The 144,179-nt window shown below is 37.8% G+C and overlaps 1 pseudogene; it reads left to right on the forward strand.

Annotated features, from left to right (window-relative positions):
* The first annotated feature begins 9,643 nt into the window (after positions 1-9,643).
* LOC110587489 lies at positions 9,644-96,837 on the forward strand (annotated as a pseudogene).
* The last annotated feature ends 47,342 nt before the right edge of the window (positions 96,838-144,179 follow it).

Genomic DNA, 144,179 nt, shown 5'->3' on the forward strand with positions numbered 1-144,179 from the left:
TCTACAAATTGCCTCAGGGGCTGGTATGAAACCTTTACATTCCTAATCCCTTTTGGCCTCCTCCTGAATCTCAGATGGCTTAACACAGCATAGAATTCTCTTTAAATTGTGAGCCTGGTGTCAGAATGAGTTAGGAGAAGTATGAAATCTTTTTTCTCTCCTTCAACACTAAGAATTGTTTGCATTATGCTAAAAAAGAGTCATTTTGCAGCTCTATTCTTCATAAATATGTTCCTACAGACTTGCTGAACACAGCAAAATTAAAACATCCCCTTTTCACTGGCTTTCTCCAGAGAAGAAAGCAAGCAAAATTTTAAAAGAATTTTTAATAATTGTAGCAATCTTTGGCTTAAAAAAAACAATGTATCAGAAAATATGTATGAAATTAAATCCAGTCCATGGCCTAAGATTAAAAAGTTGTCAGGGCATATAAGTGATCAATTATGACATCTATGAACTTGGTGCCAAGAGACCTTGATTTCAAATCTCTGTTTTGGATAACTCATTCAAATTCTCCTGGCCCCAGCTCCAACGTTATAAAATACGTTATAAAATAGGGATATCTCTCTAGCCTGCCTCATAAGATTATTTTAAGAATCAATTTCATGCATTCCAACATGTATTTCAACAAATACTTTGCTGAATGTCACTGTTCTAGGCATCATTGATACAGCCCTCCTAGAATTCACATTCTAGTAAGAAAGAAACAGATATCAAGAAAGTAGATGATGTATACCTTCAAGGAATAATTAGTGCTCATAAGGAAAGTATACCAGAGTAAGGGGATAGAGAATGACCAGTAAGACATGCATTTATTGGGGAAGGGAGGCAGGTTTTCTCTGACGAATTGATTTCTGAGAGGAGATCTGAGTGAAGTGAGAGGGTAAACTGTGTCAACATCTATATGAAGAACATTCCAGGCAAAGGAGCTGCAAAAGAAAGGCCCTGAGGTAGGCACATGCTTAGGACTGTCCAGGAACAGCAAAGAAACCAGGATGGCTGAAGCCAAATGACCGAAAGGAAGAAAAGAAGGAAATAAGGTTAGAGAGAGAGAGAGAGACTGGGGCCAGATATATGTGTGAAAGTATTTTGTAAACTATTACTGATTACAAAATTGTAAGGCTGATTCACCCCAAATGGCATGAGAGACTGGCGTCATTCTTCATAAATTTTAAATGGTTTGTACTTGTCACTTTAGACCTTGAAATAGTGTTACTCATTGTATTGGTATGGGTTATTTTATCAAATGAGCTAACTCTGCCACACATGAGCACATGTGCACACACGCACAGTGCAGAGCTTTGCCTCCACTCTCTATGTCCTGTGATCGAACAGTCTGGGATTTCTCATTTTCCTTCGACATTAACAAATGGTACCATACAGTACCAACAGTACCACAGAGACCTCCAAAGTCATGACTTCTGTTGATTCCAAAGCAACAGCCAGGCCCTTGTTACAACTGTAGCCTAACCTTGATTTCACTATTAGAGAAGAACACTGAAAACTTAGAGATGAGTCAAAACAAAAACGACAAACATCAATCAAAGTATTGATATAGGAAACCAAAAGAAACAAATAAATGAGCTAGGACACACATGGAGATTGTAAAGAAAAACCATAAACAGAAAGAGGGCACACAAATTTTTATTTGTTAGATGACAGCTGAGGTTGGGCCACTAGACAATGATATAACCAGATCCCCGAAGAACATTTGGTTCTCTGGGGATCTCAAAAATACGCAGCCCACAGAGAGCTTAAAAATAACAGGAACGTCAACGTAGTGAAATCCACAGCTACAGTTTTAGAATTCCTCTTCCCTGACCCTCTCCTTTGCTGCTTGCATCTTCCCCTCTAGCGGACTCATCTGCCATCTCCAACCTGCCCCTTCTACAGTCCTTATCTCTCAAACGTTGCTCCCAATGCTTGCTCTCTTTCCTATGTTTAATGCCTACATGGTGTTTGGTTAAACATCTCCCCCAGTATGTCTTTCTGTGCTAGTTTCTCAGTGTATCGATGAATAAAGCTAATCTTCCTTCTCCCTCGAATCAGTTTTCCTTTATGACTCCACAATTTCTGTTCTGTGCACCAAAATTCTTGGTAACTCAAGCTCAAATCCTCAAAGACATCTATGAGGGCTCCCCTCTCACCTACTCCCCAGTCCAATCAATTATTAAGCTCCATTAATTCCCTTTGAATGTCACTTGTCCCCTTCCCTCTGTTGGCCCCACCCTTCTACCTCTTGCCTACAGAATAGTGGCTTCTCAAGCATACCTCTTCCTCTAGCCTCTCTCCTTTCAATGTATTTAATAAAGTGCCACCAGGGGATCTTCCAAAGTATACCTCTAATTAGACCACTGCTCTCCTCAAAAAATTTTATATCCAAGGGTATTAGAGCTATAAAAATATCAAAAGAGAAGTCTGTAAAAGAATTTGGACAAAATTAGAGATCAATACCTGTATTAGTTTGCAGAGTGATCATAGATTACTCTAATACCTTACTACCTAAATTCTACAAAAAAATCCAAATTTGAATAATTCTTGGTCTCCAGATTTGTGAAAATTTGATCTTGAAGAATACATACTTTCCTTCTACAATTCAACATGTTCTAAATATGCTGCATTGACAGTTCCTGGTATAACAAAAGGTTATTTCTGTTTTTGTTGTTGTTCCCTGCCTTTTTTTTTTTTTTTTTTTGTTCCCTGACTTTAGGTAAGAACTAAGAGTTAAGTATAATGGCATATTCATTTAGAATTTCATGTGCATTTCACTGATGTCAGTAGATTGGCATTAATTATACTGGAACAGAATATTTGATGTATCTAAAAAAAATCAGTCATGTGGAACAGTACACAACCTCAAGTTTTAGGTACAAAATCTGAATCTTAATTCAGAAAGCCTGATATTCATATAACCCCCACTGCGTAAAATTTCTGAACTTCAGATAAAGGCTCAGTAATGTTTTACATTTATTCCATAAAGCACTAGAATGAGAGACAGTGTATGTTTGCTTCCCTGAAGCTTTCATCGTTCTCCGGTGTTTTATGGTAAAATTTGTTTCAATTTCTAAGCTGCAGAGTCAAAATGCTGTGACCAAAAGCTATGGGTCATATTTTCTTTGTATTACAGAAGTTCTGGATTGATCATCTTCTTTGTGTGCAGTATATATCAGAGTGGCAAGGAATGGTTTTCCATTGTATAAAACTTCTCCCAACAAACACCCCCAGCAATATATATATATATATATATATTTAACACCTAACCCAAACGCAACTCCCACAGATAATTTCTTTCAGAGTCTAACAATCCATAAAGTTCAAAGTGTTCTAGAACTTTTCAAAACTATAGTCTGAAACTACAATTCACATTGCATGCCTGCACATGAATGCAGGCACACACACACACTAAGTAGTCTTTCAGCCATCTCACCAATGGATCCCATGGATAGGTTCTGAGAACCCAGATAGACAGGTGGAGGCAAGATAGATCTGTGGTTGTGAAATGAGGGGCAAAAGAGATCCAGAGAGACTATTCTAGAATAGCAGTGATCTGTGAGCCAAAGAGGCTATCCAAAGAAACATCCAAGACAAGGGGGACCAGGTGAAAAACTATGCCCAGAAAAAAGATCACCTGAGTTAAGCGAGTCTGAGAGGGATTTGAATAGAAGGCTCAGGCTTGAATTCCTTGAAGCACCAATACATAAAGCAAGACCACAAAATGGGTTTTTTTGTTATTGTTTTATTGTTGCTTCATTTTCTGCATCTGTACATTTTCTTAATTTTTTTCTTTCTGTACCTGAATTATTTTAGTAAGAAGAAAAGTACTAACAAGTTTTATTTATTTTCTAGGCTATAACACCCAGAATTGTGCTGTCACAAAAAGAGCTCAGAAGTGGAATCAGAAGTCCTGAGTTTGAGAATAAACCTGATGCTGTCTGATGGTGTGGAATTAAGCAAGCGATCTAACCTCTGTAATAACTGCCATCATCTTTTGACCTAATGAACATGTACTCTTTGCCCATGATATCTCATCAAATATTCACATCAATGAAGTAGACTGGTCTTGTGCCACCATTACATAGATGAATGAACTGAAACCTAAAGAAATTAAATAATTGCCCAAGATTACAGAGCTAGCAAATGGCAGAACTAGGAACAGAACTCAGAACTGTGTCTCCTAACCTTTTCAACTATAAAATAAAGACATGCTGTGAGTCTCGAACTATTCTACTTCTGAGTTCCCATGAAGGCAAGGACCCTGTATTAGTTTCACTCACAGATATATCTCAAGCACTTGGACCAGTGCTTCGCACACAATAGGTACTCAGTAAATATTTGTTGTAATACCTGCACAGCAGATTGAAATCATGGTTTTGAGAGTTCTGGAACAGCTCTCAAAAGTCACCTTCTACAAACTGAAATTTCTTTGGGGTCTCATAATTTAACTTAAAACTTTATGTGCACTTTGTATTCTACTTCATAATATCACCTATGTGGTTTAATAACATCACAATATGTGGTTTAACCTAAATATTTTTCAAACTATTCAACTCTTAAGTAACTTTAACCCCCCTTCCCTCAGCAAATAAGTAATATCAGTGCTCCTGGAAGATTCAATAAATTTGGCATAGGGTTTCTTGTATGCCTGGCACACCTCACATACCACCATGTGTATATACTTGGGCTAAGGAGCTTGGACCTAAGTGGCCTCAAATGTTCTCATCAGCTCAAAAATGCTATGCTTTTGGAACAGAGCATAATCTCCCAGCTAAAAATGAACTAGTAAGACATACAGTGGAACATCTTTGTTCTGGATGTAAAGATGCTATGTCTTTCATCTAAGACTGCATTAGGTTTTTTTGGCAGCTGAAATTAAAATTAGTTCATTTTAAGCTTATCATGAACCAAACCCCTAGGTCCTTCTTATAGGAACTGTTATAAGCCAGATACTCCCCATCTTATATTGGCATATTTTTATTTTTTGCACCTGTGTGCAAATTTTTACCTTTCCTCCCTAATAAAATTAATCATTAGGCTCAGGTCATCATTCCAGTCTGTTGAGAGCTGTCTTGAACCCAGTTGTGTCATCGATCATAATATCCATCTGACAGAAAATCGTCAGATATGACTTTCATATCTTCATCCAAAGCATTTACAAAATAAATACGTAAATAAAAACAGTGCAGGACAGACCTTTAGGGCACACCCCTACACACCTTCATCTAGGTCAAAGATACTCATGATCAAGAGGAGACACAGGCCTTAGTAAAAGGACATATCAAAATCCTTGTGTGGGCATGAGATATTTTTATATTTTTCAAAAGAACAGGAATTAGCTTTAAAGGACTAGACACACTGAACTAGGATAACAAAGAATAATTCCTCAACATTCTAGGTACTGTTGATCAATTACCTGTGAATTTGCCCATCTGCACTTTCATCTGTTTTTGTCTACAGGATACATTAAAAAAAAAAAATGTTGACCACATGAGCTTCTAAATCAGGATCTCTGGTGAACTATTCTAGTAGTCTGTTTTTTAATGAGGCTAATTTGGCATTATTTAGTTCCAGTGTTTTTTCTCTGAGAGTTCAAAAACAATAGGCATTTTTTTCTGGAAATTAACATACATTTCACTGGTATAAAGATTCTGGAATTTTCCTTTTATCCATCACTTTTTTTTTTATTCTTATGTTAATCCCCATACATTACATCATTAGTTTTAGATGAAGTGTTCCATGATTCATTGTTTGTGCATAACACCCAGTGCTCCATGCAGAATGTGCCCTCCTCAATAACCACCACCAGGCTAACCCATCCTCCCACCCCCCTCCCCTCTAGAACCCTGTTTGTTTTTCAGAGTCCATCGTCTCTCATGGTTCGTCTACCCCTCCGATTTCCCCCATTATCCATCACTTTTAAGATCACTTTTATCTATCTGGAGCAGATGTTTACAGAACCCCACTATACCCCCTCAGTCTTCCCTGAAAGTCACTGCACACTTTCTCCCTTCATATCTGCCAGAGGACATTCTCTGCCAAAGGAGCCTGCTAAACCCATGAGCAGGGCAGCTGAATCCGCCCTCAGAGAGATAATTCTGAGGCACATTCCACAGTGTCTCAGAAGGACCTAAGACAGCACGAATATAATTCCCAATCGGAATAATTCACTACAATGTCCCTCTGTTTGCTTTCCTCCCTTCCTCTCACTTTCCCATTCCCATTCTGTTTCCTGGGATCACTTTCCAAAAACCTACTTGCACCCAAATCCTTATCTCTGAGTATGCTTTGGGGAAAATCAAAACTAAGACACAATCTCCAAACACCCAGCACTGTTCCATCTGTGTGATTCTCCTAAAACTACTGGAAGTGTTTGCCCAGTCACATCAAATGTTGTTTCACTACCCATGGATACGGTGCATTTGTGCCTACAGACCAGAAATCACTGAAAACCTACCTATGGGTGCTTTTCTATCACTGTAGATAGAAAAAAGATAACCATCTCCTTTGGGCTTCAGTGGCCCTTAGTCATGCTTATTTTATGTTTTACAATATGAAAGCCATCCTTCTTGCTGGAGAAGAGGAAAACAAAATAGCAGTTAAGCAGTATTCTCTTTTTCTCTCTCAAGATACCTCAAGGTCATATTGAAAGTCTTCAAAAGAAGAACCCAAGATTAAAAATATATACACAGTTATAAAACTAAGCAAAACCCAAATATTAGGTTGGAAAGTTAAATCAACCATTTGTAAGATAGTTAGCATCTATCTATAAGTCACTAAGAGACTAAACAGTTTGGCAAGTGGGAATATTGTTCTTATCATCCAAGGGTCTAAATTCCAAACTAGGGTTCTATTATTCTTTCAACAAACACTTCTTCAGTTCCCAGTATGTGTCAGGCACTGTGCTAAAAAATGGGGAGCTACATCTGAGAACAAGATATCCCCCTGACAATAAGGAGCTTACAGGTGAGTGAACAGTGTTGGGGTAGGTATGGGCAGGAGCAACCCATCTGACCATTCCACATCATTCCTCCATAGCCATTCAAGTAGGATCTTGAATTTCTATATTAAATTGATACTTAACTCATATCCTAAAGCTTCTGAGTCCTTTTAATAAATTGGCATATTCTTCTGCCTACACTTTTTTTACCCAGATGGTAAAACAGAATATTCCTCACAGCTCCCAAAATTCTTTGTTATGTTCTAATCCCTCTTAATTCTCTTCCACTGGGAAGTTTCATTTGGCTGAAAGTAAATAGCACCTTATTAGAGATAAAAGAAGATTATGCTAGAGGCAGAGGCGCTGAGGGGAATATGCTGAGTCCATGTAAAATGGTCCTCATGGGAAGCCTGCCAGATTAGCTCGTTACGCCAAAAATGACCACCTCGTGGTCAAGAACATCAGCCTTACAACACCAAAGGCGCCTTCTCGGAAACTGCCACAGAGCAAATATATTCCAAACGTGGCCTGGCACTAAACTGCATTAAACCCTGGTAAGAAACCGAGGTCCCACAACCCTGGTTTCATGCGGTAACTCGGAGGACAGATTTGGGAATATCACTTCAGATACTGCTTGTCTTTGCAAGAAGCCTTTTCGGGCTGAACACAAAAAGTTCACCAGAGACATACTGCATGTGATTTTTGTACACCATTTATAATGACCTTTTTCAGAAAATGCACTGTTGACATGATTCATTCTTTTTTTAGACTCGCGTAGCAATCGCTTTTGGAAAACCCAGCTATTGAAATACCTAAGTCTAAAAGAAGAAAATTCGCTTTTTATTATGTTTCTTTCATTAAAGTGAGTCAGATGTGTCACTGCTGTTTAAGTAGAATTATTTAACAGATTTGTTCTGGAAGAAAAACACCTCAGGAAACACAGTAAGAGGTTTTTAAGCCCTTGTTATGGAAACAGTTTCTTGCTTATGTCCCATTTCCCCTCCTCCAACTGAATAGGCCTGATACCCACTGGCTGATGAGATGATAAATTACAGAGACAGAGACAACTTTGGTTTTCTGCTCCTTTACTAGCTTTGTGGCCTTAAGAGAGTCACTTAATCTTCCTGAAACTCAAGTTTCCTCTTTTTCAAAAGACTCATTAAGGATTAAAAGAGATGATATATTGACAATGCCTGGCACAGAACTGGTAGTCCGTACAGGAACCGAAGGTCAAGGAGTTAGCAACCACAAGAGCAACCCAGGGACAAGGAGCAAGTCAGGCCTCTGCTCTCGTGCGCTTCCAAGTTCCATGCCCTGGCTTGGCGGGGCCACAGGTTTGGGAGATTTCCTCTTCATTTTCACTCCCAGTATCTTAGACAACTGAAGTTTTCATGCATACACGGGGACTCAGGATCAAGGACAACACCAGCTTAATCCAGTTTGTGAGGCTGTCATGCCAGTGATTCTAGCATGCCTACATGTAATTTATTATTCTTAGAGATTTTTCTCTCCTTATCCTAGAGGGTAAAGGAGAGAAGTCCTTGCCCAGCGCAGAATGGTCTCTATCTAAAGAGGATGGGCACTTACTTGTTAAACTTTATTATTTAATCAGACTCTTATTAAAGTGGGAGTTACGCTGTTAACTCATCAGATATGGGTATTATCTAACAACATTAAATGCTAAAGAATAAAAGCCTATCTTGTCCAACATAGAAAATATTTGATATACAGGTTAATGTCAAGATACGTGACACTTCTAAACACTCAGTGTTTGTCAGATTGTTTTACTTGTCAACCACATTACTGTATAGTAAAATACATTGTCAAAAGGCATTTCTTTGAGAGGGCATTTCTTTTGTTGATTTGCCTAATTTTGCTGTACGAGTAATTAGCCATGACAATGAGCATAGGTGCAGATCCTAAGAGAAATAGGATTAGCTGAAATGAAACCATGCTACACGCAAGTCATTGTGATAAAAATGAAGCATGAGACTAACACCGGCAAAAATGCTGTACTTCCTCAGGCTCATGGCCACCAAACACATCCTTTTCGACATTTGCTGGAATGATAAACATTTTCCAGTCTGGTAGGTGTTTTTTTAAAGTGAACTTGCACAAATGGCATTTTAATACAGAAGACAATCCAAATTCATAAATTTTACACATTTCAAGGAAAACATTCAGACAAGCTCAAAGAACTCAGAGACAGAAAAAAAAAAAACCTCAATATGTAAAATCCAAATTTTACAAGAAAATCAATATGAAACCCTTTCTTTTTGGACATATAGGTATTGCTGTACCACATTTAAAGCAGATCAGAATTCTTCATTGATAGTTCAAAAATATGAACTCTAAACAAAGTTTAGAAGCAGAAGCTTTTTTGTAGCACACTGGTTTCCATGGTATAGTCTGTGTAGAAATATTCCACTAGAGGGATAAAGTACTTGAAAGATATAATAATTTGTCATCTGGTAGCACCTTGGTTCTTTAAAGAGCTTTCATTGTTTAATTTTGGGGGCTCCCTGGGATCTACAGCTTCCTCAGATTATGGATTTCTCTTCCAATCAATAAACACATTGCTTTTTTTGAGGAGAATAAACAGCACAGATTAGGTTCCACTTGCTGTGAAGGTCATGATCACCACCATGAGAATGAGTTTCTTCTTTTTAGTTGAGAATTGGAATGAGTTTATGATGATCTCAGTGTAAAATGTCGTATCTCACAGATGAGGCTAAGCCAGAGAAAGATACTAATGCTCAAGGTAAGGCCATTTTACCAATCCTCCACAACCCACCTTGGTATTTCATGCTCATGTAAATTTTCCTTTCAGTTAAAAAAAAAATCTATTGCTCTATGCTCCATGGGTTTTTTTTTAAGCTACATAAAAATAAGAAATTTAGTTTTGCTGTTTGCTTCTGAAGCAGGACAGATGTTTAAGAAATTACAGTTAACTTCAATATATGCAAATCTTATTTTTCCTAAAGGGAAAAAATTGCTAATGATGTTCTTGCAACTACAAACTTCTCCTCACCTGAGGAGATCATTTTAAGAATTACTTGTTATTCAAATTGGAAACAGAATTAATGCAGAACAGCCTAAATTGTTTCTTGGGCATATTATTCTAATGATGGGTAAATCTGAGGAAAATTACTTAGAAATATTCATTCCAGGGATTACAATGATCAGTTTTACGGAGTCATCAATTCCTTAATTACTCAATAACACACTTGTTACCCCCCATTTCTTTTTTTTTTTTAAAGATTTTTATTTATTTATTTGACAGAGAGAGACACAGTGAGAGAGGGAACACAAGGAGGGGGAGTGGGAGAGGAAGAAGCAGGAGAGGGAGAAACAGGCTTCCCGCAGAGCAGGGAGCCTGACGCGGGGCTCGATCCCAGGACCCTGGGATCATGACCTGAGCCGAAGGCAGACAGTTAACGACTGAGCCACCCAGGCGCCCGCCCCCCCCATTTCTAATGGGAACAATCTCTGTCACCAATTTGGTGAGTGATTTCATTGTTTTAATACAGCTAAAAATAGGAATATTTATAGAAACCATTACATTTCAGAGAGACTTACACCAGTTCCAAAAAGAAAAGATATAGTTTTGAAAAATAAAACAGAATTTAGGGAATAGGCATAAATTTAAGACCACCAGTACATTGCTTTCATTATCTGCATGTTTGAAAAATCTTAATGATACCTTTAAAGACTTACAGACTGCTTTGTTTTGTTTTTTGATTCAATAGTTGATTGAGAAAACCTGAGTCCATTAAGTGAAGAAAATTACCAAATCACGGGCCTGGATGGCAAGAGACACAGAGTGTGTCATCAACTGCATGGATGACCTGCACCAATATTTAATCCCTCAGGATGTCAGTGTCTGCCATGGCAAAGTGACAAGGTTGAACTAAGTGATCCCTCATGTCATTCTTTGTATTTACTGCTAGTACATATTTGGAAGACTCTTATCAGAATTTTTTTAATATGACAACTAATTTTTATGAATATTTTTAAAGATAATTAAGGTAAGAGGATAGCCATATATTTGCATGTACATTAAAGTTCAGAAGGATACACAGTAGTTCATGGGAAGAAGTAGAGTGTGTGTGTGTGTGTGTGTGTGGAGAATGGGGAAGGGTTTGTCTCTTCATATTCTTCTCAAATCTAAAAATGTTTATACCACAAGCATTTAACTTTTGCAATCAAAATAACGTAAACCAAATATACATGAAAACTGTAGTACAAAGATTCCTTCATGATTACTATTTTTGAATTTCAAATACACAATTATTATTCCATGGCTATACTGATGTTTTTTGTTTTTTGTTTTTTTCAGAAAATATTTAAGTTTAGAGTTGTCTTTACCCTGATGTTCTCCTTTTTGTCTGCTTATCCAGTTTCTACTTAACTTCCAAGTCCTGTTCACATATCACCTCCACCTTCTCCTGTCCTGGCTTTTCATAAGCAGCTCCACTCTAGTACCTGCACCGGAATGGAGTCATGTTCAATGTCTCTCTTGTCTTACTCTTTATTTCCTCCCAAATTCTTAGCACAATGCCTGGCATTGGGAGGAGACTTTGCATTTTTTTTAAAGATTTTTTAAATTCTATTTATTTGAGAGACAGAGAGAGAGAGAGAGAGCAAGCACAAGCAAGGGGAGGGGCAGAGGTAGAGGGAGAAGCAGGCTCCCCGCTTAGCAGGGAGCCTGACACAGGGCTCGATCCCAGGACCTTGAGCAAAGGCAAAAGGCAAAGTCTTAACCAACTGATCCACCCAGGCGCCCCGGACACTGTGTATTTTATCCCTGGAACACACTGTGAAATCTGACACCTTATAAACTCTACTCAAGGGATTTTTCTTATGCCATTGAAAACATAAGGAGAAAGAAAAAGTAAAAATCCTACTGCATACTATAAACACCTCTGACAAGTAACAATTTGAGCTAATGTCAGTGGAAGTATTTTAGCCGGATAAGGAGCTAATTCTTTAGGGCTGCTTTGCCTGGGCTTCCTGGATAGAGTCAGATTCACTGACAATCATCTAAAGGTATTCTATCATCTAAATTTCTTAAAAGAATTTTCTAATCCAAAATTCTGCAGGAACGGGAATTAAATTTAATGAAAAAAATGGTGAAGTGTTGGACTCGGTAAAAATAGTAAGAATCAGAATTGTGAATTGTGTCTTTCTGCACATGACTGCTAAGGTTAGCAACAGCAAGCAGCCCATTTCTTAGAAGAGGAAGCTGAGAACCAAGACTGAATCAGAGGCAGCTGATTTGTAATGGACAGCAACTTGTAATAGTCCAGGATATGGAAACAGAATTCAAGTTCTCTTTTCATCACTCACTCTCTGTGCCAATTTGGACAAGTCACTTCGGTTATCTGAGCTTAATTTCCTTATCTGTATAACATACAGAATCCCTGCCTATGGGATTATTGGAAAGATTAGATGCCCTAGTGTATATAAAACCAATGCAAAAGCTATTTATTGTATATGGATATAGAATACTATTGTTCATTATAGGGATTTCTTCAATAATTCTTCTTCCCTAGCTTCCAAGGGTTGGGCAGAAGTGCATGGTGGAGAATAGGCCAATGCATGGGAACCAGAAGTCTTCTAGTCTTTGCTCATACCCTTTCTAAATGGGTAGCTTAAGGCACGTCTTAAGCTCTCTGCTTTGGTTTCCCACTGGGGAAAAAAAAGGAACAATATTATGTTCACATAGCTGAACTATTTAAAATAATCAAATGGAAAAATGGTTGTGAAATGCTTTGCAAAGCCAAGAGCTTTCAGCCAAGACAAGCACATTCGTGTCTTGAAAAGTGGGTGACAGGTAAAGTGACTCATGCAGGGATGCTCAACCTTCTATTATACATAGGAAGAAACTAGGCTAGAAACTGTTTTCAAGTTCCTTCTACTCCACTACCTATTTGAATAAGTGGATCATGTACACAAAATATTGGTCAAAAAATATATAACACTATACAAATGGAAGCTCTATTTTCTAATATAAAAGAAGAAAGCAAAAAAAATTTATATGCATAAATAGGTTAAAATAATATTTGGACATTGAGGCATTACTGTTTGGTTACATTATAAAACAAAATACATTTACTGTATATATTTGACAATGACTTCACTGACTAGTTCTTCACAGTTACTACTGGTTTCCAGCCACTCAACTACTTTCCATCAAAATTAAACACCCTTTATTTCCAAGTCTGTTTGGGTATAACTGCTGCTTGTCCTGGTTGTACAACCAAGGATTTATTTAAAAATTTATCTCAGGCTTGCCCAAAACGTTCTCGAGCATTTACCAACTAAAGAAAATGAACCTGACTTTCTTGCAATCAAAGTTTCTAATGAACTTTATCTATGAAGGTATAATGAGTTGTGACTGCTTGTTTACTTTTTGTTTTGATGTGTTTTATTTTTTAAATTATATCAACTTACTATAGAACACCTTTCCTGATATTGTTGTAAGTTTCCACTGAGTTCAAATTAAAAAAAAAAAAAAAGGATTTTTGAAAATTCTTTTAATACTTTAAGAGAACAAAAAGATAATGACTTTTTCACATGCTGGTTAACTGAACAATGTTATATTGTGTCACTTTTGTATTCACTTCTCTCTCTAGGGATAATCTTTATGCATCATTCAAATTTACTATTATGACATAAAAAGATGGCTCCAAACAAAATTGCTGATCCTTGTTTACACACACAAAGGGATTTGAAATATAAATCTTCATATTGGCAGTTTGTGAAATGTCATTCCATTATGTGATAACTTCCTGTTCTATAATTTGGGTCAACATCTGAAAAAATCATTATATCATTACAAAATAACTACAAAAGTACCCTCTTTCCAAAAAAAACTTACCTTTTACCAGATTTGAGACAAAAACAACCTCAGAAACTCTGCTCCCTTCTTTAAGACTCTTACTGTCCTACTAAGCTGTAGCTATTTATTCACTTCTCCTCCAGCACTGGATCATAAACTCCTTAGGGCAGGGCCCATGCATAAACCATCTTTATAATCCAAAGAGCTTGGCACCTAGAAGGTGCATCAAAAGTGTTTGCAGGAAAAAAAAAAAAAAGTGTTTGCAGAGTTGAGTTTACGTAACAAGTGATGTATGCTACACTCATAACTTTACCCTCTATTACTAACCTTGCGTGGAGACGGAGAAGACACCCCAAACAGCATGCCCTTCACCAGCCATAAACACCTGCTCAGCCTGACTCCTTCTGGAGACGAGGACATACCTGCTATTCCTTGTCCTTACACCAGCACAACTATGTAAAGACAGAGCAGAAAGAACCAACACCTTCAAGGGGTCAGTAGCTAGCATGACCAAAAATCCTAATTTTTCTGGGGGCAAGCCCTATTAACACACATTGTCCTGGCATCCAGTTTGGCCTAGGGGATCTCTTTCACCCTCAAAAGTGTTATCTTTTGGATGATAAGTTATATGGTCCTCTTATTACTAGTCATGCTTCAACTGTGTCCTTTTTCTTTACTTGGAGACCTTGAGGGGAGGTTCTGGAAACACCAATGATAGTCAAAATTGTGCAAGGAACAAAGACAGGGTAACTAGAGATTGAGTGGGACATTTTCTGTTGCCCTTAATTAGTACCTAAAACCCAAAACTAAGAATAAATAGACATACAGTATGTCACATTTTATTTTTTTTAAAGATTTTTTATTTATTTATTTGACAGAAAGAGAGAGATTGAGAGCAGGAACACAAGCAGGGAGAGTGGGAGAGAGAGAAGCAGGCTTCCCGCTGAGAAGGGAGCCCAATGCAGGGCTCGATCCCAGGACCCTGGGATCATGACCTGAGCCAAAGGCAGACGCTTAACGACGGAGCCACCCAGGCGCCCCGAGGGAGAGAATCTTAAGCAGGCTCTACACCCAGTGTGGAGCCCAACTTGGGACTCAATCTTGCAACCCTGAGATCATGACCCAAGCTGAAATCAAGAGTTGGACACTTAACTGACTGAGCCACCCAGGTGCCCAGAGTATATCACATTTTTAACAGAATGGCCATCATCAAGAGTCAGAAACCTGTGTCAAAGCTGATGAGGAAGCAGAAAAACTTTCCCCAATACTCCCAAGTCATCAATCCAGCCCCATCCAACTCCCCAGCCCTAGCACTTCTTTTAGCTTATAAACTGAAATGGACAAAAGAAAGAAATGTGGGAGTCCTGAGTTATCAGCTAGAGGGTAGGCCAGAAACCTAAGTGGAATGTAGACAGTGAAGGGAGGGGGACTCCCAGGGAATCATTCAGAGAGAAGGGGGCAATTTGAGAAGAAGAGACCATTATCTCATTCCCCAAAGGACATTTGCTTATACAGAAAACTTTGAGATCTTCCCCACTGTGCCTTCAGAACCGGGGGAAGAAAAGTGGCAAGAGAAATCAGGACCGAGAGAGGAGGAACCCATGGAGGGCCTAAACATCCTGTACTTGGAGTGGCAAAAAGTATGTCTTCCTTTAGGGTCATACAGACACCACCGAGAGAAGCTAGGCTTAAGCTGTCCTGCCGGTACCAGACCCAGGTTCATTCAAAGAGGCTGAGTCCAAACCAAAGCCAGATTTCCTCCAAGGACAACTGTGTGGTAAGGAGATACCATGCCCTTCACACACGCCTTCCACAAAGGGTCATCCCAAATACATGTGCACTTCCAGAGAGACGGTCTTGGGACCCCTGTCCCATCAGACTAGCCATCAGTGGCTAGGCAGTACTGTCCAGACTGGCAGTAACAATGAAGAAGCCACACAGGGCAAGTTAAGAAAAAGACACTGGTACCTTTCTCTTCCCCACTTACCAGTATTAATGTGTAAGAGGAACTAGAAAGAGGAGGAGGACAATGATGAAGAGCCCCAGGGGTAACACAACCCTTCTCACTCTAGGTCATCCAGAGTTACAAGATTTAGGTTAGAGAGGAGATTAGAATTCTAAACTGGATGGATTTTTGTTTTTTTTAAGCTAGAATGACTGGGAAACTTCACATACTGCCCAGTATGTCATTTAGGATGCCATTCAGCAATAAAAGTCGAAATCAACAGAGCTGAGGGAAATAATTAGAGCAAAGTAAAATTTCCAATTTGTACCTTATCAAGTTGAGCTACAAGAACTCAAAATCAAGATTTTTTTTTTCTAAGTCTGAGCTTTGTAAACTAATCAAGTGCTCAAAGATAAATGCTCAAGGTTTTATGAGCCTGGAAAGTGTCCAGCAAGGACTGACTTCTAGTCTGTACCCTATGTTCATATCCTATGCATTAAATGGCTGCTCAACAATTCATGAATTCACATCAATGGTTTAATTTAACAGTATGTGACCCATTGATTAGAATCTGGCTGCGGCCTCAAAGCCTTGCCTGCCTGTTTTCCAAACCAGTTTCCAAGGTCATGCTTTCTCTCCTCCAAATCCATGCATGCCTAAGCCTCGAAAGGATTCCCAGCAAGAAGGACACAACCAAGGGTGTCACGTAGCCTGACTCCCAGGTAACAATCCAGGTAACAATACTTTCTGTCTTCATCTTGTGTGTCTGTTTCTCCTATACTCATATGACTCAAGATTTGAGAAAAGAAAAACCTTCCTCATAAAAATGCTGAGAACCCCTCTCAGGAAGGGTAGTCTAAGGGCCACATTTGCTGCACTATTTACAATAGCCAAATTATGGGTATTCTTTTGAAAACATTCTGAAACACTATATTAGGTCTCTAGGTTTCAGAAATGGCTCTGATTAAAAAAAAAAACAGTTTAATCTTAGCATTAGTGAGTTTAGTAAAGTTTAATCTTAGCATTAATAAGTCTCCAACCCAGGCTCACTCAGGATTGGCTTCCACTAGGCCAGAGGAATATAAAGACAGCTGAGCTCAGGCAAAAAATGGCTAAGTATTAAAGACTTATCTTAGATGTGAAGGCCATGAACCCTTTTTTCTGTCTTCACTGTACTCTTATCCCTGTGAGTTTTATAGCAAGGCTTTTGTAAGATAGAAGTCAAATTAATGGTTTGTCAGAGGTCACAGATCTCTTGGCTCCTGACTTTATCAAGAACTTGGAACTAACCCCAGTATTTCCATGCCTTTGACTCAGCAATATTCAATTTAGTGTGTACCACTGTGCCAATCTTTTTGGTCCACAGCTACCCACAATTCCCATTACAGGAGAAAGATTAATACTAACAAATCTCTACAAGTACTGTAGTCTAAATTTAAAAGAAAGAAGCTTCTTTTCCATATACTTTCAATACCTCTCAAATTACACAGGTCGGCTATAAACTCTACTTATATGTAGTGCCAACCCTTTAAGTTTCAGGAGATATGCGGACACACACCCCACCCCACCCACCCCACCCCCACACACACATTTCACCATCACAATGACCACTCCTACCACTAGGCCACTTGGAAAACAAAATACCAAATTCTGTTACTCATCAGATAGCTAAGAAATAGACTGGAAAGAAACTCATTTAGCAGAATAAACCACAATGAGCTAAACACATCATAAAATGTTTGAATAGGACTTTAACAACATAATCTGAACCAATTTGGTTTTGGTAGTTTCATTTGTTCAACCAAAAATCTATGGTATTTTCTTGTGCCTTGTCAGTGAGAATGCAAACTGGCGCAGCCACTGTGGAAAACAGCACGGTGTTCCTCAAAAAACTAAAAATTGAATTACCATATGATCCAGTAATTCCACTACTGGGTATTTACCTAAAGAATACAAAAACACTAATCCAAAGAGATATAGACACCCCTATGCTTACTGCAGCATTATTTACAATAGCCAAATTATGGAAGCAGCCCAAGTGTCCATCCATAGATAAATGGACAAAGAAGAGGTGGTGGATATACACAATGAATAGTACACAACCATAAAAAAGAATGAAACCTTGCCACTTGCAAGAACATGGATGAATCTAGAGGGTACAATGCTAAGTGAAATGAGTCAGTCAGAGAAACACAAAGACCATATGATTTCACTTATATGTGGAATTAAAGAAACAAAACAGACAAAGAAAAAAAGAGACAAACCAAAAAAACAGACTCTTAACTATAGAGAACAAACTGATGGCTACCAGAGGGGCGGTGGGTGGGGGAATGGGTGAAATAGATGAAGGGGATTCAGACTATACTTACCATGATGAGCACTGAGTAATATATAGAATTGTTGAATCAATATATTGTACACCTGAAACTAATATAAAACTATTGACTATACTAGAATTAAAATTAAAAAAGAAAAAGAAAAGAAAACTGACCCCAAAAGTCTATGGTGTTTTAAGAGGCAGGAAAGAAAGCTAAGAGTATTATACTGTCCCATGTACACTCCCAATCTGGAATATTTAGAATAGAACCAATCTCTTCCCCCTGTCTTTACCATCATTTCACCACCCCACAGTCATATTCTCAAGAGATTTTTCAGGAAACCCCTAATATTCTTAGAAAAATCACAGCATCCATTTGATGTGAAGAGAATCATGCTTACTAAAAGACAGGTTGCTTAAGGTCCTGAAAAGAACATGAACTTTGCAGTAAAGGCAGAGTGGGGTGAGCTCCTGCCTCCAGCTATGAAAATTTGGGTTTATTACTCCTCTAAGCCTCAGTTACTTTATCCATAAGATATGGTGATTTGAGGGGCGCCTGGGTGGCTCAGTTGGTTAAGCGACTGCCTTCGGCTCAGGTCATGATCCTGGAGTCCCAGGATCGAGTCCCGCATCAGGCTCCCTGCTCAGCAGGGAGTCTGCTTCTCCCTCTGACCCTCCCCCCTCTCATGTGCTCTCTCTCTCCTCTCATCCTCTCTCTCAAATAAATAAATAAAATCTTTAAAAAAACAAAACAACAACAACAAAAAAGATATGGTGATTTGATCCCACCTCTGAGTGGTACAGTGGCCATAAGTAATATAGGTGGAGGAGCTAGGACACAACAGTTCCTTGATAAATGCTTTGCATATGAATTTGTAGCTCTTAAACCGAAACTCAGAAACAGTTTCTGGACATTTTAATTATATAATGCTTAATATCATTAAAATCTGCTATATAAGTGCTTTGGTTCTGGAGATCTCATAAGATGGCTAAATGAAAAGCTTTCCCTCTTTTCTTGTTAATTTTCAATTATTTACCCTCGGATTTTGGCTCGCAATTCACAGATTGTTATTTGCCCTCCAAAATCACCTGAGGAAACAACAAGAAGGTTTGTTTGTACACAGCTCAAAACAGAATCAAAATTCTGATAATCTGCTATGCTGTAACCCCAAGAGACCATAAGAGGGAAAAGATGATGAATAAGGCATTGCTTTTCTGAGCACATTTTCAACAAAACAGCAAAATCCAGTACTGTTCAGCAGCTTATAATTTTTAACAATTTATTCTTGTAATAGAAAATGATTTCCAAGACCTGTGTTTTACTATTGTTAAGCAAATTCTGCATTTCTAACCAGCTACATGGAAATAACATTTAAACAAGGAGCAGTCAAAAAGGTATAAAATAGCAAGTGATTGAGATCATTGGTGCGGTAAGGAGGCTAAGGAAAAAAATATTTTTCAAATGTTATGATGGTCCTCTCCTTGCACCCCTGCCCCCCATTCCAGAGATAAACCTCTTACAGGCCAATTATAAATATACTAGACAGATACAAGCCTGGTTAAGACAAAAGCCTTTAAGGGATGGAAGGGTATTATCTGCTTTTAACTACCCAAATAATGATTATAAAGAACTGCTGACTTAGAAACTGAACTTTGATGACCCTCTAGTCTAGCCACTCACTCCATAGAGAAGTTTCTCCGGTAACATACCTAAACCACTCCAGAGAGAACTGCGTTAAGTTCCTTCCAGGCAACACATCCGAACCTGCTATAGCTTCAAAGCTCAGGTCAAGCTCAGGAAAACCAGGCACTGAAAATTTTATAATGGTACAGCTACTTCACAGACAGGGTCTTGAGATGAACTGCTGGAGGACAAACAAGGAAGAGGCAGACTTCTGGAGCTCCACAGATTCCCAATGAGGTGCCTATCTGTGAGGCCTAACATGAGCAGCAACTCTACCGCAGGCAGAACGTGGTTCTCCGAAGACACTTGGTCTCAGCAGACAAGCACACCAAGGGTCAAGAAAAGTGAGGACTTCCATCAAGATGCTTGGTCTCAGCCGACAAGCACGCCAAGGGTCAAGAAAAGTGAGGACTTCCATCAAGATGCTTGGTCTCAGCCGACAAGCATGCCAAGGGTCAAGAAAAGTAAGGACTTCCATCAACTCTAAGGGCTCTAAAGGGTGGCTCAGCCTGGTGTTTGAGCCTGAATTTCAATGGAAAAAAAAGATCCCGCCCCCCTTTTCTTTTATCTTGCTTAATCTAGTCAATACCCAGTTACCCGACTGGCACCTAAAGTTTGTGGAGCCCAATCCTAGACCAAAAGTGTGAGTGAAACCTGAAGTGAGGGAGGCCTCCCCCGAGATCATCACTTTTTCCTCTGTGGAGGGAAGACCCACTCAGATGACTTCTTCCACACTGACGGAGGACTAACTGGGGAAGTTTGTGCAGTGGAACTGGCTTTATTGCCTGCTGCCTTGACAATTAAGATGATAGGATGTTAACTAGAAATCATTTTGCAATATATACAAACATAAAATCATTATGCTGTACACCTAAAATATGTTATATGTCAATTATACGTCAATAAAAAGAAAATGGCCTCACATTTAACCTCTCACATGAATTTTCTTTTTTTATTTAAGATTTTATTTATTTATTTGAGAGAGAGAGCATGCATGCGCACAAGCAGGGGGGAGAGAAGCAGGCTCCCCGCTGAGCAGGGAGCCCAACATAGCGCTCCATCCCAGGACCCTGGGATCATGACCTGACTTGAAGGCAGACACTTAACCCACTGAGCCACCCAGGCGCCCCTCACATGAATTTTCTAATGCAAATTTTACTTCCAATATCTGAAACAGCAAGAAACTGGGCTTTACCAACCAGTTATGGTGCCCATGTCTTATTCATCTTTGTACCCCCAATGTCCAGAGCAGTGCCAAGCATATAGCATGCGCCTGGCAAACATTAGCTGACCTAGACAAGGGACTGATGTGTTCAAACACTAACCTTCAAAAGCATTTCTTCATGTTGGAGATTATCAGAATCAGAGGGTTCTCTGCACAGTTTTTCCAAGTCTGCAGTAAGGTTTTTGTACCCAAGGATGTGCAGAAGGCAAGCCTGAAGAGAGTCCCAACCTAAGGAGTTCAAAAATAGAAGAAACACACATGAGGTAAAACAACACATTCTTTGGCATTTGTTCACTTGATCTATGTGCAATAGTACTTTTCTTATTTATATACTTAGAATACTGCTCAAATAGGATCTATTCAACAGAAGCGCAATTTCTTATTGAAGCTCCACGTGGACCGCTGTAGAAGTTGGGTAAAATTTACCTCTCATTTTGGACTTTTTTTAAGCCAAGTTGCAACAGCATGGTGTAAAAAAACAAGGGAATTCTTTATGCAGGTGACTTGAAAGTAAGATGTAGAAAATATAATGATGGCTTCTCAGGGATCACTTAGCCACCCCTAAGGAGGTATATCAGAAATATCTCAAAAGGGTGTGTGTGAGAGAGAGACAAAGAAATAGCCCTCAGAGATTCTTTTCAAATAAAACATAAAACTCTGTGCCTGTAGGTGGTGTTAGACCACATCTCCAAGGCCTTCCTAGCGCTAACATTTGAAGAGGATCGTAATAATAACACCTGTTTTTAATGTGATCTTTTCAAACTCAGATATGAGCTCACTCCCCTATTTAGGGTCCAGGGAGAGAGATGGCAAGGATGCAACCCTTCAGGACAACTGAGCTGGGATACCCTGCTGGCTCACTGCCTGCTCTTCCCACTCTGTCGGATGGTACCAACATCAGCAACTTCGACCAGTTCATGGGGAAGGCCCCCACCCTAAGCCCACCCTAGGACACCTGGCCTGTCATCACCACGGAGCAGGTGGCCTTCAGAGACTTTGACTTGGGGACAGGGGCCACTGCTAGGCCTTTTCCCCAACCCTGCCCTGACTGATCTCTTAGTATTTTTTTTAAAAGGCCTTTAGGGCTTGCCCCAGCCAGGTAAAAACAAATAAAATTTTGTAGGGTTTCTCACCAGCATGAGCTCAGCACCGGGATCCTAAGGGATGAAGGATTACTAAACACTTTCCCACCTTCTTTTTTTTTTTAAAGATTTTATTTATTTGACAGAGAGAGACACAGCAAAAGAGGAAACACAAGCAGGGAGAGTGGGAGAGGGAGAAGCAGGCTTCCCGCTGAGCAGGGAGCCTGATGCCAGGCTCGATCCCAGGACTCTGGGATCATGACCCGAACTGAAGGCAGACACTTAACGACTGAGCCACCCAGGCGCCCACTTTCCCACCTTCTTTACATTCACTGCATTTCTCTCCTGTGTAATTTCTCTTGGGCATAATATGGTTAGAATGGCTTCAGCTGGCTTTTCAACACAGATTATATGCATAGTGTTTCTCTCCAGGTTCAGTAGATGCCTGCTGATTAAGGGGTATGTGGTAATTGAAGGCTTTCTCACTTTCATTGCACTCAAAGGAATTCTCCCCCATGGAAAGTCTGCCACTTTTCCTGACCATAGATGGCTTTTCCCAAATTTCATTCTGCTTTGCAGTGGTCTGTTTGGTTCTAAGTTGAGACTTCTGGTCTGCACAGATGTCCTGGAGAAATCTCTCCTGGGTCCTCAGATCCTCCTGCTCCTCGGGGGTGAGCAAATTTAGGCTTTAAGAGAGGAGATCCTACTGAGGCCAGGTTCCTAAAGATCTCCAGCATCACATCTTTGTACAGGAGTTTCTGAGCAGTGTCCAGCAATGTTCACTCCTCCTCGTGGATAAGTGCACCACCACTTCCTCGAAAGTCCCCGTGTCCTGTGAGCAGGCGGTCATCAACCCTGGAGCCCCGGCTTGCCGCTCCACGTTCCCCTCCTAAAGACCTGAGGGGTCTTGCGCAGACACCTTGATAAAAAGTTGCGAAGTGTCTCCTTTTTAAGAGACAAGGACAGCAGGTGTCACCATTTAAGTGGTGATGGTGCTGGAGGTCCCCGCCAGGCCAGAAAAGCCGGAGCCGCTTGCGGGTGCCAGAAGCAGTATCCCGAGAGGCTGGCAGGAGGCCTGGCCGCGTGTTTCCACTTCCTTTGGGTCTAAGCCCAGGGTGCCTGAGGAGGGGGCGGGGTCAGGGGCGGGGGTGGAGCCGCGGAGCAGGGCGGGGTCTCAGCGCCTACGCATACGCAACAAACTGTTGATCCCATACCAAGGCTCAAAATCCTTCTGCCTAGCCATTGCCTTCCCTTCTAGCCTCTTATTCATGCACCCGCCTCCGGCCTACACTCTGCGCACCACTTGCCAGCTTCACCTCGGCCACACTGAGCCTCAGTTTCCACAAACTTGCAGTAGTAACCCTCTCACATCCAGGCAAATTGACAGCACATTCCCCTCGAGGACCTCCTCCAGCAATTGATAATGAGGCATTAATTTTGTCAACCAGCTCACTTCTAAAACAAACAAAAGGCATTATTCTTCGAATCTGTCGAGGACAGATGGATAGAACATGTTCAAAATAGAACAGAATAGGAGAATAGGCTGTAATAGGAACCTGGGAGACCTCAGTTTTTTTCCTTCCACGTGCAAGTAGAGGTTCGTTATTAAGGGTCTATAGAACATAAGGTTTATCCCATTAGTATTGGGTGACAATGACCTCTGTGAGGAGGCAAAGTAAATATAACCCTATTATATTTATGAGATCGATTACATGGTCATTGTCCTTTAAAATTCTAATTTACTCAGAATCCACTTCAGTGTCTAGTTAAATTAACATGAGTCCTGGATAAGCCTCATATATCTCACTATTACACAGCAGTTTCAAAATTTGGTGTGCTTGTTTTGTTATTGTTTGCTTGCTTAAATTGGGCTTCATTAAGGAAAATGTGCACACTAAGCAATTTTTAAAGTTCTCAAACTTTATCATAATCTGTGTTTACATCGTTTGAGAGCTAACCAAGCCTCCATGGACTTCAAATGGGAGCTGACTCCTGATGTTGACAAGGATGCAAACAGCCATGAAGATGAAGATCTCATGATGGGTGGTTTTCCATTTTCTCGCTGTAACACACTTTTTTCCATTTTTATTTATAGTACTAAATATCTCCTAATGTAAGATCAGGGCCAGAAGAGTTGCAGAGCAAAGGCAAGGCAGTAGATTCTTGCCTACAGCATTTTTAGACAGCAGAGATTAATTTCCTTCATAGTTGTCATGCCATACTCTGATTCGGTCAGAATATTACCATTAGACTTATTGATCCAATGGGAATTCGATTATAAGTGTGAAATGAAGAAAACAGATGTAACTTATTTTTCTGTTAACCTAAATGATACTTAGTAATTGTTTGAATGAGACATGTATTTTTAGGAATCTTTAAACTCTGTGATGTTAATCATTTGACCAAAAATTCTTAGATCCTAGCAGGTAATCCCCGACTTTTTTTGCAGAAGAATGTGGCCAAAGTAGTGCTCCATATCTCTGAGTTGGGCAAGTACACATACTCTATTTTATTTACTCATTTTAAAAGGTGACCTGTTTTTTAATACCTTTCTTTGACTTGAGATCTGGGAATCAATAAGCATGTGATTAGAAAACATTAAAGATATAGATACTAGAGCTGAAATGATAGCTATCAGGAAATCCAAAAATAATCAAACTAATGTCATCGTTCTTTAATTCATATGCAACCTTTACTCACTGCTTTATGATTAAAATGCTCCTTTGAAACTAAATTTATTTTTGCCCTCTTTGCAGGATGATCGATGATTAGGATTTTATTTGCAGTCTACCAAAATTATCCATTTACATACCACTGACCACCCTCTGCAATAGTGACACTTTTATTGATGAAGCTGAATTTTCTATTAAGAACTAGAAGTGAAATATTATGTGTATGTAAGTCAGTAAATAAAAGAAACTAGTGACTTTGATGGAATAATCTAAAGCAAAAACAATATTTTAAAAGATGAAGCAGGAAGATAGAGCATCCCCTTCTGACTCCTGTATGATGAAACCAAACAGCACAGGGAGTTCATAAAAACCTATCACTTTTGCCTTTTGTTCCCCAAATGTATCCAAGTTAGTTCCCCCTTCCTTGTTTTACTACCTCTTACTCTGAGCTTTCCTAGCACCTCAGTTCCCCCCAAGGTCCCTTACCCTTACACACACTCTTATCATCACCCACTTTTTTTTTTTTTTTTAAGATTTTATTCCTTTATTTGACAGAGAGAGACACAGCGAGAGAGGGAACACAAGCAGGGGGAGTGGGAGAGGGAGAAGCAGGCTTCCCGCCACGCAGGGAGCCCGATGCGGGGCTCAATCCCAGGACCCCGGGATCACAACCCGGGGCCAAAGGCAGATGCCTAACAACTGAGCCACCCAGGCACCCGATCACCCACTTTTTTGACTCCATACCTCAGGCCTAGTTTCCCACCAAATCCTTTCTATCAACTATCCAGTTGAGACTCACTGCTTGGACTCTTAGTGGATACAACTTTCATCTTTTCTGGGGCCTGAAGTATTGCCACAAGTAAAAGAGTTTTTCCCCAGCCCCAGAACATACATAGGCCGAATAATCCCACCCTACTCCCTCAAGTTAGGAGTTAATGGTTGACTATTTAAGCATGTAAGGGGCCATAATTACAAAGACTGGGATGACACAAGAAATAAGAAATATGATCTTAGGAAAGGAAAAAATAAGTTATCAACACGTACTATTCGGTATTGATAAACCCATAATGACAGGTCTAATTTTTACTGCAAACAAAAAGGACATTAAGAACATAGAGAAAATGCAAAAGCCCAGAGATATTTAAACTCTTTTTTTTTTTAACATTTTCTGTGTCTGTAATATATATGGAAAAAGAGACATTATCTGATTAACATATCTGATTTTTTTATTCCATGACTTCCCAGATCCCCTCCAGGCAAAGTCATATGGGAATTCTGAAAGTCCTACTTCTCTTTGTTCAATCGTATTTATTTTACGTCATATTATATAGATTATAGCAATTACTGAATAAGTACAAAAGGATGCTTATATAACATATGCAGAATTTATAATGAATACTCATGCTGCCACCTGATCCTAGCTCAAAAGATAAAACACTGCGATTTTGATGCTCCTGTGTGCTCCCACATGATCTCCCCTCCATTGTGTGCTCCACAACCTTGCTTTCAATGATTTTGTGTTTATTAATCCCATACTTCTTTTTGTGGTTTTATCACATATGGCTGTAACTCAAGAATGTAGTATTTAGTTTTGCATTATTTGAACTTCATGCAAATGACATAATTCTTCTGAAAATTACCTATTTGCTTCAAAAGTCTGATTCATGCAGGTTGACCCATAGAACTACAATTCATTAATTCTCAGTCTTGCATTTTGTTCTACTGTATAAATACACCAATTTTCAGTTCAGTTGGAATTTTGGGTTACTTAAAAGTTCGGGGGTTTGAGATTAGCACAAGTATTTAAATATATAAGATAATCTCAAATAGTTTTCCAAAGTGATTTTATCAACATACTCTGTCAATTACTGTGAGATATATGTTAAAATATTCCACTATGATGGTAAATTTGACAAATTTTACTTGTAGTCTTTGGGTGTGTGTGTGTGTGTGTGTGTGTGTGTGTGGCCTTGTCACTAAATTCGTAGAAGTTTTGAACTATTATAACTTCCTAGGGATTTGAAACTCATTGTTAAGTAGTAATTTTTTATGTCTCTAGTAGCACATTATTTGAACTTTATGTTTTAAAGTTTATTTGGTGTGATATTAATATAGCTTCTTTAGCATTCTGTAGTATTAGCCTCCTAGATCATTTTTTCAATCTTTTACTTCCAACTTTTCATACCCTTACATTTCAGGTGTTTATCTTGTAAACAGCCTGTATCCTAGATGTTTTTATATAATCTGAAATATTTTCTTTTTAACTGGAAATTTTAATCAATGTACAATTACTATTATTTCCTCCTTTCTAATCCTTATTCCTTTAATTTATTTTTAAAATATTTTAATATGCTATTTATCTGTGCCTTCTTTTTTTTTTTACCTTCTTTGATTTTGCCAAATATTTTTCTTGTTTTCAATTTTATTCTTTGATTATTTCTATTGTGTCTTGGTTTTCTGTTTCATTATTTTTTTTTTGCTCTTGTCTGTTATTTCCTTCCTCCTACTTTTTTTAGATTAATATTGTTCTTCTTTTGTTAATGTCTTAAGTTTAGTATACTTAGCTCATTATTTTCTCTAATATAAGAACTTAAAGCTAAAAAATTTTCTCAAAACATTACTTTCATTGCCTCCCACGAGTTTTACATGTAGTATTTTTATTTTCTTTCAGTTCTTAGCACTTATTTTTAATATTCATTATGAATTTTTCCTTGATTTTTGAGTACTTTAGAAAATTATTTTAATTTCCAAATATTAAGAAAATTATTTCTCTTTCTGTTTTTAAGTTCTGACTTAACTGCATTGTGGTCAGAGGTTTTGGCCAGAACAACAACTTTGAAATTTAATGGAAACTTGCTTCATTGCCCAATGTAATCAATTTTATAAATGACCCATTTTATAAAAGCTTGAGAAGAATGTATATTCTCTAATGTTTGACACAGAATTCCATATATGTCCATTATTTTTTTAATTTAAATTCAATTAGCCAACATATAGTACATCATTAGTTTTTGATGTAGTGTTCAATGATTCATTAGTTGCATATAACACCCAGTGCTCATCACATCATGTGCTCTCCTTAATGCCCATCACCCAGTTACCCCATCCCCCCACCCACCGCCCTTTCCACAACCCTCAGTTTGTTTCCCGGAGCCAAGAGTCTCTCATGGCTTGTCTCCCTCTCTGGATTTCTTCCCATCCAGTTTTCCCCCACTTCCCCTATGATCCTCTGTGCTCATATATGTCCATTAAATCAAGTTTGCACCTGTTGTAATCCTGTGAAAAGTTTGCTTAATTTTTTTGTCAGGTTTTACTACCAATGATAGGTAGAGGTATGGAATCTCTCACTATGATGGTGGCAAGTTTGTCAGTTCACATATATTTTGAGACTATTTTAATAGTTGCACACATTTAGAATTGTTATATTTTCCTAATGAAATCAAATTTTTCTCATTGTGTTGTGACTTTCTATATGCATTAGGCTTTTTGCCTTAAAATCTTTTTTTTTTTCTGATATTAATATAGTACACTAGGTTTCCCTCATTAGGAATTTCCTAATAAACCTTTCTCTACCCTTTCACTTTCAACTGTTATGTGTCCTTACACTTTAGATGCATCTTTTGTAAATGACATTTATCTAAATGATTTATCAATTTGCAATCTCTGTCATTCAACTGGTGAGTTAAGTTCATTTACATTTATTATAATTATTGACATAGTTGAAATGATTTCTAGACTATTTCTTTTTTCTGTTTGTCTCACTTATTTCTTTTTTTCCAGTTTTCCTATTTTTTTCATTAAGTTTTTGCTTCATCTTTTTCATTAATGTACTTTTTCCCCATATATTGATTTGAAATTTATACTCTTTCTATTCACTTAATGACTACCTTTAACATTTTACCAGGCTTGCTAACTTAACAAAGTCTAACATTAAACCATCCCTGAACTTTAAAACAGATTAGTATTGATTATCTCCTCCTTTCCCAATTTATGTACTATTAGACACTACCATCATTATTTTAATCAGGCAATGTTCATCTGGACAGTTCAACAGGTTTTTTTCTTTTGTTTTGTGATTGTTTTTGCATTGTCTTAAAAAATGGTCTTTAGGGGCGCCTGGGTGGCTCAGTTGGTTAAGCGACTGCTTTCGGCTCAGGTCATGATCCTGGAGTCCCGGGATCGAGTCCCGCATCGGGCTCCCTGCTCGGCGGAGAGCCTGCTTCTCCCTCCGACCCTCCCCCCTCTCATGTGCTCTCTCTCTCTCTCTCATTCTCTCTGGCTCAAATAAATAAATAAAATCTTTAAAAAAAAAAAAAAAAATGGTCTTTAGATTTTGAAGGTTTCATGAGAACAGATTTCATATAGTAGGCTCCTGTTTCTTGGGTTTTTTAATCTTCAAATGTCTTTTTTAGAATATATTTTACATCATTTACCTCATTTTTAACTGTAAAAATATTTACATCATTTTTAATTGCTTTCAGTAGAAGTATTATTTAGGGAAGCTGGTTAATTTCTGCAGAGAATAGAAAAGCAACTCACAAAAATCTTTAAATATTTGTAAAATAGGCCTAAAGAAATGAATTGGGGAAAATAGGCTTTTTATAGTACTAATTGCCATCTTTCATATAAAAAGATAATCCACCATTAATTGAGCCTGTATTTTTAATTAGACTGAATTGTAAAGCTCTAGCCTTATTGCACGTTCTGTTTCCCAGGTGGCCATTGGCACACATTCTTGATTTGGCAGAGGAAAATTATACCCTGGCCTTGAAACAGAGCCTGGGTAATTGGCCCATATGAACACTATAGCCATGGCCTTGGCTTCCTTAGCAGCATGTACAGACCAACGAAGCCATCCCACTAAGCTGACAACCCACACAGATTATTCCCAACAAATAAAAAAGGCTGATTTTTATCCTTAATTTCAACTATAATAATGATGCACACACAGAAATATAGCTGATAAAAGTAGATAGAAGGACTAAATCAGAAAAACACCATTTCCATCATCAATTTAATAGCTGACCCAGATGAGGATCATTATTGGATGCCAAAACCATCAAAATTCACAGTCTCTGCTATCACCCTACTAATTACATATTATATGCAAAGAGGAAACTACATTTTATAATGGAGAGCTCTCACATTAAAAATCTTAATCAAATGTAAAAATTAACATCACCAGCTGTGGGAAAAACTTATATCAGTTGATGCAATAAGAAATACCAACAGGACGCCTGGGTGGCTCAGTTGGTTAAGCGTCTTCCTTTGGCTCAGGTCATGATCCCAGTGTCCTGGATAGAGCCCCATGTCAGGCTCCTTGCTCATCAGGAGGTCTGCTTCTCCCTCTCCCTCTGCCCCTACCCCCCACTCATGCTTGCTCTCTCTCTCTGTGTCTCAGACAAATAAATTAAAAATATTTTTTAAAAATAAGAAATGCCAACATTATTTGTGTCATATCTTGCCAGAAACATTTAGCCAGATCCTAATTGTGAAGGGAAAAAAATTTTTTTTGAGAAAAAATTTTTTAATTTCGGAATATAGGACATTCTACAAAATGATAGGCCAATGCTCTTCAAGAAAAAAATCAATGTCATTAAAAACAAACAAGAGAAAAGCAAGCAGAATGTTCCAGATTAAGAGACTAAAGTCACATAACAACCAAATGTAATGGAAGAACTTTGACTAGATCTTGGATTCTTAAAAAACATTTCCTCCATTGAATATGGACAGTACACTAGATAATATTATTGCATTAACATTATAGGTGTGAGATTAGCTTTGTAGTTAAGCAAGAGAATGTCCTTGTTCTTAGGATTTACAAGCTGAAGTAGTTAATGGTAAAGTGTCATGATGACTGAAACTTAGAATAAGATAAAGAGGGAGAGGAAATCGGAGGGGGAGACAAACCATGAGAGAGTATGGACTCTGAGAAACAAACTGAGGGTTCTAGAGGGGAGGGGGGTGGGGGGATGGGTTAGCCTGGTGATGGGTATTAAAGAGGGCACGTTCTGCATGGAGCACTGGGTGTTATAGGCAAACAATGAAGCATGCAAGACTACAACAAAAACTAATGATGTAATGTATGGTGATTAACATACCATAATAAAAAAAAAGATAAAGAGGGAGAGATGGATTAGGGGAGCACAGAGAGAAAGAAAGCAAAGGTGGCAAACGTTTACAGTTGAATGAGGGATATATAGGTGTTCATTTTCTTAAGTTATACAGTTTCTCAAAATAAAAAGTTGGGGAAATAATGCAGATGACCCATTCTCTTCCCTTACTTCACTAAACATGAAATCTAATCCTGAAATGGAGCCTAAGAGATTTAGGTATATAGAATACAGTTCAGAGTGAAAACTGATAAACAGTGAAACAAATGTCTAAACAAGTTATGGCATCTCCTTATGGACTTAAAACTTAGACTGTGTGATTGTCTGGGATGACTTGATGTTACAATCGCTCAATATTCCCTCCTGCTTAGGAATTTCTGATCATTAATTTACATTAAGAACATTTATTATCTTATAATTGAGAATTCAAAAGAATAGTACAACAGAATAATATATTATTGAGGTCTTTGAAACTATATTGAGGCTTCAAAATGTGGGTCAGTACACTGATGCAATAGATTCCCAATACTTAAATTGTGTTAATAGTCAATATCTCCAGAATAGTTTAAAATAGAATACAATTCTAACACCAATGTATTAGTGGAAATAAAAATTTTTCCTAAGCCTAAAATCAATTTCTGGCCAATCTGCACTTTCAAACCATTTTATGCTAAAGACATTATTAGCTAAGAATGTGTGTTTTAGGGGCACCTGGTTGGCTCAGTCGGTAGAGCATGTGACTCTTGATGTTGGAATCAGGAAGTCTGAGCCCCACACTGGGAGTAGACATTACTTACAAAAAAAGAAAAAAATTAAAAAAAAAAAAAGATTGTGTGTTTTAGTTTGTACATTGTGCCCTCTTGGAAGAACTTGAGAATGTTAAGGTTGATTACAGATTAATTTTTAGCCTAAATATTGGCAATATGTTAGGGATAATAAAAGATACTGGGGCAAATACATATTTTACAATACAATATTGTGAAAAAGTAGAGAGATTATAACACAAATTAAGAAACATAATGCAAATTTAAATGTCAATTTTAATTCTGTAAACACTCTCTTATTTGCATTAAATAAATACCAAGTTAATAAATCATTCCTATAACTACCCAAAATGACTCTACTGGTTAAAACAGCTAATGCTTTAAGTAAATTATCGACAAAAAAGCATACCAGTAGGGCATACAGCTTGAAAATATGAAACTGTTAAACAAGTAATTTTGCCTAGATATTGAGTTGTTTACATAATAAAGAAAACAATTATTGGGACACCTGGGTGGCCCAGCATATTAAGTGTCCAACTCTTGATTTTAGTTCAGTCATGATCTCAGGTTGTCAGATAGAGCCTCCACTCTGGGTATGGAGCCTGCTTAAGATTCTCTCTCTCCCTCTCCTTCTGCCCCTCCCCCCCAAAAAATAAAGAAAGAAAAAAAGCAATTACTTTATCAGATGACAATTCTTAAACAATCTACGGAGACATTTACTCAAGACTCAAAAAGAGCACTGTATCCAGAAAATGTCTAAATCACCTAAAGAACTTTTGATTTTGTTTTTAAAGATTCCCAGGATTGAAGATTTGTCTAGTTAATTAACATTTTTATCATCCAAGAGTTTCTTCCTTCTGTTACCACAAGCTATCCCTTGTTACATTTAATATCATTTTTCTTATTTAAACTAAGCTGGCCAAAGGTATGTGCTGATATGGTGCAGTTATACCAATCAACTCCAAGTTATTTCAACTTGCTCTAGAAGGACTCATCTTCGATTCTGTTTTCTTGCTTCTCTAGATCTCTCTTACAATGGAATGACTGACTGGAAGGGCTGGAAGGGACTTTTAGACCATACTGTTCAGTGGTTTTCAATATGGGCGCTGAGAAGTCATCATGATTTTCATAGATATATACCTTCTCTGTCTCCCAACCAGCAACCCGGAGCTTCCCAGAAAGCTGACATTTATAGTAAAATGTCTACATTTGAGGTCTATATTTGAGGCCCATGTACTGGTTATTCACTTTTATTTAGTTCTTAATCTTTTCAATATATTTTTTTCTTTTCCTCTGTGGACCATGCCAAATTTCTGAAAAAGCCATCAAATTTAAAGACTGTAAAATTAGATATATGCATAGTCCAAAAAAATTTATAGTTTTCAAGTGAAGTGCTGACCAAAAAGTAATTACAGAAAATTTATTTATAATTTATGTCCCAGATGTTGTACTCTGGTTATTTAGAATGCCTTAAGTAAAAAGAACAAGAATAAAGAGAAGGAGTGTCAAAAACAAGAAACTTGTAGCTATGTTGCTTATAAGAAAGATTTCACAATAGTAATAATTAATTTTTAAATATAAAAAAATCTAATTGCTTTTATTTTATTTTAATTAATCTTGAATAAATAATATAGTCACAAAGTTCAAAAATCAAACAAAATATGAAAATGTCCACAGTGACAGCATCCCTCCCAGCCTGGTCCTCTGTCCTTCATGTCCCCCTCCTTCCCTCCATTTCAAACAGGGTAACTGTCATTATTGTGTTTGTCCTTCCAAAACAAATTTATACTTAAAAACATCAAATACAATATGTATTTATCTATCCTCCTCCACTTTGCATGAATGTAAATATTCTACACATGCTGCTCAGAAACTTGTTTTTTTCACTTAATATACTTTGGAATATTTATTGAACCTGGCACATGTTAGGTGCCTGGCACCCTTGCTGGAGGCTATAAGAGAATTACACAAATATTCTACTTCTAATTCTCATCACAGTATTCTCCTAGAAGTTGTCATAAACTAAGTTGTCAATAATTGGACTATATTTCTTCATATGAACAACGTTATAATCAGGGGATTGCTTCCATGACCAACAACAACCATACACATAAATTGTAATTATGACCAAAATATGTTATTAAGTCAAAGATAGAAAAGGAACCTTTAAATTAGTGTCAGTTAATAGAGTTATTTCTCAAATACCATAACTATACACATGTAAGTACAAATTTCCAAATGATTATATAAGCATGCAAACACACTTCTAACATAAATTTTATCTATCTAAAAATCCGTTCACTACAAACACATTTGATATTTTTCTTGTCTTCTTAGAATTTTTAAGGGTTTTGTTTTTGGTTTTGGGGTTTTTTTGTTTTGTTTTTTGCATGATTCTGGCAAAGTCACGTGCTTTTTTCCTCTTGGTCAATATCTTATGCAGAAGAATTCAGAATCATTTCACTGATACCATTCTTTTGAAAAATAATCATTGAAACACAGATATATTTGAAATCTTTTCAATGAGGGCTGCAGTTTTAAGAGTTTAAAAGTCTCTTAAGTTGATCCTTTGTTCTTATTTTCCTTTGTCTTTATTTTCTAAATAATATCAATGTGATCTTTAAAGGGAAAAAGGAGTCGCATGAGTCTTCTGGGCAGAGGATATGAAAGCTGTGGGGCCAGGCTCATGATCACTTGCTTTGGCCAAGGGTAAGAGGAGCAGATCAAGTGGAAAGGGAGTTTGCTCTCCACTGTGGAAGATGTCTCTCTCTCTCTCTCTCTCTTTTTTTTTTAACTGCCTAAATCACTGTTTAGCATCTTGACCTAGGAGGAAACCCTCAAATAAATGAGCAAATATAGATGAGCAATTAAGAAAACCCTTTGGCCAAATGGAATCAATGAAGTTGTAATCAGCAGGAACTGCCTGTTTTAAATCTGATTCTTGGCCACAAATTACTTACGGTTCTTAATTTTTTTTGTCATTTCTGTTTTTAAAAACGCAAAATACAATCTCTAAAGACATAAAAATATTAATTTTCACTCAAGAAGAACTATTTGATTTAATGATATTAAATGGGGCATGAGGTGATTGTTAGTGCTGTGTAGATGTTCACCACAACAGGTGTCTTAAAAACATTTTTTCTTTTGAGTACTCACATCTCCCTTTCTGTTCCTCTTACCCAACAGCCCTCAGACCCTGCTCTCCAAAAGGCTGAGTATCTTCGTACTGCTTCTGGCCCTCCCTAGCTCTTTACTCAGGACCACTCTCTCCCTGAAAGTTAAGGACCTCCAAAATGACCAGCCCATTCCCCAATATCCAATCACATCCCCCCTTCTCCTGGGAAAGCTCATGATTTGGGGGTGATGAGTACTGATTGGAGAACCCAGAGCTGTCAGAAATGCAGAACGTGAAGCAAGCGGATGAGCCAAAAGGAAGAATGGCAATAGGATTACACTTGTATGATTACAATTACATGCTACCGCCGATTGTAAAACACACCAGGGAATTTGGTTGCAAGGTTGAATTCCTGACACAAAAGTTGAATGGGTGCCACTGGCCATGATCCTGGCAGTAAACCTGAGCTCCTAGCATGTCATACTTATTGGGGCAGCACAAAAGCATTCTCTTCAATATGAGAGTTCTGTAGGGAGGTGTTGAGTGTTGTTTCTAGATGCATAGCCTTGAGCATGATCCTCAGCCCCCTCAAAGATTTTCATACTTTTTTATATATCTGTGGTCTGTGGTTTTGGTAAGCCATCCAAAGAAATTTGTTGTTTGCAACTAAAACTCTAATTAATAAACTCTACTTCACAGAGTTGTGGGGCTCCAGTGAGATATTGTAAATTAATTACTGTAGGTTGGTATTATGATAAATTGTTAAATTTGCGTTCAAAAGAAAGGATAGCATTGAATTCTGTTAAACACAGTTGACTCTGTGGCTTTTTTACTTTATTGTATGGCCTCTCTGAATAGCACCTTATATAATTTGGGCCATTTGGGAAGAGTGAACAGTAGCTAAATATATATTACAGTATTGGTTTTACTATGAAATCCTTACTTAAAATATATTTAAAACCCTTCATTAAAGCAAATTTTTAATCAAAGTAATTTTCAGTATGGATTTTTTTGCACTCAGCAATCCTTGTGGTATGACCCATCTGAGTCTCTGAGACACAAGACTGTAAGGACTTTATGGGCAGGCACCATGCATCATTCATTATTGTACCAGCACTGGGCCTGACATATAATAGATATTCAATAAATGTTCATTCAAATAAGCTAAATTATAACCAGAAGGGCAATAACCTGAACACTATCAATTTCATTCACCTTTATAGAGGCATTTCGTGTATGTGTGGAAAAGTTTGCACTAGTCAGTTGGTGTTTTACTCTATTTCCTTGTAGACGTTTTTTAAATTCCAAATTGATGAGTAACGTCTCTAATCTATGTAATATATAAGCAGTAGATAAAATAGCTGTATTATTTTACTGAAAAAAATTATTTTATGCCAAACAAAGCCTTAAACTCATCTCTCTCCCTTAGGGCTAATTAAGAGGTAATCAAGTTTCTTTCTCCTGGGTTGTTCCATGTTGATCAAGTAACAAAGCTGACAAAGTAGGAGGAGAGAAAGGAATGCTGATTCATCTGTGAAATGACCATTCCTTACATAATAATTTTTGTTCCAAGGGCCCTTCTGTACAATTTAACAGAAGTGCATTTGGATGAAATTCTAACTAGATGCTCCCTGGTGATCTCAACCATGAAACCACCAAGTCATTCAGTTGGAATGTATTATGATTCTCTCTTCCTTGATGCTCTCATTTCATTATGGAAACTGATGCAAAAGTAATGAGCCATCCTACATAGATCTTGGTTAAATGCCTTACTTTAAAGATTATTTGATCTGATCATAAAGAAGAAAGCTTAACTTTCTTTCAAACTTTTACCTTTGCAATTTTTTTCCAAGCAGAATTACAGTTCCTAGCTTGCATCTAGTATATGTAAACACTTACTATCTTTAACATCTCAAATAACAGAAGGCTTCTGGTGTTTACTTCCATAAGGTAGCCAGCAGGATGTAGAATATTTGTGACTGAAATCATCAAAGAATGGAATACTTTATATAGAAGTACAGATTAAAGATTAGTAACTTTCCCTTTGACAAGATAAAGGCTAAAAGGAGGCTTGTTTGAAATGAATAAAATCATGTAAGTGAACATAGATCAGGTTTCCAAATGTGCCAATACTAACTGCTGTCCCAGGGAAGGATCAAAACCACTCAACATTCACACTATAGTGCAAGCTACCATATTTCCTTTATCCTAAAAATTTATAATTTATACATACTTTTAATAAGTAATATCTCCTCCAATAACCAGATGCTTCAGCTGCCATCCCTATCAGCTAAATAGAATCAAGCACCAAACTCTTCCTTCCCATTGCTCATAACTGAAATACAGGCTCCCATGGTACCTTTGACAGGTGAAGTGCAGGTGTATCCTATGGTACTAGGGAGGCTGGTGGGAATTTCAGTCCTGACCTCTAATAACAATAAGGCTATCCTCCTAACTTGAGGATTTCCCCAAATATAAAAAGACTAAGCAAAAGAAGATGGGTAAACACAAATATGACAAACATCCAAAAAAAAGTGATATAGGGTAGGACTCATTGTCCTCATTGTTCAGAGAGATTATGTGAAGTAACTAAGATCAAAACCAGGATATGGCAGACTTCCCAGGACATTCTTTTCCTGACTGAATGTCAGAGTATCCCAAATTAATAATTCTAAAGAGAGTATCCATACACTGGATGACCAATGGACAGATTTTAACAGGTATAGGCAAACTATGTTCAGATCCAGTAACTATGCTTTGACCCAAAGTCAGAGAAAACTATGTCTGAGGATGCTGTCACAATTACACATGACATCATCGAAACACCTCAGCCCCAACCAAAGCCTTTGAAACAGGGAGTCTAAGGAGTTGGATAAAGGAAGTTGAACCTCAATCCTTCGGATGTTTCAGAAAGCTTGCAGCATATTTGATCATTGTGGACAACCAGAACCTAGGTATCCATGTGTGTGGGAACTTTATGGGCTGTATTTAAAGCATACGTTGCAAATGGGCAAGAATGCTGTGTTCACACCATACCAGTGGGCATTGGCTACAATTGTGCCTTGGCAGAGGAGAAAAAAAGAAAGTCTCTCTCCGCTGTCATTTATTCTACTCTCCATCCTTTTTTCTCTATGTCCCAGTTTGCAGGTCTGTTTTTGCAAAACTATTTTTAAAACTGACAAACAAAGCATGCCAATGACTGATATACCCAAACAGGATTTCCATACTGCAGCAGGCTTCGTTGATGCCCTGACACATACAGGACAGGCATCTTTTGTGTATGAGCACTGAATCATAAGATCTCAGACATAGGGCGCCTGAGTGGCTCAGTTGGTTAAGCGACTGCCTTCGGCTCAGGTCATGATCCTGGAGTCCCTGGATCGAGTCCCGCATCGGGCTCCCTGCTCGGCAGGGAGTCTGCTCCTCCCTCTGACGCTCCCCCATCTCATGCTCTCTCTGTCTCTATCTCATTGTCTCTCTCAAATAAATAAATAAAATCTTTAAAAAAAAATTCTTTAAGATCTCAGACATAAAATAGTCCTCAAAACAATGCAAATCAGTTACATTCTGTCAGATGAGTAAGGCTGAGAAAATATTAAAGTAGATTTCAGGTCTCTTCTGTTCATCAAATGTGGCTACCATTGTTTTCTAAATGACTTAAATAGCAAATGTATCTTACATCCACACCAGGGACCTGGAATACAAAATACAAATTAAATTTTTTAAATATACCTCTAATAAATACTGGTAAAACTAGGAAAGGCACTAAGGGGGCACAGTGACTTTAAAGGACTTTAACACTGAGGTTCTAAGTGTAGACATATGGGTATCTAGGTCAAAATCCTTCTTAATACTATAATGGAGAAAATTGGTCCTATTATGCAGAATAGCTGTTTTGTTCATCTCTACAGGCTATGCCTTATTGCAGTACAATTATCATGAAACTAAACTGGGGTCTAGAAATAATCATTCAGATAACTATCAATGTCAAATCTCCTGCAAAAATTACTCTTTGTTTCATTGGCAGGTGCATCTAAAAGTATGAAAAGTATACTTTTTATAAAAGTATATAAAAGTATAAAAAGTATAAAAACTGTGACGTGAGCAAGCACTAAAGATCCTAAGAAAGAAGAGCATCCAATTATCTGTGATAAGTGACTAGGAGTTAACTAACAGTTTTCTAAAACTATTAGGTTTTTCTTTTAAAATCTAATAGATTTTTTTAAAAAACACAAAACTAATAGAATTAAAAATGTTTCATATCATTTTAAAAACTAAACTGAATTTGCACCAAGGCATTGAATTTGGGCTCTTTATTCTGACTCCATGAAGAACGGTTCCAGGTTATACTAGAATATAAACTTTGCCACTGAGAAGTTAGTGTTCTTAGATATCACTCTGTATCTTGAAAAGTCTATTTCCTTTGTGTCCTCTAATTCTGTCATTTTTCACCCTACCCTAGATTCTCATTTTAGGCACCCCACTCAGATGTGACAAGGATTTACTGAAAATTTTATGAAGTTCAAAACTGAAGTAACATAGTAGATAAGAAGGAAAAGTGCTATCTCCTCTGCTGATTGGTAATTTGATTTAACTTCTGTTTTACTTGTTTGTTCATTGTTTTCCAACAGAAATGGTGCTAGATGTCTGGGCAGTCTGGAAAATGTCTTTAAAATCTGTGAGTGGAATTCATCAGTAACCAATGTAGCCTTTTCATAAGCCCTAAAATTTGAGGTAGCACAAACTGATCATTTGGTATTACCACCTTTCAATTCACTGGCAAAGGAGTGAATTGTAAATGTCTTGAGGTTAGAGGACCCTTTTTATTATCATTTTTTCTTTTGGTAAAAAAAAAAAAATCCCACACTTCACAAAGAATTCAAGGATAGCGACTTGAGCTGGAGAAAGAGCATGGATTATGTCCATTATCACCAGCTTATAAAAATGGAGTAACGCTGAGAGCTAAGCCAACAATGCAAAGAATTCCCAGCCACCCTTGATTTTCTTCTTTTCTATAGAGTTTCTAATATTCTTACATTTCATTTTTGTGTCCTTATTTTATTCTTTGGTCAATAAAAATATTGGGCTAAACCCCACTGGTAAACCACAGTCTAGGCTTTGTGCCACTCAAAGATTAAATAGAAAGAAAATATCTTACTCATCATAGAAAAGAAAATAGTCTTTACCCTTATTTATTTCTATGGAAATGTTGCTAGTGAGTTGCAAACATTTTATAACCAATGAAAAACAAATAATTGCACTCTATAGATGAAATTCAGAACACAAATACAGAAGAATATACAACTAAAGAGTTAACTGCGGTTATCTCTGGATGGAAAGAATACGTATTTTTACTTCCTTTTTATTAGTAGCAATTTCTAACTTTTCAGCAAAAGGCATATATTGCTTTTGTAAAAAGAATAAACAATAAAAGTCATGTTTAATTTAAAAAAAACACACAGCCAGAACTTAGTCCACCAAAGAATTGCAGAGGCCTCTATTCTATTCAATCCTATGGTCTTGCAGGATGATAAGGATTTAGGAGAGACTCTTCACAAATATAGAAAGATCAGCTGGAAGTAAATACAGTGCAGTGGTTATAGGCATAGGTTTTGAGGTCAGACAGACTTATTTTGGAACTGTAGATCTGCCTCTTACTCTGTATGTTTACCCAAGTTTCCTAAGCTCTCTCAACTTTGGTCTCCTCCATTGTGAAATGGAACTAATGATACCTACCAAAAAGTTTCAAAGTCGCTGTGAGGATTAAGAAATTGCACAAGAGGAGAAAGGGGAACCCTCCTACACTGTTGGTGGGAATGCAAGCTGGAGCAACTACTCTGGAAAACGGTATGGAGGTTCCTCAAAAAGTTGAACATAGAGCTACCCTACAACCCAGCCATTGCACTACTGGGTATTTACCCCAAAGATACAAATGTAGTGATCCAAAGGGGCACCTGCACCCCAATGTTTATAGCAGCAATGTCCATAATAGCCAAACTATGGAAAGAGCCTCGATGTCCATCAACAGATGAATGGATAAAGAAGATGTGGTACATACACAATGGAATATTATGCAGCCATCAAAAAAATGAAATCTTGCCATTGGCAAAGACATAGATGGAACTAGAGGGTATTATCCTAAGCAAAATAAGTCAGTCAGAGAAAGACAATTATCATATGATCTCACTGATATGTGGAATTTGAGAAACAAGACAGAGGCTCATAGGGAAGGAGAGGGAAAAATGAAACAAGACAAAACCAGAGAGGGAGACAAACCATAAGAGACTCTTAATCTCAGGAAACAAACAGGGTTGCTGGAGTGGAGGGGGGTGGGAGGGATGGGGTGGCTGGGTGAGGGACACTGGGGAGGGTATGTGCTATGGTGAATGCTGAATTGTGTAAGACTGATAAATCACAGACCTGTACCCCTGAAACAAATAATACATTATATGTTAATAAAAAAATATTTAAAAAAAGAAAGAAAATTACTGAGCAGAAAAGAAAAAAAAAATGAAATCACACAGGAACAAGAATATAGCAACATAATACAGGCTAAATAAGTAATAATAACTTAATAGTAATAACAATAATAACCACAACATTATCTAACATTTATAGACCATACTGGGTGTCAGGCCCTATTCTAAGTGCATTCATGATTTACCTCATTGAATTGTAACAACTCTAGATGAAGTAGGTCATGCTATTTTCCCATTTTATACTTGAGGCAACTGAGATACAGAGAGCCTCCAAGTACAAAGTCTTGACTTCCTCACCCCCATGTTACACGATGTCTCTTAAGACTATCATTTTTGCTAGTGAATAATAACAATAATTTGTATTTATTGACTTGTTCATAAGAATTATTTGGATAATGTGTATAGTATTTTAGAAGCTCAGAAGTTTAGAAATCTTCAGGCTCTAAATTTTATGTTAATTGAAACATACTTCAAAGACTATCAATGAGGGGTAATAAAAGGGAAGTTTAATTGAAAAGTCTGAAGCTGTGATTAATCCCCTAGAGCGTTTGTTACAAGGCTTTTCTTCCAAAAGCATTTGGGACTGGGGTTTGTCCTAATAAGGAAATGAGCATCTTAGGAGCTATTCCATGGCCCCTCCATATGGCATGACGGGAGACCAGCATTATTTTAGCCTTGGTCTCCTAAATGATGTTTCCTTCTCTTTGGAGTCCCAGAATGCTTCTACAGCCTTAATGGTGATTCCTCTTAGAAGAGACATTAAGGAGAAAGATAGGTAACAAGCCTTCCAGAAAAATCTGTTTTTCTTGAGAATATATGACAATGTTCTGTTGTCTTTAGAATTTTCACTTTCCCTTTTCTAAGAATAAATAACCCCTCACATAATATTCTAAATCACGATCCCTAAATCATGATCCCTCAATTTCCTGTGAAATATTGAGGAAAACGATCCTATCACATTAAGAAAAACCTAGTGAGATTCTTTATACTTTGATACAGAAAGCTAGTTTATTTTTCTTTTTTTAAAAGATTTTATTTATTTGACACAGAGAGCGCACAAGCAGGGGGAGCAGCAGAGGGAGAGGGAGAAGCAGACTCCCCACTGAGCAGGGAGCCCAACGCAGGGCTCGATCCCAGGACCAGAAGCTTAACCGACTGAGCCACCCAGGCACCCCAGAAAGCTAGTTTATTTTTCTTGAATTCTATGAGGACTACGGTCATCCTTCATATCAAGTGGGTGCATTTATCTACTACTTCTCCCTATGTAGAGCCTAATTTCAAGTTTTCTGGGAATATATATAATTTATTTACAAGAGCCTCAAGACTGTTTGTATCCACATCAGAGATCAGTATAATAATGATGGCCACTTATGGCAAGAGGTTCTTTTATAAATTGCAAAGCATTAATGCTTTAATTTACTCTCTCAGAATCTAGATGGTGATTGAATTCATAAGCTTATTCTTTCCTCTGGGCAAGCTTCATGCTGATTTATAAGGTGTGGAACTTCTAGTCAGTTCTGTTCTTTAGGATGTTATTAATCAAAATCTAGAAGAAGATGGCTTTTAGACTGAGGCCAGAGCTGTAATTCTGCCACTTCCAAGGTCATTCATTAGCCTTGGATAAGTTTACATTTCTGAGCCTCAGTCTTCTCAACTGCAAAATAAAAAGCTTAAACAGATGATTTTCCATGGGCCACTTCCAGTTCCAAAATTCTAGGGTTTTTAAGAGATGTTTAGTTTTATGTACTGTAGTTCATAAAATGAGAAAATTGGAAAGATACCTTGACTCATCAAAGGCATGTAAACATTAAATTTTAACTGTCCAGAACGCAATAGTCACACATTAGCACTAATGATTATTTATTTTTTCATGCATATTTCCCTATGAACATTGCCTAGAATATATTTCCTATGTATATAGAATATATTTCCTGTGTATATAGAATATATTATTCAGATGTACACACATCAAAAATTGTATTTATGGTGCATAAATTGTAAAGGGAAACTACTTCTTAGCCTCTGCTTTCACCAATCTTTCCTTTTTAATTAATGAGGTACTCATTCATTCAGTTAAAATTCAATAAGCATTTTTTGAGCATGTACATGTCATGTGATATAAACAGACATTCCACTATTTATATTTAATTCTCCCAGAAATCCCAAGGGAGAGAAAACCTAGTATTAAAGAAGTTACATCTGGTTCAATGACAAAGACTTGATAAGTAGTGGAGCCAGAATTTGAACCCAGATTTGTTGGACATATGCCAAATATTTTTGTTTGTCTTCCAGACCCATTTGTTCTCCATTCTTTTCCACCCTGACCCCATCCAGAATGCTCACCTGTATGATCACATCAGTATGCTAATAGGGATGCCCAGAAAGAGATACTAGAGAAAATAGGAAGTGAGGGCAGATGAGGGCAAATGAGGGCAAATTATGTTCTTGCCTCCTTCCCTGCAGGTTCACCAAGAGCTGGCTGGGTCCCTTCACCAGAGCTCAGGGTTCCACTGAAGTTGGCCTATCCCACACAATTCTCCCTTCCAGGTTATGGTCACATTCCTTATGCTAGTGGGTCTAGTTATGGTAACAGGTCTGGGGTACTGCACTTCATTTATGATTTCCTATATTCTGCCCTTGCCTTGGGAAACAGTCCCTTTTTAAGCCCTTCTCAGATTATCCTAATTAGAATATACTTTCTCTTTCTTGCTGCAACCCTGACTAATACAGTCACCAAATCTCTTTCTACCAAGCCATGCCATTTCACAAGTTAGGATGAAACAACCAACGGATTTAATCAAGTATTTGAGACCAGATATCTTCCAATGGTGTCAGCAAAAACTAGTATTTGAAAGACATTATCATTGTTCTGTTCCTGTATTTCTCTCAATTAAAACTTAAAAAGAAATGAACAAAGATATAGGATTCAAGAATGACCAAAATTCTTTTGGGAGTGTTTGCTGTATAATTGGATTTAATAAAATGTTTAGAGGTGCAGTAGGCATGACTTTGAGTAGGTAATGAAAGAAAACGCAAAATGCTCATTGATTCATGATGTGGTTTCATCTTAGCTTGGGCAAACCATGCAGTATTTAATAAATAGTAGCAGAATATTTACTATTGAAGCTTGAAAAGATGTGAGTTCTTTGTGTGCAATTGTTCATTTATGCATGTGAGAGGGTTTTTTTTTTTTTTTTAAGTATTTTTACATTGTAGTACTTGTTTTGCTTGTTGGTGGTGTTTGCTTATTTAATACATTCCATCAGGGACAGAAATTACATGCTTTTTCTTTCCTAGGAAGTGTATCTTGGGTTTTTCCCTTATTTTCTTTCTTTCTTTCCTTTTTGGTGGTTGGTGGTTATGTTTAAATGAAGTTGCTTTTACAGCACCAAAGACTTAATCATCCATTTCCTATATAAAAGGTAGCTACTTTTTTGCATAGACCTCAAGTATATTGTAGTGTAGAGGTGGAATTTAAGGAAAGGTATTAAACAGGCTGTGTTTTAGCTTATGGGCAAGTAATAAATTGTATCATTTATCTTGAATGTATCATGGATAAGCTGCTCTATAACGATTGCCACTTAAGATAGCTGTGAAATTAGGTGATTAACTAGTTGTTATTTAGCCTTCTAATTTCTGTATAAGTCTAATTACATGAAATAGAAGTTGGGGTTTTGATTTTTTACTTTGCTTTTCTGTTTGGAGTGTCATTGTAACTACTGTATTGTAAATGATGGAAAATAATTGCATATGTTATTTTGGGGTGTGTTATTTGCATCAGTATTTTATCTCTATTAATGTTTGTGCTCATCACTGCATATAAAAAACTTGGATGTATCAATGTAACTTAATTTTTTATTTTCATACTGGCATTGTAGACACTTGAGAAAGCTGTATCTTGCAGGCTTGACTTAACTTTTTTTCCTTAAAAATCTGGAATATAATCTTACAGCATTTACTGGAATAAACAGTACAAAGCATTTGAGTGTAAAACTCTCCAAATGTTTTGGATTTACAGCATTTCTTTGATAAATGAATTGCATACCACTAGCACAGCTCTAATACAGCATTGACAATAAGCTAATAATGGATAAACTTTTCTTTACTCCATTAACACAAGCAGTGTTTTATTTAATAATCATCAATGAAATAAATGTACCTGAAATTGATTTTAAAAATTACAGTATTAGATCATAAAATAAAAAACCAGCAGTACATTTTTAGTCACACTGAAAATGAAGGACTTAATTTTCCCCACAAGTTTCAGTGTTTTTAGTAATCAATTCAACACATTTTATATAAATAGAAATATATATATACATACATATTACACAGAAAAAAGGAGTAGCCTAAGATTAATTTAAAAGATTATTTACAGATGGCAAATTTATGGAGTCACTATTTAAGAAAACTTGCTGCCCTCCACAGCTTAAATTTTTATTTATATGGTCCGGCAGATCACTGGTATCTGCTCGCTTCTTGGAAAAGAATCAGTGCTGGCAGCGGATGTTTCAGAAACACCAAGTGCAAAGGATCGATTTCTGTTTGTACAACAGGTACAAAACTGGCAAAGTTTTATATTCATTCAGGGCCATATTTACTACCCTGAAATGTCATATTTTCTGTATTTCAGTTCCAAGACTCAGATGGTCTTGTTTAAAGGACAGTAAATGTTTTCGTAACAGTCAAGTTTGATAAAGGCGTACCCTAGTTGAGTACACTGCTTTTTTTTTTTAATTTTTTTATTCTTATGTTAATCCCCGTACATTACATCATTAGTTTTAGATGAAGTGTTCCATGATTCATTGTTTATGCATAACACCCAGTGCTCCATGCAGAATGTGCCCTCCTCAATACCCACCACCAGGCTAACCCATCCTCCCACCCCCCTCCCCTCTAGAACCCTCAGTTTGTTTTTCAGAGTCCATCGTCTCTCATGGTTCGTCTACCCCTCCGATTTCCCCCGCTTCATTCTTCCCCTCCCGCTTCTTCTTCTTCTTTTTTTTTTCTTAACATATATTGCATTATTTGTTTCAGAGGTACAGATCTGTGATTCAACAGCCTCACACAATTCACAGCGCTCACCATAGCACACCCCATCCCTCCCACCCCACCCCCCACTCCAGCAACCCTCAGTTTGTTTCCTGCGATTAAGAATTCCTCGGGGCGCCTGGGTGGCTCAGATGGTTAAGCGTCTGCCTTCGGCTCAGGTCATGATCCTGGAGTCCCGGGATCGAGCCCCACATAGGGTTCCTGGCTCAGTGGGGAGCCTGCTTCTCCCTCTGCCTCTGCCTCTCCCCCTGCTCATGCTCTCTCGCTCTCTCTCTGTCTCAAATGAATAAATAAAATCTTTAAAAAAAAAGAATTCCTCATATCAGTGAGATCATATGATACATGTCTTTCTCTGTTTGACTTATTTCACTCAACATAATACCCTCCAGTTCCATCCACGTTGTTGCAAATGGCAAGATCTCATTCCTTTTGATGGCTGCATAATATTCCATTGTATATATATACCACATCTTCTTTATCCATTCATCTGTCGATGGACATCTTGGCTCTTTCCACAGTTTGGCTATTGTGGACATTGCTGCTATAAACATCGGGGTGCATGTACCCTTTCGGATCCCTACTTTTGTATCTTTGGGGTAAATACCCAGTAGTGCAATTGCTGGATCATAGGGTAGCTCTATTTTCAACTTTTTGAGGAACCTCCATACTGTTTTCCAGAGTGGCTGCACCAGCTTGCATTCCCACCAACAGTGTAGGAGGGTTCCCCTTTCTCCGCATCCCCGCCAACATCTGTCGTTTTCTGACTTGTTAATTTTAGCCATTCTGACTGGTGTGAGGTGGTATCTCATTGAGGTTTTGATTTGGATTTCCCTGATGCTGAGCGATATTGAGCACTTTTTTATGTGTCTGTTGGCCATTTGGATGTCTTCTTTGGAAAAATGTCTGTTCATGTCTTCTGCCCATTTCTTGACTGAGTACACTGCTCTTAACCAATTCTGATCATGGGCTTTTTCATGTGTTTAAAAATTAAAAATGTCAAAATCCTGCTAACTTTTAAATTCAACATATCGACAAAAGAATTTGGATTTATACCTTCCTTAAAACCAGTTTACCAGTTTTCTTTGGTTTTACTGCTTTCTTAAATAAAACACTGCATGACTTCCAAGTTGCATATTTGCATACTATTTTAATTTGCAAATTATTATTATTATTATTTTTTTACCAAATACCCTGATACTTACTTTTCTTTTCCTTCAGGGTGTTTAAATATGTTACTGTAGTAGCAAAGCCTTTTCACTTTTTCAAATCTCTATTAATTTTAATCTTGGTTTGTGTTAAGTAAAAGTTAAATCATACACTGCAAGGTGTAGGAAGATTTGTTTGAATGAAACCAATGATAATAGATTTGATTACTAAGTTTGAACTGTTAACTGTTTAACAATTTTAGACTTGTGGCTTTCTTTCTTTGGTTTGTTTTTGCTTTTACTTCTATGCTACACTAGTTTGCCATGTAGCAATTGCACTGTGCAATATTACAATAAGGACTGGGAAAATTTTTATGGATGTAATGTCTATTATGGTGTGCGCTAGTACTTCTCTCTAGTTCTCAGTGATTTAAATGTGACCAAGCCTTCTGTACTTTGTCACAAAAAGCGGGTTTTCAGGTGACTATTTTGGTGAGTGTCAAAATAAGAATTTATGGTGTATTACTATCGATTCACTTTGAATTAAAATATATATATTGCAGCAAAAAAAAAAAAAAGAATGACCAAAATTCTGTAATTGCCTCAGTGTGTTTTGCATCAGAATGATTCAAACAAACAAATCTAACCCACAGTGGTACTAAGTAACTGACCTATAATCAGCTCCTGCCATTAGAAAGAAATACTCTTGACACGCTATCCCTTCAACTACCCACACTTCGAGACAGGGCCTAGGATTAAGTTTGAAAGAGAATTACAACATAGGAGGGATCATGTGACATCACAAAAGAAGCACACCAACTCTTTGTGTTGTTATTTATATTGCCTGGAGGTTGACATAAACTCTAATTTGTTTGTCTCCTCTATCCGAACAAAAAGTAGTGGGAGGAATTTCTGGTGATTCTACCAAATAGGCAGAATTCTAGGACTACTGGTGTTCTTACATCCTAGCTGAGGAAGATACCTACACACCAACCTCTTTGTTTGAGTCAGTTAGATAGTAAGCCATGAGCTTCGAGAATTTCTTGGCCTAAAACAATCAAGGACTGATTAATCTAAATGTCATTGCAATAACGGGAAAGACACGTTTAAAGCATTGAAAAAGAGGTCTCTAGACTGTGAATCCCTAGCCCGGGGTCTATTGACCTGGGATTTTAAGTCTTGGTTTTTGAGAGTCTTTAAAACTACTGAAATATGTGAAAAAGCTTGTGTGGATGTGCTTTCGACTGATGAGAGACTCTGTGGCATTAACTGGAATCTCAAAGAGACCTAAGAACCAAAGTTAATAGGGAAAAATGGGCAATATGTCTGCTTCATTGACAAGACCAGATTATACAGATTAGTAGACAAGATAACTTAGATATTATTCTGATTCCATATACTCATCAGGCAATCTTCTGATTTTTGCTGTAATTTCCCACATAGAGTTTTGGAAGGGTATGTATCTTAACTTCAATTATTGCTTTAGCTAAAAATCGGCTTTGTGGATTTGAAATAGGTCCTTTATGTCTTTTTTCTCAAGGTTTGAGGTTCCCTGAATAAGTTATTTACTGAATTTCCAGACATATTGGACTGGAGAACTGGACCCAGGAACAAAGACAACCAAAAAAATCTCTGATGTCTTTGAGATCTTTTCTCACCACCAACCATAACCCCACAACCACATAGCCTCTCAGTGCCACAGGTTTAATCTGGAGTTTTAATATGCCAATACTGAATTTTGAAAAAGCTCACATGTTCTAGTATGTTCCTTCCCTTATATGCTTATTACTTTTTCTCATCAGGGAACCAGCAGTGAGCAATTTAATGACTGTAAAATAATTTTTTTTCATTTGAAAAATAGATGTCCTGAGGATATAATAAAGAATAACATTTGCTTAGAGGGAACAAGGTAATAATTGTTCCTTTCTATCCAGATCAGTGGACTTCACTTTTTGTGCTATGGGGTAAGAGGTAATAATGTATTTGGTCAGCTTTGTCCTCAAAGAGTTATTGATGTGATTTTTAAGAAGTTATATTTTTCTATTACTATGTTCACATGAAGGAGTGCTCTCTTCAAAGGAAATATGCTAGAAAGGAATCCATTATGATGCTGTAATGAGTGTCCTTCACCAAATGCAGAATAGAGAATTAAAGCTGTAACTCCAATGTTCTTATTCATGCTGGAAAAGATTTTGTATCTCTAGTTCCCATCATGGAATGCTCAGCTGTCTTTTAACACCATTATATCCAAAAGAAGCACTCTTAGTTCTCTGTAGCCCCCAAGTTTCTTTCAAACCCTCTCAAAATCATCACCCATGCCTTCCAAGCCATTGATCATTTAGTGATCTCCATCATTCTTTTTTTTTAATTATGTTATCTCTGAAGCAAATAATACATTATATATTAAAAAAAAGAAGAAGAAGATAGCAGGAAAATCTCTATCATTCTTGAACTGACTTTACCATTTGACACTAATAACTCCCTTCTTCAAAAACTCTATCTCCTTGGTTTAACTGCTGAGAATATTTTTTTTCTTTTTTCTTAGTCTCATACCTCTCCACTCCTCCTGCCTCCTCTCTGTTACTGACCATTCAGTGCCTCAGCCCTCCTCTTAAATGCTTCACTCTCCAAGGTTCCACCCTTGATGATTTTCTCATTGAGAAATCTTACCCACCACTCCTATGGTGGCAACACCCAGATCTGTGTCTTCATGCCAGGCCACTCTGATGAATATCTAGGTCCAGTGCATCTAAATACCAACAAGGCATCCTTATATGGGTACTTGAGATTTACCTGCCCAAAATGGAATCCATTATCTGCCCCCCTTTCCCCTCATCAAACTAGTTCCCCCCGCTATGATCCTTCCTTCGCTTAATTTTGTCCCTGTTTACCCAGGTGTTCAAGTCAGAGGTGACTAACACTCTTAAGACCTTCACACAAGTGATAACATTTGAGCTTCATCCTCATGAATAAATAGAAATGTAACAATTTGGGGGTGCCTGGGTGCCTCCGTTGGTTAAGTGTTCGACTCTTGATTTTGGCTCAGGTCATGATCTCAGGGTTGTGAGATCGAGCCCTGCATTGGGTTCCGCTCTGAGCATGGAGCCTACTTAGATTCTCCCTTTCTCCCTCTCCCTCTCCCCCTTCCAACCCGCTCACACACATGCACTCTCTCTCTCTAAAATAAAAATAAATTTTTTTTAATTAAAAAAAAGAAATGTACCAATTTGGAAAGAGCACAGAGGAACATTCCAAGAATGAGACAAGATTTTCAAAAAGTCATTGAGTTGAGCATTTTTCCTTATGTGTTCTTTCAAGTTCATAAAAAAAGGAAAGGACAAAGATGGGGGGAAAGTCATTGAGTCATAAACAGCATGATGTGTTTAGAGAATGATAAGAAACTATATAGGGCTGGATTATAGAGAGTAAAGTAGAAATTGGCAGGAGATAAAGAAGAAGTAAATTGGGGTCAGATTGTAAAAGATCTTGTGTATCATGCTAAGGCTTTGTATGTTATTCTATAAGCAATAGGAGGTCTCCTACAATCCTCAGAGAATGGTCTTTTTTTAGCAACACCCTGTGGCCTTTACACTGACTCTAATCTCTTCCAAATTCTCATCATATCTGTCTTGAGTCATTTTGGGGAAACTCATAACTCCCAGAGAAGCATTCAATATTTGTTGCTCAAGGTTCATGGGGGCTACAACAGCATAGTACTACCCTTATAATCTTCTCAATAAGGATATTGTAGTGAACATTTATTGTGTTAGATAGCTATCATCCACTTCCCCATCTTTTGGAAACAGAAACTCAATTTTCGGGGTCCCTGGGTGGCTCAGTCAGTTAAGCATCTGCCTTCAGCTGGTTATGATCTCGAGGTCCTGGGATCAAGCCCTGCATTGGGCTCTCTGATCAGTGGAGAGTCTCCTTCTCCCTCTCCCTCTGTGTACTCTATCTCTCAATAAATAAATAAATAAAATCAGAAAGAAAGAAAGAAAGAAAAGAAAGAAAGAAAGAAAGAAAGAAAGAAAGAAAGAAAGAAAGAAAGAAAGAAAGAAAGAAAGAAAGAAAAAAAGAAAGAAAGAAAGAAAGAAAGAAAGAAAGAAAGAAAGAAAGAAAGAAAGAAAGAAAGAAAGAAAGAAGAAACTAACTCAATTTTCCTTTGAGGATCACCTCTCTTCCACTGAAGTCTGTGTGCTTTAAGTGAAGGTGACTCTGTCCAGCTCCTGCATCCTTTCCTCCACCAACTGGGCCATTTCATCACTCTGACCAATGTAACGCTTCCGGGGTACCCACGACTCAATTAAAGCAAATGATAGTCAGGTCCAGATTATACTATTTAGGGAAATGCTATCTTTTCTATGGAATCTGAATGTGAGAAGATGTTAAAGAGTGTAGCAACTGCAAACCAGCTTATCCCCACCAAGAGCCTGAGGATAAAGACAATGTGGAATAAAACATACACAAGAGATATCCACAGCTGTGTTTTGAATGCCATGGGGGATAGAGTGTAGTAACTGCAAGGCCTCTACCTTCACTAAGCTTAAAATATATCTGAGAAGGGGCGCCTGGGTGGCTCAGATGGTTAAGCGTCTGCCTTCGGCTCAGGTCATGATCCCAGGATCCTGGGATCGAGCCCCACATCAGGCTCCTGGCTCGGCGGGGAGTCTGCTTCTCCCTCTCCCTCTGCTTCTCCCACTGCTCATGCTCTCTCTCTCTATATATATATCTCTGTGTCTCAAATGAATAAATAAAATCTTTTAAAATATATATATATATATCTGAGAAAACATAATAACTATAAGAGTAATACTTAAGAAAAAGAAAAAATTGGGAAACTACCCAACTATTAAGACAAGCAGGAGAGTCTGCCAATCTGCCCAAACTTGAGGAAGGTGAGGTTGAAAAAGTATTAAATTGGGCATTTAGGCTTTCCTTTGTCTTTCAATCTTCTTTCTTCCCATCATCTCACATTCTTAAATACTAATGGGTAAAAATATTCTTACCCCTCAGCCTGCCCTGGCTTTATTCTGAACTGTCTTATAACCATGTTTTTCTGTAGAAAAGGAAGGGTGTTGGCATACTAATTTTAAAACAGATTGACAGGCAACAGAAAGTTAGACTGAGAAATGCTCACATGATCTGAGTGCGATCCAGGGATGGCGATGGAAGAAAGATGCTTAAGAAAACTGCAAAATCAGGAGACAGGATGATTGAGTCATACTGAAGAATGGAGAAAGAACTTAAGGTAATTTGAGCAGACCAGGGCAAAAAAAAAAAAAAAATACTAGTAAGGAAAACAATCCAGGCATAGAGAAAGCACCTGGAGGAGAGGTATTATCAATATATTTTTTATCATGCTGAGAGGAATCTGCACAAATGGAAGAAATATAAAATGGAAGTTTCAAAGACAGTTGTTTTGAACTGAAACTAAGGAGTAGACCTGAGATCAAAGTACAGAGCTGAAGATCAGAGGACTATAACTGCCTCATCCTGGAAAAGCCCAGCACTGTTTCTCTCTGGCTCGTGCTGGATCTAGTAATGAGGCCATCTGCTTGTAATGTTTGCTCCGTGTGTGGCTTATGCCCAGAAATCTCCACGCCTTCCAGCAAAGTCATTTTTACACTGTACTTGACAGACAGAGCATGTGTTTGTGCTAAAAACGCTGCAGGAAATGGGTACTGGGAGGAATCAGAAAAGCCTTGACCTTGGAAGAAGACAGCCATGAGCTCTGAGGAGGTAGTATTAAGAAGCTAGGGGCAGTAGAATGCTGAGGAACCTACTAGAAGTAATTCCTTAGACTCCTACCACACCATGATAGGCAAGAACATCTGTTTGCAGTTGCTTTGGGGGAAGACAAAGCATGGTGGCCTCATTCTTTCATTTTTAAGTAACTTTACTTTCTTCAATATTTAGCTAAAAGAAGTAAACCCAAAAAATGGCTTTGAAAATCTTAGTGGGGACCCCATTGCCGACTGGATAAAGCCCAAATTCCTCATCATGATCCTTTACAATCTGACCCCAACTTACTTTGCCACCAACCCCATCTCAAGCCATTTACTACCATACCCACTCACATTTTTGACAATCCACAAATATGGCATACCCTTCGATGCCTCCACACCATTGAAAGTGTAGTTTGCACTACCCGAAGTAATAATTTTCACTCTTTTCCAGTGGATTATAATCCTGATGAAAAAAATGTTTCTATCCAGTTTGCTTCTTCCAAATAATAGACATTGTGATTAAATGACATTCATTATATTCCTTTTCTGCTCAGCATCTTTCAGCAACTATTTTCTATCACACCAAACCAGATGTCTGTTCTTGTCCATTTAAGACCTAACTGTTCTCCCACTTTTACTTCACAACCCTGATTGATTTTAGCACTGCTTTCTTAATTAAGCAAATCGTTTTTGGTTACACACACACACACACACACACACACACGTTTGCCCCCTGACTGTCTTGCATGGAGAGTGCTGGGCAGCGAGGATGGGAAGGGATCTAGCAAGTCTGAGGTGTGAATCAGGTCTAATAAGCAACCACCCCAATGTAGCTGACAGAGAAACTAGAACCAGACCCCCAAGCAGTAGCCAGCAACAGAGAATAGGAAGACTAGAACAAGTAGGCTTGGAGGGGATGAAACCTTCTGAGTGTCTACTATAAACTCATGTAAGAGAAGGAGCCACGGAGGTTACCCTGTTTTTAAACAGGGAATAATGCCTCTGCCTCCGCATCCCTCTAGACTCCTAGTTCTTTTTTTTTTATTCCAGTGTACTTAACATACAGTCTTATATTTGTTTCGGATGTGCAATATAGTGATTCAATAACTTCATACATCCCCCTGTGCTCATCAGGACAAGTGCACTCCTTAATCCTCACGTCTAATTCACCCACCCCCCAGCCTCTGGTAACCATAAATTGTTCTCTATAGTTAAGAGTGGGTTTTTTTGGTTTGTCTCTTTATTTTTCCTTTATTCATTTGTTTTGTTTCTTAGATTCCACGTATGAGTGAAATCCTATGGTATTTGTCTTTCTCTGACTGACTTACTTCGCTTAGCATCATACCCTCTATACCCATACACATTCTTGCAAATTGCAAGATTTCATTCTTTTTTATAGCTGAGTAATATTCCATTACACACACACACACACACACACATACATACCACCTCTTCCTTATCCATTCATCTATGGATGGACACTTGGGTGGCTTCCATAATTTGGCTATTGTAAATAATGCTGCAATAAACAGAGGGGTGCATATATATTTTTGAATTAGTGTTTTTGTTTTCTTTGGGTAAAAACCCAGTAATGGAATTCCTGGATCATATGGTAATTCTGTTTTTAATTTTTTGAGGAACGTCCATACTGTTCTCTACAGTGGCTGCACCAGTTTCCATTCCACCCACAGCACAAGAGGGTGCCTTTTCCTAGACTACTAGTTCTCATTTTTCCCTGCCATTGCATATGATGCCCAGAACTCACCACCTCTAGGAAATCCCAACTCCACTCTAATATTCTGCTATGTTCCTTGCCCCTTGTAACTTTGTCACCTTCTTCAAGGTGTACATGTCTGCCTCCACAATGAGACTGTAGGCAGTCGGGGAGCAATGGCACTATTCTACATAAGTTTCTGACATATACTCCAACATACAGGACGGTTTGTGCTGAAACAGTCCCTGTTTCTGTATGAATTAGAGGCATTGTAGCCCCACCACCCATGTCATAATTGTTCTGTATATGAATTGAATGGGTATTTTCTTTACCTCTTTTGCTGTTGAGATACGTGATTTATTTTTTTACAACCTAACATCATTCATGTTTTGTAAAGTTGAATGAAGTTCCCCTTTGTTCTGCAGCACCTCGCTGTATTTCATGTAAAGAATATTAGTCATCCTTCCAGGTCAGGAGTATTACAAATTTGGATTGCACAATTTGTATTTTGTGAATAACTGCTTCTTGGCTATTTGTCCAGTTTCATTATGGTGATGACATGAGGAAGCACTTTGAAAGAGAAAAACTGTTCCTGATTTTACATATTTCACGTGTCCTGATTTTACATGCTCTGTAATATATTAATAGCATATTCAAATAGAGCTTTCAAGGAATTTTTTCTTAATGAAATTTTAATTTTGTTAATTCCAAGCCACAATAATTGGGACAGAGTGGGTTGAATTGTGACTTTATTCAGGAATATCATTCTTCATGGTCAGATTATGCCTTCAAAGTCCCTCAAATCTTCCACCCTACAAATGGATATGAAAAATGCTGTACAGACACTCTCTGTCATTATCAAAGACAGTCACTGCTCTGCCCTCTAAGAGAAAATATTGTGTTCACTTAGGTTAAGATACTTTATGCCAGGAAGGTTCATTTCAAAATATCTTACAAGGTAGATTTTTTTTATTAGGGCAGGTTCATATTTTTAACCTATAAATCTTCCTAATGTAAAGAGCTTTTATTGCATATTTAAATGTCATTTCAGTTTAAGGTTTTTGGTTTTTTTACTTTAAGAGAGGCATTATTTCTAGTGGCTTTTAATTTTTTGAAACAAGAGTTGGAGTCTCTAATTCCCTTAGAAACCTCATAATTGTTTGCTCTTCCATGCATTGTTTATATAGAAATAGTCAGACTTCAGTTTTTCTACCATCTTCACCTCAGGTAACTAGAATCTTATTCTAGAAAACAAAATAAATTAAGTAATTATGATAATGGCCATTTTGCTTTTGCTTTCTTTTTTCCATTTGAAATCCCACAATGAATGTGTTTTAGATTTTTTTTTTTTTCCTAATCTGGACAAGTTAAAAAAAAATTTCTTTTCATTGATTTTATTATAAGGTACTGCCATCTATGGGTCCTACTCAAAGAATAATTTTGGCTTGGGGGAAAGAAATTTTTATAATTTGGAACCTAAAAAACCATCTAGTCCTCACCTCTTAGTTATGAGTGAGAAATTCAAGACTTTAAGGAGCTAAATAACTTCACTATGGGCACATGGTTGGTCAATAATAGAGGCTGAATTATTGCCTATACCTAATGTTTTATAACTGTACAAGTGGTTTTTAATTTACTTTTTTTTTTGCCTCTTTTATAACTCAAACAGAAGTATCTGGTTCCTAACATTTGAAGATGTATTGTTTTTAAAAGTGAGGTAAAGATGAGCTATTTTAACTACATAAACATCTAACCATTTCAGGATTTCTATGTTAAGTAATTAACTTACATATCTGTTTTGAGGAATCTTTAAAGAATAAGGCAAGATCTCTGTACTTAAGGAGGTTTTAAATCTCATTACGTTAAAAAGATATTTGCATATGAAACTTAGGTAAGTGTTATTTAAAGGTAGGAGGAATAAGAATCCAATGTAATTTTTAATTTCTTTGTGATAATCTCTAAACACAAGGGGATCAATGGAAGAAAACAAAAGTGTGGCTATTATTTCTGAGAGTAACTACAAAAATATTTTGAAAGTTTAATGGCAAGAAATTCCAGTGAGAAATTCGTTTTATATTTCTTCCCCAAAAAGTTCAAATTTAATAAAAAACACATTGGAGTATACTGATTTTCAACCTTCTTCTTTTTTTTTTTTTTGGTGTTCAATTTAATATTGTCAACATTTTAATAATTGGAATTGCTTAGCAATAAGGGGGCCAATGAAAGCAACTGAGAAATCCTTATTTCCAGAACTGCAGGAAGATAGATAATTGAAGAAGGACATACAGAGGTCTTCAGACAGGTGAGAAGAGAACCAGGAAAAATGCTATAGAATGAAAAAGAGGAACAAGTTTCAAGGAGGGAATTGTCAGACCTCATTATTTGCTCTCGATTACTAATTTACTCCCCATTCTCACCGTTCTTCTCAGTAGGAAGAATATGCCTCCAACACAATGACTTTGGGCTTGGCCTTATCAATTCTTTGGGCCAGAAGAATGTGAGCAGACTTATGTCATCTTCTAGCAGCGGCATAGATTGGGCTTGTGTGGTCAGGCTCTGCCCCTCTTGTGTTCCGCCTTCTGCCACAAGGATAGCACAACCTGGATAGGGGCTGCTCCTTCAGCCTGGGCCCTGGAATGGAAAGATAGATGGAGCTCATCCCAGCTGAGCCCAGCCAAGACAGCTCAGCCACCTTTCAGCCCTTGCAATATAGGTTAAAAATAAATGTTTGTTCTTGTAAACCACTGAGTTATTGTGATTATTTGTTATCACAGCAAAAGATGTCACCTTTAGAAAACAGATAAGACTGTTTAAAATTTCTAGAATCTTTGGAAATGTTGCTGTTTGAAGTTCCTTGAGGCATACAAATTAAAAATGATTTACATTGGGGCGCCTGGGTGGCTCAGTCGTTAAGCATCTGCCTTCAGCTCAGGTCATGATCCCAGGGTCCTGGGATCAAGCCCCGCATCAGGCTCCCTGCTCAGCAGGAAGCCTGCTTCTCCCTCTCCCACTCCCCCTGCTTCTGTTCCCTCTCTCGCTGTCTCTCTCTGTCAAATAAATAAAATCTTAAAAATAAATAAATAAATAAAAATAAAAAATAAAAATGATTTACATTAATCATTGTCATAAACCTGCATCAGTGTTTGAAAAACACTGCCTATTAGCCCTTGGCCATTAAGTAATTTGTAGACATACATGAGCCTTTGTAAAGTCCTTCTAATAATGTGATATACAAGATATAAAGCATGCTTTCTTTTTATTTGTCTCCATGGGCTATTTAATAGCCATATAGCCACAGTCTCCCAGTACTTGGATTTACCGTGGAAAGTACTTTTCCTCCCTGTTATTGTTGGCAAAAGCTGCATCATTCTGGTCTGTTCAGAACTCAACCATCTGTACTGCCAATTGTGCTATTACAGTGTCTCTTAAGATTTCCACCACTGTTCCTTTATTCTTGGTACTTCCTTTGTGATTTATGAGTTGTTTTATGGCATTGTATTGTGGCTCTTGACATATACTTGCAACACACTAAATTACCCCAAATTAAATAAACAACTTAACATGTGAATGTATTCAAGCATTTTTAAATGTGGTATTTTTTCCCCTTGATTTGGCCTGAAAAGCCAATGGCATAAGTTTAAAAACACCCTGCCCTAGCTTATAATGTGCACAATGTTTCCATTGCTTCTTCTATTCGTGATGTTGCTGGAAACTAAAATTGTGTGTTTTTGAGGAAACGGAGTATATTGCTTTACAACATGAGGATGTCTTTCATTTACATCACAGTATTTCCAAAATCATATGCATGCCTATGCTCATATAAGCATACTTGTATAAAAATATTGATACTTGCATAAAATATTGATAATTCAGTCTTTAATTGTGTTTCATATCAAATAATAAAGATGCAAGAGGTCAATAATGAACAAGTGTACACTATTTTCCTTGTAAATATTACTAGCCCCGCTCTCTGTGGCCAGAAGCATGTTGCTGATAGTAATCTGTTACATCTGGAAAAAGAATGAGATTGAAGACATGCCCCCAAATGTGCTACTATCTTGAGTGCAAAGGTCGCATTTGTTACCACTGTTGACTCAGGTAGGAGGCAGCAAATGGCACAATGGGGGCAGCTGTAATGTCCAGCGAGATACAAAGAGCCTAGTATGGAAACATAAGTGAAAAGATGAAAGGGATTCTTAAAAAATAATGAAAACTCACCAGCTTTCAAGACAAGGCAAACTGAGGAGGGAAGGTTGTCAGTGGGAAATAACATCAGATCTGCTTCAAAAAATATTTTAATAAAAGGAAGTCTGGATTCGTAGAAAACAGTACCTGTCCAAATATTCTTTTCCCTGCTTTTATTACTTGAAGTGTTTAGTTCTCATTCCTCATTAAATAATAGTACTACCTGCCTAATTGTGTTCTCAAGAGTGTATTTAATTACAGTTTCTACATTCAGTGGTTTGGTCATTAAATCAATACACTATGACATCATGTTTCTACTAGAGCGCACTCAAAAACACTCATAACCCACTCAACCCTTGGATTTTCCTTTTTTTCTCCTGAAAACATTCCCTTTCTATACACATGGGAAAATATGGCATTTTTTTTAAAGATTTTATTTATTCATTTGAGACACAGAGATACAGAGAAAGAGCACATGTAGGGGGAGAGGCAGGGGGAGAGGGAGAAGCAGGCTCCCGCAGAGCAGGGAGCCCGACGTGGAGCTCGATCCCAGCACCCTGGGTTCATGACCTGAGCCAAAGGCAGATGCTTAACGACTGAGCCACCCAGGCGCCCGAAAATATGGCATTTCAATTCCACTGTAATTTCTTCCTTCGGCAATGAAGCACCTGTAAAATTGCCTTGAGCTATGAGCCTACTCACTCTTGGAGCCTTCACAGAGAGGCAGCCCTGAGCTCTGAATCCCATAAGATTGAGTGGGAGTCGTACTTGAGCATCTACCTCAATTCAACCTCCAAATTCAGTTTTTAGTTACATTGTGGAGGCTGAGAAAAATGGGAAATTTTTGACCTTAGCAGTTCATTTTCTCAAATATCTCCACACATCAGTAAAGCTAATGATTTGTTTCTCCCAAGTGTTTTTTTTTCCCTTTCATAGTCTAGAAACCCTAAGAGACCAAAAATTAAATTTCTTACTAGAAACTACCAAATATAACAATGCAAGTTATCTTCTGGTATAGTTCTCCAACAAAAGTTTGGAAACCATGAACAAAAGACAACACCAAAAGTACTCATCTTGTAAAATTCACAAAGGACCTACTTCAAGAATTAGTAAGGTGAATAGGAGAACAAGTTAAAGATGCCAACCCATATCATGAGGTTATTTATTAATTTCAGCACACCATCCTTAGCAACTTTTGCACTCAAGATAGTGGCACATTTGGGGGCATGTCTTCAATCTCATTCTTTTTTCGGAAACTAAAATGTGTACTAACACTTCCCCTCTTCTTAACGAGTTTAGATGTTTAAGCTCAAATACTAAGTATAGTCATATTTAAATAATCAAATTATCAGTATAAAAAATAAAATTGAAAAGATTTTATTTCTTTAACCGTCAGAATTAGAACTACTTACATGACAGCTTAGGTTCTCATATCCTTTCTTCTGCTTCTATTATTTCCTAAGATCAACAATTTTCTTTCTTGTAGGCATAGCTTCAGTGTTTATAAGATTTTATATAAAGTAATAATACTGCTTCTGAATAAAGACATATGTTATATTTTCAGATTCCTAAAGATACTGGTAAGTTCCAGGTTTATTTAACATCAATATTTTAATAAATGTATAAGCAAAGCACATACATAGGCTTAATTGAAAGTCAACAAGGTAGCTTGTGTGTTAGGTGCTGTCATCACCATTTTACAGATGAGAAATTGTAATTCAGTGAATTTTTTTAAATTTTGCTTTAGGTTAAAATTAGTAGGTGAAAGCACCACCCAGGTTTGGCTCTTTTTGCCTCATCACCTTTCCTTCCAGATCTGTTCTGTCTAAAGATCCACTGTTATCCCCTGATGCTTCTCACTGCCTACCTCACCTCTACCCTCCAAACTTATGACCATCAGGCCATATTAAACTGCTCTGCACCTCTGAGCCTTTTACCTCACGGTTCTGGAATTTCTTACTCTGCTTATGCCTTCCTGAAAACTAAATAATTTTGGAAAAAATCACAGCTCAGAAGTCACCAGCTCTCAGGAGAGCTTCCATGAACTTCCTCTTATATTTTGCACCTACTACACCACTTTGTAATCTTCCTCCCCCCGTCTCTTTATCTCTTCTCTTCCTTGTCCTGAATCTCCTCCCAGATTGTGAGCAATATGAGGACAGGGACTAAGATTATTCATCTCTGAATCCACAATACTTAACTGTTGAAGACATCACTGGCCCTAACTGAAATTTGTTAAATTAGGCCCTCAACTGTGGACAACAACCATTAGTGGCCACACTAGAGTCAACCTTAACAACCAGCTGGTGATTCAGTCCCATTTTGAAGCAGGGTCTATATAAACAGCAGTGGATGTGACAGAAGATGATGTTTCCAGAAGAAGTAAAAGAGACTTGTATTTCGTATCCTTAATGATTTGATAATATTTTTTAATGTGCTATTCTCCATTCATAAGTAAGAGAAAAACTTACATCCCCTTAAACATTTCTAGTCTCACAAAATAAGAATGGTGTCAATAGATGAGTGGTCCTACTATCTAATGACTGTCAGAAAGTATTACAGATCAGTTACTTCAAACAAAGAGCATTTTACTCAATTTACAGCATATACTTTCATATGGCAAGGAATCTTATTTGTTTACCTATGTGTTCGTATTTGTACTAACCATCTACTGCTGTATAACAAATTACCCAAAATTTAGTGGCTTAAAACAAAGTTTCTGAGGGTCAAGAGTCTAGGAACAGCTGACTTGGGCGAATGTGGTCTCTCATTAGGTAGTAGTCAAGCTGTTGACCCGGGTTGTAGTCATCTCAAGTCTCAACTAGCACTGGAGGATTAATTTCCAAACTCATTTCCAGGGTTATTGGCAGGCCTCTTAGTTCCTAACTGACAGTTGGCTTGGGGCTTCAGTTCCTTGCCATGTGGGCCTCTCCACAGGGCTGCTGAAAACAGGGCAGTTTCTTTCCCCCAGAGCAAGAGAAATGAGAAGGAGGAAGGGAGAAATGGAAGGAGAGAAAGAGAGAGGGAGACAGAGAAAAAAAGAAAGGGAAGAGAATACTCAAGCTGGAAGCCACAGTCTTTTTTGTAACCTAATCTTGAAAGTGACATCCATAATTTCCACCATTTCCAGTGAGTTAGAACTGAGTAAGTCCAGTACATACTCAGCAGGGAGGAATTGAACAAAGACATGAATACATGGAGTGAGGGGATCCTTGGGGGCCATCTTAGAGGTTCTAATGTTACAAGTTTATCCTGGAGTATTCACCTGGAGGATACACTGCTTAAAGCTAGATGTATTTTGGAGATAAAGATATTTAGGGCCAAGTTGGACTTCTGGTTACACCTATTTTAATTTTGTTTAGCCTAAAATTACTGCAGTCATACTTTATATTATTGAAACTTGAGTTCTAAGTTATTAGTTGATGCATGTTTTTAGACTAAGTCCCAAATTAATTTTTCTAAAAGCTCTTAGTACTGACTCTAAGGGCTTTGATTTGATACAGTCTTGTTTCATTTTGTCTTGTAAATATTAAATAACTTCTTTAACCTTGAACTTGGCTAAATTATTAAAGATATGGCTTCATAATTAACTGGCAATACAGACCAGCCAGCCATACTCCAAATACTGGCTAGGAAATAACAATCTCCAATTGTCTGCACAAAACATTTTAGCCCAGCTGAGAGAAACCAAATTTTTGGATGACTGACTGAAGTATATGGAATCCATCTGTTCTTCTAAAGACTCTAAAACAGTGTTTTTCAAGTGTGGTTCATAGATCTCTTGTACCATCAAAGACGCCCAAGGTGATTATCCAAACACAAATTCTAGGAATCCACCTCCAAACTACTGAGTCAGAATCTCTAAGGGGCAATAAGGATGGGAGAGATCCATGAATCTACAGTTAAATGATGACCTTTGCTACATTAGGCCAGATCATTAAAGAATGATCATAATTGGTCCCCCAGAAAACAGATTCTACTGAATTATATTCTAGCATCAGTGCTACTTTCCAACATTGATGAACCTTATGAGAAGTAAATCTACAAAGACTCGATATTTTGTATATCTAAGAATCCATGGGATAATTTTCTCAATGGTCTCAGTAGATTTAATTCCCAAATGAATGACTTGATTCTATGTTATTGCCATTATGAATCTTATCACCAATCACCACTTTTCTTCCTCTGATCACTAGAAAGGTCAAAGTCAATCTGTAGCCCACTTCTGACCTGCCCATAAAACTTCTTCACAGCTTGAACTTGATGTACTATTTTCATTCCTGCCTTCATTTTACTTGGCTGGCTTTACCCTCCTTTACCTTGCTTTTCCTAAAATAATTTTAATCTACTTAACCTTTCTATATTTTATGCTTCATTGTAAGTTTATTTAAAGACTTACTGGAACCAGGAGGATTAAATGATTTAAAGACATGACTATTTTGAATGAATGAATGAGAAAAGCATATATAATTTTTTTTATTTTACCTTTCTAAACCCAGTATTTTATCTATCTATCTATCTATCTATCTATCTATCTATCTATCTATCTATCTTTTACCAAGTCTCTGAGCCAAGGTCCAAGTTACTTATGTATCCTGAGCCTTCCTTGAGAAATGTTAGCTTGGAAGTATATTTATTATGTGGTTTCCCGTCTATATTATTTCCCTTTAAATTTGTACTGTTTTTCCTTATAAATAATTTTACCAACTTATAGAAGATACAGGAATTATTTATGCTTTTATTTTAGAGACCTAATTGACTTTATTAAACAATTCATGAATCAGGCAGCATCCCAGCTGGCAGAGGGGCGCTACCAAGGAATTGTTTTTAAGTCGCTCAAGATCTTATCATTTGAACATATCTATTATTTTTGTTTTGGTGTATTTACTTCGAGTCACATTTTGTTAACCTATAGCACTTTTCAATTTTACTCAGCAAACATTTTCTGAGTGCTGACTATGTGCCGGTCAGGATGTTACATACTGGGATGCAAAGATGAAGACAAAGTAATGGCCTTCAGACAGCTCCCAGTCTGGCAAATTATGTCAGCATGTAAATAAGTAATGCAATACAACGTGACAAGTGTGTGGAGATCTAGAGCCCGCCATAAACCGATAACCCTTAAGTCAGGACCTAAAGGATGATTAAGAGTTCTCTTGGTAACCATTGGAAAGAAAGGCATTTCACACTGTCACAGTTTGATGGCTTGAGTGGAGCAGTTACAGGGAATGAGGCCAGAAAGGTAGAGAGGCAGGGACCAGGATTGAAGGGCATTACCTGCCAGGAAAAGGAATTTGGATATTCATTCTAGAGACAATTGCAAAACCGGAAAGAGTTCTAAGTGGAAGAGTAACATGATCAGATTTGCATTTCAGAAGTCATTTTGGTAGCACCAGAAAGGACTATTTGGAATAAGGGCTGCCATTAAGACAGATAAGCCATCCGGGAGGCCATGGCAATGGTGGCAAGAGACAGTCTGAACTGTGTCAAAATGGTAAAAGTGAAGAGTCAAGGGACAAAACTGAGAAATGTTTAAAGAGAATCAACATGACTCAGTGACTATACAACAGGAACCATACAATAGGGGGCCAGGTGGGAGCGAGGTAGGAAAACTGAATCTTAAGTGATTTCAAAGTTTCTAGTTTAGGCTGCTGGAATGACAACATTGCCATTAACTGAGAAAGGAAACATCAGTTAAAAAGAGTAGAAACAGGATTATGGGGGAAGGGTAGAGACTAGTGAGAAGATGAGAATTATCTGAGACATCATCCAATTTGAAGTGCTAATGGGGCTCAGAGAGACATCCTTTGTGGCACTTGCATATACAGAGTTGGTAGAGATTTGGAGAAAGAAATTTGGGAGCATTCCATAAACAGCTGGTAATTAAAACTTGCTAAGCCTTTGTTAGGGCTGATTTAATGTGTGCTGGAGGGAGGAGAGGAGGAGGCAGTAAAAACCTGATGGAAATGGATGGAATGGTTAATGAGGCACAAGGAAACAGAACCAGCACAGACTGGAGCCAAGATTTGGCTGTAACTACAAAGACATACAAAGCCACAGGAGAGACTTCTTTAATTCAAGATGAGAGAGGCTAGAGTATATTTTTAGTTCACAGAACAAGCACTTGGAGAGCAGACAAGGATGAGAGAAAGGAGAGAGGAATTAATCAGTGGAGTAAGAACACAAGGGGGAAAAGGGATGGGATCAAGAGACAGATGCAGAAATCACCCTGGAACTGGGGAGGAAATGCTTCTCGTAAGAGGATAGGGATGAAAGAGAAAATGGATAGTGACAGAATAATATTACAAGTGTGGGGTGGAGGTTTAAGGACCTTCAGATACATTAGCTTCTTGATGCTCAGGAGATGATGTCACCTGCTGGTAATGGACAGGGTGGGCAAGGTTCTCGGAAGAATCATAGAGTGTGGGGCACCTGGGTGGCTCAGTCGTTAAGCGTCTGCCTTCGGCTCAGGTCATGATCCCAGGGTCCTGGAATCGAGCCCCACATTGGGCTATCTGCTCGGTGGGAAGCCTGCTTCTCCCTCTCTCACTCCCCCTGCTTGTGTTCCCTCTCTCACTGTCTCTCTCTCTCTCTCTGTCAAATAAATAAATAAAATCTTTAGGAAAAAAAAAAGAATCATAGAGTGTGAGTGGAGCTGCCACAGGAAGGGAAGAAAGCACCCCCCAATGGCAAGGGAAAGATCGCCCAGCACCATCCAGGCATCATTGTGAATTTACAATAGTAGTGAATTGATTTATGATTTGCTTCTAGCCATACTTGGCCAACTGAGTAAAGAGGCAGAGAATCCATATGTAAGCACTGATTCAGAGTTGGGAACTATTTTTAATTTTTGGTAAGACAGGGAACAATACATAACAACATTTAATGATAAAAGCTAGTTTGCAGGATGGCCGAAAATTTAGGGAGTGCTAAACAATGTGAGGCTCCCCCCTTCACTTCAAGGAGTGCAGCAGAATGTGCGCTCTCCATAGGCAGGCAGAGTTTAGAAACAAGGAGTGCAAGCTGTCCCTGCAAGCAGGCAAATCTGAAAAAGGATCTAGAAGAAGTTAAGCATGCTTAGATCTTCTTCCAAAATTCATCATCTAGGTAAGTCATTCCTTGTCTCCTAAAAGGAATACATGCAGGAACAGAAGCCAGGAATTTTATTCTAGTGGAGGTCTGGCCACAGGGAGGAAGAAGAGGAGAGAAAGTGTCCCTTGTGCCTTAACAGAAGCTGGAGAAAAACAGGGGATAGAAACTGAATGTGCTAGTGAGAGTGATTCTAGTGACTGTCCAGCCTAGAATAGGAAGGAAGCACGGACAAGAGAGGCTGATGGACATAAAGAAGAAAACGGCAAAGGGTGATGATATATAAGAACAGGTTTGATAGGAGTGAGGTAGATTTGGTGGAAAAGAGGGAGTTTGATAGTCCAATTTTTCTCAGCAAGTAAAGGAGCTCAGAACTTCAGAAAGCAAGCAGTTCTGATGACGGAAACAGGAGGGTGAAGTGGGCATGGCTGCAGGTCACACTGCAGTTGAAAACATCAAGAAACTAAGAGGTGAGGTACTGGATAGGCTGACTACATGGACACTCAGATAACTCCCAATATTGGCAAGACTCAGTGTAGAGAAGAAGACAGTTAGTCAAATACCAGAGTCCTTAAAGAATGTGAGGCAATGAACTACCCTAGGTAAGTAGATGGCACTAGGTAAGTAGATGACAGACACTAGCTGCTGGGATGACCCTAGCAACAAGTACGGGCATAGGTAACATAAATGTTGGATAAGCCTGGAGAAGACTTTGTTTCTAGTCTGCAAAAAAAAAATGCCTTAGTAACAGCAGGAGAGCATTAGGAGAATGCATTCATTGCCTCTCTCCCCTGTTATCACTGGACCAAAAAGAATGAGCAACTTTAACTCAGGGCCTACGAATGTGAAACCTCCACTCTTCCATACTGTCTTCTTGAGTGTCCAGGATAAAACAGAATGATAGAGGAGTGGTAAAGGACCATGGATATCTTTCCAAGTCATGTTCCCTTACAGTATACCAGGTCATGTTCCTATATAGTACATCCACTCTAAGGAAGTCTCGATAGCCAGAGAAGAAGACCTACAATACAAAAACCTGTTTAATTTGCATAAACCAAGAGTTTCCTAATGATGTGATTAAAAGAGTTGCCCAAAGGTTATTAGTGAGTTAGTAATACAATCCAGGTCCTTCTGAATATGAATCCAGGGGTCTTTCCAAGCATCCAGCTGTGTTTTACCTGTGTTCCTTGGAGTCAGGTGCTGATAAGATACCTCAGAAGCCACCAGATGAGATAAAGAGGAGCCTGGGTAGGTGGGGCTCCAGGTATACCCTACCATTTTATTCAAAACAGCTTTGCTTTGATCTGTTTTATATATCGGTGTTCCATTTAAAGTTTGAAATTTTTTAATGTTCCAAAATAGTCTACTAGGCATATGCATGTTTAAAATGGAAAATCATATTTTGATATAGCTAGTTGGGTGATTTTGTTTGGATCAAAAGCTCTAACCACCCAAACAAATTACAGGCTCCTTAAAGGTCAGAATTTTGTCTTAAAGTTCTTTCAATCTACTGCCTCCTACCAAGGGGCTTTACACAAAATAGATGACCAGAAAAAATATTTACGAATGACAAGTTTGATGCCTAGACACTTTATTACTTAGTGGCCTTTTCCCAAATGTCTCCATTAATAAACAAAAGACATAGGGAAAAGTCTTGTGGTAACAAAGGATCTTCATTTCCTCTAAAGTGTGAGTGTAAGGTGGGGCCCTTGAGAACAAAGCAAGTCTTGTTTATCAGCCAATGTGTTCCAACACCTGAGCAAGACAGGAAGCATGAGATGGGAACCATGGTTGGAAGGTCAGAGCTCAGCCCCTTCGGTGGCCCAGAAACTAGACCCCATGAATATAAACGGAGAAAAATTAGTTCAGAGTGGCTAAGGAATTTCTCCTTTATTTTTACAAGAATCCGTACCACATGGTAGAAGGGAATGAGATAGACATAGATATAAAACCTGTTCCATGACTTAATAACTATGTGATTTTGGTTAAGTTCCTTAAACTGCCCCATCTTCAGTTTATTCATCTGTAAAATGGGGTGAACACTACATGCCTCACAGAGATGCTGAAGATTAAACAAGGTAATGGGTTTAACATGCATTGCACTATATGGTATCTCTACATAGTGCATGTAGTTATTTCTCAATAAGCAGTAACATTATGTAAGAAACAGCACAAGGTATAGTAGGAAAGGTTGGTTTTCGGTGCCAGGGAGGATGGGAGGGACACACTGAATCTAATCTTTATCTTTGGCTCTACCACACTGATGAGTCAGTTAACATTTCTGGGTCCCCTATTCTTTATTTGTATAGTAAGTTGATGACACCTAATTCCTTCACCAAGTGATGGCTCCCTGAGAAGGATTAGAGATCTGGGATCTTTTCTTTCATTTTTTTCATCTTTCCACAACAATGCAATGCTCATAAACCCAAAACCCATGTAGTCTGGGTTGTAAGTCATGCAGCATTTAAAAAAGCAATTGCTAAACCTAATTTCCAGCTTTATTTTCTTCTTTCAAAATTACCCATTATTTCATATTTTCCAGCACCGCATCATCCCTGAGAGCCTCATATTCTTCCCTGGTCCCTGCCTTCTTGCCTCCTCCATCATATCTCCCTCTGTCCTCTCAACCCAGCACATCCTCTATTGCACACAGTGCCCCAGGTGGACAGTGTGTCCTTTGAATTCCCTCAAAGTTGGAAAGGAAGAAGCCGAGTGGTACTGTCTAAGGCTTTTCTGTTCTTGTCACATGGGGTATTGGAAAGGCTGTTTACCCCTACATGGAAATGATCCTTTCTTCTTTTTTTTTTTTTAAGATTTTTTATTTTTATTTATTCATGAGGGACACAGAGAGAGAGAGAGGCAGAGGGAGAAGCAGGCTCCCAAGGAGCAGGGAGCCCAATGCGGGACTTGATCCCAGGACCCTGGGATCATGACCTGAGCTGAAGGGACACTTAACCATCTGAGCCACCCAGGCACCCCGGAAATGATTCTGTACTATCACCAAGAGATGATATTATCTTGTCTTCTCTTGTCTATGAATTTGTAATTTTGTGACTGTGTGAACTCAAAGCATAACAACACTTGGCTTACGAGCTCACACTCTGCTCCCTAAACATATACCATGGCATGGGCTGAGAAACAGGCATGTTTTTACTAATTCTTCCACTTATTAGGTTTTGTTTTGTTTTGTTTTTTGTAATTTGCAGAGACACTGTTTGTGTTAGGGACAGCTCTGGCATTGCTGAAGAGTTCATTCTAGGGCAGTGGTTCTCAAACTTTGATTCACTTTTATCTTTAGAGGAACCATATGCCAAATCAAATCAAAATCTCTGGAGGTAAGATTCAAGCATCAGTATTTAAAAATCAAAATCAAAAAAAAAAAACCAAAAACAAACCAAAAAAAACATCTCATGTGATTACACTGCACACCCAAGTTTAAGGAACAGTGTTCTAGGGCAGTGCATCTCAAACTTGAACTATGTAAGAATCCCCTAAAGAGGCTTGAAAAATTCTAATTCCCAGTCCCTATACTAATTATATCATAATCTATGGGCCCAAAGAGTCAGTATCTTTTAAAACACTCTGTGTGATTCTATGTGGCCCATTTAAGATGTACTATTTTGTCAAGAGACTGACAAACCACAGACTGGGAGAAAATATTTGTAAAGCATATATCTAATAAAGGACAACTACCCAAAATACACAAAGAACTCATAACTCAACAGTAAGAAATTAACAACCCAATTAAAAATTGGAAAAAAATCTGAACAGACACCCCAACAGATGCCAAATAAGCATATGAAAAGATGTTCAACATCACATGTCAATACATCTCAGTTCCAACCAGAGAGAATTCTCAATCCAGCTCTGAAACCAGCAATTATTTAAACTGTATGGAACTGGAGAAAGAGGAGGAAGGTGAGAAGGCAGAAAACAAGGAGGAAAAACATCCTATAAAGCCTTTGGTTGAAGTGTAGATGTACCACCCTTAAAGGATCAAGTGGCCAATACCCTTCCAGGAAAAGATGATCCAGCAATTCTCAAAACACAACTCCTCACACCTACATCACATGCAGATTCCTGGGCCCCGCCTAGACTTCCTGAATCTGAATCAATAAAGATGAGGTAGAGAAATGAGAATTACTTTAACAAGCATGCCAGAAGATTTACATGCCCAAAATATGTCTGTAAAATACTGATTTAGGGGAAAGCAAATTCTAGTCTCATAATGCCAAGTCATATAGCTCTCTTTTCAACTACCTGGAAAAGTCAAGCTTAAGTCTCTGATGGCAGAATGAGAACAAAGCTCCAGCTGCCCTGAATGGAATTTGACACACAGTGTCCTTCCCAGGACTGAAGGATAAGGATTCCTATCATTCAGACGTTTTACTGAATTGCACCCAGATGAGACCCAATCATCTTTCAGTAAGAGATGCCATGAAAAACAGGAATTTGGGGTGGCTGGGTGGCTCAGTTGGTTAAGCATCTGCCTTTGGCACAGGTCGTGATCCCAGGGTCCTGGGATCGGATCCCACATCAGGCTCCCCGCTGAGCAGAGAGCCTACTTCTCCCTCTCTTCCCTGCTGCTGCTCTCTCTCCCTATCTCTGTCTCTCCCTCTCCAATAAATAAATAAAATCCTTAAAAAAACAAAACAAAACAGGAATTTGTTCTATCTCCTGCAATGAAGTCTTTGAAGATGTTGCTGATTTAGAAAATGTATTCTCTTCATAAGACACTCAGGAGACATTTCTTTCTTATGTTGTAAATAGTGGTCCATCTTCTGAACAATTAGATACATATTTTTTTTATCTGTGGAGGAACTGAATTGCTTAAGTAATCAGAATTCCCTCTGCACATTGACCAGTAGAACATTTACAGTTTAGTCTGAGGCTTATGCCCATCAAACACCTAGGATTTAATAATGTGTATTTCTGAGTTAATTTCAGTCCTAACTCTTTTTATGATCTTTCTCCTTTTTCCCCCTTGCCTTTTTCACCTACTTCCAATTTGTTATCTTCCTATCTTTTATGTATCCTTATAAGCCACTTTAAAACACTTTTTTGGAACAAAGCATGTTCTAGGCAAATAGATGGGTAGACAGAAAGATATAATCCTTACAGACCTCATTTTCCTCAGTTATAAATGAGGGATTCAGACCAGGTGATCATTAATGTATCTTCCAGGTCTAAAGCCCAAAATTCTTACATAAGTTTTGGTACAACAATGAAATCTTCTTTTAAACATACCATATTTCTAATGTGTTCTTGCAACATTTTGTTAATCAAGAGCTTAGTCAGAAAAGTGAAGGGATATCAATTTCAGAAAGGATTTTATATCTACATAATGTAATTGCTTTTCATTCCATCTGATTTTAGGATAGTGCTTTATGACTCTATGAAACCAACTAAAAAACAGAAAAACTATAGTGTCAATAAAAAAAAATCTTAATTTTAATCAACTTCGCTTATTCCACCATCTTCCCCCCATTTTTTAAATCTTGTTGTTCCATCTTTTCCTTCTACCAGTAGATATAGACATGAAATTTTTATTTAGAGGCAACAGCTACAAAGTTTTGATTTTCAGACTATAACAACATCAAACATCGTGAATGTATTCACATTAAATTATATGCTTACAAATAGTTAAAATGATACATATTATGTATATTTCACCACAATTTTTTAAAAAAACAAACGTTAGCCATATCAATCACAAGAGGTTGCTACCTTTAAACCTTACCCTGTGCATTAATATCTTTGTATCATTCTTTTCTAATTTACATGTTTGAATATTTTATATATTCAAAAAACTATAAAATGGCAGTGTTAATTTGTAAATTCTAATCTCCTTTCAATAATGTTGCTATTTAAAGAAACATAAACAGCAGTTCACAGAATACAGCTGCCACAGAATTACCAGGGAGATACTGTTTTCTCCTAAATAATTTAGACACTTTTTAAATTTATTATCATTAACTTATTTGAATAACATTCGAGAGTGTTTCCTAGGGTATACTTTCACTCCAAAATACTTCAGTGAGACTTCCATAAATCATCATCCCTGCCTAAATAACACACTAGGTCTATTTTCAGCCCCTCTGTCCAAACATTAAGATCTTATTCACATTCCCTAAACAAAAGTCTCCTTTGCTTTACCTCAAAAAAAAAAAAGTGTAAAGTCATATATGTAGAGATATAAATGTAGCTAGACAGAGACACAGACATAGACATGAAGATAACTGTTACTGCCAGATTGAAAATCTGCATTTAGCAAGCATGGGAAGCATGGAAAACTCAAAAAGGTGAGAGACAGTAGGAGAGAATTTAACCTGATCTTTATCAAGACCTTTGATGTTTTGCAAGGTGTTTGAAATAGAAAGTCTCATTGAATTCTTGTCCTCCAGTCTCAAACCAACAACACACCACTAGCATTTGAGACAGACTTGCACATCTCTTTCCCCTATCCTCCTTCTACCTACTTTAATACCTTAGCCCTATTTCTAAACTGTTGGTTCTGTGGTGTCACTTCAGGCCCCACATTTGACCTCTTCAGATATGATATTTGGACCTTTCCTATAACAGAGAAAAAGCAGCACAATGCAGCCTCACCACCTGCTTCCTGCTGACCCCGAAAAGGCTGAATGAACGTACAGTTCCACCCACTATGCCTTCTCTGAGGCAGGCTTTTTTTTTTTTTTTAAGATTGATTGATTGATTGATTGATTGATTTGAGAGAGCAAGCACAAGCGGAGGGAGGGGCAGAAGGAGAGGGAGAGAAATCCTCAACAAACTCCCCACTGAGTGGGGAGCCTGAGGCAGGGCTTGATTCCAGGACCCTGAGATCATGACCTGAGCTGAAATCAAGAGTCGGTCCGGTCACTTAACCGACTGAGCCACCCAGGAGCCCCAAGGCAGGCTTATTTTTTCACGTGTGTCTGCTGATGGAAAGTACCACTCTGACCAAACAACAACCTACCCTAAAGGCAAAAGGAGAACTGGCCCTTTTCTGTACTTGCAACAAACCCTAGCTTGATGGAATATTTTGGAAAACCATAGAACTAGAAGTAGCAGCCACTGGTCTCCCAATCCACATCACAGTAAATTCAGGAATCCTGTGGAGTTTTATAGACTTGACCTTGGTCCCGCCCAAAATGGTCCCATGTAAGTGCATTAAGTGGACAGAGGCTCCTTCTTAGGAGTCAGCCACACAAGAAACCCTCTGTACACATTACTGATTCTTCCCTTGGCCTTCTGTCTCTCATGGTTGGACCCCCATATGCTACCACTGATCAAACAGTCCCGCCCTTCATTTTATACTTGGGTTCTCTCACTAGCCCAGATTTGAGATGTAAAGAATGTGAGCCTTTTTAATACTCCCGACCTACACTTCGAATAAATTTAACTGGCTGTGAAACCTTACTTTATCAAGTTATCACTGTTGGAGACTTCATTTCATATAACTCATGGTTACTTATAAGACTTTATATTAAAGCAAACACCCGAAACAGGAAAAAGAGCAACAAACAGATTTTAAATATATAGACTAAAGCCTATAAGAATAGCTTCTTTCAAAGTCCTTCTGAAGTCTTATATTGAAATAATCATTAATACAAGTTAATTCACTAGCATAATGACAATTAAAAGTTGTTACAAATAAGAAAAATGAGCAAGTCACATTGTTACAAATATTTTTGTTGCCCTTTTAAAGATTTGTGAAATATAAGGTTGAACACAGTAATTTAGTGTCTTTTAAACTGTCACCTAAATATCATGTTCCTTTTAAAATTACAACCTCTCTTAGTCCTAATGAGTCATAAATCCATTACTGTTAAACTCATGACTAATTCTAGGCTAAAGAGCACCCAATAGTTGGCTTACATTTTATTATGCCCCGTTAAATTGCTTTTGCTATGTTCTCTCAAATTTTTTAAAGTGTGTTTTTCATTTAATATGCAGTAATTTTATATAGTTAGAAAAGCGGCAATTTTTTAAATGAAAACCTTAAGTTTTATTTCAGGATGCACAAGCTTCATCTTAATCATCTTTATTAGACTGGTGCTTAGCATAGAGCCTGGCATATTACTGGCATCTAATAAATGCTGATTGAATTAAGAAAAAATGTTTTTCACACAATCAATTCCTGCATATATCTATGCTAAAGTTGTGCTATGATCATGACACTATTCTCTAGGCCTGCCTGTGCAAGACTTGAAACTTCTAAGAGGGCTGTTTCGTTTTGCTTTTTTGCTTTCTTCTGGCTTGTTTTCCTCTTAGTGTGTTTAAGATGACATATTTCTTTAATCGTAAGGTTATATGGATTATAAAGGAAACATCAATTTAATAATAGCTTTTCAGGTGAAAAAAGAAAAAAAAGGAACTACCCAAGTGAATGTATACATCGATTTTATGATGTATCCCAATCTTACAAATGTGAAAACACAAAAACTTGGTGTCTTGGAACCCAGTAGATAGAGCATAATGGTGGTGACTTGTCATGTTATTATGACCTGTCTTTGTTCTGTTTTCCAGCCCATCAAATGAACTTATGATGGAAGGTGTACTCATGATGCTGTTTGGGAGAAGTCTAGGGGCAGTACAGAGAAAGTGTGGTGGGTTTTTCTACTCATGATACTGTTTGGAGGAAGTCTATGGGCAGTATTAGATCAAAGGCTATATCTTCCTATAGCCTTTTGTTCAGTGGCTATTGTACCATGGATTCCTAACAAATATGAAATAGCAAGCATCTCATATAACAAGGGAAAGGGTAATACTTTTCACCAAGCATAGGTACCAAGAGTACCTTGAAAGAGAATTTTGAAATGTGTATATGGAAATTTATGTAATGGAGGTGTTTTCATCTAATTATGAGAGGAATTAAAGTCTAAATTGCTCAGATTTCTCCCTTCTTATAACCCAGTCTAAATGACTCTATTTTGAAAACTTGAAGTTCAAACAATTATCAGGTTTATAAAGGCAGGTAAAAATAGACTGGGAGAATAATAAGGAATGGAGAGATGAAAAAAAGAAGAGAGAATCAAAGGTAAAATATAGGTTAAAAAAGTTCTTGGGAGTTCTAGGACATTCTAATCCAAATCACCAATTGTTACTTATCCAACATAAAATGCCTGCCCTGCATTTATTTCTGGAATTGTAAATGGCCTGAAATAAATATCCTAACAAGGCACATGAAACAAAGCATAAAAATGCTGTCAGTGAGTCTCCTAAACAAGATGCTTTATTATGCCCAGATGATTTTTAATTCAACTCTTAGAGCATGCTTCTGAGTTGTTTTTCCCTAATAAGAGTTTTCATATATCCAGGAAATGCAAGCTAATTTTAATTTCCATCTAAGCAAATCAAAGAGGAAGATAAGCATGATCCTCCAAATAAAATAATATGATGTATCCCAAATTCTCATCTAAATGATAGAAGGCTGCTACTATTTTTATTCGTGAATGTGAATAAGCAAAAGTTGATTATACAACAGTTGGAAAGAAAGGATTTTTTAAAAATTTCCATCATCTATTTACTTAATGTCATTATCTATATTACATTTAGAATGATTTTGTTAGTAGAATTCATAGCAAATATAATTCTCAAATGCTTATCTTCTCTAAATAGAAAGCAACTATGTTTGAATAATGATCATAGTCCCAGTGGCACAATTCCTAATTTTTTATTCCAATTAATGATTATTGGAATACAAAGGTGATGGTTTTTTATAAACAGAGCTCTGATTTAGTAATGAAAATAAACAGTATATCAATGTAGAAATTACATATTCATTCTAGTATAAACCATCAGAAGATCATTTAATTCATTCCCCAGGTTTCTATGTAAATGATGCAAAATAAATTATAGTTGATGATGTTCTTAAACATATCTAGTGGAGATTCTACTTTTTTTTTTTTAAAGATTTTATTTATTTATTTGACAAAGAGAGAGACAGCAAGAGAGGGAACACAAGCAGGGGGGAGTGGGAAAGGGAGAAGCAGGCTTCCTGCGGAGCAGGGAGCCCAATGCAGGGCTGGATCCCAGGACCCTGGGATCATGACTTGAGCTGAAGGGAGACACTTAATGACTGAGCCACCCAGGCGCCCCAGATTCTACTTTCTTGAACAATAATTAGTTCTAGTGACAAAATTCTAAGAATTCTTAAAGAAAATAATCTACCCCTGGCTAATCTAAATCCCTTCTGAAATGTTAATCCTATTTTTTCCTCTAGTGTCAAGAAGAGCCCAACTGGTAAAACTCTTTAAAAATGCATTTATCGGTTAAATAAAAAAAAAAAAATGCATTTATCGGGACACCTGGGTGGCTCAGTCGTTAAGCGTCTGCCTTCGGCTCAGGTCATGATCCCAGGGTCCTGGGATCGAGTCCCACATGGGGCTCCTTGCTCAGTGAGGAGCCTGCTTCTCCCTCTCCCTCTGCTGCTCCCCCTGCTTATGCTCTCTCTCTCTGACAAATAAATAAAAATCTTTTAAAAAAATGCATTTATCTTCTTCAATATGCACCAAACAAGAGTGTGATATGAGTCAGGAAAGTAGCTTCTTTTTTTTTTTTTTTTGTCTTAGCTTCTAAGTTATCTAAGGATAAGGTGTGTCATTACATCTCCATAACCCTGTGTGAGACTATAGGTATGTAGATGTGCATATTTGTATACAATGCTTACATCCTGAGTTAGTTGTTTTGTTGTTGTTGTTGTTTTTCATGGATACTTCACTTGAAAAAATCCTTTTCTGAGTGCCTTGAGTACAGCTGTTGGGTACATTGGAAAAGAGCTACAAAACATTACTCACAGTTATTGTCCCCCAAATAAGTAAAACAAGAGTTGGGAGGATTTAGAGTGTATCACTCTCAGAGTTTCTCCTCCACCAGAATTATTCTCAGAGAGTAAAAAAAGATTACATCTATAACTGGAAAAAGTTTGGTCATGAGGGGTTTTTTTTTTTTATCCCAAGGAATTGAAGAATATATTACAACTACTTTGAAATCAGTAAGGTGGATTATTACCTAAGGTTAAACAAACAAACAAACATCCAGAATTGAGCCTTGAAGGAAAAGCTACCTGGGATTTGAAGCCAATTTAGGATTCACAGAGGATAGAGAAGAAAATAAAGCTTTTAATGTGTATAGTAAAAACAAAAGAGGAGAGAAAGAATGACATATATCACATGAGAAAGAACACCTGTATATATCAGAAACTCTGTTTTGACTCAACAGGTTGCTCTACAATACTTCAAAGTTTTGGAATTTATTTAATACTTAAGTTTTAGCAATTTTAAGAAAGTTGGTATTTTTTTAAGTAATGTCTACAGCCAAGGTGGGGCTCAAACTCCTGACTCCAAGATCAAGAGTCACATGTTCTTCCAACTGAGCCAGCCAGGCACCCCTGTATATTTTTAATTGTAAGTAATTTGTGGTTAATTTTTCTAAAAATTTTCTCCAGTGAGAATGAGCAACTAAAATACCCTGCCACCATCATGACACTGAATGTGTACTACAGCAATAGCTCCAATAAAGAGAAATCTCACCACTAGAATATAGAAACCACAAGATAACTTATAACTGAGAAATGCCACTTCAGAACTGTAATAAATTTTAGGATTCTGTTTTCTATTTTTGTAAAAAATGTCATTGGGATTTTGATATGAATTACATTGAATCTGTAGGTTGTGTTTGCCAATCCATGAACACAATTTCTTTGTGTCTTTTTAGATTTCTTTCATCTATGTTTTATAAATTTCAGTATACAAGTCTTTCACCTTCTTTGATAAGTTTATTCCTAAGTATTTTATTCTTTTTGGTACTATTGTAAATGGGATTGTCTCTTAATTTCCTTTTCAAATGGTTCATTGTCAGTGTATAGAAACGCAACTGATTTTTGTGTTGGGTTTGTATCCTGCAATTTTAATAAATTTATTTATTAGTTCTGACAATTTTTTGTGCAGTTTTAGGGTTTTCAATATATACAATCTAAAATTCATATGGGAACCACAAAGAACCCCAAATAGTCAAAACAATCTTGAGAAATAAAAATAAAGCTGGAAGCATTACACTTTCTGATTTTAAAATATTTGAAAAGCTACAGTAATTAGAACAGTATAGTGCTGGCATAAAGATAGACATGTAAATCACTGGCACAGAATAGAAAAATAAACCAAACATGTATTGTCAACTGACCTTCAACAGGGTACCAAGAATACATAATAAGGAAAGGACAGTCTCTCAAACCAATGATGTGGGGAAAACAGTATATCCACATGCAAAAGAAAAGAAGGACATACTCCTTCCCTTCTAGAGTCTTTGACTGGCCTAATAATTAAATTGATATAAGACAGATTAATGGTAAAAAAATAAATTTAATTTCATATGTACATGAGCTCATAAAAATATGACTCAAAGAAATGACCAAAGCAAACAGCTTTCATACCTTTTAGACAAAGAAATAATGAATTTTTGAAAAATTGACAAAACAGAGAAGTTTGAGCTTGGGATAGTAAATTAGCAAAGAAGTAACAAGGTTTGTTTATAAAGCCTTCACAGGCTATATAATTCCTTAACTTTGGTAATAAAGATGTCTTTATTAAATTCCTTATCTTTGGTAATAAAGATGTCTTTCTTTCCTCTGGTACAAGGAGGGTACCTTCCAGATGGGAAATGTATTTCCTGCATTCAGGAGGACAAAGAAAGACCAGTAAATTTTTCTTGCACCAGCTGTTTCTTGAGTAACTTTAATTAAAAATAATCAAAATGGGGCGCCTGGGTGGCTCAGTTGGTTCAGCGACTGCCTTCGGCTCAGGTCATGATCCTGGAGTCCCGGGATCGAGTCCCGCATCGGGCTTCCTGCTCAGCGGGGAGCCTGCTTCTCCCTCTGACCCTCCTCCCTCTCATGCTGTCTCTCATTCTCTCTCTCGCAAATAAATAAAATCTTAAAAAAAAAAAAATAATAATAATCAAAATGCCAGGGGTGCCTGGGTGGCAGAGTCAGTTTAGCATCCAACTCTTGGTTTTGGCTCAGGTCATGATCTCAGGGTCCTGGGATCAAGCCCTACATCAGGCTCCATGCTCAGTGCAGAGTCTGCTTGAGATTCTCTCTCCCTCTCCTTCTGCCCCTCCTGCTTGTGCTCTCTCTCTCAAATAAATAAATAAATCTTTTAAAAAAATAATCAACATGTCAAAGTGGAATATTTTTGGGTAGCTTGCCCTGAACCCCATCACACTGTAGGCAAAAATCAACTCAATATGGATTAAAGGCTTAAATGTAAGACCTGAAACTGTAAAACACCTAGAATAACACATAGGGGAAAAGCTTCAAGACATTGGCCTTAACAATGATTTCTTGAATATGACACTAAAAACACAGGCAAAAAAATCAAAAACAGACAAATGGGGCTACATCAAATTACAGCGTTTCTGTACAGCAAATGAAACAATCAACAGAATAAAAAGGCAACCTACAGAATGGGAGAAAATATTTCCAAACCATATATCTGATAAGGGGTGAGTATCCAAATATACAAGGAACTCATATAACTCAATAGCAAACAAACAGAAATAACTAGATGAAAAAAAAAAATGGGCAAAGGACCTGAATAGACATTTCTCCAAAGAAGACATACACAAGATTAACAGGTATATGAAAAAATGTTCAACATCACTAATTAGGAGGGAAATGCAAATCAAAACCATAATCAGGTATCACCTCACATCTGTTAGAATGGCTACTATAAAAATAAAAAAAAAAGGATAGCAAGCGTTGGCAAAGATGTGAAGAAATTTGAACCCTTGTACCCTATTGGTGGAAATTTAAAAAGGTTTTTCCACTATGGACATTCCTCAGAAAATTTTAAATAAAGCTACCATATGATTTAGCAATAATAATTTAAAAGAACTGCAATATAGATCCTGAAGAGATATTCGCACTCCCATTCAATGCAACATCATTCACAATAGCCAAGATGTAGAAACAAGCTAAATGTCCAATGACAAATGACTGGTGAAAGAAAATGTGGTATGTACACAGAATGGAATATTGATTGGCCTTTAAAAAAAAGGAAATGTTACCCATATGCAATTAAATAAATGAACCTGAGGACACTATGTTAAGTAAAATAAGCCAGTCACAAAAGGACAAATATTGCATGATTCCATTTATATGAGAAATCTAAAATAGTCAAACTCACAGTAGCAGAGAGTAGAATGGTGGTTTCCAGGGTGCTGGGGAAGGGGGCAGTGGGAGTTGCTGTTCAGCAAGCATAAAGTTTCAGTTATGCAAGATGAATAAGTTCTAGAGATGTGTACAACACTGTGCCTGTAGTTAACAATACAGTATTGTACACTTTAAAACTTTTTTAAGAGGGCAGATCTCATGCCAAGTGTTCTTACCACACACACCCACACAGAACTGTAATAAAACCCATTTACAGCAAACCTAATTATTATAAGAAGATATATATATGTGCACATGTGTGTATACATACACATGTGTTATATGTAGAGCTAGAGTTCTGAATGTGTTTCTTTTATGTTTTTTAGAAATGAAAATTGAGTAGTACTTTTTGAAAATCACAACAGACTCAAGCACTGACTTTTGACATATGATTGGTAGCTCTTTATAAACATTTCTAAGAGAACTTCTAAAAGGAACAGACATTCAGAACTATATTTCTACACACAACACAAGTACCTACACATAAACATATATGGAAAGATATATATGTATACACAACATACACACATATATGTAAATATACATATATATGCTTGCACATATATAAATGCATACATATAAATGCATATATATAAATGTACATACCACAGGTCAAATCAAAGCTAAATGAAATAAATATCACATCATAATATGACATTATAAATGACATAAATATCCCCTTCACCATGCTCTATCCTACTAAAAGGGGCATTTTTTTCAAGTTTTTATTTTAATTTCAGTTAGTTAGCTTACGGTGTTATATTAGTTTCAGGTGTACAACATAGTAATTTAACACTTCCATGCATCACCCTGTGCTCATCACAACAAGCATATATGTATGTGTGTGTGTATATATAGGGACATATATATACATATATATATGAATATATATATGAATTAGTGTTTTTGTATTCTTTGGGTAAATACCCAGTAGTGCAATTGCTGGATCATAGGGTAGTTCTATTTTTAACTTTTGAAGAACCTCCATACTGTTTTCCCACAGTGGCTGCACCAGTTTGCATTCCTACCAACAGTGCACAAGTATTCCTTTTTCTCCACATCCTTGCCAACACCTGTTGTTTCTTGTGTTGTTGATTTTAGCCATTCTGACAGGTGTGAGGTGATATCTCATTGCAGTTTTGATTTGCTTTTCCCTGATGATAAGTGATGATGAGCATCTTTTCATGTCTGTTGGCCTTCTGTATGTCTTCTTTGGAGAAATGCCTGCTTATGTCTTCTGTCCATTTTTTAATTGGATTATTTGCTTTTTGCGTATTGAGCTGTATACATTTTTTATATATTTTGGATACTAACCCTTTATCAGATATATCATTTGCAAATATCTCCTCCTATTCCATCAGCTGCCTTTTTGTTTTGTTGATTGTTTCCTTTGCTGTGCAGAAGCTTTTTATTTTGACATAATCCCAATTTGTTTCCCTTGCCTCAGGGGAAATACGTAGAAAGAAGTTGCTATGGCTACAATTGATGTCAAAGAAGCTACTGCCTGTGTTCTCCTCTAGGATTTTTATGGTTTCAGGTCTCACATGTAGGTCTTTAATCCATTTTGAATTTATTTTTGTGTGTGGCATAAGGAAGTGGTCAAGTTTCTTTCTTTTGCATGTTGCTGTCCAGTTTTCCCAACACCTTTTGTTGAAGAAAGTGTCTTTTTCCCATTGGATATTCTTTGCTGCTTTGTCCAAGATTAATTGACCATATAATTGTGGGTTTATTTCTGGATTTTCTATTCTGTTCTATTGATTTATGTGTCTACTTTTGTGCCAGTACCATCCTGTTTTGATTACTACAGCTTTGTAATATAACTTGAAGTCCAGAATTATGATGCCTTCAGCTTTGTTTTTCTTTTTCAAGATTGCTTTGGCTATTCAGGGTCTTTTGTGGTTTCATACAGATTTTAGAATTATTTGTTCTAGTTGTGTGAAAAAATGCTGTTGTATTTTGATAAGGATTGCATTAAATGTGTAGATTGCTTTGGTTTGTGTAGGCATTTTAACAATATTTGTTCTTCCAATCCATGAGAATGGATTGTCTTTCCATTTCTTTGTGTTGTCTTCAGTTTCTTTCATTAGTGTTATAGTTTTCAGAGTACAGGTCTTTCATCTCCTTGGGAGGTTTATTCCTAGGTATCTTATTATTTTTGGTACAATTGTAAATGCGATTGTTTTCTTAATTTCTCTTCCTCCTGCTTCATTATGAGTGTATAGAAATGCAACAGAGTTCTGTACATAGATTTTGTATCCTCACACTTCCTTGAATTCATTTGTCAGTTTTAGCAGTTTTTTGGTGGAGTCTTTCAGGTTTTCTATATACAGTATCATGTCATCTGCAAATAGTGAAAGTTTTACTTCTTCCTTACCAATCTGGATACCCTTTCTTTCTTTTTCTTGTCTAATTGCTATGGCTAGGACTTCCAGTACTATGTTGAATACAAGTGGTGAGAGTGGACATATTCATCTTGTTCCTGACCTTACAGGAAAAGCTCTCAGTTTTTCCCCATTAAGGATGATGTTAGCTGTGGGCTTTTCATATACGGCCTTTATTATGTTGAGGTATGTTCCCTCTAAAGTTACTTCGTTGAGAGTTTTTATCATGAATGGATGTTGTTCTTTGTCAAATGCTTTTTCTGCAACCATTGAAAGGATCATATGGTTCTTATCCTTTCTCTTGTTGATGTGATTTATCTTGTTGACTGATTTGCAAATACTGAACCACCCTAGCAATCCAGGGATAAATCCCACTTGATCATGGTGAATGACTTTTTAATGTATTGTTGAATTCAGTCTGCTAGTATTTTGTTGAGAGTTTGTGCCTCTATGTTCATCAGAGATACTGGTCTGTAGTTCACTTTTTTAATGGCGTCTTTGTCTGGTTTTGGTATCTGGGTAATGCTGGCCTCATAGAATGAATTTGGAAGTTTTCCTTCTTCTTCTCTTTCTTGGAATTAACTCTTCTTAAATGTTTGGTAGAATTCACCTGTGAAGCCATCAGGTCCCAAACTGTTGTTCGTTGGGGTTTTTTTTATTACTGATTCAATTTCTTTGCTGCTTATTGGTCTGCTCAAATTTTTTATTTCTTCCTGTTTCAGTTTGGTAGTTTAAGTGTTTCTTGGAATTTATCCATTTCTTCTGGGTTGTCCAAATTGTTGGCATATAGCTTTTCATAATATTCTGTTATAGTTGTTTGTATTTCTGTGGTGTTGGTTGTTATTTATCCTCTCTCATTTGTGAGTTTATTTATTTGAGTCCTTTTTCTTTCTTGATAAGTCTGGCTAGAGTTTGTCAACTTAATTAATTTTTTCAAGAAGCAGTTCCTGGTTTCATTGATTTATTCTATGGTTTTTTTTAGTTCCTGTATCATTTATTTCTGCTCTAATCTTTATTATTTCTGTTCTGCTGGCTTTAGGTTTTGTTGTTGTTCTTTTTCTAGCTCCTTTAGGTGTAAAGTTAGGTTCTTTATTTGAGATTTTTCTTGCTTCTTGAGGTAGGCCTAGATTGCTATAAACTTTCCTCATAGAACCATTTTTGCTGTATCCCGGAGGTTTTGGACAATTGTATTTTCAATTTCACTTGTTTCCAGTACTTTTATTTCTTCTTTTATTTCCTAGTTGACCCATTCATTGTACAGTACCATGTTATTTAACTTCCATGTATTTGCATTCTTTCCAGATTTTTTCTTGTGGTTGACTTCTAGTTTCATAGGTGTTGTAGTCAAAAAATATGCACGGTTAGAGTCAGCTGACTTTTAAAGCTCCAGGCTCCAAGTCCTACTAGTTTTACAAACTCATGGAATTCAGTCTCTCTGGTTTTTAGAGCCAAACATTATGGGGATTAGTCTTCCTCATGTGAGCCCCCTGGTAGGAGGGCCCATTTCTCTGCCCTCTCCCCACACCCTGCTCCCTCCCTCCTGCGAGCAACCTCCCTACACCTTCCTGATCTTCCTAAACTTTCAGATGCAGCGTCTTCTCTATATTTAGTTGTGGAGTTTGTTCTGTCAGGCTTCCGATCAAATTGCTCTTCAGCTTATTGATTTCAATGTGGATGATATCTAGTTGTAAACACGAGATGGGGTGAGCTCAGGGTCTTCCTATTGCACCATCTTCCCAAACTCCCTTCTAATAGAGGCATTTTTTAAACATTCACAAAAGCATAACAAAAAGTAGTGTGAATAACTTTTCTTTATGACACAATTAAAATGACATTCTTTTTAGTCATAAATTTTGGCTGACATTGAATTTTATGTTTATGCATCTAAGCTCCCAATCCTTATGTTTTTATAATCTATTTCTATATCTAATTCTGCTATAAAACTCTGTTTTCTCTTGGTATAGGAATTTACATTTTTTTAATGTTTGTAGTCTTAACTTAGTCTTTCAGGCAACAAATTTATGCATTCATTTCATTTACTTTTGAATATATTCTGCCTAATTTTGTCAAAAATCCCAAGAACATCTTGGAGAAAAAGTAGACCATTTACAAAATGAGAACACATGCATATATTTGTCTTGAGGTCATAAAATAATCTAAGCATAAACCATAAAGATGCTGCTGATCAATTTTTAAATCTTTCATTTACCCACACAATTTATTTAAGAGCTTCATGGTATCATTACACATGATATAGATGAAAATTCCCTAGATAAGAATTTATGAAGTTTGTTAAGAATGATAGTAGAGCTTTCCTCTGATAAGACCAGCCACATCAAAACTTTGATAGGTTTTTGTGGGTAAAATACTTTGAAATTTCTCATGTGTTCTGAAGGCAGGACACTGAGCTATAGACTAATTGTTAAACAGCTCATTTGTCATATACTTGAATATCATAATAAGGACAGACCTGGGAAATCACACATACCATGTGCCACCTTTGAAATATTGTTATTCACTCTTTATTTTAACCATTTCCTTAAAAAAAACTATTAAAGGAAACCATATGGTGTATACCAACTGGTTAAGTATTCTGTAAGCATATTCCCCAGTAGGCATGTCTTCCCTGGGGTCCTGGGCTAAAGTAGACAGAAATGTTAGGTCTGGTGGTATGATGAAGTCTAAGAGGTGCTAGCTATGTGCGTATCAAGCACTTATCACATTTCACAATCTCCAGCCCACTACACATAAGAGATGAAGGTGGGGAGGGAACTGTGCTAAAGACTGCAATCACAGGGGCGCCTGGGTGGCTCAGTCAGTTAAGTACCCACCTTTGGCTCAGGTCATGATCCCAGGGTCCTGGGATCAAGCCCCACATCAGGCTCTTTGCTCAGTGGAGAGCTTGCTTCTCTCTCTCTCCCTCTGCTGCTCCCCCTGCTTGTGCTCTCTCTCTCTGTCAGATTTTCTTTTTTTAATCTTAAAAAAAAAAAAAAAGATTGCAATCACAATCTCTGCCCCAGTTCAGAAATGTATCTCCTCTGGGACCCCATCTAATGATCTAAGTGTCTTCTTGTGAGACTTAGAAATCTTATGATAGGCTACATGCTCCAGTTAGCACTGAAAAAGTTCCCCAGTGGCTTTTGGAATCTCCAAAATCTTGGCACAAACATGATAGCTTAGATTCAAATATTTCTCCCCAACATTCAGCCAACACCAAGACTGTTTAAATTCCAAAACACTCAGCTTGATCCATATAAATCTAATTCAACCACAAAAGGAGACTATGCATTGCTCTGGCATAAAGGAGAATGGAAGATTACATAAAGCATCAACAATGCATCACAAAGGCACAGTCTCCCAAAAGGGAAAAGAGAAGGAAAGTTGGGCTTTCAAATCTCTGTCTAGTATAATCATCACATTTCATTTCCCAAACACACTGGACCTCCAACATTTTAGTCCATTAGCATAGCAAGAAGGGTTCCATTCTTCAGCCAGCCACTCACCAGTCCATCCATATCCCCACACTCAAAAGGCCTTTCATTCACACATGCACATACCATACCCATATATTCCTATATCTCCTCTAGTAACTCATTCTCTTCTCTCTGCCCCGGTTATACCATACCAACTTTCAAAACCATTCAGAAGGCCACCAAGAAACCAAAATGCTCCAGTTAATGGTAACAAACTTGAAAGAGAACATTATTATTCTGTTAGAAGTCAGACTTAAAAGAATCCTGATCTTGGTTCTCCTTCTAATTTAGACAATGATCTTACCATTTGTTTCCTTTTTTTAAATGTGCATTCAAATAGGGATGTGTGGTAGAGATGGCTAGCTCTCTACCTCTTTCATTGTTGCCCTACTTCACTCAGGGCAGTAATGCACCAGCTAAATGACAGTGTTCCCAGATTCCTTAACATTCAATATCGTGAAGGGATTTAGTGCTCAACACTGAAAGAGGATTGCTATGTGGAATTCCATGGAGGTTTCTTAAAGGGCTCTGACTGAGCTGCTAATTGCTCCCCTTTTGTCCTCCTCCTTTCTTTTGTGTTGCTTAGAACACAAACATGATGACTGGAATACCTGCAGCCATCTTAAACCATGAAGTGACAGTGGAAGCCATATTCCGAGACAGTGGAGCCAAAACACAGAAGTGTCTGGCTCCCCAGTGACGGAGGAATGGCCACCCCAGCCAGGGACATCATACCTCCAGACATCTTTCACTGGAGAAAGAAACAAACCTCTATTTTGTTTAAACCTCTTTTGCTTTGGATTTTCTGTTATATGTAACTGAACTTAATCCTATCTGAAACAACGTTACGTTTTCTTCTGACTTAATTATATTAAGCCCCTAAGTGCTGACTTATTGACATAACTATTGTCCAGAAAAATCATATTCACTATAGAAATATAAAATTATTCAATAAAAGATTGAGTAGTACTTCTGCAAAATCGTAACAGACTCAAGCACTGACTTTAGACACATGATTGATAGCTCTTTATAAACATTTCTAAGAGACATTACAAAAGACATTCAGTACTCTAGCTCTACATATAACATTGTTTAAATGAGGCCCAAAGCAGACCTCTGATAAAATATGAGGTTAATTCATTTGTTAATACATTGTCAGCATCTTTCTCAACATTTTAGTACATTTTCTATCCATTTTAATAGTTACCTTTTTAAATTTTAATCTCTCTATTCTTTATCTATATTTTCTTTTTAGATGCCATTTCTGCTAAAATTCTGAAATGAGGTATGAGTCACACAGACCTAACTCTGTTAACTCAACTATGCCAAAAGCAGGAACACACTGCTTACATACCAATTAGTTTTCCTGAGTTAAGGCCCTGAGCCTTGTTCAGTAACATTCTTCTCTCTGGAAGATGCACACTGAGATGTCCCTCTGTAAAATACATGTGATCAAAGACTGGGACCTGGACAGAAAGCAGAAGGCCAGAGAAAGGAAATGTTTTGTTGAGAAATGCTTTGACAATTAGGATTGAATATTATTAATGTTTCACAGAAGCACTTCTTGTATTTTAGAATACAGGTCTCCAGGATAAGTACAGTAAAACTCACCAATCTCTATTTCTGATCTCTCAAATGTGCAATTCCTTGACATTTTGTCCTTGACATCCAGAACTGGAGAATGAGCTTGATTTAACTTGAGGAACTTGAGTTGTTGAAGCCTAAAAACTATAAAATCTACATCATCCTGTATAGTTGGAACATAAGACGTGCTTATCACCCTATCAAATTTTATTTTAGTGTTAGTAGTCAGTATGAACCACTTCCTCCAAATTAGAAACATTTCACTGATTTTATAAAAGCATCTGGACTAAGATTTGGCATCTAAACATGTTCATATTTCCCACCCCAGTACTCAGCTCTAGCATCTTCAAGATGCCAATGCTATACACAGAACAAAACCCGTCAGATACCTCTCGACTTCCCCCACTTTCCCAAGATTCAACCAGTGAAACAGAACAGTAGGAGATATATAATATATTAGACAGTTATTGCAAAAAATTGGCTCACACAATTGTGGGTGCTGTCTGGGCAAGTGTGAAACCCACAGGGCAGGCCATCAAGAAAGACAGACTGGAACTCTCAGGAAAGAGAGAAGTTACTGTCCACAGGCAAATTTTTTCTTATTAGGGAAGACTCAGCTCTTAAGGTCTTTCAGCTGTTTGAGTCAGATCCACACAAATTATCTAGGATAATCTCCCTTACTTAAAGTCAAGTGATTATAGCCTTTAATCACATCGACTGAATACCTTCACAGCAATACCTAGATTAGTGTTTGAATAACTGGTAAAGACCATCACACCCTCCTCCACAAACTCTTAGGCAGTTAGGTAGAGGGGTCACCCTCTGCCCTGGATTTTTATCCCTGTTAACAAATACTGATAATACAAACAGACTACAGCTATTAGAAGTCCTGATCTTCACCTTCTCACAGAGTGTTATGTAAGAGGGTTTCAAGAACCTGTCATTGCACACGTCACTTTTCACTTTTTTATCTTCTCATATATGCTTTAGTCTCCATGACTAAGATGATTGTGTAGTAAGGACCCAGTTTAATACTATCCCAACTGAGACCTATGACACAGGAAAGAAAACTCCATGTCCTATGGAGTAATTTTCTCAACTGTTATTTCAAGGAGGAAAAAGGAGAGCACAGCAAAGGTGTGACATGGTTTCAATCCAGCAAACTGGTTTGACTTTCCTGGAGGCAAAGGCCATCAAGAGTCATGCAGGTTCTCTGACCTCCTCTTTTCCCCTCTTCTTTTGTCATTTATCACAGCAAAAACACACCCATTTTTATCTTGTACCTGCTATCCCTAGGGCTCTTAGTCTGCTTTCCTCACAGAATCCCAGCATTTTTAGCCAAAATTGTTGCATCCTGGGGCAAAGGAACAGAACCCTTAAACAATGACGATTTTACTCTAAATAAAAATTTGCCATGACAAAGGTTCAGTGGTTGAGTTAGAATTTCAGGGTTGAGGAAGAAAAGAGGAGAGGCTTTTTAAAAATATTAACAAGGGGGTTAAAGTAGTGAAGTTTATCTTCAAAGACAGGCTTGGGTCTAATTGGTTTCCTTTATTAATTATATGACCTTTGAAAAGTCTCAACCTTCTTATGTTTCAGCTTTCTTGCCTATAAATAAGGGGAAGAGACTGACTTCTCTTACAGTTCTATTTTTCTTTGATCCTATGGACATAAAGCAGCATAACATGGAGAAGAGCTGACCAGAAAAAGTACTGAAGGGTAACTTGAAGTATAAAGTAGAATGAAATGCTCAGTCTGGAAGGAAGGAAGGAAAGGGAGAAGGAAGGAAGGAAGGAGAAGGAAAAGAATAAAGAATGAGAGAAGAAAAAGATGGGGTACAAAGGTAAAGTATAAGAACATACAGGTACATACAAGGAGAGAAAGGTGGGAACTGTGGCAAACTGGAGAGTTCATGGCCCCTTACAAAAAGTAGTTACTATTCATCTCTATCCAACTGCTGGTGTGGGAAATACAGATCTAATGGTGCCAGGTTTTAGAATTTTTCCAAAAAGCCACAAATTTGGATTCTTATCTGACAACTCCTAATTTTTAAATGTGGACAAACTAGTTCAATTTTTAAAGAACAGTATGCAAAACAAACACAATATATAATAATTTTTAAGTAAAAACTATTGCAAAATAATGCATTAACAACAAAATATCAAAAATTGCTTTTTTATACATTTTAAACAGCTTCATCATGGAACACTTCATCTAAAACTAATGATGTAATGTATGGTGATTAACATAACATAATAACATTTTTTTAAAAAGAAAAAAAAAACAGCTTTATTGAAGTATAATTTACATACCATAAAACTTATCTCTTTTATTTATTTATAATTTTTTAAATTTTAATTCCAGTATAGTCAACATATTAGTTATATTAGTTTCAGCTGTACAATACAGTGATTCAACAATTCTATACATTACTCAGTGCTCATCCCAATAAGTGTACTCTTAATCCTCTTCACCTATTTCACCCATCCCCCCACCCGACCCCTCTGGGAACCATCCATTTGTTCTCTCTAGTTAAGAGGCTGTTTTTTGGTTTGTCTCTCTTTTTCCTTTGTCCATTTGTTTTGTTTCTCAAATTCCATACATGAGTGAAATCATGTGGTATTTGTCTTTCTCTGGCTGACTTATTTCGCTTAGCATTATACCTTCTAGGTCCATCCATGTTCTTGCAAATGGCAAGATTTCATTCTTTTTTATGCTGAGTAATATTCCATTGTGTATATCTACCACGTCTTCTTTCTCCATTCCTCTATGGATGGATACTTGGGTTGCTTCCATAATTTGACTATTGAAAATAATGCTGCAACAAACATAGGGGTGCCTACATCTTTTTGAATTCGTGTTTTGTATTCTTTGGATAAAAACCCAGTAGTGGAATTACTGGATCATATAGTAATACTCTTTTTAATTTTTTGAGGAACGTCCATACTGTTTTCCACATTGACTGTGCCAGAAACTATCAAAAATTTCAATAAAGACAGGCTCTGACCCTGCATTTGCACAATTCACATCCCTGGCCTCACCCCAATCCTGGCTCTGTACCCTTGATAGCCTCTGGGTTAAAGACTTACAACAGGGAGCCCAGTATCGCCATAAATGCAAATAGAAAAGAGGGAAAAAAGCAGGATTGGGAGTGGAGATAATGAATTCAACAGCAGGCATTTTATCTGAGGTGCTATGTGGGCATCTAGATGAAGGAGACTCTAAGCATTTGAGAATAAGGAAGTGATATCAGCAAGTGGAAAAATTAATACTTGGTGTCTGTTATATGCTGGACAGTCTACATATATTACCTCATCTACCAACAGTTGTCAAGATGACTCTTTAATTATGAGGTTTAATCTCCATTTAAGATATTTTTTAATGGATATTAAGGTCACAGTCCCAAGATCATACAAGTAGCCAATAACACAAATGAGCCTGTCTGAATTCCAGATCTGTCTGACGCCAAAACCCATCCTTGCCAACAAATTGTGCTGCCACAAGAAAGACACATACAATTGCATGTCATCAATAAACCTTGAGATTGGATGAGATTGCCAGAGAGCGTAAATGACCCTTGCTGTTCATCAAGGCTGTGTTAGTATCCTAGTGACCCTCTCAGGGATGGGGGGGCCTTCCCTCTTGCTACTCTCAGGACTGGAGCTGTTCTTTGGACTGGAGCCTTTCCATCCACTAAGAAATTTCCCCTGCAGCCTTCTGGTCTGCAAGTATTATAGCCTCTGAATTCTAAGCTCTACTCACATGTAAAGACCCCTGGCTCTCTTCCAAATTTACTCACACCACTGCAGCTTTGTTAACAACTACAACCTGTTTCCACACTCTTTGGAACCTTGTGACTTGACCACCAGTTTCTCTTAGGACTTGCATATGAGTCCCTACATTTTGGCAACATTTAGTTTCAGGTCATAACTCTTACCAAATGTTCTGTTAATCAGGGCAAACCTAGCCATGTCTCAAGATAGGACATCCCCAAATTTCTGGTTCAGCCTTACTTCCCTAGCATTTCTTACATAGGTGATTGACTAAAGAAATGAATTGTTTGTTTCTCAAATAAGTTTTATATCTTCCTTCTCCACTCCTTTCTTACAGCCATGTCTTTCCCTTAGACCATCATATTCCCTCCACTACTCCAGTATGAATCTTATCCATACTTCTAAGAGTAGCTTATATTTTACTGCCTCGCAAAATGTTCTTTCACCAGCCCAGTCTGAATCAATCACTCTATCTATGAACTATGACAGTGTTGATTCATTGGACACTCATGTGCCATTTTTAATCAACAACACATCAATCGTATCTACCTAACTAGAAGGAAAGGGGCCAATGTTTTATGCTTTGTACTTTGTACAAAACTTCACACACATTGTAGGGGCTCTGATAAATAGCCACTGAATGATGTGTTTCTAAAGCACGGAAACCTGAAGTTTTAGTCCTGTATATTCCTGACTGCCCTTAATTTCTCTCACTGGCCTCTTATTTCTAAAATAGGGATAGCATTATATGAAATTCCAGGGGTATTATGAAGAAGAATATAATGAGGATATTTTAAAAATATCTACTGATATATTTTCCTTTTTGATCTCTTTCCTAGCAATCCTTAATCATTTTCTGCCCCAGTTAGGAGAGGGCAAATCCACCTAAGAAAATAGAAGGATCTGACTGAAAGAAGTCCCAATGAGATAAGAGGAGAAAGAATAAAGCCCTTTTGACCAAGGGAAAAGAAACCAAATAGAGAGAGAAAGGGAAAAGAGCTTATTCACAAGTGTCCTCCCATCTCCTGCTTTGTTCCCAAAGTACCCTCAGCACCAGGGCCAAATCTAAGGAAAAGTGGTAGGAAGAGCCCAAAAATGCCAGAGAAACCAAAAGCAGGTTTGTGCCATCATTCCCATCTGGGACTCTAGAAGGAGACCACCTTGAAGAAGGCCGTGCATTAATATAAAGCAAATATAGCAGAGTCGGGATGCTGTGTTTTGGCCTATGTCAGGTATGGAGAGGGTGCAGAACTCCCAGCAGGTCCCAGAGAAGATGTAAAGAGTAGCTGAGGGTTCCAGCTGGTGAGCTCACTAATAAGATTCTTGCAGGAAGAAGACAAGGGATTCTGTAATAGAATATTTATAGGAGAGACCATCTAAGAAAATGAGCAAATTGGAGTCTCAGCCAGAATCAAAGAAAGTACTACCAGCAAGACCTGAAGACAAGAAAGGGTCCACCATTGCATCTTGACCGTGCCAAAGAAAAAAACCAAGAATCACACCAGACATGGACCATCATGAGCAATGAAAGAGAGCAATCACACCAACTTTGTTGTCCAGAGACCATTAAGATACACAAATCAGGTGCCTGGGTGACTCAGATGGTTAAGCATCTGCCTTCAGCTCAGGTCATGATCCCAGGGCCCTGGGATCGAGACCCACGTCTGGCTCCTGGCTCGGAGGGGAGCCTGCTTCTCCCTCTGCCTCTGCCTCTCCCCTGCTCATGCTCTCTCTTTCTCTGTATCTCTCTGTCTCAAGTGAATAAATAAAATCTCTAAAAAAAAAAAAAAGATAAACACCTCAATGGAAGAACAACAAATGTGCATGGGGCTCTCATTTAACACCATGTGGGAATTGGTTCTTCTCCATTTCCCAAGATAAGAACAGAAAAGTTTTGAACTATTTGTCAATCTCCTCTAAAAAAATTAGTTTTGACTAGGGAATAATGGAATTACTTTAATTGACAAATTAAGTTTCCCTCTCCCTTTGTGAGATGAAGGGCTTGAGGGCAAATGAGAACAGTGATAACATAAAGAAAGATAGATAGTTTTCTTTACACATTTGAATTATGATGGGCCCGTCTTGACATATATCTCCCCTCACAATAAATTTACAATGAATATTTTGTATTAACTTAAGAAAGCAACTTATGCTACAAAACTAAGGACAGTGCATCACTAGACGTGCTTTAATCACTTATTTTCCTGACTGCCTTAAAGTAGGTTAAGAAAAAAATCTTCCCCAAGTAAGAAAAGAAGAAAAATCATTATGACACAAGACTTAACTGAAATTCTGCCCTATTAGATTTTGCTAAGAAGAGAGAAGTGCCAGACGAGGGGATTTCAGGGATGAGTTATTATATTTGCAAACTGGTATAATGAAAATTACCTAGGCAGTACCATGAATTTAAATAAACTGTGTGTTTTCTTAAGTTTTAATATAAAATAATTGTTCATTTCTTCCAAGAAATAGTTAAGGTTGCTGATTCTTTTGCATAAATCAATATGCTCTGAACAATAAAGCTAATAGCCCAGTAAAGCCACCCAGGCGTCCCTAAAATGTAGCTATGTAGCTGTTTCCAGGGCTTTATTCCAGGGCCTAAACAGCAGTTTCTATTTCTAGTCAACTGCTGTCTTTATCAAATTACTTCCTTGACTCAGGGACAGCTTTTTAAGACATCTTCTAAGGGAAAACTTTAATTTCTCATCTTTGTTCTTTAAGAATATAGTTTTTAAAGTAGTAGGATTGACTACTGTTATATTTTTGAGGGTTTTTGATAATATTAAAAACAATTATGTATGTGTAAAACTAGTACAAAACATAGTGACTTTGTTATTCATCATAGAAACATGCATGGTCTTAATAATTTCACTAAGAAAATGTTACCATATTTCATAGTTATCTAAGGTGTTAAGTTCTTTTTTTTTTAAGATTTTATTTATTTATTTGACAGAGAGAGACATAGCAAGAGAGGGAACACAAGCAGGGGGAGTGAGAGAGGGAGAAGCAGGGAGCCTGATGCGGGGCTGGATCCCAGGACCCTGAGATCATGACCTGAGCTGACGGCAGACACTTAACAACTGAGCCACCCAGGCGCCCCTAAAGTGTTAAGTTCTAATATAAGCAAACAAAAGTATTTTAGTCCAATGACAAATAATTTGTTTTTAACCTTGTGTTCTTAGTTATGTAGCCTTTCCAAAAAAGAGATCCAAAGAAACAAATATAAGAAAGCACAATCAAAGAAAAAGCTTCTGCTGAGAATGGGGTTAACAGTCTCAGAATTTTAGATTATTATGTTAAATATATCTTATTAGATATAAGATGGTAATGCTAATAGATGTTCACCCCTCAGCTTTCTCTGTGCAACAAAATCACAAAATGTGTTCTTAATGAATAAAGCACACTGGTTATGTTTATCTGACATGAAAATGGCTTAAAACATTACATGGAGGGGTGTCTGGTGGCTCAGTCATTAAGTAACTGCCTTCGGCTCAGGTCGTGATCCCAGGGTCCTGGGATCGAGCCCCACATCGGGCTCCCTGCTCTGCAGGAAGCCTGCTTCTCCCTCTCCCACTCCCCCTGCTTGTGTTCCCTCTCTAGCTGTGTCTCTCTCTTGTCAAATAAATAAATAAAATCTTTAAAAAAAACTATTATGTGGAAAGTTTTAACTAATAATCCAAAAACACTTTAATCAAAAAAATATTTTATATCTAATTAAAGTACATTGTTGCTTATTCTTATTGTAACTCTTTAAAAAGTTAGAACAAATTGATCATTATGAATTCTGATGCCACAGTAATTTAATGTCCTATAAAATTTAAACCAGATTTGTTTTCTGTTCTGTATATAAGCAAAATGAATTAGATGAACTCCATGATTCCCAAGATTATCTGCTGGTTTACCTAAGATTTTCATGCTAGAATTCAGTCATAAGGCATATCATTTATCTCAAAAATTTCTTAAAATACAGAGCAATTGTGGCAGACACACAGATTGTATGAGCTCAGAGTAACCTGAGACTGGAACTGTCCCTCTGGCATTTTCCCATTCTAAATATGGAGTGGCTTGATAATCCCTTTGGTTTCTAAATTGACTGAGGATGGTCTGAAGGAGAACTGATTTAATTCCTACCCTCTGGTATAGCCTCGGAGCAGTCCCTTAGGGAGAGAGAGCATCAGTCCAAACCCAGACCCCAGGACATTCTGATCCATCTCCAAATCTGTCTAGGAATCCCAAGACACTTACAGGGAAGTTACCAAAGCCCAGCTCCAACAGGGTATGACTAATTATTTTTTAACAATTTAAGAAGGGGTATATGTGTTTGTACACATACACACATACATACAACTTAATGATAAGTTGTCCACTATGAGTATTCAATTTTTTATTTGTAGAATGAAAGGAACACACTAATGATCTCTAACCCTTTGCTGGTTTAAAAATTCTATGATTCCTCAAATTAGATCCCTTTTTCCCCATCTCCCTTTAAAATGGTGATGGATGAGACATAAAATTTTTCAGTAAGAAGAGAGTACTAAAAGTTTGCGTAAAAAGCTAAAAATCTAAAAGGTGTATTATAAAGAAAAAAGTTTATATTAGGCATAGAGTTTAAAGGAATAAATAACATTAGTTGTTAAAATGGAAAAACATCATTGTGAACGCAAGGCCTTAGGGACAATTTTTTTTTGCATTTCTGTCATTAAAAGTAACCCAACTCAAAATGTTTGCTCATCAACATTCATGCACACCTCCTTGAAGCAAAAAGACAAGGAAACTTGGAAGATAACCAATTCCAAGTAAACTCTCATGAAGGAAATGCAACACCTTGTTGTGGTTAAAAAGCAGGAACATTTTCAAAACATATGTGATATTGGGTGACTAAAGAGACATCAGCTGAGAATTTTAGGCAGTTCTGCACTGGAGAATTCAGAAAAGATGGGGTTCCGATAGGATACAAAGGGAGCACCTTCCACAGGGTCATAAAGGATTTCATGATTCAGGGTGGGGATTTTGTTAATGGAGATGGTACTGGAGTTGCCAGTATTTACCGGAGGACATTTGCAGATGAAAAATTTTAAACTAAGACACTCAGCTCCAGGCCTGCTTTCCATGGCAAACAGTGGTCCCAGTACAAATGGCTCCCAGTTCTTCATCACCTGCTCTAAATGTGATTGGCTGGATGGGAAGCACATAGTGTTTGGAAAAATCATTGATGGACTTCTAGTGATGCAAAAGATGGGGAATGTTCTCACAGGCCCCAACAATAAGCCCAAGCTGCCTGTGGTGATCTCACAGTGTGGGGAGATGTAGTCCAGAGCAAGACTGATCAGGCCTTCTCTTGCTCTGGGTGACGATCTTGAGTAAAATAATCCAGATTGGCCCCTGTGTTTGCTTCCCTGCCTGCTTCAGCCCTTTTTGATCAAGAGACCTTGGAAATGTCACAGATTCAGAACCCAAGATTTTCTGTTTAAGTTTGCAATTGTAAATAAAGATTTGTTTTGTTTTGGAAAAAAAAAAAAAAGAGGGCACGTACTGAATGGAGCACTGGGTGTTATACGTAAACAATGAATCATGGAACACTACATCAAAAACTAATGATGTAATGTATGGTGATTAACATAACATAATAAAGAATAATAATTAATAAATAAATAAATAAATAAATAAATAAAAATAAAGCAACATCTTACCGGAACTATCATTGGCTAATCTGCAACCATCCAAAAGTGAAGAAGAGTCAATTGACCAAACCGAATAATTAAATGTCCATTATGTTATTTTTTTAAGAAAATTAACATAAAACTACACAAGAAAAGTGATCCTAGCAGAATAGAATCACTTTGTATTAATTGTAATACTAAGCAATATGTTAATATATGTGAGTATTCTGTTTATTAATTATATAATACATGCAGATGTACTGTCCTCATCCTGTGTAAACAGGGTAGATACAAGGAATTGGAGTAAGTCATACTGTCCCATTAATGGCAGAAACTACTCCAAGAGCAAGAAAGATTCACCACTAGTGGGCATTTCCAATAACCAGGTAAAGAGTTGATCCAAAGTTACTCAATATTGCTGGTCATGTACAGCATAGCAACTGTGTTCCAAGATGATAAATTAGCCAAATATCCTAAAAAAGAGATGTTTTTATGCAAGCTTCATCCCTTGTCCCCTGGGAGATGAAAACTTGATGGCCTTACTAATTAAAATAAGGCGTTAATATATGTATTAAGTATAATTTTCCAGTAATACTTACAAAGGAGGTCAAAATATAACAATTTCAGAACAATGTATATAACATTGTCTAAATGGAACTTAAAGAACATAATACCATTTGGAGAAAAACATCAAGTTCCAAACAACTAGAGCCTACAAAAAAGGGATATATTGAGTTTTTTAAAGCCCCATTGATATAGCAGCTACATTCCTATTAAAAAAGGGCTGAGCCCACAGCATGTCATCTCAGATCGGGGAAATTGCAATTGGACTCTAATAGCTAAAAATTCAATATCCCAATAAAAAAGCAGTTGCTTGGTAATTCAAAAACCTATAACCTTGGAAAGTTCAAGGTAGGATTTCTAATCCTAGGAAGGAAGATATGACAATAACAGTATGTTCCAAGCTAATAAAGCAGTAAACTGAACTTCATAGAATCAATACCTCTGTAATTCATTTAATAAGTCTTATAAGAATTTTGGCAATGTTTGTGCCTTTTTCCTGATCTTTAAGGTATTCAAAGCTGTTTTTTAAATATGACCTTTAAGCTCTTAATTTTAGATAGGAGAATTTGATTAAATAGTTTTGTAATCCATGTTTTTGTCTCCGTAAAATTTTAACTTGATAAAGGTATAAGTTTTAATGTGTATATAATGTCTAAAAGTTTAGAGCTGTGTAGTCCAATATGATACCCACTAGCTACATGTGCTATTTAAATGTAAACAAATTAAAATTAAATACAATTAAAAATTCAGTTGTTTGATCACACTAGCCACATTTAAAGTGCTCAGTAGCCATAGGGCTGATGGCTAGCATATCTGACAGCACAGATATTGAAGTATTAGCTTATATTTAGATGTGTTACTTCGGATATGGACTGACCAACTATATTTATATGAGAGGCTCAAAAATACAGTGGTTCACTCAGCTCAGTCAAGCAAGAAGTTCCTTTCTTTCTTATCTAACAATCTAGAATTGGTGGGTGGTCCCAGCATAGGATTGGTAGGTAGAAAGGCAAGTTTAGCCCATGAGGTCTCCAAAAACCCAAGTCCTTCTTTCCTATTTTGTTGTCCCGTAGGGTCTACCCTATTCTGCAGGACTGGAACCGCACGTCTTTATCTGCATGTTCCAGTGTCAGAAGAGGAAGAAGAGAAAATGAAGGGTAAGATACTTCTTTTACAGAGAATTTGACAGAATGTTGCACACATTACTTCCATTCACACTTTGTAGCCCACATCTGGTTATTATGGAGGCTGGAAAGGTGGTCAAGTTGTGTGGCTATATGCCCGTCTACAGCTTGGGCCACAGCAGTGTTATTTCTAAAAAAGATAGGAGAATGGTTATTGGAGAACCACTCTTCCACAAGGGAATACTGTTTAATGGATTTATGGTAGGGAGGGGGGCATGTGGAGATTAAACAACACTTAAACAGTAGAAGATGTTCTCCTCACTCAACAGTCTGTGGGAAGTAAAACTCCAATCAATAGCCATTCCACTGGTTATATAAATTCTACTACTAATACATTTTGTTCTAGATGAAGTAATGTAAACCAGTAATCGAAAACTTACAGTTTCATTTAAAAACTCACTAAAAAGAAAGTTTTACTGTCTTGGCTATTATAAAATAAATATTAGCATTCACTTTTAATTCAATTTCTTTATAGGGAAAAAATTCTTTAAAGAATGATGCTACCTATAAAATCTGTAAAACAATGTACTCAAGTCAACAATGCATAATTATTAGGTCATAGAACACTCCAGCCAAAAACAATAGTTAAACTACATATATAAATAAATTTAACAATATGACAGGCATGTTTTATAGATTAAACTTAAGTTAAAAAGTAAATGTTTTTAATATTTTAATATTTGATTTTGTGCATGAACTAAAAAAGGACATTATTAAAATACACTAAAATAAAATTCACTCTTCTTTAATAAAAGATGATTTGCTTTTGAGCTTCCATCCTAAACATTTTTAACCTGCCAATGAAAGTGGTATTATATAATAGTGGTTTATATACTTACCTTCCAATTGTGGAAAATTGCTTCTTAAAACCACATATACTGTATATTAAACATTTAAATTATATATTTTAGGCAATAGAAATTAGCAAAAGGACAGTAAAAATTACAAGATCACCACCATCTTTCAAATTGCATCTAAAAATTCAAAAATGTGCTTCATAATTGTTGACAGTAATTTCTTCTGATATGCCTTTGCTCAAATGAAAATGTATGAAGAACTTTAAGAACAAATTTCAACTGTGGGCTGAAAACATTTCAAAAATCAAAACTGATTAATTTTGCATCAATAATAAAAGTTTCTCAGACCAGTAATTCCCATGTGGTGCTAAATTATCTTGATCAGAGACCCCTAATACTGGCAAGTCAATGTTTATGTTAGTCAACAGCATCTGTAAGACAATTGTGTGCATTTCATTACCTATTAAAGTGACCTTAAATAATATGTTAAATGTACTATTTGTAAAGCAAATTAATTCTATCTTAATTTCTTCATCATTGGATTTAAGCAGGCAGTTTGAAAAATCAGTTTCAATAGCAATCAAATATTTTCCCTTCTTACTTCCTCTTACCAACATCTAAGAGGAAAGAGTACAAGATGAGGGTAGAATCCTCTCAAGCATCCTCATCCTTTCCTTCTTCATTGTCTATTATTAGTTTTTGAATATTTTCCCTTCCGACCCATATGGCCCATTTACATGCACATTTCTAATCTGTTAGGATTAACACCAACAATTTCCAACCCATTCACGAAATAACATAAAGCAAGGAAGAGTGACATTTTATAATGATTATTTTGTATCTGTTCTACAGCTTATTTAAGAAAAAGAAAATACTTCACTCCTTACTCCACAATATGAGTCATCAGATATCTTGCAAAATCCTTAGAGTATAGAATACTTTAAAAAGCTGGATTTGGAGGGTGGGGGGGAAAGCAGAAAAAAATCTCTAAAACTGCACAAAAGAACTGACAAGAAATTGAAAGCAATCCTCAGAGGCCAGAAATGACAAGCAGAATCCAGAGAGAGAACAAAATGCTTATGTTGGTACCTGTCATGGGAACATCTGCTGATCCCAAGTGGCCTACATCTTCATGCTTACCAGGCTGTGTGACTAAAGAACAGGGATAAACCTAGGGACTAAACCAAAAGGGAAGTTGGATTAGACTCTCATAAAAATAAATAAATCACTGAGAGCTGATATCTTAGTGAAAGAATGAACTGAAATTTTTTAAAAGACTCCATACTGCACAAGGAGAAGATAAAGATACTTGCCTATTTTATTTCTGTTAGCTCTGGGATGAGAAGGAATGATCATCTCTTCCGAAAATTCTTAACCGGAAGCCTAATCTCAATTGGAATGGAGCTGAGATCATATTACTTGCTTCTGAGGCTCCCCAGAAGCCTTAGGTAATAATTTAAAGTAGTCATGAATTAGTAGTATGCCTTAACACCAAGCAGAGGCAAACTCAAGTACTCTAGAAGAGAACACCTTAAAACCAAAACTTGAAAGAATTTTCACTAACTCCCACAGAACATGAACTCACAGTCAAAAAAATTGAAAACACACAAGGAATCAACCCACTATGAGCAAAAATCAGTAGAAATAACACATAAAATCAGATCCACTTAGATGGCAGATATTAGAATTATCGAGTAAAGATTTACATATACATGTTTACTCTATTTAAAGATTTAAGAGAACTGACATAGAACATATATCTAGAAGGGATTTTAAATTTTTAAAATTTCTAGAAATCAATATAAAAGACAACCTAGTTTTTTTGTTTTTTTTTAATGTCCAAACATTTTATTTTATTCTTCCCCATTTTTCTTTTTTTTTAATTATATTCAGTTAGCCAATATATAGCACATCATTAGTTTTTGCTGTAGTGTTTAACAATTTATTAGTCACGTATAACACCCAGGGCTCATCACCACACATGCCCTCATTAATACCCATCACCTGGTTACCCCATCCCCCCACCCCCCTCCCTTCTGTAACTCTCAGTTTGGTTCCCAGAGTCCAAAGTCTCTCATGGTACAATCTAGCTTTAAAAAAAAAAGAAAGAAAGAAACATAAATGGTCAATGAACACATCAAAAGGTGTCCACCCAGTGAAGTAATAAGTAAAATCAGAGAAAAACTACATTACACATCAAAACACATTGGCAAATTTTCAAAAGTCTGACAATGTCAAATTTGGCAAGTATGTAGAGCAAGAGGAATCTCAATCTCATATATAACTGGTAAGAGAATAAACTAATACATACACTTTGGAAAAGTCTGGCATTATCTATTAGAATGGAAAATACCCCATACCCAATGTAATTCCATTAATGTATGAATACTCGAGAAAAACTCATGTATACTTGTATGCTATACAATAATGGTAATAGCAGCATTATTCAAAATACAAAAAAAAACAACAAAAAAAAAACAACCAACAACCCTGGAGACTAAATGCCCATCTGTAGCTGACTGATGGAATGAACAAACTATAACTAGATCCGGGAACACAGATGAATCTCATGACATAAGCAAAACAAACAAAGAAACAAAAAATATGTGCAGTATATATAAAGTCCCAAACAAGAAAACTAAACCATATTATTTAAGGATGCATTTATAAGTGAAAAACCATAAAGAATAATAAGGAAATGGTTATTATAAAAGTCAGGATAGTAGTTATCTTTGGGGGTAGAAAAATTATGATGAAGAGAAGCAAATGGTATGCTTTGGAGTGCTGATAATGTTCTTAACCAGGGTGGTAGTTATATGGAAGAATTTCTTATCATTTATTAAGCTGTACATATAGTTTTATTTTGCTAATATATTTATGTGGCAAAACAAATTTATAAGTTAATGTAGAAATAGAAATTTAAAACAGAGATTTTGCAGAGATCATTATTATTCACCGATTATTCCATGTGTTCCTTTACATTTTCCAGGCTCCTCTGAAATTTGGTTGTAGTCAATGTGAGTATTTCTGGCTAATGGGCTATTAGCAGAACTCATACATGTCCTTCCAGTCTGAAGCACTTAAAATAGACCTAAATTCTCCATACTCTCTCTTTCCCTGCTGTGGCAAGCCTTGAATCCCCATTTTGAGATAGTAAAGCCACAAAATGTAAGCAAACTAGATTCCTGGATCCCAGTGTGGAAAGGAGCTGTTTTGCAGAAACCACTGGACCCTCAGAGCAATTTGCATGAATGGGAAATAAAGTTCATATTTAAACCTATTAAGAGTTTAACATTTAAATGTTTCTGTAGCATAACCTAACCTAAGACCAACACAAAAGAATTCAGAGCAAATAAGATAAAAATAGAACTAAACATATTAAACAGTATGCTCCCCGAAAAATTTTTTCATGGAAAATGTGAAATAGAGGTAAAGTGACATGGAGAATAAAATGAGAATTACAGCTCCAGAAAATTTTCCACAGAGAAGGAAAGAGGTAAAATTCATAGTGATACTGGCTCTGGATCTTTCCAAATTATTTAAAGAGAGGATTCCTCAAATTCAAGAAACCCCATCATGTCAAGATGAAGAAAAAGAAATCCACACCGAGACATGTCATATGGAACTGCATAACATCAAAGACAAAAAAGAGATCTAAAAAAGTAGCCAAAGAACTAAAATCAAAACACAATAAACAATAAGTGTTGTCCCTTTTATGCTGTTTCTACCACTGGACAAGAAGGAACCCTCGTGTACTATTGGTGAGAATTATGTAAATTGGTGCAGCCATTGTGGAAAACAGTATGGAGGTTCCTCAAAAAATTAGAGATAAAAATACCACATGATCCAGTAATTCCACTACTGGGTATTTACTCAAGGAAAATGAAAACACTAATTCCAAAAGATATATGCACCCATATGCTTATTGCAGCATTATTTACAATAACTAAGTTATTACAAGCAACCCAAGTGTCTATTTATAGATAAATGGATAAAGAAGATAGACACACACACACACTGGAATATTACTCAGCCGTAAAAAGGGATAAGATCTTGCCATTTGTGACAACATGGATGGACCTAGAGGGTATTATCCTAAATAAAATAAGTCAGACAGAGAAAGACAGACACCACATGATTTCACCTACATGTGGAATCTAAAAACCAAAACAAATGAATAAGCGAACACACAAAAAGCAGAAACAGACCCATACAGAGAACAAACTGATGGTTGCCAGAGGGGAAGGGAGTGGGGGAATTGCCAAAATGGGTGAAGGGGAGTGGAAGCTACAGGCTTCCATTTATGGGATGAGTAAGTCACAGGAATAAAAGACACATATTAGAGAATATAGTCAATGGTACTGCAGCAGTGTTGTACTATGACAGACAGTAGCTACACCTGCAGTGAGCATAGCATAACATACAGACCTATCCAGTCACTAAGTCATACACTGGAAACTAATGTAACATTGTATGTCAAATATACTTCAATTCCTTAAAAAAGTAGCCAAAAAGTCACACTATCCATAAAGGAACAATAATTTAGTCTGTCAGCTGACTTCTACAAGCTACAATGACATCCAAAATACAGTAGAATATTGTCTCCAATATACTATGAGAAACTAATTGCCAAGGTATAATTCTATACTCAGTGAAACTACCATCAAGAGCAAGGGTAGAATAAAGAAATTTTTCAGACTTTCAAAAATAGAGAATTTATTGCCAAACGATTTTTAGCAGGCCTTTGATCTGTCACAGGTGGGACTGCTAAAGGGAACAACCTGGCAAGGCCTTCAAAAATATCAATCACCTTCCTCTGGACCAATAATCCCATTTCTAGGAAATGTGCATCTTAATGGATGGTTAAAGCCAAACTCTGACCCATCTTTGATCCCCTTTCTCACCTCACATCCCATATTCAATCATCTGGAAATTCTTTTGTCTCCACCATCAGAATACTTACAAAAGTGGCCATTTCCCACCATCTTCACTGACCCTACTCTCAAGTAAACCACTTTATATATCATCTGAATTATGGCAATGGCTTCTAAACAGATCTCCACGATCTACCTTACGCTCCCCAGAGACCATTCCCACCATGGCAGTCCCACCACTCTTTCTAAAACTTACAGTCAACCAGGCCCCTCCTGTTCACAAAACCCTCCAGTGGCTCCCCATTTCACTCAGAGTAAAAACCAAAATGCACATAAGGGCCTAATGTGAACTGGTTCCACTCTTTAAAGCTCTGTTACTACTAATTTCCATGTTGCTCATCTGGCCACACTGTGGTCCCTGCTGTTTCTCAAACATACCAACCACATTCTCCCCCTTAGTCTGCGGGCAGACTGGTACCTTCAGCTGGAATTCTCCTCTCCCAGACAATCACATGGCTAAATCTGTCACTTCCTTAGTCTTGGTTCAAATGCTACTTTCTCAAGGAAGCCTACCCAATATGAAACTGCAAACCCTCACCTACAGCTCCAAATACTTTTTACCCTGCTCCTTTTTTATCCGTAGCACTTAACATCTTGAAAATACCATATAATTTACCTTTTTATTTTATATATTGTCTATTGTCTCCCCCACCAGAATGTAACCTTAGTTTGTTTCAAGCAGACCCTGGAATAAAGATGTGAATGCAAGTAGTTCCTTTGAAAGGCTTGCCAGAAAGCACAATGAGGGGTTGGGAAGTGAAAGAGGAAAGAGAAGAAAGCCAATATAGTGTACGATACTGATCAGGCTAATACTGGAGAAACAGGTGCCATCCTACTGGGGACCCTCAGAAAGACCGTGTGGGTGTGCTTCAGAATCATTCCATACTTCACTGGTTGAGGATCACTCCTAGGCACTAACTCTACAGCATTTCTGGATTACCCACATGACCAAGCTTGCTTCTGTGGCTAGAGAACATCCTCTGGCAGATAGATGCAGAAAGACATGAGCATATATGGGCCCTGCCTCTGAGACCTCAAAGTTAAACAAAGAGATATGGGCAGGTACCAACAGCTTCACTACCATAGAGAATTTTGTCATCTGTGTATTTGTTTTAATTGATATATCCCAAAGGTCTAGAAAAGACCCTGACATATAGTGGGCACACACAAAAAATCTATGTTGAGTGTTGATGAATAAAGGGCCAAAAAGAAATCACACGAATTTAGAAAATACTTACAACTAAACAAAAGAGAAAATCCCACATGTCATAACTTGTGGGATACAGCTAAAATGATTCTTTGAAATAAATGAATAGCTAGAAGTACTTGTATTACTAAGTAAGAAAGGCTAAAAATTAATAATCTAAGCATTCATTTAAGTCCTTAGAAAAAGAACAATATAAGTTCAAAGAAATACAAATAAAGAAGTTAAAGACAAGAACAAAATTTAAATAGACAAGAAAAGTATAAAGAAAACGAAATAAGCCAAAAGTTGGTTTTTAAAAAAGAATACTAAACTGATAACATTAGCAATATTCATCAAGAAAAAAAGAGAAGGGGCGCCTGGGTGGCTCAGTCGTTAAGCGTCTGCCTTCGGCTCAGGTCATGATCCCAGGGTCCTGGGATCGAGCCCCACATCGGGCTCCCTGCTCCGCGGGAAGCCTGCTTCTCCCTCTCCCGCTCCCCCTGCTTGTGTTCCCTCTCTCGCTGTGTCTCTCTCTGTCAAATAAATAAATAAAAATCTTTAAAAAAAAAAAAGAGAAAATACAAACTAAAATATGATTAAAACAAGAACACAACTGCAGATAGAGAATGAAAGAACAAAATGACTTTAATCAGTAACTAAGCATCTTCCTACAAAGAAAATACCAGATCTGGATGGCTTTACAGGCAAGTTTCTACCAAATGCTCAAAAAACAAACCATCCCAATTTTGTGCAAACTTCTTCACAGATGACCAAAAAAGAGGTGATGGGAGGGATTAAAGAGACTACTTAATTAGCTATCGCTGCAATAATGTTCAGTATTTTACAAGTGATCGTGTGATATTGATACAGAAAGAGAAATATAGATCAACAGAAATGAGCAGAGTCCATGAAGAAGTCTGCATCCATACAAACACCATATGTGATGGAGACAGGAACAGGAAGGACCATGCAGTAAATTGTGCTGCAGCAAATGGTTTTTCATATGGGGGGTGCAAAAAGTGAAATTGAAGGCTTAGTTACTACCTTAACTATTATTAATTTTTAAAAATTCCTACCTCACAAGTAATTTCAACATACCAATACACAAAACAGCAGTTATGATCTTGGCGTTGGTCCAACATCACATGCAATTGCCAAATTGCAACAAATGAAGGAAAGAAGGAGAAAAGAAAGCCCTGTGCTCCCACAGTTCTCATTACATAGTGTAGGCTCAGCCTTCTCAACTCATTACTGGTAGTAGCTCCATAAAGTTCTGGGTGTTATTATATATGGAAACCTCTGTTGGCTGGACTCTTCCTGACTATAATGATCAAAATAATTGGATCCCACAACAGCATCCTACAGACGGAGTTTTGTCTTAGCCAGATGTATTCTCTGTAGGGATGCAATATATTACATAGACACATCAAAATATATTTATAGTTTTTTACCCTTATTTGAATTAAAACTTAAGTCTATTTGGAATAATATATCAATTAGATTAAATCTATTTTTTAAAAACTCGTATCAGAAGTTATTAAGAAAAATTGCCACATCAAAGTCTGGCTGTAGGATGCAGCTGGGCAGTTCTCACATTATTATAGAATAAAAAGGCATTAGTTCTGTCAGTTTCTTTTAAAGTTAAGTTTAGCAGTTACTTATAGAACTAAGTATTCATCTACCCTATGACAGCAGTTGCCCATCTACATATTTACTTAAGAGAAATGGAAAATTATGTCCACAAAAAATATGTGCATATGTCCACAAAAAGACTTGCTCAAACAGCTCTTTACATAATAACCAAAAACTGAAAACAATCCAAATGTCCATCAACAGGAGACTAGATAAACAAATGGTGGTATATTTATACAATGAAATATTATTCAAATTTTTTTACTTTATTTATTTATTTATTTATTTATTTATTTATTTATTTATTTATTTATGTTTAGAGAGAGAGAGTATGCAGTGGGGGCAGAGGGAGAGAGAGAATCTTAAGCAACACAGGGCTCTATCTCATAGCCCTGAGCTGAAATCAAGAGTCAGACACTCAACAAACTGAGCCACCCAGGCTCCCCTCAGATTTTTTAAATTAGCTACTGATGCACATAAAAATGTGAATGAATCGGGCGCCTGGGTGGCTCAGTTGGTTAAGCGACTGCCTTCGGCTCAGGTCATGATCCTGGAGTCCCGGGATCGAGTCCCGCATCGGGCTCCCTGCTCGGCAGGGAGTCTGCTTCTCCCTCTGACCCTCCCCCCTCTCATGTGCTCTCTCTCATTCTCTCTCTCTGAAATAAATAAATAAAATCTTAAAAAAAAAAAAATGTGAATGAATCTTAAAACTTTATATTTAGCAAAAGAAGCCAGATACAGATTATGCATTACATAATTCCATTTATCTGAAGGTTCAAAAGAATTTGAATTTAATCTGTAGTGATTGAAATCGAGCAGTGATTGCCTATGGGTAAGGGAATTTACTGGAAATGAGCACAAGGGAATTTTCTGGAGTGACAGAAATATTTATCACCTCAATTGTCATTGTGGTCACATGGGGTGTATATTTATCAGAAGTCAACAAATCAGACACGGAAGGTCTGTTCATTTCTCCATATTTAAATTTTACCTCAAAAGGACATTAAGCTTTGAATGTTACATATTAAATGTAAAAGAAATGAAATATTTTATTCTGGCAAATGAACATCTTTCAGCCTCTAATCTCAAATGAAAAAAATTTTTTCTGCTGTATTTGGCTCATTACAAAGGTATTTTTCAGGCAGCCTTTTAAGAGAGAAGGTACCTGGGGAAATTATGTATTGATGCACTATGGCTTATTTGAAAAGGCATACAAAAGCTTTGTACATTCACTAAAATTTATAGTAAATAATAGATTCAAGAGTGTTTCATTGTTGGCATAAATCACTGGACATGATCTGCTGTCATCAAAGTTCTCAGCTAGTCATGAAATGGAAATGCATAAGCAAACTATACTCTATACATGTTTACTCAACAGTAAAAGCTAAAAGGAACACAGAAGAAAATCAGCGTAAGAGAGAAGAAACTCAGAAGGCCTAAAACCTTTAGTTTTATAGAGTAGTTGAAAGAACTGTTCTCCAAGTGGAAAATAGTTGGTAAAATATAATGAAGACAACATAGTAGGTAGAATTCATTGTAAACATTCTCTTCAAGAGTTAACACAGTTAACTAAGAACAAAATCTAAAGGCAAAATACAAGATACTGGGTAGGTCCGCATGTGACCCTGTGTTGTATGAAGGAAGCTACTCTAAAACTGGAATCTGGCCTATTCCAACACCCTTCCCCACCTCCAACTGTACACATAAACATAAACACACACACACACACACACACACACAGGCATGCAAGGCTTATTAGGCATTTCCAGATCCAGACAGGAAATTTAGTGACTGCCTATTGAAAAATAGGCAGTCACTAAATTCATTTTTCATTGAAAAATGAAAATGGGGGGTGCCTGGGTGGCTCAGATGGTTAAGCGTCTGCCTTCGGCTCAGGTCATGATCTCAGGGTCCTGGGATTGAGTCCCACATCAGGCTCCCTGTTCCTTGGGGAGCCTGCTTCTCCCTCTGCCTCTCTCTCTCTCTCATGAATAAATAAATAAAATCTTTAAAAAAATTTTAAAAAAAATTTTTTTTAATGAAAATGGGTATAAAAGGCCCCAACTTTCTTAGCAAGAGAAATAAAATTAAGCCCCACAGTATACTTTGAACCTAATATCTTGCTGCAGTCAAAAAGCACTTCAAATATTATTTGTTAGTGATGACTTGTGTCTGTTGCTAAGGACTAGGTTGATGTTATTTTTTCAAGATTCATCACTCTGTGCCACTCTGTATGACAATGGATATAGAGTACAGGCCCCAGAGGAGACGATTAGGGCCAGTGGACAGAAGTTAGGAGCCACCAACATCAGTGCAAGATGAGGAAGACATTCTCACACTCAGAGAATGAGCTGCCCTAGATTGCCATGAATTCCTGAGTCAAACCTAACCCATATGACACAACTTGCAGGACTGTTGCAGAGGCAAGAAGTGTAGTGGTTGGGACGCCTGGGTGGCTCAGTTGGTTAAGCCACTGCCTTCGGCTCAGGTCATGATCCTGGAGTCCCGGGATCGAGTCCCACATCGGGCTCCCTGCTCGGCAGGGAGTCTGCTTCTCCCTCTGACCCTCCTCCCTCTCATGCTCTCTGTCTCTCATTCTCTCTCTCTCAAATAAATAAATAAAATCTAAAAAAAAAAAAAAAAAGAAGTGTAGTGGTTAAGAGCATGTTCTTTGGAGTGACAGGGTCCTCTGTTTAAATTTGGCCAAGAAACAGAATTTACAACTCCAAATGTTGTTGTCCTCATCTTGTAGGATTCTGGTGTGGATTAAACGAGATGGTATGTGTTGAAGGTCTAACCACAATGCGTGACACGGGTAAGTAGTCAGGAGTGTCATGATCAGAGGGAATGAATTCCTTACCTGAAGGAGGACCAGCAGGTGAGGAGATGAGGCTACACATCTGATATCCAGGCCAATTCCAAGAATACATGAATCAGTGAAACAATGCCTTGCAGATGAAGTACATATTTTGAAGACTGATAGGAAGTGGGTTTTTTATTAGCTTATGAATAACATTTTATACATCAAAAAATAAAGAGATATGGTTATTTTATTTAGAAAGAATTATGCGAGCATGGTCGTTGTTTAACTGTAAGAACTAATCTTCTTGTCTTCAATTTACTGAAAACAGAAGTTTGCCCAAGGTTGTATCGGACAGAGGTTAAATAGCTAAAGGATTCTAAACGTGCAGTTTTCATATAGTCAAACCTATGCATCCAGTGACAAAGACCAGTACAGCCAGAGGGCTAAGTGGCTTACAAAAGGACTACAAAGAGGCCAAACGGAGCAGAAGGGTTTCATGAGGAGCCAACTTGGCCTCGAGGACACTTCTGCAGAGCTTGCCTTCAGCCTCAGGACGCTCAGCATAGCCTCTCCTGGAACACCAGGGCAAATGAATTGCCTGCTCTCGGCTTTGGGCTCTCCATGAGAAAATTGACTTGACAAGACCACTCTAGTTGCCTAAGGATGGATTTCATAAATCACAGGCTAATGTTGCTAGATTTTATCTTCTTCTCCATTGTTCTCTCTCTTTAAACACTCTGTGTTTCAACGCTGTTTCAGTATTTCTGACTATGTTCGGGATCAAATCTTAGTACCATCTCATTTCACTTTTATCAAGGAAGATATGACTTCAAGCTGAATTGATATGAGGAACCTGAAGTGATAACTAGAAGAGGTAAGAGAACCCACATGAGGGCACACAGAAAATCCTGTGCCCTCAAACTTAAGATTAAGAAGGAGGGAGAAATTTAAAGAATTAAATATATGGGATCAGTTCATTCATTTACTCAATAAAGATTTGTTGAGTATTTAAGCACTATTAAGCCAAGTACTCTTCTGTAGATAGTACATTCTGTAGAACGTAGTTTACATTCTAGCTGAGGACAACAGATCATAAATAACAAACATAAATAATTAAACCACACAGAGTATAATGTAGTAAGATACTCTGCCCCTATGGGGGAAAAAGTAGAGAAGGGTGAGGGAGACTGGGACGGGGATGGTCAGATTTGGGTGGGGTTAAGAATGCCAGTCAAGGCAGAGCCCACTGAGAAGGGAATTAAACAGACACTTGGTCAAAGTTTCAGTCCTCAGTAGGAAATCATTCCCTGAATAGCCAAAAAGAGATGAAAATTATAAGATAGGTGTTTTGTCATAAGAATTGTGGCTATAAATACATACCTACGTATATTTTTTCTCTCAATAAAACAAAGCTTTTGCTGTAAGCATTTTGACCTAAATGCTCTTTTATGAGTTATATTTTTAATCTGATGTTTTCAACCTGACCTTTTATTAACGATACTTGTTACATCACGGATTGACCTAAAAATACGAAATTTTAGTATCAGTTAACGTTTGATTTTTAAGAAAATCTGCTATGCAGAAGTAGATGACATAAACATTCAGTCTACACACTGAACCTCTACTAGACACTGTGGATACAGCAATTTGAAATATACAGTCAATGACCTCAAAGACGTTACAATCTAGTACTTTTAATTGTTGATACTTATTTAAGTGTTATATTTGTTACCACACCAGGCACTGATCCAAGTGTTTTATATATATTAACTCACCTTGCCTTCAGGACAAGATTATAAGGTTGGTCCTATTATTAGCCCCTTGTTTTGATGAGGAAACTGAGGCCCAGAGTAGTTCAGGGACTTGCTCAAGGCAACAAAGCTAGTTAGTGGAAGAGCCAGGCAGTGTAACTCTAGAGCTTGCTCTCCTCCACTCCTCTAAGAAGATATAGATCAGTTAACAAACACATTCAGCATGATGATTCTGAGATCTGACTAAAATGGGGCAGATGTCAGCTTCTTCTTTCAAATTCATGTGCCAATTTTCTTTTTTTTTAAGATTTTATTTATTCATTTTGAGAGAGAGAGAATGAGAGAGAGAGAGCACATGAGAGGGGGGAGGGTCAGAGGGAGAAACAGACTCCCCGCTGATCTGCTCACCAAATAACAAATTAGTACTTTTTTATAATGGCAGAGCAGACATAATTAAAGATTATTAAGTCTTGGATAAAGAATTTATAGAAATAATAAATTAAAACAATTTATTAAGTTGACATCTTATTCCTTGTTGCAATCTGCTATTTAAACTGTGTTATTGGTTGCTGTTCCATAGAAGAAAATCTCATATAAAAAGAAATTCCGAGTTGCCACATTTGTCATATATATTTGTGCGTTATTCAACACTTGTCATCAGATAAGAGATAAAACCAGAAGCAATATTTTTAAAGATTTTTTATTTATTTATTTGACAGAGAGATAGAGAGAGAGCACAGATAGGCAGAGCGTCAGGCAGAGGGAGAGGGAGAAGCAGGCTCTCGGCTGAGCAGGAAGCCCGATGCGGGGCTTAATCCCAGGACCCTGAGATCATGACCTGAGCCGAAGGCAGCCGCTCAACCAACTGAGCCACCCAGGAGCCCCTGGAAGCAGTATTTTTAAAATAAGCTTCACAGACTTTTTTTTAAGAGTGTATTACTTATGTTTTCATAGTAATATCCAATGTGTTTAGGAGTCAGACTTCTGACAGCCTGAACCATCCAGAATACATCAATAAATTCAATAAAAGAGGCTGTCCAAAGACCAAGCACTTTGTTCCACAGGTCAGGTGTGTCCCGCAAGTAACTCTCTTGGTGGAGGAAACAAGAAAGTATTAGAAGCCAGTGTACTGAGGAGGCAAAAACAACCAAAGAGAAAGAACAATAAAATAAACTTTAAAAGGCTGGTAAAAGGTGTACCTGGGTGGCTGAGGCAGTTAAGTGTTTGACTCTTGATTTCGGCTCAGGTCATAATCTCTGGGTCATGATCTCTGGGTCATGAGATGGAGCCCTGAGTCAGGCTCCATGCTGAGCATAGAGCCTGCTTAAGACAAACCAAATCATTGTTCTTTGTTGTGATAAACCCAGAACGAATTAATCACCAACTTGCCACCCTTTGATACCAACAGCTTTGAGATGATCCATCTGCTTTAGCCTTTTAATTAAAAAGTGGAAGAAACTTCTCCCCCAACCCATCTGGACTTCCAGAATGGGAACCAGACACAGAGCAGCTAGCAGGAAGAAGCAGAGGCTTCCATGGGGCAGCCTTGGGACAGTAAGGACAGCTGAGGGCACTTAAACCCACCTCTCATGTCAGCACTGTGAAGAGGTCTGGGAGAAGGGAGGGATGAAGACAGGTTTAAGAGATTGCATGCTTGTCTCAGTTTTCTATTGCTGCCCTAACAAATGACCACAAAGGTGGTGGCTTAAAAGGTACATTTATAACCTTAGAGTTTTCTAAAGGCCAGAGTCTTACACAGATCTCACCAGGCTAAAATCAAGGGGTCACGTTTCCTTCTATAAGCTCTAGGATCCACTTCCTTGCCTTTCCCAGCTTCTAGAGGCTGCCCACATCCAGTGGCTCATGCCCCTTCCTCCATCTTCAAAGCCACCAAAGGTAAGTCAAATGTTTCCATGTGCAAGGACTCCTGTGATAAGGGTGGGTCCACCCAGATGATCCACGACACTCTCCGCATGTCAACTTCAAGTTCCATCAGACTTTTATTTATTTATTTTTTGCAATCATATCTGCAAAGTTCCTTCTGCCACATTATATAACATATTCCCAGATTCCAGGGATTAGGACTTGGACGTCTTTGTGGGTAAGGGAAAACATTATTCTGCCTACCACAGGGCTGTAGGTAGGAGGTGACTTGGCAAGAAGTTATCACTGTTTTCTTCCACTCTTGCTCCCCTCAGTCAGCTTTCCACAGTCAAAGCGCTTGAAAAAACACTGATCGCATTGTGTCTCTCTCTTACTCAAATTCCTTCAATGGTTTCTTGATGTTCTGAGTAAATCCCACCCTCCCTATCACAACCAACAAGGGTCTACATACTTTAGCCCTGCGTATTTGAAACTTTTAACACTGGTATCCATAGTAACAGATCCATTTTAAAATCATAGCCTAACATGTATGTGTGTGTACAGTTCCACGAACCAGTGCTTATCCTTACCATATACTTTGAAACTTTAAATTCTGACCCATTCTTCATTTAATTTATTTTTAATTCTGCTTGCAACCCTCTAGTGACTGGTGACTCTTGGTTTGCTTGGTTTGGAAAACTCGCATCTGGCCCTACCTTTCAGGCTGTGGCTCCTACATGGTATCATGCTCTCTCAGACCTAGACACACCTATCCTCCTCCTATCTCCTCCTCCTATCTCAGGACAACCACTGATGTAAATGTTTTCCCTGGAACTTCTCAGGGCCCACTCCCTCACCTCATCTGGGTTTCTGCTCCATTGTCCCCTCTCAAAGAGGCCTCCCCTGACCACCCCATCTCTACTAACCCTTCCCCCACCCCCAGCATCCTTTTCTATCTCTTATCTTTAGTTTTTTTACATGATCTATTTTTTTAATTTATATATAATTTTTTTTTTAGTTTTTATTCACAACCCTTATTACTGATTTGCATATTATTTCTGATTCTTCTCTCCCGCTAGAAGGAAAGGTCCAGTAGGACTGTCTTGTTCACAATACTAGTGATAATAGGGCTACCTAATACACAGAAAACACTCAAATATTTGTCATGGAATGAATGAATAAAATATGAATGACCCTCTAAATATAGTCTTAAGTCTACCAATCCATTGTCTTAGGTCTACCAATCCATTTATGAATAAATGGATTGGTAGACCTAAGACTATATGGGTTATTGCACGAAATTTTAAGTATTATTACAGTTCATATAATTAACTACGAACACTGGTAATTATCATTTTTTGATTATCTATGCCATGCCAGACACTAGGCAGGGCCTCTTAAATAAGCTATTTCTAGTTATCACAACAGTTCTGTGAGGCAGTTATTTTTACAGATAGGGAAACTGAGGTTCAGAGAAGTTGGGTTTCTGGTCCAGGGTTAATATGGCCTGTAAGGCATTGTTCTAAGCGTTTTAAATGGGGGCACTGTTATTATTCCCATTTTACAGACCGGGAAATTCAGGCATAGGACTTGCTCAAAGTCAAACAGCTAGTAAGTGGTGGCATCAGAAATCCAACACAGGCAGTCTGGGACCAGAGTCAGTTCATGACCTACACACTCCTGATGCTCCAAGTGGATCCAAGCACCACCAGCAGCACCCGGGGGCTTTACTAGAAATGCAGAATGTCATGCCCCATCCCAGGCCTGCAGTCCACTAAGATCCCCAGGTGATTTATGGACGCAATCAAGTTGAAAAGCTTTGCTCTAAACCATACTGTTTCTCAGGTAGACAAGCAGAGATGGACAGAAATAATTTAATGACAGTCGAACCACCACCCAAATAATATTTAACTGGAAGTATTAAATGTAATTTTATATGAATTTAATATAAGTAAAATAATCTGAAATAAGGGCGCCTGGGTGGCTCAGTCGGTTAAGCGACTGCCTTCAGCTCAGGTCATGATCCTGGAGTCCCAGGATCGAGTCCCACATCGGGCTCCCTGCTCAGCGGGGAGTCTGCTTCTCCCTCTGACCCTCCTCCCTCTCGTGCTCTCTGTCTCTCATTCTCTCTCTCGCAAATAAATAAAATCTTTAAAAAAAAAATAATAATCTGAAATAAAACAAAAGGAAATTGCAGAACTTCTGGTAAATGACTCTTCACTCCCAAAATATCATATTCCATTAGGTAAGAAAAAAATATTACAAAGTTCATTAAAAGATTGGAACCATTATATTTTCTACTATACTACTTTATATTTTATATACTACATTATATTTTCTACTACTACTTATATTTTACCTACTCTAGAAATGGTATGCAGGATAGATTTGAGACAGAGTGGTGGGGATGGAGGGGAGCCTATTTGGAGGCTGGAGAAGAGATACAGACTTTAAAAGTTATTTAGAGGTAAAACAAAGAGGACTATAGGTAGATGGATTAGCTCAGCATATCAGATTCCTAGCTCTGAGAACGAGTATTTAGATTGAGATCTGGCAATTCCCAAGGAAGAGAACTGGGGGAAGATGTAGGTCCCAGGAGCTCATTCTGGGTCTGACTGACAGGAGGAGAACAACATGGGGGCCAAACAGTAATAAGCAGACCATTAAGACTGCACGTCAAGGAAAATTTAATTCCAAACCATGCCAGAAGACAAATCAAAACTATTAATATAAAGCCTGCTCTCTAGCCCTGTCTAGGACTGGAGTAAATCTGAGTTTGTTTCTAAAGACTGTTATTTGATTTTGTTTATATGGAATGAGAAAGCAACAGGTGGGGAGAAACTAGAAAAAAACAGTAAATGACAAAAAGCTTCCTTCAGGACTTTTAAAAACATAATAAAATAAAATCTTTTTAAAAATGCATCCCTTAATTGGCCTCTAATTTTTATATGCACCCTGACATCATCTTGTTGTTTACCTTGGTGATCCAATGATAGATTTTATATTCTTCCCCAAGATGTTCTCCAATTTTTTCCCTGACAACACATTAGTGGAAAGAACACGGACCCCAGGGGTCAAAAGACCTGACTTCCAGTGCTGGCTATGCCACAGATTAGCCACATGACCTAGAAACCAAGCCACTTCTCCTGTCCACATCCCTGTTTCTTCACTAGGAAAATAAAAACACAGAGTGACTTCTGAGGATTAATTAAGGTAATGAACATGACAGTACCTGGTACCGAGCCTGGCACACAGTAGGTGCTCTATGAATGTTTATTCGATTTAGCTCAAGCTTGGGATGCATGTGGAATAGGGGAGGGGGAGGAGATGAGAGAGGATCACAAAAAAACATTTTATGTCAAACTAAGGCATTAACGGGCATTCATCTAAGAATTTTAAGAAGGAAAGAAACAGATTTTCTTGCAGGGGCCAAGCTAGAGCAAGGAAATCAGTTAGGAAATATGATAATCCAAGTAAGAAATAATGAGCTGAGGCAGTGCAGTGGTAACAAGACTGAAAAGAAAGGACAATTTCTTTAGATATTCAGGAAGATGGTTAATTAGCAGTGAAAGGGAAGGAGAAAGAAGAGTCTAGGAGACTCCCAATTTCTGGCCTGAAGTACTGAATCCAGGTCCTATTCAAAAGGAACATAGGAGGAGTAGCAAGTATAAAAAGGAAGATAAGGAAATCACCCACTGGGCATTCACTCGTTGAATGATTCCTATCATTCAACAAATATTTGTGGAATGCCTACAATATAAGAGCATGAAGCATATAGCAATGAACATACAGAGATGGTCCTTCCCTTTATGGAGCTTACGTTGCAGCGAAGAGTGAACTACATAGAAAGTATTCAAGGAAAGTGATCCAGGGAGAGACAGTAGCATATATGAAAGTCTTGAGGATGAAAAAAATATCACCTTCAAGGATGTAAAGGAGTTTCAGGCTCAAGTAAGGAGAGTGAGGCACAAAATCAGGATGGAGGCATTTTCTAGATCATATAGGTCCTGGCAGACTATTTTAAAGAGGTGGGCTTTATCTTTATAGTTTGTGAAACCAATGGTGAATTTTGAACCGTAAACTGAGATATGGTCAGATTCACATTTGGAAATTTCACTCTTACTGCAGTGTAGAGAATGCTTTAAGGATATCCACGTATCAGGGCGCCTGGGTGGCTCAGTCAGTTAAGTGTCTGCCTTCCACTCAGGTCATGATCCCAGGGTCCTGGGATCGAGTCCCACATCGGGCTCCCTGCTCAGCAGGGGCCTGCTTCTCCCTCTCCCTCTGTCTGCCGCTCTGCCTACTTGTGCTCTCTATCTCTCTGTCAAATAAATAAATAAAATCTTTAAAAAAAAAAAAAGGATATCCACATATCAGACTAGAAGTTCTGAAAAGCCCACTTGCCACAGTATATCCAGATATTGGAAAAAACTTAATGCAAACATACACTTAATGCATTGCTGGGCTAACAGGAAAGAAAGAGAAATCCCCAAATCCCATGAAAAATAACAATATGCTGAAACCAATGGTAGGCAAACTCTGAAGCCAGAGATGCCCTGGGAATGAATGTTAATAACACAAAACTATAGCTTTGGGAACTAATGGCTATGTGGGAGAACAGGAGTTTAAACCCTGGGTCCATTGAAAGTCCACCGAAACCTTGGGTCCAAACTGTAACTTTGGAGTTACCTTTTCTACCAGATAGAAATTATTTGCATCTCTATCACGTAACTTTTTCATATAACTAATTTTCTACAAATAAACATGAAAGTGGGGGCATTAAGTTTAAAATATCTATACTCAGTAAAAAAGTGAGCTAGAAGAAAATCCATCTACCTTCAAAGGAAAAGATAAGGAGACCTATTTATCCCAGCTGCAGTTAAGAACCATGACTCTCTACAAATACAGATTGCACTTGCATCAAAGGTTTACTTAATTGATTAATAAGGGGGCCAGCAGGATGGACCCAGGTGGAATATGATTGCTATGTTAGTTGATATCCTACAAGGCAATAAAACTGTAACTCTGGGGTTACCTTTTCTACCACACAGAACTCATTAGCATCTCTACCAAATAACTCTTCTTTATATTTTTTCTACAAATATATAAAATACATATATAATTTTCTACAAATAAACATGTAACTTCATGGAGTCTGAGCCTCAATTAATAATAAGTCAAACAAAGGTATGTTCCCCCAGAGTTACACTGTCCAGTGTAGGAGCCATTACACACATGTGGCTATATAAATTTTAACTTAAATTAATTAAAATTAATCTTAATCTCAGGAAACAAACTGAGGGTTGCTGGAGTGGTGGGGGGTGGGAGGGATGGGGTGGCTTGGTGATAGACATTGGGGAGGGTATGTGCTATGGTGAGCGCTGTGAATTGTGTAAGACTGTTGATTCACAGACCTGTATCTCTGAAACAAATAATACATTACATGTTAAAAAAAAAAAAAAAAAGATAGTAGGAAGGGAAAAATGAAGGGGGGGAATCGGAGGAGGAGACAAACCATGAAAGATTATGGACTCTGAGAAAAACTGAGGGTTCTAGAGGGGAGAGGGGTGGGGGGATGGGTTAGCCTGGTGATGGGTATTAAAGAGGGCACGTGTTACATGGAGCACTGGGTGTTACACGCAAACAATGAATCGTGGAACACTACATCAAAAACTAATGATGTAATGTATGGTGATTAACATAACATAATAGGGCGCCTGGGTGGCTCAGTTGGTTAAGCGACTGCCTTCAGCTTAGGTCATGATCCTGGAGTCCCGGGATTGAGTCCCACATCGGGCTCCCAGCTCAGTGGGGATCTGCTTCTCCCTCTGACCCTCTCCCCTCTCATGCTCTCTCTCATTCTCTCTCTCTCAAATAAATAAATAAAATCTTTAAAAAAATAACATAATAAAAGAAAAAAATTAATTAATTGAAATTAAATAAAATTTAAAAGTAAAATTAAAATTCAATCCCTCAGTTGCATTCATCACATTTCAAGTGTTCAATAGCCGTGAGTGGCCAATGGTTTCCAAAAGGACCACTGCAGATTTATAGACATTCCTATCACCAGAGAGAGTTCTGGGCTGGGCTACCCTAGAGAACTGAATCACCCTTGGGTAGGCTTCGTAGACAATGCTCCAGTAGGACACTGAAAGAACATGTCGTCATCCTTTTATCTTATTTCCAAGTTTTGGATAATTTTTCTTAACAGTGGAAATATTAATAATGACAATTTTGGAGACCCTGAGAATTTATCATCTTATATTTGTTTCTGCTTTCTTTCAGGCCTCGATGTCATAGCACCCTCACTGTAAGGTGGTACCCTAAGTTGAGAAGTTAAAGTGACCCCTGGTTGGTAGTACACAGTGGGGTCTGGCAGAAACCACATAATTCTTTTTGGAATTTTATTTTTTAAACAACCTTATTGAGGTATTATTAACATACAAAAAGCTGAACCTATTTAATGTATATAATTTGGTGAGTTTGGGGGAAAGCCTATACCCATGAAAACATCACCACAATCTATTCCATAAACACATCTATCACCTCTAAAAGTTTCCCTCTGCCCTCTTTATTTATGGTTGTTATTTTTGTGTGTGTGACAAGAACACTGAACATAAGATCTGAGCAAATTTTAAAATATACAATTTTTGAAGGATACAATACAGTACTCTTACCTCACTGGACAATGTCACGTGCACCACCTTATTTTATTCTCTAGTCCAAGGACACAGTGAAAATCTCCTAATAAAGTTCTTGTGCCACTCTTTTGGCATACAGTATGTTACCTGAAAATTTATTCATATGAATTTTTTCCATAAAGTTTCCAGGAAGCACAAGGACTTCTGGGCAACACATAAAATTAATGATAATACCTAACATATGTTACATGATTTATAGTTCATAAAATGCTTTTAGGAACAAGAGATACAGCTATTCTCTCTTCTGGGAAAGCTTGATTATCTAGCATCAACTCTTTAGAGAAGTCTCACGTGGCCTCCTCTACCTGTTGCCTCCCAGAAGAACTGTCCAATGAATGACCAAACCAACAACACCTCTTCCCCTTGGATTTCTTGTACAGATTAGGCATTCTATCTCCTCTATTTAAAGACCGTTTCCTTTTCCACGCATATCTCTCTATTCCAGTATAAAAGGAAATAGAGATGAATTCTCTTTCCACAGCTTGTAAGTTGTGTGACTCTATGCAATAACTGACCCTCAGTTTCTTAACCTGGAAAATCAGGAATAGAAACATCTACCTCAGAATTGCTCTGAGGGCCAAATAACATAAAGATTTGTTTATACTCACATGGATTTTATTATGTTTTTTACCCTCCTTACCATCCTCAACTTATCCATTCTCCAAAAACAGAAAAGTCCTTCCATGGGATCATCCTTTTAGATTTAGGCATATTAGTTTTCAGTTTACACATAAACAGAGTTGTTGCTTTTGAGGATTTTTAAACTACTATTTTGATATCTTTTTTGTTATTAGTACTAATATTATTATTATATTATAGTTGTAGTACATGATCAGTATGATAGGTATTCTTTGGAATATATTAAGACTTCACTTTGGACTAAGTATGTGGTTAGTATTTATAAACATTTCATTTGTGCTTAGAGAGAATATCATGTTTTTCTACTTATCTATTTCAGAAGAAGTCTATTAATCACCCGCTATGACTACGAACTTTTATCAGTTACAGTTGTATTTCTGTCAGTTTTTAGTTTATATATTTATATATTTTGAAACTATGTTATGAAGTGAACTGCATCTAATAATTCAGTGCATTGGCTATGCTTCTATATCGGGATAGCCTCCTGGTAAACACTCTCTTTTATCCACAATTATGCCTTTCATTCCTAATATTGTTCTATGAGTTAAAATCTTATTTAGTTTGAGATTAATATTGTTATACCAGGTTTCTTTTAGTTCCTATTTGTCTGATATGTGCTTTTCCCAACTCTTTACTTTCTGTCAGGCTTTAGCTATGTCTTCTTTTAGTTCCTATTTGTCTGATATGTGCTTTTCCCAACTCTTTACTTTCTGTCAGGCTTTAGCTATGTCTCTTAAAAGGAAAAAAACATCTTCCTTTCAATCTGAGATTTTTGTCTTTCAGCAGACAAATTGAATCTATTTACACTTATTATGATTATTGATATTCCTGCCTTTATTTATTTCATCTGATTCTGCCTTCTCCCCAATTTGAATTGGATCTCAATCACAAAGAGTTAATCACATTTTTCATTTTACCGCAAATTATCACTAGTTGTATACAATTTTTTTTTTGTCCCATTTCCCTCCTTCATGTATCACCCATCTCCCGTGATTAGAGCCCATCATTAATAAGCCTAATGTGAGGGGCACCTGGGTGGCTCAGTCAATTAGGTGTCTGCCTTTGGCTCAGGTCATGATCCCAGGGTCCTGGGATGGAGCCCCGTGGCAGGCAGGCTCCCTGCTCAGCGGGAAGTCTGCTTCTCCCTCTCCCTCTGTCTCTCCCCCTGTACCCCCACCCCACTCGCGCTCTCCCTCTCTCTCTCAAATAAATAAATAAAATTTTTTTAAAAATAAGCCGAATGTGATTATAAAATATATAGCTGTGCTTTGAATAGGTACATTTTCAGTTTACATAAATAGCATTATATACAAACTTTCATTCTGTTTCTTGCATGTTTCACTCAACGTTGTTTTTAAGATTTATCTATGTGGCTGTATGTACATCTAGTTTTTTATTCTAAATACTATGTATCATTTCATAATATGCAACCATTGAATTTTACTTAGCCATACAAGCTTGGGGACCCCAGGTGTCCTCCACGTTCTGCTTCCACCAACAACACGCGAAGAACATTTTCATGTGTGTCCTCTTATAAACTAGAGTAAGAATTTCTCTGAGTTCTGGCATTACCAGGTAAATCAAAATTTGCATTGTAACTTCACTAAGAACTGACTGTGAATTATTTTCCAGAATGGCTGGGAACTTTGAACTTGCCCCACTAGTACATGAAAGCTTGTCTCTCCACATGCTTGTTAACACTCTGTGTTAGCCACCTGTCTAGTTTTTACAATTTGATTGATGTAAAATAATATCTTATTATTGTCTCCTTTTATAATGCTCTGATTATTAGTAACTTTGAGCATTCTCTCTTTGTATATTTATGGTCATTCAGAATTCTTCTGTAAGTTGCTTATTCATGTATGTTGCCTATTTTTCTACTGGATTTCCCAAATTTTCTCATTGGTTTGGAGTTTTTATACATTCTAGATATTAACTTCTTGACAATGTTAGACATCACCAATAAATTTTTCCAGTCTTTCACCTGTATAATTTTGTCTATACTGTCCTTGGTGCGACAATCTATCAATCGATCTTACAGGGTTTTTGCTTTCAGGAGCTTTCCGAAAAGGTCTTTTTAACCCGAGACGAACAGAAATATTCCCTTACATTTTCCTCTATTCGTTTTATAGTTCTATCTATACTTCTACCTATAGTTCTTTAAGCCATCCGGAGTGCAAGGATCCAGCTTTACCTTTTTCATGTGGTGTACTAGAATAATTTTCCCACACCTACAAAACAAATGAAAACCTCGCTGGAATCCTGACTATGACTGTGTTGCATGTATAGAATAATTTGAGGAAAATCGACATCTTTGCAACAGTAGTTTGAACTCTCCTTGCACATGCTATCTTTCCTCATTCATTGAAGTCTCCTTCTATGTCCTTTACTATAACCTGAATTTCTTCTCTATAAAAATCTTATGCATATTTTTGTAAGTTGTTAGATATTTCATCAAGTTAGCTGCTACTGCAAATAGTAGTACATTTTCTCTTATTTTTTATTTTATACTTATCACTGCTATATGACAACCTTGCTAAACTCTACTTTTGTTATAATAGATTTCTGCTGATTGTGTTGGTTTTCTAGGTATACAGTTAAATCAACTATAGATAAAGACAGGTGTATCTTTTTCCTTATGCTTTTATGTCTCTTATGCCTTCTTGTCATATAATTTTGGTCAGAATATCCACTATGATAATAAACACTGGTGATGATAAAGGGCACAGTTGTCTTTTCACTAATTTAATGGAACTGTGTATAAAATTTTTCTATCACTATAATGTTCACTGTGGTGTTAGATATATAGACTTTATCAAGTTAAAGAAGTTTCTTTCTATTCCAGTTTATCTGGAATAGTTTTGACTATAAATATAAGTTGAACTTTATCAAAAAATGTTTTTCTTCATCTATTGAGATAATCATGATTATTCTGTCAGTATATAAGGGGAGTAGGTTGTATTAATTGATTTTCTGAGTTCGGACCATCTTACACTCCTCAGATAAATTCTATTAATCCCAGATTAATTCTAATTTATTGTTAGATTCAGGTAAAAAGTATTTTGTTTAGGACCTGTGCCCTAGTGATCATAAATAAAACTGGTATTATTTTTTTATTGTGTAATTATTTCCCAATTTTAAAGTTTTACTAGGTTTAAGAAATGTAGTGAACAGCTTTTCTTCTTTTTCTAGCTATATTATAATTTGAATAAACTAGGATTATCAACTCTTTGAAAGTCTGGTAAAATTCATCCATGTAACCATCTGATCCCTTTGTTTCGATTTTTTTTCTTCTTTCTTTCCTATCATTGTCTGACAGAATTTAATTCCCTCTTCTCCTGCTACTGCTTTGATGACTTGATTTCCTTCTACTTTTTCTAGTTATTACCTTTACATTTTGAACACGCATATATGACTTAACAAAGTCTGAAATTAATATTTATGTCATCCTCCTAAATAATATAGACTCCAATCTTCCTTGACACCAAACCCTCATTTTCCACAATATTACTGTGGCATGTTTTGCTTCCACTTTAAGGTCAATCAAATCAATTTTACTTTTATTGTCAGTGTTTATTCAAGTTTACCAATATGCTCAGCAATATCTTACCTCACTGCTGCTTTTTATTCTAACTCCCTCCTGGCCCCCTCTTGAAGTACATTCCTTTTTTAGTTCTTTAGAGCAAAGGTCTTTAAATATTTTGTTTTTATTAATCTGAAAATGTCTATATTTTACCTTCGTTCCTGAATTTTAGTTTAACTTAGTATAGAATTCTAAGTTAACAGATTTTCTTTCAAAGCCTTCAAACTATTATTCCTTTTTCCTATGCAGTGTACTGTTGATGAGACATCCATAAGTAAGCAATTAGCCTTTTGTCTCTGGTTGCTTTTACAGTTTTGTCTATGCCTTAAATGATTCTGCGGTGTTCACTATAGGATGTGTATATGTAAATGTATTTCATATTCTTTAGAACCTGAGTGTTTCTTCAATGTGGGGATTGATATATTTCTTCAGTTCTGGGGAAAAAAATGTCAGGAATTATACCTTAAGTCATATCTTTTGTGATATATATAGATATAGATATAGGTATATACACAATGGAATATTATGCAGCCATCCAAAAAAAACCGAAATCTTGCCATTTGCAATGACGTGGATGGAACTAGAGGGTATTATGCTAAGCGAAATAAGTCAATCAGAGAAAGACATGTATCATATGATCTCACTGATATGAGGACTTCTTAATCTCAGGAAACAAACTGAGGGTTGCTGGAGTGGTGGGGGGTGGGAGGGATGGGGTGGCTAGGTGATAGACACTGGGGAGGGTATGTGCTATGGTGAGCGCTGTGAATTGTGTAAGACTGATGAATCACAGACCTGTACTTCTGAAATAAATAATACACTATACTTAAAAAAAAGAAGAAGAAGAAGATAGTAGGAAAGGAAAAATGAAGGGGGGGAATCGGAGGGGGAGACGAACCATGAGAGACGATGGACTCCGAGAAACAAACTGAGGGTTCTAGAGGGGAGGGAGGTGGGGGGATGGATTAGGCTGGTGATGGGTATTAAAGAGGGCACTTACTGAATGGAGCACTGGGTGTTATACGCAAAAAATGAATCATGGAACACTACATCAAAAACTAATGATGTGATGTATGGTGATTAACGTAATAAAATTTTTTTTAAAAAGCCCTATCTTTTTATTTTCACTATTAGGTTTATGTTGGGCCTTCTCATTCTCTCCTCCAGGTTCCTTAGCCATTTTTCCATACTTTCTGTCTTTCTATCATTTTTATCTTTTGTGTCAGTGCACTAGGTGACTTCCTCAGATCCATCTTCCACTCCATTAATTATCTCTTTGTTCTACCTAATATACTATTTAAGGCATGTATCAAATTTATAATTTTAAAGATTTATTTATTTATTTTGAGAGAGAGTGAGAGAGTGTGAGCAGGGGGAAGCGCCTGAGGGAGAGGGAAAGAGAGAATCTCAAGCAGACTCCCCAATGAGCATGGAGCCCGACGCAGGGCTCTATCTCATGACCCTGAGATCATGACCTGAGCTGAAATCAAGAGCTGGACACTTAACCGACTAAGCCACCCAGGCACCCCTGAAATTTATAATTTTAATCACTACTTTTTTTATTTTTAGAAGTTCCACTTGACTTTTTTCTAATCTACATGTTCTTTTTCTGTACCATCAGTTCATTTACTTTGGTTTCTATTCCTTCATTAAGCTTTATAAGCCCTTTAAATACACTTACTATATAAAATCTTTCAGATCGTTCTACTTCCTCTACCTAATGGAGTACTAATTCTCCTATATCTTGCATCAGTTAATTTTCTCTCCTGATGCCTAATTTTCTCACATAATTTATAATTTTCATTATGAGCTCACTTTCAATGAGGGTAGTATTTTCTAAGCTGTCTCAAGGGCTCTGATTTATGTAATTATCCATATAGAGTGGTTTAACATTTGCTACTCTGAGGACTTCAAAAGTATTGGAACCAGTTTTATTAAAAACTTAATAAAACTCTAACTCCAGTGCTAAATAATAAAATAAGTTAATTTCGGGGCTTTGATTTCTTATAACTGACCTTTTTACCTCACAGTCCCCGGCACCCAGAAAACTTCCTTGCTTCTTCCTTCGTTTTCCCCAGTCTCCTTTCCACGGATGGAGTAGCTATCCAGTCCTCCATGCTTTATGCAAGAGCCCCCTCCAATTCTTTGCAGCCTAAGTACGTATTTCCTGCTCTTCTGTGGCTCTGGCTTTAAGTTCTCTATTTTGCACTTAGGTGTTTCATTTTTTTTAAGATCAGCATTTATTATGTTGTTGTTGCTGTCATTGTGATCTAGCAGGTATCTGTGTTTGTAGCATTAGGGATACCAGTCTATGCCAGTTTGATCCACTTTGCTGCTAAAAGTTTCCATTTGGGTGCCCTGTTATATGCAGGAGTTCAGATTCTTTCCTAATTCTCTTGTCCTCTTAGTGCTCAAACCCAGTCTTGATTTGAAATATCTCACTCACTTATTCCCAGCATTTACTCATCCAATTTAAAGGCATGCTTGGAGAAAAGCAAAGCCAAGTAGTCCAGATGTTCTTTGAATTCTTCAATCTGAATTTCTATGTAATCTTCGGACTCTAGGTTTTTCCATTCCTTTAAGAAACTAATGTCATACAAAAGGACTGACTGCTCTTTTTTATGCAGAAATATATCTTCCTTGGCTCACTCAGTAATGCCTTCATTAGGTCTTATGCACAATTATTTGATATTTCCATTTCTCTTTCATGAGGTTGCCTGCCTAATTAAGAGCACTTCAAGACCTAGAATACAGGTGATGTGCTTTACAGAGGGCCCAATTAAATGACTGTTTTTGCTATTTCATTACAAACACCATCAGAAATAAAAATAAGGATCTAATCTGGCATGCAAAGGAAGCTCCGCTCTTTTCAATATTCCTCTAAAGTTATGATTCCCTGTGGTCAATAGAAGGTACCCTCCCTCGCAAAGTAATATACAGTAGTCCCCTTTTCTGTAGGGGATACATTGCAAGACTCCTAGTGGAAGCCTGAAACCTCAGATAGTTCTGAACACTATGTATACTATGTTTTTTCCTCTACATACATACCTATGATGAAGTTTAATTTTAAAATTAGGCACAATAAGAGACTAGCAACAATAACTCGTAATAAAATAGAACAATTATAACCATATATTGGAATAAAAGTTATGTGAATGTGGTCTCTCTCAAATGGTCTTATTGCACCACACTCAGCCTTCTATGTCATGAGACAAAGCGAAGTGAACGACATAGGCATTGCGATGGAGCGTTAGACTACTACTGACCTTCTGCTGTCACGTCAGAAGGAGGATCATCTGCTTCCAGACTCTAACCTCGGAAAGTGAAACCATGGATAAGGGGAACTATTGTATTCAAAGTACTTGCAACTCAACATAGGCTCCTTTTGGATATTATTATATCCCATAAAGTCCTCTGTTAATATTCAGTAAGTGAGTGATAATTTTATGTTACTTATACTATATATTTTATATGCATACATATATAATATATAATACCTCATTTTGAAAGCTGTATTCTATCCAACTACAAAAGTTAAGTTGGGCTGTTAACTAATAAGATAGGTAAGAAGAAGTATGAAATAAACAGATTACTCTATAAAACTAGTCTACTTCTTTTTAGGATGGTAGTGGAAGACCGAATTTTAATAAAACATCCAGTGTTTTCATCTGCTATTTAATTATTCGCTCATCTTTAGCCTTCCCACTATTTTAGTAAGGTCATTTTTTAACAAATAATATGAATAAAGTGGGTTCATCTTCTCCAAATAAATAATTGCTATGTATTGTGGTAAGACCAAATATTATATTCATGAATAAGCTCTTTTCTTTTAAAAAAAATTCAGACGTCTTTTTTGTGTTCTTTAGCATTCTTTACCTCCTATTTTCCACTAATCAACATAGAAACTGCAAGGCTGCACAGGAATTCTCAAGCTTCCTTACTTTGTAAGTGATGAATGCCTCACATAAGGATTGCCCCCACTCACATATCCACCTACCTGTCCACATTTTAATAAGAATGTCAAGTGCCCACTCAGTAAAACTTACTACTGCCAGCAAAGACTTTAAGAGCAGCCCTTGGCCTCTGTTTTGTCCCAGCTAAAGTAGAAAAGGGACTAAATTCAAAGGCATAGTAAGATTCGTTCCGTGGGGTGGCATGGAAAAAGAAGAAAGATGGATATATCTCTATTCCTCCACTCTGCTCCGTTGCCTCTCTCCGCTCCATCTCTATATGCTCTCTCCTTTTCTGCGGCTGCAGGTCTATTCATAGTGACTGGAAGGATTAATGATGGATTGACTTTTGGCCCTCTACATGTCCCTCATTTATAAACTTTTAATGTTTACAAAGAAAAAGCAGATTCTTCAACTAAACACAGCAGAAATTATGCTGCTCCAATAAAACCCTGTCGTTCAATTATTCAATCTTTATGATCTTTCCAGAATAGTAGCTCCTCACATATATTTTCTAGTGGCAAAGAAATTCTCACTGTTGATTTAGCCGGTGAAAAGGATGACAGCTATCATAAATAACAGAGAAATCTTATATCATGGATCAACATACAAGATAATAGAAACTCCTCGTTTGAGCAACATGCCAGAATTCAACATCCAAATGATTTTTTGTCTCCTTCAAAGCAGTCAGCTCAGAATGTATCCTCACTTACTCTCACAGGCAATGCTAAATTTGCTCAGAACGTTCTGGAGCCTCTCAAGGGGTGCCTGGGTGGCTCAATCGTTTAAGCAGCCAACTCTTGAGCTCAGCTCAGGTCATGATCTAGGGGTCCTGGGATCAAGCCCTGCTTTGTGTCAGGCTCCCCGATGAGTGAGGAGCCTGCTTGAGGATTCTCCCTCCCCTCTACCCCCCAACCCTGCTTGCGTGTGCACACACACATGCACTCTCTCTCTCTCTCTCTCTAAATTAAATAAATAAATCTTTAAAAAAAAAAAAAAACATTCTGGAACCTCTCTTTCAGAACTGTCTTGAGGGTTTGGTACATGGTGCTTTGAAAAGCCTCTGTGGCAGCAAGTCATCATGGAAGAGCTGTTCTTATTTCATTCTGTTTTCAAGATATAAACATTACTTGGAGCCAATTAAAATAGGTGTTCAAGTTGAATAAAATGGTTGGGTTTGCACAAATACCAGTAGTAAGACTGTGAGGTAATGGGACTAGTTTCCTTGTGTACCTTATAAACTGATCCTGAAGCTATGATGACTCTCAAAATTGGTTGAGAAAAACAACAGCCTCATAGCAACAAAAACAAATTCTTTCATAGCAACCCCTTTGAAGGGCAACACTCCCTTCATGTAACAGTTTAAGCGCTATTGCGTTTCTTGTGTGAAATTGCTTTTTGTTTATGACTCATATGTTCATCCTCCTTAAAAATATTTAAAGAGATTTGCCGAAGGTATTTTTATGTTCAAGTTGTATCAGGTTTTTTTGTTTGTTTGCTTTCAAACTATGCTTGGACACTATTCAAAGAAGGTAAACGTTTTCTGGGGGAAATGCTAGGATGTAATCATTGGAGTTTTACTCACTTCAGAATAGGTTTCCTTGGTCACAAAAAGCATGCGCACATTTGTGCAATGTTCCCTTTCTTGTGGCACAGAGATGGAGTGAAATAACAGGAGACACCCTGGACTTGGAATTAAGGGTGTCACTTCTAGTCTTGGCTGATCGTTTGGGTAAGTGACTTAACAAATATCGGTCCCTTTTCCCATCAGTGATGCTTATCAGACTCTGAGGATTTGGGGAATTAAGTGAAGTGACTTTTGAAGGCTCATGGAATGAAGTTGTAGCAGGAGACAGATCCCTAGAGCTCTGAATGGGAAAATCCAAAAATACTGGTGTGAACCGGTCATTAGAGTTCAGCTTCCTTTTAGCCTCTGACCCATTCACTGCACTCTTGGCCTTGGGGAGAACGCCGAAATGCTGGATGAGCACAAGGATCGTCAGAGCACCTGACTCAAAGGTCACAATGGAAAACCGGAAGCACAAAGGTTTTCTGCAATTGTGATTATAATCAGTGACCATAGTAAACGTGGCCACAAGAGACACTAGCTACTAAGTGAAGAAAGTATACATATGACATAGTACATAGCTTAATTTATCTACATATGCATTTTTTAAAATCTGGAAAGAGATATAGATATATATATGATATATCATATATATATATCTTATATATATATATATATTCCACAAGGAAAAGAGGCCATCTGTGAGATGGAATTTTTTTCTTCTTTTTTGCTTATCTGTATTTTCTAATTTTTCTAAAGTGAACACACAGGAATATGAATAACTTCAACTCTCATAAAAATAAAACAGTCACTGTAAGTAGGATCACTGTGCAAAAGTGACACCAGAACACACATCTGTTACCACTTGCCACCCTCCTTACTGGGCTGCACAAACCCAAGAAAACTATGGATTATCTTGCTTAGCAAAATTTTCCAATCGGTCCCTTGTCCATACAAACACTGATTAAAAGGCTCATCCATTACACTGAATTCAAGGTCACTTCTCTCTGTGCAACCGGAAAAACAATGCAAATAAGACACACAGCCTGCATTGCTCTCATCACTTATATCTGTCTGAGCTAATTAAAGGTAGGTTTTTTCCCATTGTCTTATACTCAGAAAAATTAAGGTTCTTATTTGTTCTCTTGTACTACCAAGAAGTAGCATACATATGAAGGTTGCCAACCTGAAAATACGGTTCATTTAAATCTTGGAAACTGGAACTACATTTAATTTCTCATTTTTCCATCTTTATTGTCATTCTTCAGTGCCAAAATGTTCTTTGGAGAGTACATAGAATGAAAGACCACGTCCATTTTCAATAACTTACAGGAGAGGGTGACTCAATGAGCTTTTGCAAAGGGCACAGTGGAAGAGAAATACTTTTGAGTGAATTACTATGAAAAAAATTGTAGTATGTGAGAACTTCTGTTTGACAGTTTTTGACTAAAAAATTATGAGGTATCCATGTTATTTCTCAAGGTATTCATTTTCTTCAAATTAGACATTGGTTCAAATACTCTTTTTAAATGGCATTGCTTGTAGGTATGCTTTTTCTGGGGGGGGAAAAAAAAGTGCCACTGAAGTATAGTCTGACATTATCATTGGCTTAATGGTGTCCATTAACTTTACATTCCAGAATTTAATGAAAAGGATTTTAGAAAACTTTCAAATCGGCATGGTGAGTGAGGAGGTGGGACAGTGGGTGGACGGAGTGGACATATGATGCATGCTGCTTCTGGATACTATTTTAGCAGATTTTCCAAAAGAAGTTATTTTAGCTCATTCTTAGCTTTCAAGTCATCACTTGGAAAATATATGCTGCCTTTGAATGGAACACAGAATTTCAGAGAAATATATAATTCCTTCTATTAGAGCAAAATTAAAAAAAATCTTGGTTTCTACAAATATCACATATTTATAAAACTGGCGTTTTTAGGCCACTAAGTCCAAGAGATCCTGCCCAAGGTCACTGTGGTAGGCAGAATTTTGGCCCCATGATCTTTGCTCCCTGGTCTTACTCCTGTGAATCACTGTTACATAATGACATGGCGGATGTACTTAAGGTTACTAATCAGTTGACCTTAAACTAGGAAGATTATCCCAGAGTATCCAAAAAGCCTAAGCTAATCAAATGAGCCCTTAAAAAGCAGAATGTTCCCCCTGGCTGGTAGCAAAAGAAGTAGTTAATGACTCAAAGAATGAAAAGGATTTGATAGGTCCTTTTTTATTTGAAAATGAAAGGGGCCATGTGTTTAGTAAATAAGGACCTCAGTCCTACTAGGGCAACTGAACTGAACTGAATTCAGTCAACATCCTGAATGAGCTCGGAAGTGGCATCTTCCCCAGAGCCTACAGATAAGAGCATAGCCAACATCTTGGTTTCTGTCTTATGAGTCCCTGAGTAGAGGATGCTTCTAAGTCACACTTTACATAAACTTCTGACCCACAGAACCTTGAGGTAATAAATGGGTGCTATTTTAAACTGTTATTTATAGGAATCTGCTACAGCCTCAATAGAAAAGGAACATGGTCACACAGTGAACAAAGGGTCGAGTCAGTCACATGGGTCATCCCTAGGCTGTCTGACTCTCAATCCCACACTTTTAGACAACGTACCACCGTTAACCACCCTCCCCGCCAGGTGGGTCAGCACACACCACCATCCCCATCACTGCCACAGGTGCCTCTCTCAGCCAGGGCTACTGCCCCCTCTTATGTGGCCAAGGGCATCAGTGCAGCCGACGGCCCAGGGAGTCCCACAGTGTCCCACACCTGAGGCACCGCCACATGCTCATGAGCCTCCGCACACTGACTTCAACCACCACTGCGGAACCAGCGCCTGGATGTTCAACTGCACCAGCTGTGCCTTTAGGGGGTAGCTTCCATTGCAAGGCGGAATATTCTGGACCCTTCTCTGAACCCCAATTTTGGGCATTGTAGCTTCTCCAGGTTAGGCAGTACTTCAGTCTGTGTAGCATAGCAGAAAGAATATGGCCTCGGACATCCTGCTGCCAGGGTTCAAATCTGGACTCCATCCTTTATAACTATGTGACTTGGGCAACTTGCTTAACATCTCTGAACCTGTGTTTCCATCCGTAACAGGGAGGTACAAATTGCTCTGCCTCAAAGACTGTGGGGAGCTTTCAATGAAATATTCATATGATGCCTAGTGTAGTTACTGACACGCAATAAATGCACAATTATGTTACTTATTGTTATTTTCTTTCTACCGCTCATTAGGAATTATGCCCCGCTGCCTGTGCCTACCTATTCAATTAGTTCATGCAGTGAAAATGCACACCCTCTTATTACCTTAGAATGCGTTCACCTATCCTTGGATTCAATGATACCAAACCTTAGATTTTAAGAAACACCTAAAGTATTTATTAAAAGTACAAATTCAGGGCACCTGGGTGGCTCAGTTGGTTAAGCGACTGCCTTCGGCTAAGGTCATGATCCTGGAGTCCCGGGATCGAGTCCCCCATCGGGTTCCTTGCTCAGCGAGGAGTCTGCTTCTCCCTCTGACCCTCCTCCCTCTCATGCTCTCTGTCTCTCATTCTCTCTGTCTCAAATAAATAAATAAAAATCTTAAAAAAAAAAAAAAGTACAAATTCACAGGCCCTTGACTCCAAAGCTTCTGTTTCAGGCAGACTTCGGTAGGAAGTCAGGAAAGCTCCAAAAATCTACACTTTTATTAAGGACCTCAGATAATTATGAACTGTCCTAGTTGTTTCATGTAATCCTGGGAGGTTGTAGTCACTGATACTGGTTGTGGGGGGGGGACCCATGTGCCAGGATATCTAAGAAAGCCGGGAACCTTCTGGTGCCACCATGGTCACTGTCACAGAATACCAAGATCTCATAAAGAAAAGATATGAGCATCCCCTAGCTAATGGCAAAGTTTGCAACAGCAAACGCACTGGCCCTTAAGAAAGTGTTCTCTCCACCTCACTCTCTGTCATTCAATGTGGTTGGCTAAAAACAATCTTGAAAAAGAAGAACAAAACTGGAGGTATACAATCCCAGGTTTCAAGATATACTACAAAGATGTAGTAATCAAAACTGTATAGTACTGGCATAAAAACAGACACATAGATCAATAAAACACAACAGAGAGCCTAGGAATAAGCCCATGATTTAGGTCAATTAATCTATGACAAAGGAGGTAAGAATATGCAACAGGGAAAAGGAATTCTCTTCAACAAATGGTGTTGGACAGCTACATGCAAAAGAATGAAACTAGACCACTTTCTTACACCATACACAAAAATAAACTCAAAATGGATTAAAGATGTAAATGTCAGACCTGAAATCATAAAACTCCTAGAAGGAAACATAGGCAGAAATCTCTTTGATATCAACTGTAGAAACATTTTTCTAGATCTGTCTCCTGAGGCAAGGGAAACCAAAGCAAAATTAAGCTGTTGAGACTACACCAAAATAAAAAGCTTTTGCACAGCAAAGGAAACAATCAACAAAACAAAAAGGCAATCTACCAAATGGAAGAGGACATTTGCAAATGACATATCCAATAAGAGTTAGTATCCAAAATATATAAAGAACTCATACAACTCAATACAAAAAAAATAATCCAATTAAAAATGGGCAGAGGCTATGGACTCTGAGAAACAAACCAAGGGTTCTAGAGGGGAGGGGGGTGGGGGGTTGTGTTAGCCTGGTGATGGGTATTAAAGAAGGCACGTATTGAATGGAGCACTGGGTGTTATACACAAACAATGAATTATGGAACACTAGGTCAAAAACTAATGATGTAATGTATGGTGATTAACATAACATAATAAAATAAAATTTAAAAAAATACAAATAAAAAGGGGCAGAGGGGGGTGCCTGGGTGGCTCAGTTGTTAGGCGTCTGCCTTGGCCTCAGGTCATGATCCCAGCGTCCTGGGATGGAGCCCTGCATCGGGCTCCCTGCTTGGCGGGAAGCCTGCTTCTCCCTCTCCCACTCCCCCTGCTTGTGTTCCCTCTCGCACTGTGTCTCTCTCTGTCAAATAAATAAATAAAATCTTAAAAAAAAAAAATGGGCAGAGGACCTGAATAGACACTTTTTCCAAAGAAGACATACAGATGACCAACAAAAGATGCTCAACATCACTCATAATCAGGGAAATGCAAATCAAAACCACAATGAGATATCACCTCACACCTGTCAGAGTGGCTAAAATCAAAAATAGAAGAAACAACCAGTGTTGCTGAGGATGTGGAGAAAAAGGAACCCTCCTACACTGTTGGTGGGAATGCAAGCTGGTGCAGCCACTGCGGAAAACTGTATGGAGTTTCCTCAAAAAATTAAAAATAGAGGGGCACCTGGATGGCTCAGTCAGTTAAGCACCTGCCTTTGGCTCAGGTCATGATCTCAGGGTCCTGGGATCGAGCCCCGCATTGGGCTCTCTGCTCAGTGGGGAGTCTGCTTCTCCCTCTCTCTCTGTGATCTCTCTCACTTTCGCTCCCTCTCAAATAAATAAATAAAATCTTTAAAAATAAATAAATAAAAAATAAAAATAAAAATAGAATTATTATATGACCCAGTAATTCTGCTACTGGGTATTTCCCTAAAGAAAATGAAAACACTAAATCAAAAAGGTATACCCACCCCTCTGTTTATTGCAGCATTATTTATAATATCCAAGATATAGAAGCAACCCAAGTATCCATCAAGAGATGAATGGATAAAGATGTGGTATATATACATATATAATACAATGGGATATTGGCCATAAAAAAGAATGAAATCATGCCATTTGCAATAACATGGATGGATCTAGAAGGTATAATGCTAAGTGAAGTAATTCAGAGGAAGGCAAATACCATATGATTCCACACATATGTAGAATTTAAGAAACAGAACAAAGAAAAAGAGACAAACAAAAAACAGACTCTTAAATACAGAGGACAAACTGGTAGTTGCCAGAGGGGAAGTGAGTGGGGAATGGGTGAAATAGGTGAAGGGGATTAAGAACACCTTTACGTGAGGAGCACTGAGTAATGTGCAGAACCGTTGAATCACTAGGTTGTAAACTTAAAACCAATATCACACTATATGTTAATTACACTTGAATTTAAAAAATTAATTAATTTTAAGAAGAACAAAGTGGCTGGCTAAGGTTAGCATTATTTCGGAAAGGGACAGAATGAGAGCTTAGGCCAGGCTGTGCTAGAGCATAAAGCAACAAAGCACCAGCGGTGCTAACAGTGTCTGGCGTGAAGTAAACACTCAATCAATGACTGTTGGTTTCCGTAAATCTTGACCAAATGTGTGTAACTTAGTGAGTGACAAGCTAGAGATGCTGCTTTACCCGTCTGCTACGGAATTTGCTGGCTGCATGAGGTTCATAAAAATCTTACAGTCAGTACACATCCTGCAAGTGACCCCAAGGGTTGTTGATAAAGGCAGATTGATGTGAAGCTAGTTAACCTTAAGACCTAGCAAGGTGTTCACATGTCATATATATATGTGGCTCAATCCCAGGACCCTGCAATCATAACCGGAGCTGAAACCAAGAATCAGAGGCTTAACCGACTACGCCAACCAGGCGCCCCTTGCATGTCATATATTTTTATAAAATTTGCAAGTTAAGGTACTTTTTACTCATTTCTTCATGGGTTCCCAAAATTCCGTAAACTTCAGGCTCCATAAAACCTGGATCTGCCACCCTAGCTCCTCAAAGCAGGGCTCAGAAGTGCTAACCGCACAGGGAAATAGGATGCTTGAAATAGCCATGCCTTCCTGGCAGTCTGGAGCCCTCAACACCTATGAATTGTGCTCTGAGTGAGTCAAAAAATTGCAGTTCCTGCCCCAGGCCTGGCTGACGCCCTCTCCTCTCCACTCCTGGCCAAGAGTGTGCAGAGCTCCCCCGCCTTGCCTGATACCAGAAGCTACAAGGAGCCAAGGAAAACCCTCTGCAGCCCTGCAAATCACAGAGGCTCCTTTGCATTATCCCAGGCCTAGGAGTTCCTCACTCCTGTGCCAATTCCATTTGAGCCCCAACCTGCAGGTCCCCTCCTCCCTCCCCAACTCAGTGACCATGCTACCTAACCATACCCAGCAAGGTGGTCATGAAAAATGGGGATGCCTCATGCACAGCAGTGCTTTACAAACACTCAGTGATTTAATTTGAAATATTTGTTTATGTAATTTGTAGATTTTAGCTATTGGACTAAGATCATTCACAGAAATAGATTATAATTTACTGCCGTTTCTCTGGTTTTTTTTATTACTGCATAATTAAAACCTACGGTTAGCCAGCACTGTGGGGAAATGTTGGTGCTATGCAGTATGCATTTTAATTGTCTGCATAACCACCATCCCTTCTTTCAGCAACCCTGCTTCTCTGCTGCGGGTGTGCATAATTCTCAGGTCCCGTTAGGTGCCTATAATCCATAGCCTTTCAGTAAACCTATGCTCTGGTTCTCCAGTGCTCAGCCCTGCAGATGCTTTCAGAGAGAAGAATGTCAAAGTGAGGGTGCACGGGCAAGGGGAAGTTGGGCGTAAGTGTAAGCAGGACATCTGGAGGAGGCTTGACATGGAGCATGGGTTTTGTTCCTTTGGCTGTATTTCCTGCAGCCATTTGATGTCTTGAATGCAAAGATGGGAAGAGATGGGGCACTCAAGTGGGCAACAGGATGAAAGAGGACTTCGGGTTTTGTTTTTTTTTTTTTCAGTACAATTGACACACAAGTTGACATTAGTTTCAGGTGTACAACACAGTGATTCCACTTTGCTATACTTTATGATATCCTCACCACAAGTGTAGCTCCCATCTGTCACCATACACCGCCACTGGCTATATTCCCTATGCTGTGCCTTTTGAATAAAAGTCCTCCTGTGAAGAGGATTTCAGATTCTTAATAAATAATAAGCCTCCACCCATTCTATAGGGTCTTTAAGTCAACAAACATATGTCTACTCTGTGATAGTCACTATGCTTGGCACGGGGGTGTAGCAATAAGTAATACACAGTCCTTGTCCTCGGTAAGCTCACATTCTAGTAGGAGAAGGAAACTATTCATATAAATAACTGCATTAAATCACCATAGGTTTTATTGGAGATATGAGGAGCTAGTTGAGGTAAAGGAAAGAACATAGTGTCTGGAATCAGAGAGACTAGGGTTCAGATCCCACTTGCTCAATGTGTCCAGCTCTATCACCTTTGGAAAATCTACTCCATCAAGGAACTGCGATGTCCTGGTAGTGAAATAACCCTGCTCTGCAGAGTGCTGAGAGGCTCCGGGGCTGCAAGGAGGGTGTGGTTGGTAAAGGTGTCCTGCTCCCCTGTGCTCTTCCCTCTTCAGTCCCCCATGGGGGCAGGAGAGTGTCCTGTGACAAAGATTAGAAATGACAAACGGCAGGTACCAGGTACCAGGGACAGTGGTAGCGTGTCACAGGCATTTGACAATGGCAATGATCATTGCTGACAACTCCTGAGGCAACACTATTTCTTGATGTCCCTGGACTATTTTAGTAAGCACGGGATTCCACTCTCTGCTCCCCAGGAGCCTCCTGATGGGGTCCCAGGAGAGCTCCTTCTGCCATGCAAAACTGATCTGTTAAGGACTTGCTCTGAATGCTTAGTAGCTCCACCTGTCACAGAGAAAGTCTATCTTCTTGGCTTAGACTGTGGGTGCTACAGTGCTCCCTCCCTTCCCTTCCAGCTCACCACCCAGCTCTCCTCCCATGACCCTCCCTCTGTCTCTTACAGAGCCGGTTCCCCGGCCATGGCCTGCCTCCTCCTGCCTCCTGACTTAGGACATTCTGTTCCCATCATTGTCCTTCTGGTCTAGCCATGTCTGCTTGTGCAAATCCCTCGGAGAAACCACACTCCAGCCACCCTCATGTCCCGCACAACTACTGACAGAATCCCCTTAACTGCTTCCTCCACTTTCCTATTTGCCCCTCTCCAATCCGTTCTCCAAAATGCAGCCCGGCCGGTTTCTGCACACGAATCCCATCATGGCACTCACTTTCTGTTGTACGGTGACAGATGGCGACTACATATATCAAGGGAGCACTGAGGAATGCATAGAATTGCTGAATCACTATGTTGTACAACTGAAACTAATATAACATCGTATGTCAGCTATACTTAATTAAAAAAAAAAAACAAAAAACCTTCAGTGGCTCCCCTGCCATCACACTTGAGTGAAATCCTTCTCCCAACCACGACCTGCAAGGCCCTGCCCTCCCACTTGTTGACTGTGCTCTAGCCACACTGGCCGGTCTGCAGTTCCTTGAGGCCCGAGCCCTTCCCACCTTCATATGCACACCTGCCTCTGCTTCGAGAATGCTGGCACCCTGTTCTTACAGACCCTACTCCCACTCAGCTCCAGGGCCACTCCCTCTGGGAGCCCTTTCCTATCTCCCCAAACAGAAACATGGCCCTGTTATTCTCTTTCATCATACCCTGCTCTTCTCCTTCATAGGAATTATCTCTTTGTGTATTGTATACTTTTGTTTGTATACTTTTTATTTAATGCCCTTCTTTCCCTCTAGATTGTAAATTCCACGAGGACAGGGCCTTACCCCTGAGCAGGAGGCTCAGAACCCCACATTTATGTCTAGCATAAAGATTAACTCATAAAGGTACAGTGCTCCTACACCTGCAGATATAAAGAGAAAAGCCCTGCCTTCAGATAACATTATGACCAAAGGCAAATAATGATAATAATAATAATTTCCAGGACTATACTGAAAATGTCTGCAATCATGAAGTGGTCAAATTGAGTATTTACGTAAAGTAATATTGGTACTAAATAGTCACGTCCCACCTTATTCTTGAGAGGGCTTAGCCAGGGTTTCTATTGATACTGAAGCTTCTGATACCCTGAAGAACAGAAGGAAGACCTTGTTCAGGGACTTAGAAGAAGAGAAGAACAAAAAATGTTAGGAGAAGGGTAAGGGAGGGCAGGTTGAAAGGACGAGAAGAGGCCACACAGTGGTGTACCAAGGAGCTTGAGCTCTGAAATCAGTGTCAATTCTCACCCACTGGGCACTCCCCCTCCTCAGCCCTGGCTTTGGGCAGGTCCCCGGCCTCTTTAGACCTTCATTTCCTCGGGTGAAAAATGAACATAAAGTTGCCTTGGTTGTCATGAGAATCAGATTATGTAAAACAGGTCTGGCATAAATGCAAAAGCACCTAGCAGTCAACGCTCATAGACTCCATTCATCTGCATTTGCTCATCCAAGTATTTATTAAACTCCTACTGTGTACCAAAAACTATATTAAGCTGCTGAGGTTACAAGGGAGAGCAAAACCACCATGTTTTCATGCTCGCAGAGCTTACAGTCTCTTCAGGGATATGAACATTCAAACCTGTAGTTGGTGCAATAGAGTAGATTATACTGTGGGCACACGTGACCATGGGGGAAGGCAATGACCCAGGGCAGACTCTGCAGCCACCTGGCCTAGGTTTGATTTCTAATACTACCACCTACCAGGCAGGACCCTGGGTAAGTCAAAGTACTTCCTTACTTCCTTCCGTTTACTTACCTGTAACAGAGGGGTAACAGTAGTATCCACCACACAGGGTTGCTATGAGGGTTAAATGAGTTAGTTCATGTAGAGAGAGCTGGTACGTGTAACTACTATATAAGGATTTGCTGTTTCATTATTATTACTTTGCCTAATTGGGGCAGTCATAGAAGGATTCATAGAGCAAACACTTCAGCATTGACCCCCATATGCACAACAGGCAATTCCAGGTGGTTAAACACATTTAAGGTGAAGTCCTTGGGCACACAATAGAACAAAGCTAATTGGCCTCTGCAGAGATCAAAACCACGACCTTGTCCTTATTTGATCCTTATGCCAGTGGGGTGCTTAAGGCAGACAAACACTTGCCATCAAATGGCTATCAAGTGTTTCATTTCCCTTCATATTGTATAGGTTGCTCATTTATTACAAGAGCTCAGCCTTTCAAAATAAGCCACTGGATAGAAGAGAGACAAGTGATGCTTCTATAAATTATCAAATGGAAAGGCTTTTATAGAATTTGCCAATGACTTAAAAGGTAGGAGGTAGGGGACTGGAATGTACCTTCAGAGATATGCAGAACCCGCGCCACTATTGCCTTGCCACGTGCTCACACTGCCACCTGCTGGACACGGCACACATCTCCCCTTTCCCTAATGGTCCACCTGGAGACAGGCACAGCCTGTCAGGCAGATTACTCATACTTTTATCACCTCCTTTTCGCATTTTAAGGTGTCATCCTCAAGAGGAATTTTTCTTTTCAGACCAAAAATTCTTTTCAGACTGATAGCCAAGAGATAGAGGTGGGAATCCATGCATGTGTTGGTGATGGAGAAGAGCCAAGAGCACAAGGAACAGTCCAGGGGAAGGAGGGGAGGGGCGAAGGCCATTTGGGCCTGTGACAGCAGCCGGGAGAACCTACTGCACCAGAATCCAGTTGTCTTATTTTCAGAGCCCTCAAGGCTTTTCTGCCACTCTCTAACGACAAAACCTCTCTAGATCCCTTTTAAATACAATGAGGTCCATTCCTCCCTGCATATTTTCTTTTCCTACAAGCACAGCTTGTGTATTAAGGGCAGCGTGGGCTTCCAGCTTCAGAACATGGCGTTATTATTTTATGAGACCACAGGCAGCAGTCTTTCTTTTTGAAGGAATTTCAATCTTCCCCTTTCATTCACTCACAGCATGAAAATAAATCACTATGCTCAAGCATTTTAAAAAATTAAAGGCTTAGATGGCACATGCTGATCAAAAGCTGATCTTCAAATACCTATTTCCATCGGCTATTACTTTTTTTTAAAGTTTTCTTTCTTGTTTTTTTTTTTTTAATTTACTTCAGGTGGCACTATAGAGATGCAGCCGACTGAAATCAGTCTCTCTCATTGCAAACTAGATAGAACGCTAAACTCCATTCCTTCTAGACAAGTTTGGAACAGAAAGATTGGTTGGAGAGGATTGGAGGTAAAAGTCAGGGACCTGTGTAGTGACTCTTCTCTCTTATGTTTAAGGTTCAACAATACAATAAGAAATAAATTAGAACCATGCCCTAAATTCACTTTCTAAAGGAAGATATTCAAAGACTCTAGCTTGTCCAGATTTCCAGAACTTCTTGGTAATAGAAGAGGACCTGGAATTTCTCAGCCAGTTTTCAGGTTTTCTGCATCATTCACTGAATCCCATTACTGTCTTCTCATTTCACGTGAAGTGAAACCATATAGCCAGTCTCACCCCAAGGGGTCTTGCTTATTCCCATGGCCTTAAGCACGCGTGAGTGTCAAAGACTCCCAAGTCTGTGTCTTCAGTTTCAAACATTCACCTGAGGGGCCCCACCTCTCAAACCTACTCTTTCCTCATGTAATCATCATGGTAAAACTATCCACTCAATTATGTAAACCCAAACCCCAAATGTCTACCTGATACTCCCACCCTCTATGTATGACTGATCACAAAATCCTACTACATCAGCCACCAAAAAAACTATTATTCTCTTCTTTCCAGCTATACTGACACTGCCTTTTCCCTTGGGCTGTTGAAACACCCTTGCAAAAATCTACCTTTCCCCATGCTTAATGCTCTCCTTTTCATCCTTCACATTGAAAAATACATAACAGATCACATCCTTAACATCGCAATCATAATACATAAAAGGAAAAATTGATAAATTGGACTGCATTAAAATTAAAAACTTCTGCTCTGAAAAAGATCCTGTTTAAGAGGGTAAAAAGATGGTGAAAGGGGTCCACAAACCTAGAAAATATCCCTTCGCTGGTGATTTTGCTCATTTCACAAACACAATGTATTCATTCCTTAGGGCTATATAACAAAGTACCACAAACTGGGTGGTACAGAAATTTATTGTCTTGCAGTTCTGGAGGCTAAAAGTCTGGAATCAAGGTGTTGTCAGGGTCGGTTCCTTTTATGGGTTGTGAGAATCTGTTCCTTGCCTCTCCTCCAGCTTCTGCTGATTTTCTGGCAATCCCTGGCATTCCTTGGCTTATAGAAACATCACCTTAATCTCTACATTCATCTACACATGACATTCTCCCCGTGTGCATATCTGTGTCCAAATTCCCCCTTTTCATAAGGATACCAGTCATATTGGATTAGGGGCCCAACCTCCTCCAGTACAACCTCATCTTACTTAGCTAATGACATCATCAATAACCCTATTTCCAAATAAGGTCACATTCTGAAGTATTAGGGAGTTAGGTTGTCAATATGTAAATTTGGGGGAAAACAACCCCACCCATAACACCCAGGTAGGATTAGTAACCAAAAAAACTGTGTTCCTACTTCAGATAGTCTACATGTCAATACTGTGCCTGGTACCAGAGGGCACACAGAATTTGATGTGGACACTGACTGGGGCTTACTGTGAAGATTCTTATGCTCATCACACAAGAAGACATTTAATAACCACATGAGAGTGTTTGACACTCCATTAGCAGATATTTGACAGCTTGCCAAGTATGCAGGTTGGATCATTCTACAGTCAAACTGCCAATGACATGATAATCATATTCCAGTGAAGGGACGCCAGGGTGGCTCAGTCGGTTAAGCACCTGACTCTTGATTTCAGCTCAGGTCATAATCTCAGGGTTGTGAGATCGAGCCCCACATCAGGCTCCGTGCTCATCACGGAGTCTGCTTATCTCTCTCACTCCCCCTCTACTTTTCTACCCCACCTCTCAAATAAATAAATAAATAAATAAAATCTTTTTTTAAAAAATCATATTCCAGCATATATAGTTGATTCTTTGTGAGCTGGTCTAGAGTCATCAATTACCTATAAAATTCTATGGAAAAAAATTTTCTTATTGGAAACAAACCATAGTTGGTGAATAATTCATTTAATTTTTTAAGAG

This window comes from Neomonachus schauinslandi, chromosome 10 (assembly GCF_002201575.2).
Source record: "Neomonachus schauinslandi chromosome 10, ASM220157v2, whole genome shotgun sequence".
Taxonomy (NCBI): domain Eukaryota; kingdom Metazoa; phylum Chordata; class Mammalia; order Carnivora; family Phocidae; genus Neomonachus; species Neomonachus schauinslandi.